Source organism: Motacilla alba, chromosome 9 (genome assembly GCF_015832195.1).
Source record: "Motacilla alba alba isolate MOTALB_02 chromosome 9, Motacilla_alba_V1.0_pri, whole genome shotgun sequence".
NCBI classification, from domain to species: Eukaryota; Metazoa; Chordata; class Aves; order Passeriformes; family Motacillidae; genus Motacilla; species Motacilla alba.
Genome location: NC_052024.1, coordinates 25,362,160 through 25,503,045, shown reverse-complemented (window position 1 = coordinate 25,503,045; position 140,886 = coordinate 25,362,160). Strand labels below are relative to the sequence as shown.

The window sequence follows — 140,886 nt, the reverse complement described above, 5'->3', positions numbered from 1 at the left end:
CATTTCTCACACTGCTGCCTTCAAAACCCCCCACCACCCCCCCCCCCCAATAACTCCTAACCAGATACATCCTCACCCTCCTGCTCCTAGTCACAATCCTCAACTTAATTGTAGCCTCAATCTCAAGCATCATCTTTGACACTGGGCAGATCCCTTTTGTGACACAATGAATCTGCCACAAAAAGTGTTGCACTTGACACAATCTGGATTTTTTGGAAGTTACACTCGTCCTCCAACCTAAAAACAACCAAGAACAAAACCAGAAACTACAAAAGAACTTTTCCACCCCTAAAAACACAACCCAAAATCATGAGCTTAAATACTCCCTGTATTCAAGGCTGTTTTCTTCACAGCATCTTCAAAGCCTCTATGACTTTAGATAAAAGCACCTGCTGGAAACAAGCTAAGATAAGCTGAAAGAGCCTCTTCACTGAAATGAGAGGAGAGCTCTTATCCCAGCAGATCCCAGAGAGGGAATGAAGCCCCTCTGTAAAAGCTGGGGTTAATATACCCCTGATGGTGCCCGCCTCTCGTTCCCATGGCACCCAGGAAAAGGGAGGGGGCAAATCCCACCAGGTATAAAAGCCCTCAGAGCAGCTACAGCTGTTTGGCTCCTCTGCCTTGAATTCAAGGGGAGTAAAAGGCTTAATATAGGAGAAAACTCTTCAGAGGAATGACAACGCTTTCTTTTTGGCTACAATTAATTGGAGCAAAAGGGCGGAAAACTGGTGAGAAATAAAACTTTGTGTTTAGGTAGCACAGCCAGACAAATTGGGTAATTTGCTGTCAACTGACATAATTATTCTTTAGTGACTTCTAAGTATTATTTCACGTGTGACTAAATAGGGTGGAGAAGAATACTAAAGATATGAATAGTCTAAGTCTCCTTGGGACCTCTAATTAGGGCAATCTACATTATAAACAAAAATAAGAAAAATAATAGCCTCCCAGGCAGCGTAAGGGTTAGGTACATGCTAGGCTCACCCTTCTCTGAGATATCTGGTCCTAGGGCACAGAAAGAAGTGCCCTGAAATGCACATTTGAACCCTTAAAATGCTGAAAAAGGTAGAGCTTCCTTCATGTGAACCCCTTAAAATGAGAAAATGGGGCAGTTGCCTCCACTGAAACTGATACAATGGCAAATAAATGCCTTCTTCCCTTTAATTTAATCCCCTGAAATATTTGGAATAAAGTGGGTTTTCTCACTGTAAATCTCTCCAGTGATGAAAAAAATAGGGATTTTTCCCTCAATCCAAACCCTTAAGAAGGAGAGATAGCTGGGCATCCCCCTCAATTTAAGCCTTAAGAAAACAAAAAAGAGGGCGGTTACCCTTAAATCAAACCCATAAAAAAACATTGTTAAGGTTTCCCCCTTCTATTTAAACTGGAAAAATAATGGAAAATGGGGACTCCCTGTCAATTAGCCACCCTAACAGCATAGAAAAGGCAGGATTCTTTCAACTGAGACCATTAAAATTGCAGGGGAAGCAGATTCCCTCACAATTTGAACCCAAAAAATAATGGAAAAGAAAGCTTTTTCCCTCCATTTAAACCTCTTTTCTCCTAATGACCCCTCTCTTTTCTGGGAGTGCTGTGGAGGGACTGACACAGTAAAAGGGGAAAGTTGAAAACTCTCCCCTGGAACCCCACATGCTGCCCGGCCTGCTCAGGTGCTGCCCCTTGGCGAGAGGGTTCTTCTCTTGGCATTTTCTCGAAGCGATGCTCCATGCCCGGGTGGGTCCGGCTGCTCCCCTGTCCCTGCTGGATGCTCCGACCATAGCTCTGGGAGGGACGCTCGGGATACCCCCGTTAGCCCCTCTGGACTAGCATCTCCCTGTGCAGATATGCCCGGGTAACCCCCTGAAAGCAGCTGGTCACACGGGGTGCTGCTAGACCTTGGACTGGGGGGTGAGGTGAAGAAAGGTCCTCTGCAGAGTTCCCTCCCCTACAAAGCCCTTCATCTGCCCCTTAAACAATGTGGTGCTAGACTTTCCTTTCCAAGGAAATTAACAGTCTTTCCCTTCTGTGTGCCCAGGTCCAAAACTGGGATTCTGCCTCCAAAACTGCAGACGGCAAACGATTTCTGGCAGACCGCAGCTGCCGAAGCCGAGAACTCTCGCTGCCCTTGGAGTGCCACGGGCCTCTTGTGAACGGACGTCCGCACGCGGCGGGGGTGAGTTTGGCTTTATGGGGAAAAGGGCTGGCGTTCGTGTCCGGGGGCCTATGCCTGCTCTGCTTCCGAACGGCGCGGGATCTCTCCCGGAGTGAAGCTGCCCCCGCCTAGAACTCGGGCTGCCCTGGCAGTTTGCTGAGCGCCTCCTGCAAACTAGCATCGGGAAACTCAGGGTGGGAGTTTTCCTGTGTGGAATTTCTCACAGACCAATGCTAAGGGCATCTAACCCTAACTTTAACCGCAAGGACTTAGCTGGGTCTAAAACTTACGACCTTCGGACCGAGAGCGGGGGACAGGACCCGCTGTGCTGCCGCTGGCCCCTTTCTAATGCATTGCAGCCCTAAAACTTTGCCTTTTCAGAGGGTGTGTCCTCTGACCCTGCCCGTAATCTGCAAAATATGCTAAAGATTCCTAAAATAGCTTTGAAAAAGCCCCAACAATACCCTAAAAAATCCCAGACAAGTCCTAAAAAACCTTCCAAAATCCCCTAAGTATGTTTAAAAGTTCTGGAACAAACCTCAAAAAAACATGTTCAGCCTCCAAACTCTACCTCTAGCCCTCAGATGTCGTCCCTATCTTTTTGCAGTGGGTCTTGTTGTCCTCTGAGGGTTCTCTCATTGTCCTGGTGTGAGGGTTGCTGTCTTGTCACACCGGGAGGGTTGCGGTGTGGTCTCACTGTTGGGGTTGCTGTGTTGTGCTGCTGTTGGGGGAAAAGGCTGTTGTTAGGGGGACTGCTTAGGGTGAAGTCAGGGCTGGGATGTGTGTACCTGAACTTGCCTCCTAAGCTGTACCCTGTAGCCCTGATCTCCACTGGACTGTCCAGCCCTCAGGTCCTCTCCCTTTACCCCTAAATCCCTCCCTCTACGCCCCAGCCTTCGGGCTCTGTGTCACCCTCAAGCCCATTCTCGGCTGCCCCTCGAGCTGCCCTTCGGCCTCTGTGTTTCATGCTGTGAAAAAAACCCAAAAAACCCTAAAAATTCCCTAAAAAAGCCCTAATCTTCAAAATGTCCTAAAAACCCCCAAGAATACCCTTAAAATACACTAAAAATACCCTACTTTTAAAAACCCCTAAAACACCCCTAAAAACCCCTAAATATCCCCTAAATAGTCCTAAAAGAGCTCAAAAATAGCCCAAAAATCTTTAAAATGCCCTGACAAGACCTTTAAAACAGACCTAAAAATTGTAGAAATAGCCTATATCTAAAAAAGTCCTCCACATACCCTCAATAGTCCTAAAAAAGCCCCAAGAAGACCCAAAACCCCCCCTAAAAATTCTAAAAACTACTAAGAAAGCCCTTAAAATACCCTAAAAAGACCTCTTAAAAGCCCTTAAAGAGCCCTAAAATTGTCCTAAACGTTCCCAGAAAATCCCTAAAAACTCCCACAAACACAACCCTAAAATATCCTTTGCAACCCCTGAAAAAAGCCCTAAAAAATGCACATCCCCCAACTCCTACCTTTCACTGTCTAGCCCACAAACATCATTGCTACCTTTTTACTACGGTCGCTGCCTTGTGCTGCTGTTGGAGAAAACTGGTGTCCTAGGGGTGCTGTTTGGGGTGAGCTTAGGGCTGAGGTGAGGGCTTCTGCACCTGTAGCCTAACCCTACCTGTTACTCTGTGTCCTGTCCTTTTTACCCCTAACCCTCAGTGTAAGCTGCCCACTTGTCAAACCCCCCCTCTTTGCCCCTCAGTCTGCAATGTCTGTGTGTCACCCCAAGCCCTGCAACGTTGTCCCTTGGCCCCCTAACCTCCACCCGGGTAGGGTTGGTTTTTAGGGTGAGGTTAGGGGAAGTGTGAGTGCTGGTTCACCTGTCACCCTCAGGCACCCCCCACTTTTCCCCTCAAGGCTTTCCCCAAGCCTCTTCTTGTCACCCTCAAGTTCCCTAGAGTAGCCTCTCAGCATCTCTGTGACACTCTGGAGCCCCCAGTCGCTCCTAAAGACCCCTTCTGCCTCTCAGCTACCCTGATCCTCCGTGTCACCCTCCAGCCTACCCTCCTCAGCCCGCATCCTTTGTGACACCCTGCAGCCCAGCATCCACAGCGGCCAAAACCCGAAAATTCTGCTACTCACCATTCTCCTAAGAATGCCCGGCTCCTCGGGGCGCACACTTCGGCTGCGCTCGGAGGCCGACGCCGTCATCCCAGGGCCTGCCTGGATTAAGAAGAGATGAGGTGATTTGGCATTGCTGAAACTTGACGGGCCCTTGGCTCGTCCTCGCTTGTTCTCGGACTTAGAGCGGGGAGCGGACAGAGCGACCGGCACCGGCCGGGACCAGCGCAGCGCCCGCGCCGCCTCTTCCGCCCGCCGGCCCGGCAAAGCCCCCCCTCGACTCCGCACGGCTGGCACCGCCTGCCGCCAGCCCCGCGCCGCCCCGCCGGAATTTTCCAGCACGCGGTCGCCTCCACCATCTGGAGAGGGGCGCACGTGGGGGCTAGGGGGGGTGCAGCCCTGTTCCGACGCCGCTCGCATGCCCCCGGCCCGTGCACCGCTGCGACCGCGCCCCTGCCGCCCGCCGAAACCGGCCCCGCCGGGCCGCCCTCGCCGCTGCCATTCACCTCAGCCATGGTGTCCCTTTACGCTTCCGAATCTCTTTCACCCCTCCCCTCTATTTACAGACACCGCCCCGCTCGCCGCTCGCTCCTCCTGCCCCTCGCCCTCCCCTCCCTCGGCAGCCGTCCTTCCCCCGCCCCCCCGGCGCCCAGTTGCGAGGGGCGGGGCGCTGGCTCGGGGGGGCTGCAGTACCGCGCTGTGTCCACAGGGCGGCAGCACTCCCGCCGGCCACAGCCGGGGGCTGCCGCTCGCCTGGAGGGAAGGGGGGCAAGAACAACAGGTGCGATCCCCTTCGAAAACTCATCAAAAATAAATGCCCCAAAAAAAACCCGCACGAAAAATAAAAACACCCTGCCTGTAACCAAATAAAACCTCAAAACACCCTTTCCTTAAAACTTTATTTAACTATTTTTTACATTTTTCAGATTCACATTTACATTTATAGTGTATATTGATGTACAAAATATTTCTATTCTATATTACACCTATTGCTCATACTTATTGATATTTATACTTTTGTATATCTATTTATATATTTGTATATTTAGATTTAAATATACTTAGATTAGATTTATATATATATTTCTAAATTTAGATTTATATTCCTAAAATACTTATGTTCTTTAAAACAAAACCCCTGCCTCTAACCAAAATCTGTCCATATTTTTAATATTAATTATAAATGATTAAAAAAACCCCTGCCTCTAAACAAATAAGAACAAAAACCCACTTTATTTAAAAATATACTTAGTTTTATATTTATATTTTCCATAATTATACTCACACTTACATTTCTTTAATATCCATATATTTTATTTATAGATACATATATATCATAATGTAATACTATAGCTACAGTATGATTTATATTATGTATTTTATCAGTTTCTAAGACTTATAATTTTCTCTCTTTTATATTTTTCTATATCTTTATATATTTATGATACAGGTCTATATTTGGATTTATATTTTTTAAAGTTATTTCTATTTTTATTATTTATAGTAAAGCCCTGCCTATACCAAACTTTTTAAAACTCCCACCGTTATTTTTAAAAAATAAAATATTTTTATATTTCTATTTTTTCATATTTCTATTCACATTTATATTTTATAGTGATGTATTCCATTTGCAGACGTAAATAGCATATAGCACAATATAATTATATATATTATAATTAATATATCTATTTTTAATACTAATATCTATTTTTATTACGTATATTAACTTATATTTTATATATGTATTTGTTCTATATTTCTATATTTAGATTTCTAGTTTTATAATTGTTATACTTGAAAAATTAAAAAACTGCCTAAAACCATATAAAAACCAAAAAAAACCCCTTTATTTTTATCCCTATTTAATTATTTTTATCTTTATACTTTTCATATTTATATTCGATTTACATTTATCATTTGTTATATATCTTATAATCGATGGATGTACTATATTTATCGATCTATTATATATTACACATAATATATTACAATATAATAAGATATATAGAGTATTATTGGTAATATGAAGTGTATCTAGTTCTGTTATTTTGTATTTATTTCTACTTTATCCTTTTCTATATATCTTTATATATTTATAATATTTTCCAATTTCTACATCGTTGACGTTGCTGTTTGTAATCTGTATTTCTATATTTTACATAAACATCTAATGGACACAAAACATTATAATATTTTCCTGATATAATACAAAACTATGCTGCATGTTCTCTTTATTTATATTTATTTTATTTTAATTTTATATCTACAATTTATATTCCCATTTCCATATTTATATCTCTGTTTTGCTTATTTACACTTGTATGGCTGGGAGGCGGGGAGACGGGACAGGACAAAAGGGGACGAGACGGGAGAGGCACGGCACTTCTATTATGATTTCAAATAAAACCCCTGCCTCTACCCAAATGAAAGCCAAAAAGAACCCCTTTCTTTTAAACTGCATTTAAGTTTGAAAGCATGCCATATTTTTACATTGCCATTCCCATTTAAAATGTCTATTGATGGGTAGTGTTATCTGTATTCTATATTACGTCTCTTCGGCTAGACTCGGCTATTATCGACAACACTCGGCTATGGCCCGCTCTTCGGCTGCACTCGGCTGCGCCCGGCTACACTCGGCTCTTCGGCTAAAGCCGGCTATTATCGGCTGCAGTCGGCTCTTCGGCTGCACTCGGCTACGCCAGGCTACACTCGGCTCTTCGGCTACACTCGGCTGCACTCGGCTAAGCTGGATTTGCCCGCCCTTTTTGCCGCCACCTTGAGAAGGTCAAACCAGTCCGCGACACGCCACTCTCAAGACGGCAGCGAGGATGGGACCTCGGCAGGGAGATAGGCGTTTTTCGCCAATGCCTGCCAAAAACCCGCCGAAATACGCCCGTCCGCGGCGCCGCTGAGCCCACAGCCCGTCTCCACGGTACCTGAAACGCCACAGAAAATCCCGCTCGGGCCGCGCCGGCGCCGGTGTTCCGTGCGGGCAGTCCAGTAGACGGACCGCGGTCCTCCGCTTTGCCCGCCTTTTTTTTTTGCCGCCATCTTGAGAAGGTCAAGCCTGTCCGCGACACGCCGCGCCCACTGTGCCGCCCGCTGCCGCACAGAGGCGTGCCCGCCTAGCGCCGCTCGGCTGCACTACCACGCTCTGCCCACAAGGCGGCAGCACAGCCGCCCGCCCCACCCCACGCCGCGGCGCTGCCGCCGGGGAAGGCGGAAAAAACCAGTAGCTGCCACCCCAACGGGAGCCGCCCCCGGCAAAAAACCCTCCAAAATCAATGCCCCCCCGACAACGCGAAAGGAGGAAAAAAAAACAAATAAAAAAACCCTGCCTCGAACCCAAGAAGAACAGACAAAAAACCCCAAACCCCTTCTTTCAAGGAATATTGAAATAGATTTTATTTCTATATTTTTCCATCTTTATATTCACATCTATATTTATAATGTACACTGATGAATAATGTTTATTTATACACTTATATGTATAAATTCCTATTTATATGAAAATTTATATTCTATCTTACATCTCTTCCCATTGCTTACAAATATATGTTTTTATACATACCTCTATATATTGATCTTATATTTCCGTATTACGATTTTTATGTCTGAGGCACTTCTATTATGATTTCAAATAAAACCCCTGCCTCTACCCAAATGAAAGCCAAAAAAGAACCCCTTTCTTTTAAACTGCATTTAAGTTTGAAAGCATGCCATATTTTACATTGCCATTCCCATTTAAAATGTCTATTGATGGGTAGTGCTGTCTGTATTCTACATTGCGTCTCTTCGGCTAGACTCGGCTATTACCGACAACACTCGGCTATGGCCCGCTCTTCGGCTGCACTCGGCTGCGCCCGGCTACACTCGGCTCTTCGGCTAAAGCCAGCTATTATCGGCTGCAGTCGGCTCTTCGGCTGCACTCGGCTGCGCCCGGCTACACTCGGCTCTTCGGCTAAAGCCGGCTATTATCGGCTGCACTCGGCTACGCCCGGCTACACTCGGCTGCGCCCGGCTACACTCGGCTCTTCGGCTAAAGCCGGCTATTATCGGCTGCACTCGGCTACGCCCGGCTACACTCGGCTGCGCCCGGCTACACTCGGCTCTTCGGCTAAAGCCGGCTATTATCGGCTGCACTCGGCTACGCCCGGCTACACTCGGCTGCGCCCGGCTACACTCGGCTCTTCGGCTAAAGCCGGCTATTATCGGCTGCACTCGGCTACGCCAGGCTACGCCCGGCTACACTCGGCTCTTCGGCTACACTCGGCTGCACTCGGCTAAGCTGGATTTGCCCGCCCTTTTTTTGCCGCCACCTTGAGAAGGTCAAACCAGTCCGCGACACGCCACTCTCAAGACGGCAGCGAGGATGGGACCTCGGCAGGGAGATAGGCGTTTTTCGCCAATGCCTGCCAAAAACCCGCCGAAATACGCCCGTCCGCGGCGCCGCTGAGCCCACAGCCCGTCTCCACGGTACCTGAAACGCCACAGAAAATCCCGCTCGGGCCGCGCCGGCGCCGGTGTTCCGTGCGGGCAGTCCAGTAGACGGACCGCGGTCCTCCGCTTTGCCCGCCTTTTTTTTTTGCCGCCATCTTGAGAAGGTCAAGCCTGTCCGCGACACGCCTCGCCCACTGTGCCGCCCGCTGCCGCACAGAGGCGTGCCCGCCTAGCGCCGCTCGGCTGCACTACCGCGCTCTGCCCACAAGGCGGCAGCACAGCCGCCCGCCCCACCAGGGGGCTGTCGCGCGCCGCGGCGCTGCCGCCGGGGAAGGCGGCAAAATCCAACAGCTGCCACCCCAACGGGAGCCGCCCCCGGCAAAAAAACCCTCCAAAATCAATGCCCCCCCGACAACGCGAAAGGAGGAAAAAAAAAAAAAAACAAAAAAAAAAAAAACCCTGCCTCGAACCCAAGAAGAACAGACAAAAAACCCCAAACGCCTTCTTTCAAAGAATATTGAAATAGATTTTTTAATATTTTTAATCTTTATATAATTTTTATTCTATATTACATCTCTGTCTATTTATATTTCTATTTTTATACATATCTTTATATATTGATTGTTCATTTCTACATTTAGATTTATATATATATATAGTGCTTGTATTATTTAAAATAAAACCCATGCCTCTACTCACGGACAAAAACAAAGAGTCCATTCATTTAAACCGCTTTTAAATTTTATTGAATACCGCTTTTAAACTTTATTGAATTTATATTTTTCATGTTTATATTCACATTTAAAATGTATATAGATGTATAATATTATTTATATTCTATATTACCTCTCTTATTTTTTATATTTATTTATATATATATTTACATATTGATTTCATATTTCTGTTTTTGGAATTATATCTAAATAATATGTATATTCATATTATTTAAAATAAAACCCCTGCCTCTAACCAAATGAAAACCAATAAAAGCCCTTTCTTTTAAACCGTATTTAAATATTTTTATATTTTTTCATAATTATTTTCACATTTGCATGTATTGTTTTATTTATGTATTATATTTATAAATATATAATATACGTCATCATGTAATAATATAATTTTAAATTTTTATTATATAGCATAAGTGCTGATAAAACTTCTATTCGTTTAAATTTTAAATTTATATATATATATCTTTAAGTATTTATATTTCTACACTTAGATATCTACCTTTATTTTATTTTTTTTTTAATTTTTATAATAAAATCCCTTCCTATTCCCAAATAAAAACCAAAACCCCTTTATTTTAAACTGTGTTTAAAATTTTTGTACTTATTTTTTTTAATTTACATTCCCATTTACGTTTTTAAGTGGTAATATATTCCATTTTAATATATGGATGTACAATATTTAGATATATGTGTGACATATGTACAATATAATAAGATATATACAGTATAATTGTATTTATTTAAATACAGTATTTTTCCCCTTCTCCTTAAAATAGAGCACAGGATTGCCTGTCACCCCTGTGATACTGCGGGGGAAAGAAGGAAAGGGAGCACGGGAAGAGAGGAGGGAGAGCAGGGGACGAGAAAGGGTAGGGAGGGAGGTCGGGCTGTGGAGGAAAGCGGGAGGGGGGAAGAGGGACCGTGGACAGAGGAGGGAGAGAGGGGTTTCGGGAGGGGAGACGGAAATGGGGGAAAGAGAGATAACTAAGGGGAATGCGGGGAGGAGGAAGGAGGGGTAGAGAGAGGGACAGGCGGGGAAGGTTGACAGAGCCCCGGCTCCACCCCGAGCCCGCCCCAGCGCCCCGCGCTGCCCGGGATGCTGCGCTCGGCCGAGCTCGGTTGGGTTCGGCGGAACTCGGCTGGAGTCGGCTCCCTTCGGCCGAACCCGGAGCCGCTCGCTCGGCTCGGCTCGGCTCCCTTCGGCCGAACCCGGAGCCGCTCGCTCGGCTCGGCTCCCTTCGGCCGAACCCGGAGCCGCTCGCTCGGCTCGGCTCCCTTCGGCCCCGGTCCCGGGACGGTCCACGCCCAAACTTTGGCGATGAACCTCGCCTCGCAGAGCGGCCGGGACCGAGGAAAAAAAAAAATCCAGCTGGAGATTTTTTATTCTAAATTTAAAAATGAGTTGAAAAACCTGAAAGGCAAAGGTCATACACGCAAGGTTAAAACCGGTCAACACACACACACACACACACCCCTCCTCCAGCTGCCACACCAACGCACCCTGGCTCTTATCTCGACCGCCCTGCTAACCCCCGGCTCTTACCACGCATTCCTGCCGCTCCTCGGGAACGAGGTTCCCGGGAGCCTCCGCAACATCCTCCTGCCTGACGAAAATCCCGGTCCCGGGACGGTCCGCGCCCAAACTTTGGCGATGAACCTCGCCTCGCAGACCTGCCAGACCGAGGAAAAAAAAACCCAGCCGGGGGGGAAAAAAAAAAACCCCGGCTGGGGATTTTTTATTCTAAATTTAAAAGTGAGTTGAAAAACCTGAAAGGCAAAGGTCATACAGGCAAGGTTAAAACCAGTCAACGCACACTCACACAAGCGGACACAGACAGACACAATCACAGGCTCTCTCACATTCTTCAACTTGCACACGGTGCAACCCTTACTTGAAGCACCGCACTGAAGAACATGCTTCAACACGGCCTCTGGTTTCCGTTCCTTGATTTCAAATTGTAGACTCTGGGAAAATCCATAGCCTCGAGGACCTGTGAGACAACAAGAGGCGGTCAACAAGTGGCTGACAGCTAGGAGTTCTCCCGACTCTGGACCCATAAAACTTTCTACCCAAAATCTCACAGAAGACAGATGAACTGTAAAGTTTCATAACTGTTCTACCTAACTGTGACTACATGCCAGGGCAGGGCAGCTCCGATCCTAGAGTGGCACAATGTAAGTAAAGTACAGACAATGTGAGCCAGCATGATTGCATACAATCTAAGCCAACACAGGTACATACAGTATAAGTACACACAACGTAAACCAGCATAATTGCATACAATATAAGCGCACACAATGTAAACCAGCATCGTTACATACAATATAAGTACATACAATATAAACCAGCATACTTGCATACAATATAAGCCAACACAGGTACATACAGTATAAGTACATACAATATAAGCCAGCATAATTGCATACAATATAAGCGCACACAATGTAAACCAGCATCGTTACATACAGTATAAGTACATACAATATAAACCAGCAGAATTGCATACAATATAAGCACACACGGTATAAGCCAGCATAGGTACAATATAAGTAACTTGAGATAACTCTCTGGGAGATTAATTCTTGAGCCCTCTACCCTTTGAGAAGATGGAACCTAGAGAACTAGTGCAGTCACGTGAGGAGGGTGTAATACACTCCCTATGGAAATCCAAGAGAATGGCACGGGAAAAAAAGGCACTGCCAAAGCTGAGAAGGAAGATGAAGGAAAATATCTTGTGTACTTCTTCCTGGCTCAGAGAGTAAAAATGTAAAGATGCCGGAATAAGCGATATCCGGGGAGGAACGTGAGTAAAATGCGGCCGATATGATGCGGAATGATGCCGACAAAGCATCGAGATGTAACAAAGGCCTACGACACAGAAGACAATGGACGCAGACAACATAACAGACACGGACGACATAACACAGACACGAGTGGAAACTGCCTGGCAGTTTCCCCTTATGGACCCAAGATTCCTAGCGCAGGATGACCCACAGGCCGATGATGCCAAAGGAAAGAAAGCCCTATGACAGCACGTGATGATGAAACGTAACTCCTTAAAAGAAGTTAGTGTCAAAGCAGTTAGGAGGATGCTCAAAAGGCTCAGTACGCCTAGAGAAGGAAGCGAAGACTGCCGGGGGACCGTGGCTATAGCTCCGGGCCTGAAGGCGAGCTCCTCGGGGGAAAGATCCACGACGACGCTGAGAGTCAAAGAAGGCTGACGACGCAAAGTTCACAGAGAAACGTTCAAAGAGAACGCAGAGATGGATCGGAACTGCCCTGCCCGGCAAAGGCTCTGCTGAGGCTGAGGACAAGCCCTATCCCTTTACTTCCAAAGGGCCCCATCCCACTACAGACCTCTCTGCTAAGCTAACATTAAACTGCCTCCTGTGATAGCAAAGGTTTTTCCCCTTCTCCCAACTACTCGCCCCAACACTTAGCTTTTGGAAGATGAGCGAACAAAATCCATCGTCACTTGGATGTGGACATCGAGACGTGTGCTTTGGTGCAGCCGTTACCAAACTTTGCCTACAAACCTCCTCACGGTACCTAAGACAAAACAGAAAAGGTGACTATTGCCTTCAATATGAGTAATCCCCGGGACTCCTCCACACCACTGTCCCAGCTCACCTCAAATCTTGATTCGACTCCAGAGGCTGGCTGGAAGATACCTGCAAGAAGAAAAGGTACACGCTTAGCATGCTGCTGCGGAACGCTCACCTATGAGTCATCCTGCCTAAACACCGACTTACCCGCTTGCCTCTGTTCCTTGGCACACCTAGGGCAGTGACAGCACCTGTAAGGAAACAAAGCAAAAAAGGATGCTAAGATACTGTGAAAACACAGCCTCCCTAATCTGACAAGTATGCCACACCTATACCTAAAGCTTGCACCCACCTGGCATCTGGAATGCTCGGCCAGGGAGAGGTTGCAGGTGGACCGCCTAAAATAAAAAAAACAGTGGATGCTTAGAGTTGCACCAGAAATTGGGACCTCAGCAATAACAACTGCTTCTGTCCACAGCTCACTGCTCACCTTGCCCTCTTCAACTTGACTGCTGATATCCAGTTTTACTGCCTAAAAAAGAAAAAAAAAACAAAAACAGCTGTAACAGTCAACATTTTTGCTTCCCCTGGAAACACAGATGGTGACTGACCTGCTCAGGTAAAACCCCTCACCCAGGATGGGGCGCTCTACCAAGGATTCTATACTTCTACATCTGAAAGAAACACAAGAGTCAAAGGGCTGCAGGATAATGTCACAGCTCCAAACATCCAGTGTCAATCTAGGAATACCATCTAGAGTCCAACTACACCCCACCTTACAAATATCAAGTCCCCGGGACTGGTCCTATCGCACCAGGCTACGCAGCAGGGCAGAGCCGCTCCGGCACAAATATGTGCACATACCCGTGACACAGGACGGGACATGACAAACAATGGGGGACACAACAGGGACAGAAATCTCTTGGCAAGAAGAATGACTGCAAGGACCAAAAGAATGCAAAATGAGATGACCGAGGCGAGAGCGATGGTGAGCTGATGAGGCTCAGAGAACCCTGGAGGAAGAAGATGCTAACTGAAATATTTATTCCAAGGACTGCAAAGATGGATGCCTGTGAAGCCTACAGTCAGAATCCTCTACCAGTCCTCACATTCTTACAACTTCAAATCCACCACAATAGATCCTTGCGGGGCGCTGCTGTCCATACAGCTCAGTACAAGACCTGAAAAGACATCTGACCGGATGCTTCTAAAGACAGATGTGATTCTGATGCCTATCTGAGCTCCCGAGTCAAAAGTTCTATGGCATCGGTGCCAGGCCAAGGAACACAGAGATCACCGATGCAAAGAATGATGCATGGGTTTCTAACAGGCCCCTCAAAGGGCTAAGGAAAAAGGCATGAGATACCCAAGCACACAGAATGCACAACAGACAAGTGACACGAGACACACCGGGACTGCTCTGCCCTGCGCACCTCAGCGCTGCGATCAAAAGTGACACTTCCCCTTTATTTGGCCTAAGGGGCCACTTCTTGGACATGCTCGTCTCCAAAGCGGACTCATAAACCCCTCACGGTGACTCCCGACCCAGCACCCCACTTTCATCCCCTCTGTGGGTCATAGCCCTCTACTTATCTCTCGGACATCTGGGGAGCCCGGTCCGTGCCGGGTGCAAAGGAAGGCCGCCTTGTCGGCTGGGAAGCTCCTGCTGTCGCCGGGCCATTGTCTCTTAGGCAGCTACATTAAAGAAAACCGAGCATCAATGCATGATCTTGGCAGCACATCGGCCAAAACCTAACAATTCTGCTACTCACCAACCTCCTAAGAATGCCACACGATTCAGCCGCGCTCAGAGGCCCACGCTGTCGGCACAGGGTCTGCCTGGGTTAAGAGAAGATGAAGTGATGTGGCATTGCTGAAACCTAAGCGGACCCTCGCCCATCCTCCCTACCTCCCCGACACACTGCAACTCCTCAGCCATGGCCAAAGGCTACCCGGGTGCCACCTTTAAACAGAAAAAGCGAAGGCTTCATCACCGAGTCCTATCAGACTTCCCAAGGGCTCACAAGAGCAGCAAACCAGGTCCATCAGCCAGTGAGTGACAGGGGCTTGGCATACTCCGAGTGGACTGCCTAAAGCAGACAAACAAGAATGGATGCTTAGAGTGTCACCAGAAATTGAGACCTCAGCAATAACAACTTCTGTCCATTGGACACTGCTCACCTTGCCCTCTTCAACTTGACTGCTGATATCCAGCTTTACTGCCTAAAAATAAAGACAAAGAACAGTGCTGTATCAGTCACACTTTACACTCTGGCTGCAGAGACAATTGGTGACTGACCTGCTCAGGGAGCCTCCTCACCCGGGATGAGGCGTTCTGCTCAGGATTTTATCCTTCTGCATCTGAAGGAAAGTTAGGACAAAAGTCCACAGCTCTAAACATCTTGTGTTAATCTAGGAATACCACCTAGAGCCCAACTACACCTCACATTACGAATTTCAAGCCCCCAGGACTTGCCCTATTGAATCAGGCTATGCAGCAGGGCAGAGCAGCTCCGGCACGGGTATGTGCTGACACCTGTGACACAGGACATGACAAACAAGGGGACATGCAATACAAACAACACATTATGCTATAAACAGTGTGATGCAAGAATGAAAAAAAAGTTCCTGCCAAGATTAATAATGGCAAGGACCGAGAGGATGCCAAAAGAGATGATTGATGCTAAGGCGACAGTGGATAGAGGAGGCTCCTCTAAGGAGCAGAAGAAAAGACTGGAACAGAGTCACCTGTTATAAGAGCTGTTGGTCACAATGATCAAGGCGGCTGTGAGACAATTCTATGTTTAGAATGTTCTCCATATCATACAATCTTATAACCCCCAAGACTTTACAACTCACGGCTGGACAGATGGATGGTGATGCAACCGGGAACAAGGCCTCAAAAGACATCTGACTCGATGCTTCTGAGATGTGACTCGAAGACACGGCCGAGCCCGCCGGTAAAAGAACAAATGATATCGGCATCCTGCCGAGAAGTGCGAGAGTTCGAGAACCTAGAGATGATGGCTGATGCTTGTGCTAAGGGCCTCGAGGGGAAAAGGCAGAGATATTGGATCCAAGGGACCCCAAAGACACACTAGGTAACACAGTACACCAGACAACACAACATAGACCAGAACTGTTCTGCACTGCACACCCTACAGCTGCAATCAAAAGCAGAGCCTCTCCCTTTAGCTATCCCAAGGGACCCATTGGAGGCCATCACTTTTCCCTCTGCTAATTTTGACATCTGTCCCAGGAATTTCCAACCTGCTACTCTCCCATCATCCCATCTCCAGACCATGGCCCCAGACTTATCTTTTGGATGACCGGTGATGTGAATCCACGTGGGACCTGAAATGAGTCTGCCTCAGAGGGCCCTGGGATCCCCTGTTTGCCTCTTAGTCAGCTACAATAAAGAAAAACAAAAACTATGTATGAGTTCAGTGTTATGTGGGCTAAATCCCATCAAGGCAGCTACTTGCCATCTCCTGAGTGTGCCTGAGTCCTTGAGTCTCCAGCTCCATCCTGAGTCCAAGGCTGTGGCTGTTATTATGACTGGCACCTGGGTTAGAGAGACACAAAGTTACATGGCATTTCTGTTACTGCACTAGATGACCTTGTGTGCTTGTGACATGTGAATGCCTCTGCTACCCTTGTGAAAAGCCTTAGGGGGCCCTCAAATAGACACCATTTTTCACACTGCTGCCTCCAAAACCCCTCCACAGTAACTCCTGACCAGATACCTCCTCACTCTCCCTCTCCTAGTCACAATCCTCAACTCATCTGAAACCTGAATCTCCAGCATCATCTTTGACACAGGGAAGATCCCTTTTGTGACACAATGAATCTGCTGAAAAAAACATTGTACTTGATACAACCTGGATTTTTTAGAAGTTGTGCTCCTCCAAAAACAAAACACAACAGAAAAAAAAACCCAAAAAAACCCCAAAAAAAAACAACAACCTAAAAACAACAAACCAAGAACAAAAGCAGAAATTATAAAAGCACTTCATCACCCCTAAACACACAACCCAAAATCATGAACTCAAATACTCCCTGCATTCAAGGCTGTTTCCTTCACAGCATCTTCAAAGCCTCTATGACTTCAGATACCCAAAATTACCTGCTGGAAACAAGCTAAGATAAGCTGAAAGAGCCTCTTCACTGAAATGAGAGGAGAGCTCTTACCCCAGCAGATCCCAGAGAGGGAATGAAGCCCCTCTGCAAAAGCTGGGGTTAATATACCCCTGATGGTGCCCGCCTCTCGTTCCCATGGCACCCAGGAAAAGGGAGGGGGCAAATCCCACCAGGTATAAAAGCCCTCAGAGCAGCTGCAGCTGTTTGGCTCCTCTGCCTTGAATTCAAGGGGAGTAAAGGGCTTGATATAGGAGAAAACTCTTTAGAGATAGGACAACTTTTTCTTTTTTGCTATAACTACTTGGAGCAAAAGGGCAGAAAACGGGTAAGAAATAAAACTTTGTGTTTAGGTAGTGTAGCTAGACAAATTGGGTAATTTGCTGTTAACTTAAATATTTATTCCTTGGTGACTACTGAGTAGTACTTCACATGTGACTGAGTAGAGAGGAATATTAATGATATGAATAGTCTAGGTCTCCTTGGGACCTCTAATTAGGGCAATCTACATTATAAACAAAAATAAGAAAAATAATAGCCTCCCAGGCAGCGTAAGGGTTAGGTATGTGCCAGGCTCACTCTTCTCTGAGATATCTGGTCCTAGGGCACAGAAAGAAGTGCCCTGAAATGCACATTTAAGTCCTTAAAATGCTGAAAAAGGTAGAGCTTCCTTCATGTGAACCCCTTAAAATGAGAAAATGGGGCAGTTGCTTCCACTGAAACTGATACAATGGCTAATTAATGGCTTCTTCCCTTTAATTTAATCCTCTAAAATATTGGGAAAAGAGGGGCTTTCCTCACTTTAAACCTCTCCAGTGATGAAAAAATAGGGATTTTTCCCTCAATCCAAACCCTTAATAAGGAGGGACAGCTGGGCTTCCCCCTCAGTTTAAGCCTTAGGACCACAAAAAGGGGGTAGTTACCCTTAAATCAAAACCATAAAAAACATCGCTAAGGTCTTCCCCTTCTATTTAAACTGGAAAAATAATGGAAAATGGGGACTCCCTGTCAATTAGCCACCCTAACAGCATAGAAAAGGCAGGAATTCTTTCAACTGAGACCATTAAAATTGCAGGGGAAGCAGATTCCCTCACAATTTGAACCCAAAAAATAATGGAAAAGAAAGCTTTTTCCTTCCACTTAAACCCCGTTTCTCCTAATAACCTAATAACCCCCCTCTTTTATGGGAGTGCTGTGGAGGGTCTGGGGGCTCTGGGGAGGGATTGACACAGCAAAAGGAGAAAGTTGGAAGCTCTCCCCTGGAACCCCACATGCTGCCCCTTGGCGAAATGTTCTTCCCATGGCGTTTTCTCAAAGCGATGCTCCGTGCCCCGGGTGGGTCCGGCAGCTCCCCTGTCCCTGCTGGATGCTCCAACCATAGCTCCTGGAGGGACATGTAGGATACCCACATCAGCCCCTCTGGACTAGCAGCTCCCTGTGCAGATATGCCCGGGTAACCCTCTGAAAGCAGCTGGTCACATGGGGTGCTGCTAGACCTTGGAGTGGAGGCTGAGGTAAAGAGAGGTTCTGTGGGGAGTTCCCTCCCCTACAAAGCCCTTCATCTGCCCCTTAAACAATGGGGTGCCAAACTTTTCTTTCCAAGGAAACTAACAAGTCTTTCCTCTCTGTGTGCCCATGGCCAAAACTGGGATTTGGCCTCCACAATTGCAGACAGAGAACAATTTCTTACAGACCGTAGCTGCCAATACCAAGAACTCTTGCTGCCCTTGTAGTTCTCCTGCAAATGGACATTGACACACAGCAGGGGTGAGTTTGGTTTTACAGGGAAGAGGGCCGGTGTTCGTGCGCAGGATTTCTCCCGGAGCGAAGCTGCCCCCGCCAAGAACTCGGGCTGTCCTGGCAGTGCCGAGCACCTCCTGCAAACTGGCATCAGGAAACTCGGGGGGTGAGTTTTTCTGTGCAGAATTTCTCCCAGACCAAAGCTGAGGGCATCCAACCCTAACCACAGTAACTTAGCTGGGTCTAAAACTTGTAACCTTGGGACTGGCAGTGTGGGACCCAGCCCACTGTGCCACCACTGGGCCCCTTCTAAAGCATTCCACTGCAGTCCTAAAACTTTGCCTTTTCAGAGGGTGTTTCCTCTGATCCTGACTGTAATCTTCAAAATATGCTAAAGAATCCTAAAATAGCATTGAAAAAGCCCCAACGATACTCTAAGAAATCCCAGAAAAGTCCTAAAAAACCTTCCAACATCCCCTAAATATCTTTAAAAGTCCGGGAAAAAACATGCTCAGCCTCCAAACTCCACCTCTTGCTCTCTAGCCCACAGATGCCATCCCTACACCTTTTTGCAGTGGGTCTTCTTGTCCTCTGAGGGTTCTGTCATTGTCCTGGTATGAGGCTTGCTATGTTGTCCCACCGGGAGGGTTCCGGTGTGGTCTCGCTGTTGGGGTTGCTGTGCTGCTGTTGGGGGAAAAGGCTGTTGTTAGGGGGGCTGCTTAGGGTGAAGTTGGAGTGAAGGTGAAGTTAGGTCTGGGGTGAGGGGTGCTGTACCTGTACCCTAACTTGCCTCCTAAGCTGATCCCTGTAGCCCTGATCTCCACTGGACTGTCCAGCCCTCAAGCCCTCTCCCTTTACCCCTCAACCCCCCCCTGCCCCCCAGCCCAGGGGCTCTGTGTGTCACCATCAAGCCCTCTCCTTCGTCCCTCAGCTTCTCTGCATCACCCTGTGGCTGCCCCTGCTGCCTTCAGCATCTCGGTGTGTTTCCCACTGTCCCCCCTCTCTCTCTCTGTTCCTCCCTCAGCTCCCAGCCTCTGTCACCCTCAATCCTCCGCAGTGCCCCTCAACCTGCTCCTCAGCCTCCATGTGTCGTGCCATTAAAAAGCCCTAAAAAACCGTAAAAATTCCCTAAAAGACCCCTAATCTTCAAAATGTCCTAAAAACCCCACAAAAACCTAAAAATAGCCTCAGAATACCCATTAAATACACTAAAAATGCCCTAATTTTAAAAAGCCCCTAAATAGACCAGAAATAGTCCTAAAAGAGCTCAAAAATACCTAAATAATCCTTAAAATGCCCTAATAAAACCCTAAAAAAAACCTAAAAATTCCCTCAAAAAACCCTAAAAAAACTCTAGTCCTAAAAAAGTCCTCCACATACTCTCAATAGTCCTAAAAAGCCCCAAGAACACCCAAATCCCCCCTAAAAATTCTAAAAAGTACTAGGACAGCCCTTAAAATACCCTAACAAAGTCTTTTAAAAGCCCTGAAAAAGCCCTAAAAGTATCCTAAACGTTCCAGAAAATTCCTAAAAAAACTCCCACAAGAAATCCCTAAAATCTCATTTTAAAGCCCTGAAAAATACTCTCCAAATAAAACCCTAAAAAACTGCTCAGCCCCCCAACTCCTACCTTTGACTCTCTAACCCACAAACATCATTATTACCTTTTTAATTAGGGTTGCTGCCTGCGGCTGCTGGGAGTGTTCTGGGGCTGTCCCAGCATTAGGGTTGCTGCCTTGTGCTGCTGTTGGGGAAAACTGGTGCTCTAGGGACGCTGTTTAGGGTGAGCTTAGGGCTGGGGTGAGGGTTGCTGCACCTGTACCCTAACCCTACCTGGTACCCTGTGTCCTTTGTACCCCTAACCCTCAGAGTGAGCTGTCCACCTCTTTGCCACCAGCCTGAAATGTCTGTGTGTCACCTCAAGCCCTGCCACATTGTCCCTTGGCTCCCTGACCTCCACCGTGCACTCTCCACCCGGGGTAAGGGTGGTTTTTAGGGTGAGGTTAGGAATGTGTGAGGGCTGGTTCTCCTGTCACCCTCAGGCACCACCTGCCCCTCACCCTCTTTGTGTCTCCCTCAAGCTCCCCACTGCAGCCTCTCAGAGTTTCTGTGCCACCCTGGAGCCCCCCTTTGCTCCTAAAGACCCCTTCTGCCTCTCAGCTGCCCCCATGCTGTGTGTCACCCTCCAGCCCCCTCCCCTCAGCCCCTGGTGACACCCTGCAGCCCACAGACGTTATCCCTGCCTGTCTTATTTGGGTGTTGTCCTGCGGCGAGAGCTGCCCTGTCCCCCGAGGGCTCAGGCTCCCACGTGCTGCCGGAGGGGACTCGCGGGCGGGCGGTGGGTGCAGTAAGGGATGGAGCGGAGTGAGGGCTGGAGCAAGGGCGGGCTGGAAAATGGAGTGGGGTTAGGGGCGGAGAAGGCAGTAGGGGGCTGAGGTGAGGAGGTAAGGGTTAGGAGGAAGCACCCCGTAACTCCAAGACCAAACCTGCAGCCAGCGAGAATTCTGAGCGAGTTTGGGAGCGCCAAACGCCTTCGCCTTCGGCGAACTGGGGTCGTGAGTTTTGTTTCCCACGGAAAAGGGCCGGCATTCGTGTCCGTGCCCAGGCCCTTTGGTCCCGAGTGGGCTGCCAGCTCCTAAAATTCCAAACATCGCAGGTGAGACAGGGAGTTGGAAATTTAACTTGGGGTAGAAACTAATTTTGGATTTAGCTGAAGTCGGCTGGTGAACTTGTGTAGTCTGTTAACTTGTGCTTGCAAAAAGGCCTGCAGAGAGAACAAAGGAAGTACAAGGCTACTTAGAAAGGAATGCAAGCATCCAAGCTGAAGAGAGATACGGAGAGGGGGCCCCCACTGTCGGAAAAAGTGAACCTGGGTTTCCACTCAGTACACGGCCTTGTCCCTGTGTGAGTAAAAGTTTGAGGTTTTGCCGGCAGCCATCGCCAAGTGCTGCCGGCGGCGGAGGGGTCCCCTGGTCGATAGGGCAACGAGGGAGGGGATAATTTTAACTCAATTCTCGGAGCTGAGGGCTCCTTTAGGACAAGAATATTTACACGAAGAAGCATTTCCCCCACTTTAATATCATTTTTATTTTACCCCCAAAAATTCGATACATATCACGAGCAATGTCCAGTTCTGGTTTTTCCCGGTACACTGTTTGTACAAAGGACCTGGGCACAGCACGCAGTCGCGATTCAATTGAATAAATCCTGGTTTGCATTCCAAAGGTTCTCGCTGTGAAAAACATGATCACACTCCTGTGAAAACTTTAAAAGTTTATTAAAGGACAATAGGAGACAAGGACCATAAAGCAAGGGCTATTACGGCTGGGTGCATCTTGGCACTGAGCCGAGACCACACTTAGTTTTGGGGATACCCCTGGAATACCTTTTCCCTTACATCAGTCTCTTGCATATTCATAGACTCTTATGCATATCCATAAACTAGAATACATTTTCCAGGAACTATTTTACATGGCCTGTCCCAGGGTCCGCCTTTTTAGAGATCTTGGCCCTGCTTTTGGCTCCTTCTCTTTATGGCTTCCAGTTTCGGCCTTGGTCCATAGTTGCTTCAGATGGTGAGTGCTGATAGTTGGCATATCTGTAGCAGCTGTCCTCATCCTGTGTTAATTGCATTTTCAAACAACCATAGCAGGCTTTTTAACACAAACATAGCTATTTCATTACTATGTCTAAGCTTAATTAAAAGTTGAAATACAAATTATATATTTATAACAAAGTTACCTAAAGGCCATGCATGTAAATCCGTTTAAATATTTATAAAAAGCAAGTATTATAATACGTATCTGAAACATGGCACTAGAACTGCATGTTTCCATATCTGGACTGGAATGCTCAACTACAATCGTGGCCACATTCAAGAATGTCTGAAGTACTGCACCGATGACAATCACAGCGCTGTAGACATGACAGCTCCAGCCCCACAAGTCCCCTTTCCAGCCCCAGTGATTTCAGCTCTTGACCCACAAGCTTTATTTCACCGCCAGCTCTGTTCTTCCAGCTGCAGCTGCACGATTCTCCAGCTTCAAAGGGCATCATCTTGCTCTTGGCTCCAGCCCTGCAGCACTTCAGCTCCCGCCCGAGGCTCTCTAAGCCCAGCCCACCATCAATACCTCAGCCCAACGGTGAGTCAAGCTCCTGGCCAAAAATCCCCAGTCCCTGTGCCATCCCCAGCCTTTATTTGCCTCGATTGCAACAGCCCCCTTCTCAGATCTTCAGTTAGTTTTCCATTTTCATTCACAGTCGCGGCACCGCAGGACCCTTCCCAGCCCCACAGTGGTTTCGGCCCCATCCCTAGAGGTGCTTCCACAGAGCCAGGCAGTATCCTGCCATCGCCGGGGATTTCAGGCGCAATGTTGCAGCCCCGTTTTGCCCTCCACACGACCTGTTCTAGCTTCAGTCACAATACCCAGCCCCAGCATGCGCGTCCCAGGCCCACAGTGATTTTGGCGCAAGAGCACTACAGTCTGTGTGCCAGCCCTATGGCTCCTATGGCGTGTTCAGCCCTGATCCCAGACATGCAATGATGACAGCTCCAGGCCCAGTGATTTCAGCTCTTTCAGCTCTTGACCCACAAGCTTTATTTCACCGCCAGCTCTGTTCTTCCAGCAACAACCTGAAGGTCACCACTAATCCCATAATTACAAATTACCAGAACTAAACTGTAACCAGTAAGGAATTTTGTTATTGATTGCAGATAACAGTTCTGTGGTTTAAACACATCTGTGCGGTTGGGAAATTAATTACGGAGAAGTAAAATCACTTCCCCCTCAGAATAATCCTATCGATGGTGGAAAAAGCACTGCTGGGTAAGGTTTTCAGTAATTGTGTTCAGTATTATAAATCTTGGCAAGGAGTATTGTACTCATTTAGCTTTGAGTTGATCTAATGGGAGGGGAGGAAAAGAGAGGAGGCATCTACTTTCAACATCTTCCATATGTGGCTGAAGAGTTCTTGCAAGTTAATAACTAGAAACAAGGCAGAGAGAAAGTAGTTTAAAAGTTGCAAAGGTATCCTCAGAAATTTGCAACAAGTTAGTAAAGTTCTCTTCTCTTTTTACATCCCAAAGCTTCATGTCAGATCTTGGTTATCCTAACCCATTTGCCCAACTGAAAAAAAAAAATGCAAAATTTAATATAGATCCCCATACATTATATTCAAATTGCTATTGCACAGTTATTTCAGCTGTGAAATGTTTCTGGTAGCAGCTTGTGACATCATCTTCATGTTCTACAGTCTGCTTTTTAGTCACTGTAACTCTGCCAACCAGCTCACTGCTTAGACTCAAAAGGTGTGGCTAACAAACCCCTGAATTTGTAGAGTTCACTTAAATAAGTTCTCAACTCCCATAACAAACTCCACAAAGATGCTGGCTCAAAAGCCACACCACTAATACTCAAAGGTGATGACTAGCACTCCACAGGACACCATTAAGCAAAGATGCTGTCTCGCAAACCATAACAGGCTTCCACAAGCTCCCCACTTGAAAAACGAGAGTTCAGTACAGCATAGAATATGATAGCTGTACTTTGCTCAGGCAAAGCATGGGAACAAAACAAAGAACTTCATCAGTCCTTACTGCTGTGTGAATAGTCTTAAACTGAGATTGCAAGACAAAGGAAGAGAAAGAAAAAGAGAAGGGAGGAAAAAAGAGACAAGAGGAGCAAGCAGGGCCCAATCCGCTCCCTTTTATAGTTAACATGATGCATGCCTCTTAGGCAAACTAGGTTTTTCACGCAATTCTCACATGCACAGCCAGCCCTTTAGCCCTCGAGGGAGTGAGTCAGGGGCAAGGGGACTGGACTGATAACGCGTCTCGTCTCGGGGTGGAGCAGGAATTTGGCTCAGAACCCTCTGCCCCACCGCTGCAGGACCCTCTCCTCTGATCACCTTTCCTGTAGCAATACTCAGAATGTTTAAGACAAAACATGCTTAGGTCTGGTCCTCTACAGCCACAAATCAAAGAGGAGAGCAAGTTCCTGGGCATGGTCAGGTAAATTGAAATTGAGACCTGAGTCCTCTTTTTTTTTTTTTTTTTTTTTTTTTTTTTCTGTATCATACAAGATTTCTTGAGGATTAAGGCAGCCCCTTCTGCCTTCTACTTGTCAGTCTGAATACAGCATATGCAACTTAACTGCATAAACCATAAAGAGAAGTTTGAGAAATGCATTACTGTGTATTGAGTTACATTTTTCCCCCCAAATCTTAACAGTACGCACAGAAAGCCAAGAATGAAAATACAGAACAGCATATGGTTAAAGCACAGCTACTCTTCTGTGCAACATTTTAACCAAATCTAACATCCTTAAGTTGTATCAAATAATTTAACCAAATCTTGCACAATAAACAGATGACAATTGTCAGTATTTAAAAGAAAAGCAAGAACAGCTGAATGCTTTTCAAAGCAAAAGGAGAATCTTTTTCTGACAAAAACATCACAAAGCAACATAACAAGAAGGATAATTCATCTTCATTAACAGTGCTTTCTCTGTCCATTCTTAAACATAGTTGCACTCAAGTCTTTAGTCATTGAAATGAGATTTATGAGGATAGATTCTGGTAGGAGCTTGTGACATCATCTTCATGTTCTACAGTCTGCTTTTTAGTCCAGCATCAAAATCTTGCATGGGCTTCAACACAAATGAAGCTTTGACAACTGATGTCATCTGAACACAGCTAATGGAATCTGTCAACATCGCACACCAAATCCAATACACAAGAAATAAAATTGAAGAAAAGAGTCAAATTCTAAATTTCTCAAAGCACATGTTTCAATTCTTACAAAGAGCAATGGCTGGGGAACTTCTGGAGTGGTCAAATGTGCTGTCCAGAATTGGATCGCCTCCTTTGCCTCCACACGGATGGACAGAAGTTACCCCTCTGCATGGGATACATTTTATACAGTGTGTGTAACTACAGGGCGGCTTGAAAGCACTTTTTTCCTGAATTCTTACAGTTCTAGAGGCAGCACTGTTATTGACACAGGACAGCCTCTTTACCAAAATGAAAAAGGAAAGATTCAGTCCTCAGTAAAAGTGTGATTTTAAAAGTGACTGTGTCTGTACATGTCAGTTTTCAGACCCATAGCTTGGCTGAGCAAATGAACACTTAGGAAAATCTAAGAAGAATTTTCAGATGTTTAAAAATTTATTTAGAGACAGGTAAGAGGCATACTTGTTTCTTGTTATTTCAGCCATTAGCACAAGAAAGGTAATGTTATCTAAGTACTGAGGGTTTTCAGCATCATCCTAAAAGCAAGTGCAATGTAAGATCTCGCTATAGACCCACCAAGAATTGTTTCAGCTAATTCCATTCCTTTATTGGAAAATGAGAAGTAACTCTGTAAGGAAAGATGGAGCAGAAAAATCTAATTGAAGCAAAGTGGGATGTTAAGTATCATGCAGCCTTAGTGGCTGTACGCCAGTCCAAGCAAACTGCTGACTGTAACTCCTCTTACATATCGCAGTCCAATGGGTTCTAGCAAAGTCTTGCTATAAGGAGGCTCCGCTAATGCTCTTCTTGTTTCCACAAGTCTTCAGGGCAGGTTTCAAGAATACAGCCAAATATCCATACCTAAGAAAGCACTCTAATATGTCTTCAGACTTCTCCCCCAAATAATTTGTAGCTTTCTTATTCTCTCAGCATTGAAGCCTTTTAAAAATTCATCTCACTTACCATCCCTGATTTTCAGCCAAAGTCCCTGATTTTCTCTCCCCACTTCACTAGATCATTGTCATCTCCTTGCCAAGAACCCAGAAGAAACATTGTTTTTATTTTTGCAGGTTCTTCCAATTCTAAAAACTCTTCAGAGCTGAAATTCTTTTCAGCCTTTTGTGCCTTTCAATGTCACTTATTCTCATTATTGCTATGCCCTTTTCCTTTTTTCTTGCAAGCTTCCCTGTCCTTTACAATCCTTTCCTTTACGGCTTTTCCTGCATTCTCCCTCACTATATAGATGCAGAGAGAATGGTTTTTGCCCCACCTCAAGCCCAGAAACCAAGTCTCTGCCCATGTAGTTCAGCTGAGCTACATCATTATTTGGTCTGGCTACTGTCTTCCATTCCATATAAAAAGTAGTCAGGGAGCTAGGTGACAGCCTACAGCAACTATTATCTGCTAGTTTTGTTCTCTGTCTTTTCTGAAAAGGAACACTGAGAAATCTAAATAAAGAGTTTCAGCTGGAACTGTAAGGGCAAAAGGTAGAGTGAGACATATATCTCTCTGTGATTAAAACTGGGGCCACTTTTAAACCAATAAAAAAAATTTTCCGGGTGCAATGTCCTAACATCCTGAGTCGTTCAAAGACTGTAACACAGCAATATAAGAGATTCTGAGAGGCTTCAAAATAAGGAAACACTTCTGGTTCGATAATATAAAGGATACATTTATCATAAGTGTTTGTCACTGAATGTATTCTTAGCAGACTCAGTTGAGTGAAATGAATTTTCAAAGAACTACAAATCCTGCAGTGGAGTCCCAACAGAAAGTTGAGAAAAGCAGATAGAAGAAAAACAACACTGGAAATCTATATGACTTATGCCTTATGCCCACTTTACTGGTTTGATCTGATACAAAAGGTCTGGCAACAAAGAAGGGCTGGAAACAACCTCAGTGGAGGCTCTCACACGAGCGCGTGTGTTTGCTTATCCAGGTTTATTCACATGTACTTGAGAACCGAACTAGGGTCACCTAGCTGCCTGCCAGGAGTTGGTGACAAATGATCTGTACAAATACTGAGAGCCTGCTGGTCAAATGTTAATAAAGGTTTGTTGTTTTACAGGAGGTTTACTCCTACAAATAGTGTGATTGAATAAACAGTACTGAGCTTTAGAAAACCTGGGTTGGTCAATAAACTTGTTGCTGCAAAGGAGAGAAACAAAGCTGTAGGAATTGCACTAATTACTCCTCTTATATCCCAGAACACTTCAGAAGATTGCATGATGGAAGGTAAAAAATACAAGCTTCAGTCCCACTAAACTCACCAGCATACAGCCAAAGGTCTGAGTATCAATGAATATACATAAGGAGACAAAAGGTGAGAAATGCACTTAGACCAGAAAGTGATACCAAGATCTGTCACAAAAGCTGCATGGCCCTGGAAATGTTTCTGGCTTCACAATGTGCAGAGTAAGACATTCCTATATTAGGGGCTATGAAGATCAGCATTTCTGGCCTGCTTCCTTATATGGTAAGGAATTGTAAGGCTTTGAAGAGAAACATAAAATATAATATCTCTTAAATCAGTAAAACTCATGTCATTGCTCTTTTCATTATGGTGGATACAGTACGCATTCAAGTTTTTCTTCATTCATGTTCTCATCCCTCAAAAATTAATTGTTAGATTTGCAGATAATCGTAGAATGGCTTGGGTAGAAGGGATCTGAAAGATCATGTGGTTCCAACCCCTGCCTCGCTTCTGCCATGGGCAGGGATGTCAACCACTAGAACAGGTTTCTTAGGGCCCCATCCAACCTGGCCTAGAACACTTACAGGACTGGGACAAGAGGTATTATGCTGCATCAAACCAGTAGCTGCAAAAACAAAAAAGAAAAAAAATTAGAAAAAAAATAAGACAAGCTTTTTAAAACATTCAGAGGTCTTCATTAAGTTCAAAAATGATGTGGCAGACCTAAATATAATTAGCTGACCTACATACGACTTGAAGGCAATTGCTCAGAGTTTAGCTAGGTATGTATCAGCTAGATCATCTCTGAAAGAAAAGAGAGCAGACAGCTTTGAAGTAAAGGAGGAGTTAGTAACACTAGAGATGGTGTTAGGGAAGAGAACCAGGTAGTTTGCCTTATTAACAGAGAAGTTAAGGAGGAGGTTTATTGTGATATGCCATAAAACGAGTAAGGTTACTACTGATTTTGAGACTAAAGAATGTCTTGTGTCCAATAGCTTGTCTACTTTCTTCTATAAAATCAGCTGATCTAGTAAAGACTTCTACCTGTGATTTCTGTTACTTATGTCCTGCTGTATTGACAATGGTCACATTTCAGTGTCACAGACATCACATTGAAGTAAGGGGAATTCCACAGCTTGCTCCCCCATATGCTGCACACCGGCACTAAAACTCTTTGTATCAGCCATGATTAGCTGTGGAGACACACTTGGACACAGGTATTTGAAGGATGTGATGAGCAACAAAACAAGATATAGAGATTTCCCTGTGAGAGTTGTTTCATATAAGCAGCTCATAAAAAGCTAGATTTAAAAATTGGAAACCCCTACTTCAATATATAGTTTATGGTCCTGTCCATCTCTGTTTATCATCTTAATAGTTTAAAGGCTACATTCTCCAGCATGACTCTGCAGTGCATAAGAGCACTCTTACTAATTACCTGACATCTCCCAATCCTTTCACCTATCACAGATGTCCCCAGTTGCTACTCCTCTGCTGCTGCCTCATTTCTTGCTCTTTTGCTCTTCTTTTACTTCTCATCTGGACCAACACATAGCTTTGATCTGTTTTAACTCTCCAAGTGCAGTTAAGAAGCAATACAAAACAGAAAAATAGTGTATAAATAGTATTTTTAGGAAAATGCAGTGCTTTTCCCTTCATTCCTATTACTTCAGAACAAAGCTCTGCCATCTCTAATACAAGTAATCACAGAAGGGTGTCATTACAAGTCTCTATATAACAGTTGAAGACTACCAGTGGCTCCACATATACCTAAGATGCTAGAAAGAAGAAACACATTATTTTAAGTGAACTTTAAGACATTAAATATTCCAGAGATGAAGAAGATAATGGAACCAAAACTACTATGCTATTCGTAATTGTTACTGGCTACATAAAGAGAGGCTTACTCTTTGCTGTATCTTTTTCTCAATGAAACACATTTTCTCAACATATATCGACATAAATGATTCTGTGTTTTATCCAAATGGGCTTCTTGAACATAACCTTTATTGATGTTAAGTGCTTAATAACTACAAGCTAAATGCAATGGTCTCTCAGCTGGACAATTATACCCATTAAACCTTTAAATAAAACAAATTTCAACTTGTGTACAAAGTGGGATGTTTGTAGTATTTTTTTTTAAAGTAAGAATCATGCCACAAATAATTCTGTGCTATAGTTTTTTAAAAACAAACAAACAAAACAAAAAAAAAACCCCAAAAAAACCAAAAAAACCCACAAACCCCAAAACATTTAAAAGAAAACTACTGGCTGGGGATTTCTACTACAAAATGTTTATTCCTTTTATAATAGAGAATACAGGAATAAAAATCCAGAAACTTTGTAGCAGTCATCCCTATGGGATCTAAAATATTCAGAACATCCCTTGGTAATGGCTATTAGAAGACTATATGGGATCCCTTAAATAACAAAAAGTATGCCTTAAACTTTTCCTGAAACACTAAAAATTTCACTTTAATCAGGGCTTCTCCAGAACATACTGGGGAATACAGAATGAGAAAGCTCTGTAGCCTTGATTTAGTGCTAACAAAATGTTAAAGTTAACCGCTGAAGTTTACTTCATGCCTAAGATGTTATAGTCAGAAGCATTGCAGGGCTTCTAAAATTTTTAAATAATCATGGAAAATATAAATTCAGCACAAAAATAGAACTGAAAAACTCTAAGGTTCAAAATGCACTGTATCTTAAGTGTCACCCAAAAGAACTATATCAGTGTAGACTGCTATACCAAACTGATCTTCATAGGCAATAGCTGCATCAAAATATAAACAGTCACTAGCAAAAGTGTCAGAAAAAAAGCAAACAGAGCTTAGGCCTTCTTACTGTGTCAGTCATGGATTTTAGAACAACCAACCAAGTGTCCTTCCATCCCCAGTTTTTACTATTAAATTTATCTTCCTATGAGCAACTAATGTAAAGAATGCAGGGAATGGGTAATGTGATTGCCCAGCCCAGTGAACAGAACTGCTGCATCTGCATTGTGAACAATCTGGAAGCTGTGGGGAAACATTGATGAAAATCCTGATAAAAGACAATGAAAAAATAACTGGACTGTACAGTGAGAAAAGCATGAGTGTTGTTTCAATGTTTGCACAGGATAAATAATGCTATAGCCTGTATGAACTATGCTGCTGGAAAATCATCATTGAGCCACACCTGATACGCATGGATCAAATAATAAGAGAAGACATTGTCAAACTACTTATGTCCAGCTTCCTAACATAGTCCCAAAATGTTTTTAAGAAACCCATTTCATCTACTGCAAGGCAGCTATATTTGACAGCTATTTTAACTATGAGAGAGTGTAAAATTAAGGATTAACCTTTTAACATGTGGACATTTTCTTGGAATGATGCACCAGAGACAGCAAACATACCCAGCACAGCCAACATGACAGAGCACGAAGTTGTTTTGTACAGAATTTCAACAGAAAAACAATTCTTTATCTCTTCAGTGAAACTCTGCAGCACTACAGCACAATTAGTGGGATTGAGGCACTCATAAGACTGACTCAGCACTCCTTTAACAGTTCACCAAAAACATTTTTTATGCCCAGCCTAAGAATTTTTTAGTACTGTGACAAAACCTCTGTCCTTCAGCACTTCTGACATCAGATTTAGCAGAGAGATGGGATTTCATGCCTACAGACCATATTGTGCTGTGATGGTTTTGACAACAAGGACTTCTGATCATCATCTTATATCCTAGTCTAATGGCCTTTTTTCTAATGCAAACCTGCACATCCTAAGATAAAACTCTACTTAAAGTAAAGAAGACCTTACTAACTAACCCTTTAGCACACTGGCATTCTTAGGTCAAGAACCCAGGAATCTGTACCTCTAGGTTCACATCATTCAGCTCCGATGTCAGTGAGGTTAGGTGCGGAACTTGTTACATCACAGATCTATACTGATGTTCTGTGGAGTCCTGAGGAATTAGTGTAAGAAAGACCAGTGTTACCCAAACTGATAGGGTCATGCTGAAACAATTTCTTTGAAGTCAATTAAAATGACCTCCCAAGCAATGTTGCTGTTGCTTCATGCCAGCAGAAACTGCAAACTCCCTGCCCATTTAATCTGAGACCTATGATTACTTTGATAAAAAATAAATGTAGTACTGGTTAAATGCTCAGAGATGGGGAATTAATACTTATGTAGATTTTTGGCAACTATAATTGATGAGCATAATTGTTAGTGCATCATCTCTATAGTAATAGTCTAGTCCTACACAAAGACTCTAGCTTTGTCTAGTTCAAAGAGGAGACTGAGGAGCAACCTCATTGTTCCCTGCAGGCTTCTGAGGAAGGGGGTGTGGAGGGGAAGGTGCTGGGCTCTTCTCCCTGGGAGCTGGGGACAGAATGCCTGTGAATGGCTCAAAGCTTTTCCAGGGGAGATTCAGACTAGACATTATTAGGAAGCATTTCTTTACCAAAAGAGTGGTGAAACACTGGAACCGCCTTCCTAAAAGATGGTTGATGCCCCAGGTATGTGGATGTTAAGAGGCACTTGGATTGTGTCCTTAATAATATATTTTAACAATGTTTCAGCCCTAAAATGGTGAGGCAATTGAACTAAATGATCAGTGTGGATCCTTTCCAAATGAATAGTCTAGTCTAGTCTAGTCCTGATGTTATTACGCTTTAGCTAGGGAAGAGGTCAAAGCATCTCAACTTAGTGATACTAAGGTTTTTCAAAAGGGAGTAACTGTATTCACTTATTATTAATCATAAATTGCTTGGCCTAGCCTGGAGGAAGTACTAGCTTGAAAATCAACAAAAATCTAGGATGGAACAGAAGTATTGCTGTAAGTCAGAGTAACTTGGTGGAAGTATTGCCACTGCTTCTTCTCAAATCCCTCCTAAAATTTCTTGAGAACTTTGCATCTCCAGGAAATCTATCATCTCCTAGTTTTTTTAAGTATTAAAAAGTTTTAGCACTTCCTGTAGTAAGGAAGAACATGCATGTTCAGGTGAGATTCCAGAATTTTTCTATTTTGAGAGAGTTTAAAACTCTAGTCTGTGGAGGTAAGAAATTATAAGAGTTATTGTTACCTCCTGAGGTAGAATACAGCTAGAATTTGGATACATGATTGCAACTCCCCTGTACAAATATAGAGCAAGAGAGTGTTTTACTGTTTCAAGTCAGGTGATAAAGGGAGCAAAAAATGAGAAATACGTAGCTGTCCTGCATGTACTTACCACCGTGGCAAATGATGAGTGGAACTGGTAATAAACCCATGCTTTCTGCTCTCAGCCACCTGTCCTGATCAGTAGGTCTTGTGGCCTCTCACCCCAAAAGAATCACTAGAAAAGGAGAGCAGGCAAAGATGAAGCAGAAGGCAAGTTAGGAGAAAAACACACATACATCTGCCCTGTTTAGCCTATTTGCCAAAGGAAAGGAGACTTATAAATCAGTTGTACATGGTTCTGTGTTCCTCAGCGATACTTAAACTTTTTCATTAAGTATAGGAAAGTAGTGGGAGGTGTCAGCATTAGAACTTTTTAACAGTCTTGTAAAGAAAGGTGAGAGAGGGTCCTATTTCTCCACTGCACCAGTTTTCTTCTTAATAGATATGCCAAGTTAATCATGCAACCAGGAGAACAGCTCATACTGTAGCTTGCTTGCATTGCAGATCACTGAGAACCCACCCAAAAGACAATACAAGAGAAACTGAGATCTACTCACTTCCCTTCTTATAGGAATGTTTATTTTATTGTGCTAAGTAGAAGAAATTATAAGAATTCCTCAATCCACTAAACATCTCGTCATTGAAATGCATAAATAACATGAACCAAGCAAATTGCAGAGCCTACCTCTTTTTAGAAGACTACCACATTTATCTAGCAGGTAGATTTTTTTTTTTTTTTAAAGAAAATAAGGCCAGAACTATAATTGGCTTTGGGATGGGCAAAGAGAATATCCATTAGGAAAGCAGAATGTGAAAAGCTGAAATAAGTTAGAGTGACAACATAATATTTTGATTATTCAAATAGAAACACGAAAGCCTTTTCAGTCCTATTGTAGTAAGTTACATTACATTGAAATCCTAGCACTGGGAAAAAATTGTGCCACATTTTAAATTGTATGCAGACTACTCTAAGTACTCAATAACTGTTCAGTCTAACATCACAGTAAGGTCAAAGTGAGAAGGGCTTCAAAAAGAGGAGGGGATGACCCAGAACAGTTTTTGTCATCAGGGAAGTTTGTGACAACTTCAGGGCAAGACAGAGATGGCTGGACAAAAATGAAATCAAATCTCTCAATACAGTCTTGAATTGGGCTACATTCTTTTCACCTATGTATGCACTTCACACCATTGAGGCCTCTTTCCTAACCAGACATTTCCTTACCATTTTGATGTTGTAAAAACTGAATTCTACTACTTTAAACTTGGACTGGATATATCAAATTGACTCTTTGGGGTTGCTTTTTAAAATTTTCCCCCCTGGATTTTGCAGAGGCAGAAATAATGTTTAACTCTGAAACCTTCTCTACAATGTTTTATTAACTTAATGGTTGGACTCACTGTTTTGCACATTTGCAAAATTTTAATTGTAATCAATTTAAGTGGCCAATCATGTACTTTAGAAGTTTACACTAAATAGTCCTATTACAGGGATAGCAGTTTCTGTTACTGCTATGTAAATCCTAACTATATTTCAAAGCTACTTCTTAGTACTTGATGTTTTGAAATGCCTTTTTAATTACATTGTAAACAAGTTCCTATTAAAGTAACACTATTAGTCATGAAAAATAGGACATTCTATTATGTGTAAGGGTAATTGGACTTCTGTGACATGCATGGTGATCGATTTTTTTTTAATTGCATGATGACAGGATCATTTTCCATAGGACTTGCACCTTGTTCAGTGTGCCAGTATTCACCTAATGAGCTGCTATGCAGCACTTTGTCCATTCTTTCTGAATGCTGTCTCTTAATCCAGCAAAATCTATTCCTTCTCCCTCCTCACTAGTTTTTTATCCAGTCTTATTGTGTGCTGACAAGTAACAGTTTCCCTGGTTAGTTCCCATCCTCATATCTTACTTATCTTTTACTTACTCTTAAATTTATTATTACTCTTAAATTTATTCCCTTCCATAGAAACTGAGGTCTAGCTGGTTTTTTTTGCTCAGCCTCTCCTAGGCGTAGATGCATTCCTATCCTAGCTGTCATCTCACAAGAGCTGTTCCTGAGCATTCTTCTCTTTTCTGTGAGCTTTTTTCCTTCTATCCTCATGTCACATGATCTTTTCTTCCATTGTACTGGAAGCCAATGGGATACCTGTTTCTCAGGTTCTTCCAGTGACTTTTCCCTTCAGGTTATGGAGAAAGAAGTATAAACAGTCAGTACAAAGGCACAGATGTACATGCAATCGAGTCACACACGGGAACCATAAAATTTACAGCCTGTTCAACCATGAACATTAGAAAAATGGCAAAAGTGCATGTGCAAACAAGTGTTAGCATAGGGGTGGATGCTGCACTTCTCTGTCACACTATCAAGCTGAACACTGGCGATCCTAGGGATTTTTTTTCTGATTGTTTAATATGGAAACCAGAAGGAACTATGCTCTTTTGCTCCACTCTAACATAACACAAAGGAAGCAAGGGAAGGGGGGAGGGCAGTCACCAACAGTGGCTATTCTATTGTTTTCTCTCAAAAACTTGGCAAAGCAACAAGCTAGACACAGCTGAAATGTGCTGGCTAAAAACTTCTCAAAACTTTCATCTGACACAGACACAAACCATGCCTAATACCATCATAGGGAAAGTTTGTCAAAGCCACAGATACCTGAAAAAAGGATTGCATTTGAAAAAAAAATAGCAATCCCTATACATGTACAACATTACCTACAATTCTGATTCACATGCATATGATGCATGAATTACAAATTAATGGTATGCTCTAAATGTATATTTGGTTTGGGGTTGTTATTTTGTGATCGGTCAAGGAACACTTCCTTGATTTTGGTATTTTTAGAAGTAAGTAATTTGATTTCAAAACAGGTCTACAAAAAACAGCTCAAATATGATCTCCCATCCTGGGGAAATTAGGAGTTGGAGGGCTCTTTGTTCCTGAGTTTGCATTTGAGATTTTTTTTTTTTAATCCGTTCATGGCTCATTTGCCATTTCAAATCAGAAGAAATCCCCTTCCTAACAGACTTCGGTCCATTTATTGTGATCAAAAAGCAGTTATAGTTCACTGTCTTGAGGAAGGTAACAGATCACAGGAAAGGCTCTGGGCATCCTGGGGGACACAAAATTAAGCACGAGCCTAAATGTGCCCTTGCTGAAAAGGTGAATGGTATCCTGGGTTGCACGAGGCAGATGGAGGGAGGGGATTCCTGCCCTCTGCTCAGCACTGCTGAGGCCACACCTGAAGGGCAGTGCTGAGTTCTGGGCTCTCCAGTATGGAAGACATGAATGCACTGGAGAGAGGCAGCAAGGATGATGAAGAGACAAGAAACCATCTCTTCCTACAGGGAAAGGCTGAGGGAGCTGGGATCTCTCAGCCTTGGAGAAGAGGCAGCTCAGCGGATCCCATCCAGCTGTACTAACACCCGCAGGGAGAGTGCCAAGAGGACGGGGCCAGGCTCTTCCCAGTAGCTGTAGTCCTTCTTCCCGCAGGGCTTAGCGGCCACAGAAGCAACGCTCCTCCTGCGTACCGCCGCCGCTCCCAGCCTGAGCCGCAGCACCCTGACACGGTCCTACCCTCTATTCGCGCAAGTGGAGTATTTCAAGCATTTCCAAGCTCCGCTTTACCCGAGAGGCACAGGAGCGGGCGGCCGGGGGGCGTGAAGCCTCCCGGAGAGGGCGCGGTGTGGGCCCCGGAAGGAGGGGGTGACGTGCCGCCGCCGCGGGAGGCCATGGCGGGGGCTCCGCCCGCGGCGCCGCGGGGATCCCTCGGGGCGGGGCGTCCCCGGCGGCCGCCGCCGCGCCGCCACTGGCCCCGCCCCTATATAAGGGGCGGCCTCAGCGCGGCCCCGACCGCGGCCGTCGCGTCTCCCGCACCGACCCGACCTGCGCTCGGGCACCATGGCAGGTCAGTGTGCGCCCGCCGCTCTTCGCCAGGGCCGCGGGATCGCGGAGCCGCCGCGGGATCGCCGCCGCCGCGCTGTTTTTAGGCAGCCATCCCGGCGGCGAGCGGGCTTCGTCTGGTGGGGGCAGGGACTGCCCGCGGGGGGTTCAGAGCCGTCCCGCCGGGCACCGCCGTGCGGTTGGACAGGATCGGCATGGTGCGGCTCTTTCCGCACCTAGCTCGATGCTCTGCCCCAGGCTCCGTCTCCTAACGGGAGGGATGTCGCCGGCGTGGCGGGGAGCAGGATGGGCCGGAGAGGCCACTGTAGGGGTACAGCGGCTCACAGGGGAAAACCCAGCCCTCTCCTGGAACGCCGGAGAGAGCTTGTGATTTCTGTGTTTTTGATACTTTGCAGTGAGTAGGTCCTTACGGCTCTCCACGTACGTGTCACTTCTTTCTTCCGTTTTTTGTTTTTCTTGTTGTTTGGTTCTTGTTTGTTTGTTTTGGATTTTTTGTTTGTGTTTTTTTGGGGGGGGCTGTTTTCTTTTTTTTTCCTCGATTTTCACCTGAAGTTGTCAGCAAAGTCGGTGTCATGTTCAGGTCTGGAAGCCTGCAGGAAGTCTGCCCTCCGATGCATGTCTTGATAAGATGCTCCTGTGTCTCTAGGAATCCTGTACTCAAAAAATAAATCAGATATACTTGCACCTAACTCCGAGAATAGGAGAAAAGGCAAGCACCTGTGAACTCTGGCTATGCCTAGGACAAATCTTCCAGGGGAAATTTTTAAATGATCTGGGGCAAGCACTCTAATAACCTCTGCACACCGTCAAATGAAAGATCGCTTTTAGCTCAGACTTCCAGGATGCTAGTGGGTGTGTAAGGGCTAGCACAAAAACTCTTGCAAAGAGATATTATAGCCTATGAACTGGGCAGCCAAAGAGTTCTCTGAAGTAGCATGGTTTTGTCTGGGTAAGTCAATTAGGAAGCTGTGCAACTGCCTCTCATTCTATGTGGTTTTGAGGACATAGTCTCACCAAGAGTTCATTATGTTTCAGGCCTAACACTGGCTGCTGTGTAAACACGAGATTCTGTGAAGAAAGTGTTTACAGAGAAGGGGAGAAGGATGAGAACGGAGATCCACACAGCTGAAATACTTGATGTTTTGGTAGAATGGACTAGTCTTTTGCAGATATAACTTCCATAATAAGCACCAACTGGTCTTGCCCGAACTCTAGCGTGGGCTCATGTACTTACAAATTATATAGAATAGAACACTTAGGTATGATATATAGATGATATTGAACACAAACAGGATGATATAGAAGAGATACAATAGAAACTTTAGATATAGAATAAACCACAGTTAATTCGAAACTTTGGAAAATTATGCTGCTTAGATGGTCTCCAGGTTGGCAACATTAACCTCCTGTCAAACAGTTGTAAAGTTTCCTCCTAGAGCTGGGATGCAGTAGGGTGCTTCTTAGCTTTTATTCCATCATTAAATTGACTTTATTTCCCTAAAGACCTTTGTGTGTGTGTGAATATTCAGTTTCAAGAAGATGAGACAGAGTAGAAGTGTACCTGCTAACAGGTCAATGAAGGAAAGATCTGTCTTTCAGTGGCAAGGTCACTTTAAGAATTAGTGCTACACTGCTAGTGCAAAAAAAAAAAACCAAAAAAACCCCAACAAAAACAAACAAACAAAAACCAAACAACATTCAGATTAATATTGGGCACAATCCTCCTTTGTCTACACTGGATTTTTTGTGAGCTGTCTGAGAGAATAGTATCAGACTTCAATGTATTGAATAGTAACATGCAAATTACCTAGTGAAAAACCCTGTCCTATTAGGAGGCTGTTTATACAACTTAAAATATTTCACTCTTGCCCTTTCAAAGAAACATAAAGGTGTTCTGCAGATTTGCTGAATATGAACTAATACAAATAGGTAGCTAAAAGTGAATCGAAACAAAATATCTTTATTCCTGGCATTATAGAAGCTTTTGATCTTTGTGGTTGACCGCTATAATCTAAATCCCTTGGGACTAGTTAGTTTTGCTGCTAAGCAAAATAAAAGGTTTTGTAGCTGGTCTATAGATCTTGCAGACCAGGTTTGCAGAGCTTATAGGCAATTATGGTACATGACTGTCCGTTGTCAACTGTTAAGGGGGTATTAAGTTTAAAAGATACTGATGATGACTGCCTCGTGAGCTTAGGCATTGTGCCAAACAACAATTTTTCTGAAAGAAGTCAGTATTTTATTCTTACTACTAGGCTTGATAGTAAGCCTTTAAGTACTCAGAAATCTCAATCTGATCTAACCTAGTTAACATCTTCTGTAAAGAAAAGAAATCAAAGTTGCTAAAATAAATTTGACTCCTGAAATTCTTAGGAAGAAGCTGTTCTGTTGATAGAGTGAAAATGGATTGGTAGAAAAGAGCATGCTTTGTCAAGTGATATGACTTTGAAAGGAGGTCTACATTAAAATAGTTAACAGTGAACTGAAGAACTTTTATAAGTTGCTTGTTTGCTTTTGTGAGTCCCCCTCTGGCAGTTAAAAAACAACATGAAAGAAGGCAAAGCTTGTATAATATGGCTTCAATAAGTACTATAGGGCAAAACAATGTATCTTAAGCTATATTTAAGATACAGCTGGAACAGAAAACTATAGTACCTCTTTTTGCTCAAAGAGTAAAAATTGTTCCTGCAAGTTCTAAATTGCTTTTTGTATTACTAGTTACTTCCCATTTAAATCTTGCATTCTTGTGACAGAGCTGCAATCATGGGCTGCAGACCAACTAATCTGCGAAATCCTGAGCTAGCAAAACTTAAAACTGTTGCCTAAAATATAATTCAATGCTTACTTTCATTTGAAAATGAATTGCAAGTTTTACATTGCTTTAGCTTCTGGGTTGAGAGCTGAACCTAGACAAACTCTACAAAACCTTACTAACTTTAGGCCAAAAGCAAGCCCACAGACTCCAAACACTTTTTGCATAATAGCATATTAGTGGCCCAAGTAGAGCTCTTTAGAATTTTGGGTTGTCTCTCTACTTTTGGAATGACTTATTTAACCTGTGGGCAAATTTGAACTGGTGCTCTCTTGAAACAGTCTTGATTTTGTGGATCATTTTACTGCATTTTGCCATGTGTAAAGTTAACAATAGCAAATATAGCTATGCAAGCAATCTGCTTCATTGAGTCACGTAGGAAGGCCCTATACACAGAATTAAAGGGCACATCTTAGAGGTCTCACAGCAAGATTACCTAACAATACTAGGTTTGTAATGTATCTGCCTCAGAATAAAGTAGCGGATCATGCTAACTTGACCGCATTGATTTCTTCCAGACCAGTCTTTTGTGACTCTAGCCACAAATGATTCATATGTGAAAGGAGCACTGGTACTTGGTTCATCCTTGCAACAGTATAGAACAACAAGGAAGCTGACTGCACTCATAACTCCTCAGGTCTCAGATCTTATGAGGTAAGGTCACTTACATGCTTCAGACTGCAACAGTTCCTGCTGATGTGCAGGTTGAAAAATGGAAGTTAACTTCCTTAGTAGTAACCCTTCAAAACTCTGGAAGCTAACCAGCTAATTTCAGCAGAACTCAACTTATCTATACTATCTGGAGTTCTGTAAGTTTTTCAAACATGAAACTGTTTGTTTGGTGTGGCTTTTTTCTTCACTACGATGAGTTAAACAAATAGTCTGCAGTTAGGGCTCTGAACCATGACTTGATACTGATATTTCTGCTGGATCTTTACTCTTTTGTAGTCCTGCTTAGAATTGTCCAACAATGTGATATTGCCTGTGCATTTGTTAGTGCTATGTGTGTGCATGTGGAGGTGGGGGCAGGGAATTAGTATTTATTTGTTTTGCAGATATTCCCAATTGACATAATATAATACAAGCTCTATTGAAGTCTAGGAGACACTTCAAATTTTATCATGGGACAAGCAAACAGAACTGAAGTAGCACCAAGTATGTCAAATCAGCAGCTGAACAGAGTCATCTAACAAGGTCACCACAGTACATCAAATGAAATTAAGAGGCAACTGCTTCCTACAGCCTCCTTAGAATAGTCTCACTATGGAGTGGGCTGTATTCTTTCCACATGTAAGAGGGTAAAAAATATAATAAAACAACAGTTGATAACTACGGGAACTACAGATGATAGGTCAAGATTCTCTGCATGGGAAAGTAATTCTGAAAAGAGTTATCAATATATAGACCCAATAGAGAGGTGACTCAATAAAAAAATGCAGTGACTTTCCCTGGAGTCTCCTGGCAGCTAAACGGTTGTATCGCTGTTAAAATGTTGCATATAGGAACATCCACTTCAGCCTACTAGGTGAGTGTGCTCCTCTGAGATGAACCTTAAATGTACCTATGTGCTAGTGAAAGCCACCTAGTACTATGCCTTTAGACCAGTGATACCTATGTACCTAATGGTGTAATTGGAACTTGCATTTCTCACCCTGTCTCCACTAGCAAAGTATGCCTGAAGTTCAGAAGCACTGACCCACCAACTGAGTATAAAGACTGCCTTGCAAGGCAGAGTTCCAAAACTCCTTTAAAAGTTCTGTGGCTTAAATTGTACTGGCAGTTGCTAAGCATTCAAAATATGCTGAAGAACAGTAAGACTTTACTGATGTTTCCTGTTTTAAGCAGCATGAACACCTTAATCTCTTAAACTAATGGTAATGCTCTGTTGATGGTAAAGCAAAGGTTGGATATCTGCCACAAAATTTCACTACACTGCCTGAAAGTTTGTCACTCTTTAGTGAATATGATACGGGTTCAAAACATTTTCTACCCACAGCCATGACTAAGTCAGTCTTGAAAAGACTTCATGGGATAAAGAATGTTTTAGCAATTAGGTCTAGTCAGATGTCTCAAATGTCCCAGATGTCACAAATCCAGAACAGTGTAAGTATTGCATAAAATTGTCTCAGCTGTTTCGGATTCAGCTGCTGTCCTACTCAAGCTAGTCTAACAGCTTCCTATTTCTTAATTGTCTGCTGAGGGTAGGCTTTTAAGTTGCTAGATATCAGAGTCTCGATGAAAAAAAAGCTTAGTGTATGACTTACTGGACTTGATACCAATGCCAACTAAAACTCTGTGGAAGTAAAAAAAAAACCCAAAAGACTTCTTTGTTCCCCAAAATGTGCATATTACAAACTTAATGGCAGACAGGTGTACTTGTGCATGCAAAAATATGCGGTCAACTCTTACTACTTTTCAACAATAGTTGCCAGGTTTCCTGTTATTCCACTTCTCTTTACGGAATCTGTCATGTGGTCTGCTGTTGGAGTAACACTAGAACTAAATCTTGCCAATTGACTCTTCCCCAGGAGAGTGCTGGAAAAAGTCTTTGATGAAGTCATATTGGTAAATGTCTTGGATAGTGGGGATTCAGCACACTTGGCGTTAATGAAAAGACCTGAGTTGGGTGTCACACTAACAAAGCTTCACTGCTGGGAACTGACGCAGTTTTCAAAATGTGTTTTCATGGATGCAGACACAATGGTAAGTGGCTGTGTCTTATGGTACTTCTCAAAGGCCTAGTATCAGGGTTGTTGGATTTTTTTCTGTGTGTTTTTTTTTAAGAGTAGGGATAATAGATGGACTAGTAACAGTAAGAATGTGTGTGCCTTTTAAACTAAATTAACTGTTATGAAGTCTCTGGGGACTATTTCTGTAAAGTATTGTCTTCTGTAAGATGAACACTGATAAAAGAAGTTCCTTTCATGTCTTAGTGTTGATGCCAAAATCCATGAAAAACATGATACCACAATTTGTAACCTAAAAGCATTTTTTAAACTCCTTTACAATTAGGTTTTGTCAAATATAGATGAGCTTTTTGAGAGAGAAGAGCTATCTGCAGCACCAGATCCAGGCTGGCCCGACTGTTTTAATTCAGGAGTTTTTGTTTATCGACCTTCCATTGAAACATACAGTCAGCTGTTACAGTTTGCCACAGAGAAAGGCAGCTTTGATGGTATGTATTAATTTGTATTTCAGTATAAGTTAGACCAAAATGGTGACAGTATTTGGGATGGCTCAGTAACTACATACATCTCATGGGGACTCTGTACGATACAATTCTCAATGTAACTATGCAAAAATTGTATCCTTCTCAGAAATAGAGGCTATTGTTACAATATGTAGTAAAATAACTCTTTTCAGCCTTAATGAAATAAAAACTTAGTTTGGTCTCCAGACTAACAGGTGTAGAATCATAGAACAAGAAATCATATAACAAGAAATGAATCTCCAGTACTATGCTTCAGACATTTCTAATACTCAAGTTGTTCTACACTAACTCAAGCTGCTATAGAAAAAATAGTACTGGTCAACTTCAGCACAGCTTCAGAGAATCAAACATTTGAAGATACAGCTATCTTTTTGTATGCTATGTGATGGCTTCCTGTTCTTATAGGGTGGTGACTGTCTCTTTCCCAATATCAAGTGCATGTGGTAGCCTTGGCTGCTTCCCACTATAGGTTACTTGGGATCTGCCGTTGTACCAGGTTTAAGCTTGAGAAGCCAAATTGAGCTGTCCTGTAAGTCTACTATATCTGTTACTGTTGCAGTAAAAGCTTATATCCCTTAGGGACTGCTATAGTTAAAGGCTTCTGAGTATCACTGACTCCTGTCAATTAATTTCATTATGTAACTACTGTGGTATAAAACAAAGTCTAACTGAAAAAAATATAGAAAACTATGTAAATAAGACCATAAAAAGAAACTCTCAGATAAAAGGTAATGTTGACTTACCTCTCAGTACTTTGTGAAAAGTAAAATATTCAGATGTCACTCCTAGTCTGCAGAATAATCCTTGTTACTGTACGGGACTCTTTTGTGTGGCCTTCTAAAGAACACTGGTTGCATGCTCAATGCTACCCAATGAAAATGAAAATTAATAGTGCCATGTAATAAAGGTCAAAGGTGCAAATTGGTCACCAGCTATGGAAAAATCTGTAGCATAATTCTGAATTGTTGCATTAAAACAAACAAAACCCCCCAACACCAACCAAACACCCTCTCCTCACCCTCTCCCTCACCCCCCTCCCCCAAAAAAAACCCCCAACCTCCCCAAAAGCAACCAATCAAAAAACCCAAATTAATAGAACTGTTTTTACAATATGCTTTCTGACTTGAATGCTAAAACCATGCAATGGTGAAACTGCCTCTCTCCTAAAAGTAAAGCAATTGTTGCAGCACTTAACAGCAAAAACAGTGGGCTAATTGTTTAGTTATCAAATTTCTAGAACTGTAATTTGTACTTCAGCTTCAAAATCTACTTAGTTTTTATTAAATGGTATCACTGATCTGAGTAATGACACCATGGAGACCTAGACCATCTGTATAAGCTACTGCTGAGCTCAGGAACTTGGTAAGGAGAAAGGGAATTGAAAATTAAATTGACCTAGAGAGTAATAAAAGGGCCTAGGAAACTTAGTAAGAGAAATCTGTGAAGCGTCACTGCTTTTAATGGACTTAAGAGAGATGCAAGCTTAACAACCTACCAAACTACGTGTAGTTGAAGTCAAGCTGCAAGTACCTTGTCTGCAGTAGGAGTAACTAGGGAATAGGAGACCTTCCAGAATATTTCTTGTATGTAACAGCAGACAGCTGCCTCCCATGTAGTACTGTTGTCCAGAAATGGCAGAATGATGGCTACTTATGTAGACATCTACTCTGTCTGTCTAAACTTCACCTTTGCAGATAATAAAGAATATGTCATGCAACTGCTCTAGACACCATCTAAAGTAGTGGATAGAAAAGAAAAGCTTGGTTTTAGAAGAAATCTGGTAGTACTGCTACCTTAAGAATGTTGCTATTGCTTAGACAATCCTCTTGCTCTTTAGCCTGGCATCCAAAATAGTCTTGCTGTATTGTATCTTGATATGTATCTGTAAATATGTAGTTAATATAAGTACTGCCTGTTTTTTCACCTTATGTGTGAGAGCCTGTTGATATAACAATACTCCCGCTGAAGTCTGAATTAGGACAGCTGGATGCTGCTTTCATTGTCTTTGGCACAAAGACATGCAATCTGAAAAAAGGCCAAGGATGTAAACCAATCTGAGCGAGAGAAAGCCCTGTATAGTACGTTAAATACACTGTTGCTGCCCCTTCAGTTCTCTTATGATGGATACACGTTTTTCAAAAGTGCTTTCCTTCCTTTATGCATTGAGAGGCAAGTCAGAGGTTTGAAATTGCTGGACTGAGTCTCTGGCTGTTTCTCACTCTGCAATCTGCATGTATGCTGACAGCTGTAACAGGATACCTAGAATTTATATTTGTCAGTGTACTGTCCGTACATCTAAGTTTATGCCCAGCGTCTAGATACTTCAGCTGCAAAAAGCAAATTCTGCTCAAACAGCACTGATGCTATAAACCTTAATACTGCCCTAAATCGAATCATAGGTCACTAAAAACCTTTTCCTGAGTCAGCAGAGAATGAAACATTGTCTGCTAACTAAGCTATCCATTTACCTGCCCCTCAATGTTACTTGTGAATGCAGTGATAGGTGAAATAATACAGCAAGTGAAAGTCAGAGGACTCCCTTCAATCTCCTTGGTAAGAGGGATTATTACCATTTAAAGACTAATCATATTCATTGTGATAAAGAATGAATGGATGTAGATAAATAGGTTTTTACTTCTCAGTCACTGCTTATAAACTAGTCTACTCTGGCCTGAAGGCTATATTTATTTTTTTAGCTAATCTACTGCTGAGATACCAAACAACTTCAGATTCACCTTAACCTTGTAACAACATCTACTTGCAAACTAAGACATGACCTTTCTGAACACAGATTGTTATCCTCATTTAGTGGTTAGTCAGGAGCTTTTTAGTACAGACTTAGGAACACCTATTATCTGTTAAGGAATTTGATGGAGTTTTACTAGAATCGTCAACAATGACGTTGACAATGTTGAAAAGCAGCTACATGTGCTTTTCTTATCAGATCAGTTTGAAGGTAGATGCATCTGGGACTGCAGGTCTAACAGGCCACTGATCCCTAACTCTGTCAGTGAGATGATGTTAGTCATGCACCTGTAAGCATAAGTAGTAAAACTTATTGCTGCCATTTGATCTTCTGAGCTACAGCTGAGCAGTGCTCAGTTGTACTGTTTTAATGTGGGGTATTTTTGCTGTGTTATACACACTGAACTTAAGCTGTAAAAGAAACTGAATGGCAGAGTTTATGAGCAGCTTCCTATCTTTTAACAAAAGTAACCCCATATATACTATTTCATTCTGTGCATTTTTGGAATATTCAGAGGCTGCAACGTTTACAGGGTTGTTCACAAATAGAATTGTAGTGCTCTGTGCCAGACTTCTACAGGACACAATTACTGCATTACCAACTCTTGCTTAGTAAAGTGACTGAAAAAGATCATCAAACAGCTGTCTGATGCTTGTAGCCTATTAATGCTTTCTCTTTTAGGTGCAGATCAGGGGTTATTAAACACCTTCTTCAGCAGCTGGGCAACAACAGACATGAGCAAACATCTACCGTTTATTTATAATTTGAGCAGCACTTCTGTATATTCCTACCTTCCAGCATTTAAAGCGTAAGTTGAAAACTTCAAGAAGACCTTCAGAGCTTACATAAACTAATTTCTTGTAACAGAATGAACAGGCATGATGTGAGCTTTCACAGGTTTTCTAGATGTAGACTGTTCTTGCCCCTCAAAATATCATTATTTCTTCTCTTAAAAAAGTTGAATTGGTGAAAGTCAAATTCAGCTGTATCTGCAGCTTAAACCACTCATCCCTAGTGATAACACTGAAGTTGAGTAAGCACATTTGACAGGTCACTTGCAAAAGGAAAAACCACTCCTCCAGTATAGGGTACAGTCTAGAACAGTTCTAACCAATTGCAGTAGGCTCTTTAATCAACTTGAGCTGACCTTCAGCATGTCACTGGTGGTATCCTTCCCACTTAGATAACTTGCCCTTTCTTCACTTCAGTTACTTAGGGTATTTAACGACCAGTAGTTACAGTTTCATCTAATCAACCTATACCATTCAAATAAGTGTGGTAAACAAAGATTTGTATCAAGCTAGAATTCTCTCCTAACGGTCTTTCTAGACTTCTGTCAGTTCCTTAAGTAACAGCAAGATGGAACAAAGAATATAGCCAGCCACATATCACTGCATATTTCCTCTGTGACAAAACCTGTACCCTCCCTAGCTAGCAGTGTTAGTGTGGCATGTGAGTAAACTGTATTTCAGAGGCAGGGTTGTTATAACAGTCCAGGAGAAAGGGGCGGGGGGGGGGAAAGAAGGGAAACTGAAGTGTTACACAGAAACTCTTTACCTATTATGAGCTACAGAAGTTGGAGGCAAGGAAGAGGGAAGGTGCCAAGTGCATAAAAACAATCTGATCTCTGAATGACATCAGGTTGCTAGAGTCTAAAGCAGCAGCTGGCATAAGCAGGCTTTGCTGGCTCAAGATCAAGCTATGTCTTGTGATCAGAATACTATTTGGAATCTTGTCATGCTAAAAGTGGAACACTTATTTAAAGAAATATATGCAAGCCTCAGAACGACTAAGTAGCTGGATAGCATTTGATAAACTAACATCTATTGTAAAGTATGCCCTCTTTCCATGGCTGGCTGTTAGTCACATGACCTTAATTTTACAAATCACTTTGTTGCCACAAAACACTAATTGGATCTGGGAGCTCTTGACAAAAAATATCTTTAAGTGATTGAATCAGTTGCTTAACTGAATTCATCAGACCTTCAAAAATAGAATGCTGGAAGTGCAGCCCTTGTAAGTAATATTCCCTACTCAATAGGTGGAACAAGTTCCCTTGGTTAGATCAGCAGCTACACTCCTGATAATCAACAGTTAGAATATAGTGAAATTTAAACCTACTGACAGCAGTAGCTAAGTTTTTTGCAGCTTTGTACAGCGAGACTAGATTTCACAGCAGTCTCGGTAATCCTTTTTCCAAAGGAAAATGCCAATTCATGACAAATGCTCTCTAACTTCAAAACATTGATGAAGGACTTTTCTGGGAGATGTGGAAAGACAGATTAGTTGCTGAGGCCAGTGTGGACATAAAGCTTCCTAACAGTTGAGCTTAAATGCCAAAATAAAGTATTGCAGGTGCAGAAAGTATCTAGAAAGCAGATGCTGAAAACATTGTAGAAGCTTGGCATCTGTTGTTCTGATGGTAAGTGGACAGGATACCAAGAGTATACTTCTCCATTTGCAACAAATGTCATGATACTTCTTATGCATTCTATTGTCTAGCTTAACTTCCCTTGATTTTTGAACAATAAGCTTCCTTAGAACAGCAGCAGCCTAAGATGAAGAAAACCCAGGTTAAATACTGACAGCTGATAAAACTAAGGTAGTCCCCTTATGCTAAATCTTGACTTTTGGGGTTTAAAGTTAAAGCCCAGTAACTGACCTCTTGAAGACACTTTTTTTCCATGCAGTTAAAGCAAATACTTGGCCTTTCACGCACACATGAATCTTCATTCTGCAATAAGATCAGTTGTATTGAAAACATTGAACATGAACATTGAAATATAGACAAGGACCTTAAAATAGTTTGAAACCTACAACCCCATCCAAATGCATACTTGGTTTGAATATTCTATGGCTTTTGAAACACACCTGTATTGTCTCCATACACAAAACTCTTTAACACCTGAGTCCTGGTCAAAATGACCAGCATCTGCTTAATAAAACATTAGGCCAGCTACTTCATGTTACTCTCCATTTCAGTCATATTATGTTGACAAGAAAGCCTAATGTGATACAAACTGAACTAGGTGAGATAGCCACTGTTAGCAGACAGACTAGTATTGCTTGTTCACAAAACTGAATCAAGCTAAAACCCAGCTCTGGAACTGTAGGAGAATGACATGAATGTTGTCTCTTTCAGTGTTAAGTTCTTTACTTGAGAAAAGGTGCATCTCATCTTTATTTTTAATACAAAAGAACATACTGATAACAGCTGGGACAAAGCTAGAAGTCCATATTGAAAATAGAGTTTAAATGGTTTCAAAAAGAAACAAAAACAACCGACTACCAAACCCACGCATGGCTGCCCTAAGGTTATTTAGGAAAGGGTTGTCTAGCAAGACCCTGCTGCACCGAGATCAGGAGTCTTCTGAAATGCCTTGGTTATACAAAGTTACTATTTTGCAGGGACATGGTCTCCTTGCAGCAGAGCCATCCGATGATCCATTTCTACAGGGCTATAAACTGAAAGGGTAACTCTTAACACTGACTGTTCTCTGCATAATACTTGTAATGCTTAACTCTCTGGCTTGCTGACTTCGGAGTAGAGTCTTTTTCACTTTTACAACCAGTTCCGATTGCAACGGCTGCTTGAGACTGCTCTCCCCTGAGCTATGGACATGACCCTAAAGACTTGAGTTGTCTGTAAGTATATAATAGCCCAGACCACTAGGTTTTGGCTGTATTCTAACTAGTGCAATGTAGAATTCAGCTTGCATTTTTTCCGTTGTATCGCAATGCTTTCAGTCCCAATAGGCATTGGCAGATTTAGCATTTAGCCTCCTAAATATATTCATATCTCTGTTTTCTGGACAAATACAGAAGTAACAGGTAAAAAAAAAAGTTATGTCTGCCTGTCAAAGCTCGTTTTCTAGACATATGTACAAACTGACTTCTAAAATTCTTCTGCCCAACAGGTTTGGTGCAAATACTAAGGTGGTGCATTTCCTGGGAAGCACAAAGCCGTGGAACTATACATACGACTCCAGAACAAAAAGCATAAAGGGCAACATGGATGACCCTAAAATAGTTCACCCAGAATTCCTCAACATGTGGTGGGATACCTACATAGCTGATGTTTTACCATTACTAGAACAGCATGGAATTGTTAAAGAAACTACTACAGGGGTAAATATGGTACGTGCTCTAATAATCTTGTACATCCATACCTAAGTATGGGTGACAGGTTATTTACCATTGCATCAATTTCCCTTCCCTCTGTCCATCTCAAAGCATGGGTGTGGTTTACTTTGTGGGATGCAGGGTATTTTAGTTTTGTCCTTTTAAGCTTGGAATAAATAATACTACAAAAGAGAAGCATGCTAGACAGGTCTTGGACATGGCTGTATGCTTGCCTAAAACAAACTATGTACATAGTTAATGTAGCACCAGGTCTTATACTGTAGTAACTTCTTTGATGTAGTAACTTCTTTAATTTATACAGAGAAGGGTCTAAGTCTTAGTGTGTTGCAGCTAATGAGGTTCTCAAGCAGAAGAACCCCAGGTCAGCATGCAAATATGTACATACAGATCTTGCATGGTGAATCACGTTTAGGTATGCCTAGGACAACCAAAGTAATGCTTCTAACTCTAGTTCTCATTCACAGAGTTTAGCAGCCTGCATCTGACTGAGGTCTTCTTAGTCTTAGCTTAGTACATGGACCAGTTTAAGTTCTCAGCCTTTCTAAGACCAAAAGTTATTGACCTCTTCAGATGTGCTTCTCTTGGTAATCTTGCATCTTTCTAACAAACTGTTTGCAGCTATCGGGCTTGGTCTATACTCTGGCTTTCTCTTGTGGCTTCTGTAGAGAGGTATGAAGAACTGAAATTTTACTTTTTTCTTTTTTTTTTTCCCTTGTTAACTTCTGTAACTCTGCTTTGTTATTTTGCTAGGAAAGTTGCACGATCCCTACCCATTGGCAATGCTTGCTACTGTGCATAATAACATCAACTTTGTTGTCCTATTCTATGGCCTGTTGCTGTAGCTTTAGCTATACAAAATACTTCTATATTTTTACTCTACCTTTCCTTTTAGGCAGAAGTTACAGAGGCAGTGTCCCACGTATCAGTATCACCACTATTACCAACTGAATCTTCAGAAGAACGCAAGGAACGGTGGGAACAGGGCCAAGCTGACTATATGGGAGTGGATTCCTTTGACAACATCAAGAAGAAACTTGATACCTACCTTCAGTAGAAGTGCCTGTCTCAAACAGTGGTGATGCAAGGACTTGTTCCAGAACTAACAGCTAGAAAGGTATAGATGGTGGTCAGTTACACTTGCTAGTAGCTTGAGGAAAACTTCTTGGCTGAAGGCCTCTGCAGTGCTACAGATGAAGACTGAGCAAAAGCTAGGAAGCAGAATCCTTGGGCCACCTATTACTGCCCAATTTCCAATTCTCCATACTAGATAAAGCCAGGTATTTTCAGCTTAAATTTCTTCTGTTTTGATCAATTGGCTCAGCATATTCTTTAAACTGGGTTTGTTACCTCACCTCATTAGGTGATTAGCATTGATTCCTTTGCTTGCTGTTTTAGATGTAAAATCTAATTCATGGGATTGCTCATACACTGGAGTGGTAGCCATTCTGCTTTACCATAAATGTATTAATGACACTGGATACATACAGTTGTAACAGTAATAGCACTGCTTTGCTCTTCCAGTCACAATTGCACTGAAATTTTGACCAGGTTCTTACGCACAGTGCCTGCAGCATGGCAGAATGCGTTTTTCAGTTCTGTATACTATGGGACTAGTAAACTGAGTTTTATCTGTTTCTTGCAATGTTGCACTTGATACAAAAATAAAAAGTTGTCATGCATTTCTGTCTTCCCTAAACTCTTGAGCAATTAAAAAAGGAGCTCTAAAGCAGTCTAACTAAAATATTCAACAGGTATAAATATCACTTAAGCTTTGCTGATGCTACTCAAGCTCTCATTAGCAAAAGTCCAGCTCTCAGTTCGTAATTATTTAGAAGTACTTAGTCATTTGCTAGGGAATTGTTTAGGGCCAATCCCCGTATTAACTTGACATATATATAGGACAGGGCACATGAGGAAGTACTTGCTGAAGCTGTTTACATTAGTAACTTGAAGTTTGGGAAGAAGGCATCCTTCTTTCAAGTGACTAAAGAAACACCATCCCTAATGTAAGCCCTGTACACTGAACTTAGTCATAAAAACAACTGTGCTACTACTTTGGCAAAGAAGGATTACATAGCTGCTTAAGTAACTGTACCTACCCTGGTAAGGAAAACTACTCTTTCCATGTATAAAGACAGTAAAAGAAAGTGCTTTTTTTGCCACACTCGGGCTACACGTACTCCAAGACACATGGAAAAGCAGTAAAAATAAAGCATGCTGATGACAGACAGAGATTGGCTGTCATCTGTACTAAGGTTTTCTATCCTTCAGTCTAAAATCTAAACAGAACAAAATCAGCGTATTTTTGACAGCTGTACCTTGCACAAATCCAGAAACACTAAGAAAATATTACTTCCTTATTTCCTAGTAAAGGAGGATTTTGGCTGGAATTTAGTGATGGTGTTAAATCTTGAGCCTAGAGATAAAATAAATGATCAACAAGCTCTCACCATTTGCTGGTAAAGCAGAAGACATAATATGAACATAAGGGTTGGTCTATTTTAACTTGTTTTCACTACTTAATTCCTCTATGATTTAGTTTTTCACCATTTAGAAAAAATGCTAAGATGAGGTCCAAACCAAAGTAGCTTGTAGCTACTTAAAAGAACATAGTCTCTGAACTCCAGGTTGTAACTAGCCCTTTCCTGTATGAGTTTTTCTTTTGCTGTGTTTTTTTTTTTTTTTTGTTTGTTTGTTTTTGTTTTTTTTTAACAGATAAATTTGAAGTTGTGTGAAAGCAGTAGGGATTTGTAGTTACAGTCTGTAATGACAAAAGTATACTTTATCAAACAAATATTGGAGAGTTCTGCATACTCAAGACTCAAAAACTACTCTATGGAAAATGGTAAAATACTCCTTTTAAGCCAAATAGTCTAAATTGTCCTCCCCTTGTCTGTATTCATACTGAAGAGTAGCGACATTACTTCTTTTTAAGCTTAGTTGGAGAGAACCAACAAGGTATTATTATTACCTGCCTGAAAATTTGGTTTAGCATGTACGTTTCATTACGTTAATACAATAAGATAAGGAGAGATGCTGAATAAGATGAAAACCAGCATGTTTTGGGTTAAAAATATAGTTAGTGAAGAAAGATAACCTGTGAAAAGAATTCTGTTGTAGCCTCTGTAACTCATATTATGATCAAGTGTTTACCACAGCCTCAGGAAAGGTATGACATCTATACGAAATTCTATGCAGTTTATTTTCAATAAAATTACCTTTATATCATTATTTGCCACTATTTCCTTCACAATTGCTGTAGGCAGCTTTTGCAGAAAAGCAGAGATCCCTTTTTTCCCTTGCAATAGCATCACATGATACATCAAGCAGTTTTCTGCTCTAATCTGAACGTACTCAAAACATCACTATACTCTAGACATCATTATTCAGAAGAATCACAGCACTCCTTAGATTGCAACTCAAATACTGGAACTTCATTTGCCATTATGAAGCTTATAATCTAAGATGTTCCTTAAATGGTGACAACTCAGATCAACTCTTAAAAGCTTAAGAAGCATTTTTTCCGTATACGTCTTTATTTTATGTATAGGGTAAGAAACAAAAAAAAGGAATGAAAAACAAATACCCCCAGACAAGCTAACAAAACCCAACCAAAATCAGAACGATAGACTACTAACTCAATCTTTGGAATTAAAAATACTTCCGAAAGCTTACTCCTAGAACATACCGTTCAAACATCACAAAAGAGAATGCCAAAAGCCAAAGACTACTTACAGATCATGAAAAGCAGAAAAAACCCCAAACAGTCAGAACATTAAGGTGTTTAACCACTTGCTTACTGAACAGCTCCATAAGATCAGACAGGACTTTTCTGTGCTCAGCTTTTACATCTTTTCTCTCAGATACATTAATGGCTTTCTTGGGAGAGACCATAAAGCTTAGTACTACCTTCAGTAAGTTATATGTGGCTTTGGAACATGGAAATAATAATCTAATAGATGAAAAAATACTAGTAATTGTTTTTAGTTGTTTTCATAATCATACTAAGCCATTTTACAAAATGTCAGCATATGTTCACATAAGTAATGATGTAGCTTGACTAGCCATAGAAATGGTTTTCTTGCCTGTGAAATTCTTACTTGCAAAATGGACATAACAAAAGGCCAAATCCCCCCTTCATAATTGCAAATTATTTTTCCAGCTTATCTCTAAATATCAAAATCTGTACCAGCAAAACACAAAGAAAGTTTAACTTACATAAACTCTATGCAAAAAAACAAACCAAAACCAAAAAAAAAAAAAAAAAACCAAACCAAAAAATGGCACTCAAAACCCAACTTCAATTAGGTTTAGCTGTTTTCTTGGTTTTTTTTAGCTTTCCAGTGGCATTCAGATAGTGGGGTTCATCCTGTCTTCCATCGTTTGTGTCCATGTAATTCTTTCTCTAACAGACTTACAGTATGCCTTTCTCCATAGCTAAGGTGCTGGCTATCCAAAAATGGCATCAGTTTGATAGTTTGCTTGTTTTTACTTCCTTTCTCACTCCTTTCATTAGCTCACTTGCTCCAAATAGTAGATATCTTCCCTTTATTTCTCAGCCCTTTTCCACTTCCTATGTTTGCAATTCATCTTATAATCAGCAGGTTGATATTTTCAGATATAAGAGATGAAAGGCTTTGCAAGCTTTACAGACTCCATTTCTCTGCTGTCAAGTATACTTCCCAAATCTAAACAGGACATAAGTATAGCAATCTATGACTCCAGTTTGAAGTCTGAGCATCACTGAAGGGAGCAGAATGTTAGGTAAACATATATCAGAAGACAAGAATCAAATGGGAAGAAAGGAACAGACATAAATATTCAGCTAATGCTCAACTGAGATTCTTCAGTGCTGTTTTTTACTCTGTGGTACATGAACAGGTGTAGTTTACCAAATTCTTCCTCCATAAGTCAAGTGGCATGCAGATCAGCATTCCATTAAGACATATGTATGGAAGTGAAAAACATGTCATTTTTCCACTACAAGTGGAAAAGCAGTAAAGGAAAACTGTTAGAAAGCTGGCAGCTATAAAATAATTTGTTTTAATTTATTTTGTAAGGACTACCTCATTCACTGACACACGAGTGGATCAGATTCTAGTTTGCATATAGCACGGTCTTATTGTTCAACGTGTCTATTGAAATTACTAGATAGCATGTTGCAATACATGCCTATGATTCTAGCCTTTTATCAAAAAAAACCTTTGCTTTTACAAAAATCATTGGAGTTCTGTTAAGTAAAATATTAAAACTAAGTGTTTCACAAATTTAAGTACTGCCTTTTTACTAACTCCTGAGAAGTAATTATCAGAGGAACTCCCTCCTGGCACCTGTATATTATTCAGAAATAGAATAAAGTACATTTAAGATGGTATTAATTTTGAATTAAATACCGTCTTTGGACATAGCCTGCAAAAGTAAGAATTCTGACGATGTGTCACTGACCACCTTTTCTGAAACAATCAGTCCAGATGATCTGCTTATCAGGTAATACTAAGATAGAAACATGAAACTAATTAATTTATAGAGGGTTTTGTCTGAAGGAGAAGACACATTATTTACCTTTTATTACCTTTTCACCTCTATAATGAGATGAAATGCTTGCAGATAATGATGCCTTAGGATTTAGCTTTTTTATTTTTCAGATTCTGTACTGCTTTAGGGTATAGTTCAGAGTTTCATATTAAGGGATGGTAAGCTCTCTTCACAGAGTAACTAGACAAGACAATTCCTTTCTAGCTTGGAACCAAGGACACCCACCCAAATCTCGGGCCCAAGAGCATAAACAACATGGACTGAAGAGAGAAAAACAAGAAGGATGGGACTTCATAACCTAAAGCTATAACTGGACAATTAACTCCAATATGCTAATGGACCAGAACTTATAAAAGTGAAAGACCTTGTGACTGGTGGTCCATTTTTTGTGACCATTTTGGGTTCATTTTGGGTGTAGCCCTGGCTGGGCTTGTGGGCAGCCCAAGGTGTATCCATTGAGGCCTTTTAATAAATTCCTACTTTATTCTTTAACTCTATCCAGCCTCTGTTCTAGGTCAGCCTTGGTAAAGCATCAGTTAGAATGCATGAATACATATTTTGGTTTTGAGGGTTTTTTTGTGCTTTCAAGCACTGTCCTAACAAAGCAACCTTTTGAAGAAATGAACGAACACTGGAAAAATTTCAGGAGTTTGTGTGCTCCTAAATTAACATTTAGGAGCAAATTAGTTTTTGTAATTTATTTGAAGTATTTATATTTTGAGCACAAAGACAGCAAAACTGAAAATTAGCATGGGACATGTAACCTGAAGAGAAGTATTATCCAAAATATTAAATATGTTATTTAGGCAAAATACCACAGGATCAAGCTATAAATCAATCAGAGCCTTAACTTCATTAAATATTTTTTGTTTTATTTCTCTTGCTGAAGGTTTTTTTGGTAGCAAAGACTCCTGCTGCAAGTTCCCTCTTCTTGTTCTGAATTTTCAGGATATTTTCTTCTACTGAATCCTTCACAATGAACCAATTAAAAAAATTAAATTAAAAAAAAAAGAAAAACAAAAAAACCCCCACCCAAACCACTGAAATAAAGATGTTATTTTTCTCTAAATGAAAGTTCAGGATGAGAAGTTTAGGTATTCTGGGAAAAAATGCTAGGGGGCTGAGTATCCTAAGTACAGTTGCATTATTTAGTTATTACTTTGTAAACACAGAGAAAAGGATTGTAAAGCAGTTGGAGGAAAAGATGAGGTCTTTTAATTTTTCTGTGCTTTTTTTTGTTTTAAACATTTATTGGAAGGATATCTATATCTTTTTTTCTACTTTTATTAGAAGAGAACCTGGATTCAATTTTTGAAGTAGTATTTTTGTGATGGAATATAAATGAGGCAGGCTAGCTGCTCTTCCACAGCTAAACAAGCTGCTATGACAATGACAAAAGCATTCTACATACCTTCAAGATAATGAACTGTAATAGCCAGGCTAACCGACAGCTATACTACCCCATCTGAGTCACTCCAAATAGCTCAACAGAGACATTTAATTTCTAATATTAAAATCTTACAATCCAAAGCACACTTCAACAGTCACTCCACAATTTAGTTTTACTGGTGAGACTGTGATGGCACAATTATTTTTAAAATACACTAAAGCTTCTTGGAAAAGAATTATTTATTCATAACCAGAAAACTGTTGGGATTGTCTTTTAACTGACCTGAGTAATAACAGCACTATGCTTCTGACCCAGCATGCAACACCTGTCAAAACACTGGTCTTCTGCAGTAGGATTCCAAGCTATTAGTAGCAGCAATGAATAAATTAAATAACCTCCCTTCAAAACATAGTAGCATGCACATGACATCACAAAGCAGATATTGTTCCATCAACATCGTGTTCAACAAATCCTGCCTGCAGATTAATTACTCCCTGCCTAATGTCTTACTCTTTAAGTATTCCACTATAAAGAAAGATTTATATGGTTATATATTCATAACAAGCAGGAACTTCGGGTAAATGCTTTAAAAACAGAGTTTGTCAGGAATCTAGGAGACATCAAAACAATCCTGTTATTTTAATTCTGAAACAAACACTGCATATACTAACTGCCTCAGTATCTGATGGCAAGATCTAAATCAGCTGGACACAGGCAGTTACTTAACAGTAAACTGGAATGTTAAGAAAACCCACGTATGCTTTCATTAGTATATACAATAATCACTATGTTAGGTAAACAAGAAATTTTGCTGAACACAAAACTATAGTGTAGCTGTTACTACTTCTACTTCGGCTGTTAACATTAAATGTGAGGATCTGTGAAATGCCAGGTGTGTGCTCTGCATTTTCCCAGCATGTTTCATCTATCTACAGGTACAGTACTACTAGTTCTCAGAAAATAGATACTTAAATCTACATCAACTCTAATAATGTTCTGTCTCTTACAAACAAGTCTCGTGCAATGGGCTTGCCATGTCACCCACATACTAGAGGTTGTCTAAGAATTCTTCTTGATGACTTGTTTTAGATTCTAAGAACCTCTGATGCCTACACACACTCAGAGACATCAAGCTGCAAGATAAAAGCCAGATAGGTCTTGTTTCTCCAACCTATGATAATAAGCAAAAGAGCAACAAATTATATATTTGTCACTGCAAGATGAACATTCCTGGCAAGCTATATATGGCAAACTGTTCTATTATTAATCTTACCATATGAGAACAACATACCTATGAGAAAAAACAACAGCATTCCCTCTGGAGGAAAGACCTAGCCCAAACATGCAGAAGTATCTTCCATTCTATTTTTGCTGTAGTCAAGAAAGACTGAAGTGTACTACTTTCACTCTTCTCTCATCAGTCCAGCACAGAAAATGTGGATTATAGTACTTCCATACCTTTCTGCAGTATCTCATACAAAGGATACTGTATTTTACATTGGAAAATATAAAAAAACTTGAGCCTTAGAGAAACATCTGTATACGTGTGATACTCTCAGATTAACGGTTTGTATTTCATCCTAAAGGTGAGAATTCTGCATCTATGATTGTATTTAAACAAGCAAACAAACAATTTTAAAAGAGGGGGGAGGGAGAAAGTAGTCTAGTTGGATAAATATTCCTCCCTTGCACTGTGGTATTACACCTCTCAGAGAAGGAACACAGCTCTCCAAGCTACAGTTCTACAATAAATGCACAGAATTTGAAAAACTGATTACTCCACTGGTATTTCTGCTTCTTAAAACCTATTATTGCTGCTAGTGCACTTCAAGGAATGCTAACGCATGAATGACTCTCATTCAGCACTGATTATTCAAAAGTGAGATCATAAAGGATCCTGTGGGCCCAGCTGCTCCTCCATCAAACACAAGCAGTCAACCACTGGCCACTTGGGATGGTTACCATCAGAGCAGCAGGATGAGGAGTCGCTGCTCAGTGGTCTATAGAGGCAGCAAATATATTTGACCCTGGGTTGTTAGGTATACCTACAGACTGTAGATGACTCGGTGTTAGCAATGCTTAGCTTATTTTCTTACAACTGCTTGCCACAATACGATGAATTCATTATACCTCATTCATTATCTTCACAGAAGATTAAAATTATTTTTGCAGTTTCTACAAGTATTCAGAGAATTGTTAAAAAAAAAATAAAGCAGTCAGTGTAGGTCCCTATGGTAGTGTAGGTCCCTTCCAACTGAATGGTTCAATGCAGTCCATACACAGGCAATATTTGTGAAGACACATTGTGATCATGAAAAAAATTCCTTCATGGCAACTGCTCCATACTCTTACTCATACTTAATTTCTTTCATTTATTAAATAAATAGGTTTTGTCTTCATACTGTTACTATCAGTGACCTGATGTCCAAGCTAGTACTTTTTCTTTAAGATTGGCAGTGATGGATGCCCAAGTCCAAAGCTAAACTATTGTTTTAATTTACTCTGTTTCTTTCAAGTGCAGATTTTGTTACAGTTTCCAACTGCCAAAAAACTTGAGAGTTACAGCAGAGGAGTAAACAGGGGAAGGCAGGAAGTGAATAGAGAACCCTTAATCTGGTACAATGACACAACACATGAATCAGTTTTGCTAAGGAAACTATTTTGCTATCAATAAAGGTAATTTACATTTTTATTCTTTACAAGTAAATTTGCATTTCTGAGTGCTTTAATGAAAGGAAAAAAAAAAACTTCCTAATGTATTACCAGTTTCCCATGACCACAAAAGGTAACCTCAGACTAATGTCTTAATTTATAAATAAAATCTCAGTAATAGCAGAAGAGACTAGAGCAAACAAGTACTACATTAATATATACTGTTCCTCAAATTCCACTTTATGGCTTTTGAAGTTCATAAACAACACATAGCCTCATTCAAAAGTATCAGAAAGAAAGAGAGATATGAAGAATGAACAGATAGCATATGCTACACTGTAAGATGTCATACCACTCTGTTAGTAGTACTACTAGCATTCTTTCCACTTACAGCAAATAAATGAACAGCACAAAAATATAGTGTTAAAACAAGATGATGCTAGGGAAACAAATGAAGAAAAGTCCTATTTGTCTTTTAAACAGATACTCATTAGTGTCATTCTTTCTCAGATGGGTTTTCCTCAGAGGTCTTTCTGCCTCTTAGAAAAACACCAAAGAAGCTTCACCTAGATTAGGCCATATCATTATGAACAACCCATTACCCTAGGATCCATTAAAAACACTAGGAAAGCTGCTGTCACATTTAATCCAACTCCACCCACTTTCAGAGACAAAAGCATTATAGTTCAGGACCCTGCTTGGTTGCTTTGGAAACAACAAATTGCTTTCATTCTTTTCTTCTGTGCCATTGACCCATCCAAATGAATAAACGCAAGCCCTGATTCTCTAAAGAGAAAGTAAAAATGTTGAATTTAACAATCCATTCTGGATGACAATAGGAAATAAATACATTAAAATCCTGACCTCTGCATATTTAAAATTCCATTTTCTTTGAGAGATCTTTCTAAAATACCATATAAGGACATGTTTATTTAAAATAACATCAGTTCTACTTACTTCAAACAGTTTTCTATCAGTGACAAGAAAGTTGTGAACTTAGAAACAACCAGACATTTAGCAGCTGGACTCATCCCTCAGTAGTTCTACTAAAGCATGCATAAAAGCGTTTATCTGAAATCAAATTAAGTATTTATCTGAAATGAAAGGCACTTATTTTGACTTACTTAGAGTCCATTCCTACAGATGGCTTTGATAAAGTTCACATCAATTGAGAGAAATCACTGTTCTGTAATAACTTTTAAATGAACTAATCTTGAATTCTGTGAGTAGGCTTTCTTCTAATTTCCATAGGAAACTAAGGGTTCAGCATTTTTAATAGTCACAAACTACAGGGCGATTGAGAGTGCTTTGGGAAGGAGAATTCACAACCAATTTTCCAGGCATACTTCACATTGTCAAAAGTCTGCAAGTCCCCTATCTCCAGGGTATATGGAAAATAGGAACAAAGTACTGGAACTTCAGAGAATAAGGCTTAAGCTATGGACAGCCCCAAGGCAAGTGATCTACCATAGCAATACTCAAAAAGTGAGAAAGGCTTCTCCCAGACATACTGAGGCAAGTAAGGTATGCAAGACCCTTGGCTAGGTATGACAGGGAATAAGGAGGCACCAGAAGCTCTCTTGGGACCAACATGAGAACAAAAGGAACAAGGAATGGGATTTGAGGCAGAAGAACGCTGCTAGTTTTCTCAGTAAGGTTTAGCTATGATGACATAAAGAACCACTAACTAGAAAATGAAAGTAACTGCACCAGCTAAAAAGAAAAAGAATAAAAATCATGATTTATTCTAAAGCATAATGTCTGAAATTAGCTCTTGTGTCTCCACAAAAAGATTTTTAAGGAACAAATTTGTAACCAGCATTTGAAAGAATAATTTCTTCATTAAAAGTTAAATTTAATGTTTCAGAAAACCAATCTCAAAATTATAAGGTTAAAATACAAGCAGAAATATACAAATTCTGTCAGCAAATGAAAGTGAGACAAAGAAAAATGATGTGGCAGACCTTGAGAAACAAAGTCTACAAAGTAAAATAACAATACTGCAACGTTTTTTCTGACAAGTGTTGTATTGAACATATGCCCATTTAGTTTTCCCCTCAAGAGCAGAATATATATTGTTTAAGTAAGATTTAAGAAATTATTTATTTAGATTTTGTTTCCAAAAGTAAGTTAAGATTTGAATAAGTTTCCGTGGCTATAAAACTGCTCTATCTTCAGAAACTGAAACAAAAAGCAAAGCTCTTTACTTGAAGTTTTATTTAATTAACGCACGTCTATGTACCGAACAATGACCAGCATCAATTTACAACTGGTATTCCTTTTGTCTTATTTCCCTGCTGCAAGGGAATTGCACTTTGTTTGTGGTGTGATTTTAGTATGCATTTTCTTCTGTGCTGGCTAGACATGCTTGACAGACTTCTAAATAATAACTTGAAGTATGTTATCCATACGTATATTATGTTCAGTATATTTACACAGTTATAGAGTATGCTCTACAAAACCATAATGAAAACGAAATAAAACATAATAGCATGCACCTTTGAGCTAGATATCCACTCCTGATCAGGCTTCTTTCCATTACTGGAGTCTATTTCCTCTTCTAAGGGACCATTCCACCAAGTTGTCTCCTTTAAACTCATTCCTATGGAGAGGGCATTTGGTTTGTGCAAAAGCCCAAACAACTTTAAAAGAAATGTATTAACTCTAGTTATTTATAGTGAATGATAAATACCACCTTTACAAAGCACCTTTTATGCATTTATTATATTGATGTAAAAACATCCTCAAGGATTCATTCTTGTAACACAATTTCTCATTTCTGACGTGACAGTCAAAATATTTTATTGCAAGAACATTACATGACCTAAACACTGCACATTTTATAAATCTCAGCCTTACTTAAAAGTGAATTGGTCTTCTTTCTGAGCATATTATATTGAAATAAGTATCTTAAGGTTTTTAAAGCAAGGACATATTTGGGCTATGAGAGTGAGATTATTTAAAATATGAGAAAAATAAACCGTCTTTCAAAGACAATATCTTCTTAGTTACAAACAAAAGAATGACCTTTTTACCCTTTTTCTTCAAAGCCTGCACAGAAATAATAGCAGTCTGATGAAATATGCTTTGTCAGGACCAGACACGGAGTATCTTCTTTTTTTCCCCAACAGACACATGAAATGAGACATAATTTAACACCAAAAGCTTTTCTCTCTGAAGTACATTCTAGATAAAGCAAAATTATACAATAGCACTTTCATAGGACTACTCAGAAAATTTAATAATAGACTGTGTGCACTGTACAAATGAACAACTTTGTGAGGCAAAAATGACAGTCATGAAAAACTTCTGGCTAACGAAGCAACCCTTTAAAATTAGGTAACCTGTTTATATAGAAATCTGGCCAAAGAACCAAGGCATCTTTAGAGAGGATACAAAGCAGACCTCACAAAGCACATGAATGCTGGGGGTTGCTAATCTGTAATGAAACGCTAGCCAATTAGAGAGACTAGCAATCATGGTCTGATACATTAATTTATTGCAGCAATAAAGATATCCTTTCAAGAGACAGACTCTTTAACACAAACAAACTTGAAATAACAGTTTCCCAAACATAGTGAATGAATGAGCCATTCCTGATGTGGCAGCAAACCCAAAATCCTCCAGTGACAAGCAAAAAATAAATTAATTCTATTAAATCTGAAAAATGTTTTCTGGAAAAAAAACCCCACAACCTCCTAACAGTGTTCATAGACTTTTTTTTTTCTTTTTTAATAAAAAGCTCACATCTTTATGCATCCCTTCTCCACTTTAGTATGGTAATTATAAACAAAACACAAAAGTCATCTGAACATTGTCAACACAGATACTGAGGACTTATGGTAAAAGCATATGAAAATGACAAAAAAGTCTCACAATGAACAGCTAGAAGAAGAAAAAATGTTTGAATGCACATCTGGCAAGCTTTTATAAGAATGCAGTTGACACACAAAGACAGATTACTATAGAGATCTTGCAGCTTTATTGTGGCTTCTGTATAGGATTTTTACTTACTTGCACAACTCTAAATTTAGTCTCAACAGAAGACTGAAATGAAGGTAGTATTAACTCTCAAGCTGTTAAGTACCAAGAAGTTTTTCCAATTTTGGTAAATGCTTTTAGGTTAACATTAGAAAGATAAAATGGTTTCCAAGTTTGTAACACTGTGACATGCCAAACTTTTCACTCAGCAGCTTTGTGCTTACAGCTTCACATCTCATTTGTATTAATAATGGAAACCATTATCTTGCCTGGAAGAATCCTGCTTGAACCCAAGCTGCTCTGGGAGAGGGTATGGAGTTTGTTGGTCTGCTTTGTTTTCAAGGTGATACCTAAAGTACTTGCCCATGTTATTTACTATGAGAGAATTGCATTGTAACTATTCAGGCACAGAAACGACCCAGATCAAATGCAGTACTAGTACAAATATCTATCATCTGGAAACAGTGAATTCCCCAACTTTGGAATTTAGATGCATATGTCAGAGTCAACTTGGGAATTTATAGATGCATGTTTAGATATCAGAGTTTTGGCTAAAAGCTGCAAAAACTTCCTTGGCAATCAGGAATCATTTTGAAGGTAAGAAAGCTTATTCACTCACTGTTTTAGAAACTTATGATAGTTGAAAAGAGCAGAACCCCTACCCACCTCTGTTCAGACTTCACTACTGTGAAAGCAATCTATAGACCAAGATAGGATTGGACAAAGGTGGTAGTTCTGGAGATTCCATGGTCCTTTCTTGGCAAAATATAGTAAGTAACTTGACTTTACAGTCAAGTCGTATATAATGATGATAATTCCATCACATCTTAACCCAGTTTATTTCTCTCCACGTTAAAAGCACCAGAAGGTTCAGTAGGGACACTGACTGCTACAAACACATCAAGAACCTCTGCACTGGAAATAGGCCTCTGCAAGTGCTCTTTCCTTCACGAGTTTCCCTCAAATTTATCAGAAACTATAGAGAGTGGGATAGCTGCATCAGAATTTTGTGTATCTGGCAATGGAACAATGTCGGTCCAGAAGCCAGACAGACCACCCTTTCCACCTCTGTCTTCTTAGGTTGACTGACTATGCAGAAGCAGGGACTAACCTGTCCCTCCCTGCTTGTTCCTAATAAAGAGCACCTGTTTCCTCCATCTTCCGCAGCTGGTTTGAGGAGTTAATGACACAATCTCCAGAAGTGCCAAAATGAATCTGCCTAGTCAAAAGCAGGGAAGGGAAAGTGTGCTCACTACTCATAGAGGGGCACTGTAATTACAATACCACCTCAGTTTTGTATTTCTATCAAATAAATGTCCCTTGGGAAAGCAGATCTGTATGCTTTTACTATCAGGAGAGACTACAGGAAGTAGTACTTATCTATCACCACACCAGTACAGACCACATTGACATATGAAGACAACTCAGCGCTGTGGTACCACTCCACCTTTCCTGCAGCCCCCGGCAGCGAGACCCCCGGGCAGCGAGAGCCCCCCCCCTCCCCGGGCACCGAGAGCCCCTCCCCTGGCAGCGAGAGCCCCCCCCCCCCCGGGCAGCGAGAGCCCCTCCCGGGCACCGAGAGCCCCCCCCTCCTCCCTGGCAGCGAGAGCCCCCCCCCCCCCCCCCGGGCAGCGAGAGCCCCCCGCGGCCGTTTCCCGCCTCCAGAGGACAGGCCGCGCGCGCCTCGCCCCGGGCCGCTCATGCCCCGCCCTCAGACACGCCCCTTCCTCGTGGCAGTCTTCCCCCTCGCGGGGAGAAAAGCACCTTCGGCCAATCAGAGGTCTTCCCTCGCGCCCAGTCCGCGCGGGTAATGGCCAATGGGGAGCCAGCACCTGAGGCGAGCGGTTCGAGGCGGTTAACGGTCGGCAGTTGGTGCTGGTCGGTTGCGGCGGTGGACGTATTGTGGCGCAGTCGGATTTCGTCACCTTAACGAGGCACCATGGTGGGACACGGGATCCTTGCGGCTGCGGGGGGAGAAAGGGCGTTTGGGAGACGGGATCCTTGTGGCCGCGGGGGGAGAAAGGGCGTTTGGGACCGCTTCTGTTGCGGCACTTCAGGGGCGTTCATGACTGCACGTGCTGCGGCAGGACTCGCAGGCAGTCTCTGCTTGAAGTCCCTGTGGTAGCTGTAAGGCAGAACGGTTGGGGAGAAGGGGAGAAATTAGTACGAAACCTTATTAACTGTAGGGGAGGGGAGGCACAGAAACCGGTCGATAGCTAGCAAGACGAGATATGTGCAAAGGAAGGCTGTTCGGGGCAGGCACCTTCCGCGCGAAAGGGCGAGGGACGAACTGAAACCTCTGTCCAGGCGGCGGGGAGATAGCGGGACAGGGCACGGAGGGCGCCGACCGGATCTGTACGCCGGTTTCGGGCCGCCTTGGCGCGTGGAGCCGTGGAGGGCACGGCGCGTGCTCGAGGGACGGGCCGGGCGGCGCGCGCCGCGAGCCGCTCCCTGGGCATAGCCAATCACAGGAGGAGGCGTGGCCGAAGGGTGTCAGGGGCGGGGCGGGCGGCGCGTGCCGTGGGCCAGTCGCGGGGGTAGCCAATCAGGGGAGGGGGCGTGGCCGGAGGCGGTGAGGGGCCCGGTGGCGCCGCGAGTCTCGTGGCGGATCTGCGGGAACGGAGCGGAGCCTGGAATTTGATGAAGCTGCTAAGGAAACGGGAAAGAGCAGCCCAGACACCTTGCATTTTCTTTTCCACCTCTGCTTTTTTCTGGATACACTCTAAATGTAAATTAGAAAAGCAGCTTATTTCCGTCTCAGGTGTAAGGTATTGAGGTATTGGGAGATTAAACATACACTGTTGCTTAGAATCAAAGGACCTAGCTTAAAGGGGGCAGATTATATTTGACTGGGACTCTTAAGACAATTTCACGTAGGAATATGTGTGAGAAAAAGATGTACTAATTGCTAGGGCCTAGATACTGGTATGCTTACTACAAAGGAAAATGTACTGAACGGCCCTGTGCAGGAGAGATTCTTGCAGCAGTTACCTACTATATGGTGTGGTAACGAGTCAAAGAGATAGGGGGGATATTATATAAAGAGGTCTTCCAAAAACTAAAAGAAGAGTAAAAAGAGACTAGGCTGAATATTAAAGATGGAATATATAGCAGCATTGTAAGGGATAATGAATTTGTATTCACCCATGTATTCATAGGGACTATGTTGTCTTTAGGATCTTCCAGTATTCACAAAGTCAGTGCAGGTCAGCAACGGTGAGTAGTGTCTTGCCTGCAGCCAACAACTCGTTCTCTTAAATTGTGACTTAAGGGCAACCAGGGACTATTGCAGCAGAGAAAGATCAGGGAAGATACAACCCACGGGCAGGTAGCTCCATGTCTCATTATCATTTTCTTTTCACTTTGCAGCGTGAATGCATATCCATCCACGTTGGCCAGGCTGGTGTTCAGATTGGCAATGCATGTTGGGAATTGTATTGTCTTGAACATGGGATCCAGCCTGACGGTCAAGTGCCTAGTGATAATACTATGGGACGTGGAGATGATTCATTTAACACTTTCTTCAGTGAGACAGGAGCTGGTAAACATGTTCCGAGAGCAGTGTTTGTAGACCTAGAACCAACCGTAGTTGGTATGTACCCAACATTCAAGATCTTCAGTGAAAAAGGGAGGATCCTTTATGGATTCCCTACTATCTTTTTTTGTTTTCTTTAGAATACTATAGATTTTAAAATGTGTGTCTGGATGCTGTTTTGACATTTGTGGTTATTGTTATTTGAAAGAAATTAAATACTGGTCTACCAGTAACAATATCTGGGAAAAAGGAGAACTTTTTTTTTGATCTGGATCATCTTTCCAGACTGCTGCACTGCATACAGAGTTTTGCTTGAGTGCTATCCAGTATTGTGTCTGTACCTGTAATGTAGTTTTCTGAGTGATCTATGTGTTTCTTGAGTACAAATAAATACTGCTTTGTGTGTGCCTGATGTTTACCCTGAAACAAAGGGGCAGAAGTTGTGCCACTTTCTTAGACTAGTCAGACAAACTGTGTGTAGTCAAGAGATGCTGTCTACACTCTTTTGACACGTGTGCTTCGTGTGTAGTCACTAGGCAGCACGCACAGAACTGAACAGATGAAATTTATGATGTGGTATTTTGGGGTGTTTTGTAGATGAAGTACGTACAGGCACGTATAGGCAGTTATTCCATCCTGAGCAGCTCATTACTGGGAAAGAAGATGCAGCCAATAATTATGCAGAGGCCATTATACCATTGGAAAAGAGATCTTAAATCGTGTTGTGTTGAGAGAGATCAAACTGGTAAGGATTCATACTGCAAGTTAGTATTTAAAGTAATTGATACAGCTCTATAGCAAGCTATATTGATGGTTTGCTGGTTTTTGTTAACAATTTTGTGCATAGTTATTCAAAACAAAATAAGCCTTTTATTTCCTGGTGTGCCCCATCCCCCCTTTAAATAAAAACTCAATCAGTTAAACCAGAACCTTTCAAGAACAGTGTTTTTTAAATAATAACAATGTAAAACCAGCAAACTTGTGACAGAAATGCTTTTGAATGATTATTTTAATACTGATTTCTCCAAAACCATCAATAACTTTTTTTCTCCCATTTTTTTCCACCTTGTTATAGGCTGACCTGTGCACAGGGCTGCAAGGCTTCCTTATCTTTCATAGTTTTGGTGGAGGCACTGGTTCAGGGTTTGCATCACTGCTCATGGAAAGGCTATCTGTTGACTATGGCAAGAAATCTAAACTGGAGTTTGCAATTTATCCAGCACCACAAGTTTCCACTGCTGTAGTGGAACCCTACAACTCAATTCTAACTACCCACACAACATTAGAGCATTCAGACTGTGCCTTTATGGTAGATAATGAAGCCATTTATGATATATGTCGTCGTAACCTGGACATTGGCCGTCCTACTTACACCAATTTAAACCGATTAATTGGGCAAATTGTTTCATCCATCACAGCTTCACTGCGTTTTGATGGTGCCCTCAATGTAGATCTGACAGAATTTCAAACTAACCTGGTTCCATACCCACGAATCCATTTCCCCTTGGTAACATATGCCCCTATCATCTCTGCTGAAAAAGCATATCATGAGCAGTTATCTGTGGCTGAAATTACCCATGCTTGCTTTGAACCAGCCAACCAGATGGTCAAATGTGACCCTCGCCATGGCAAGTACATGGCCTGCTGCATGTTATACAGAGGCGATGTTGTGCCCAAAGATGTCAATGCAGCCATTGCCACTATCAAGACTAAACGTACCATTCAGTTTGTGGATTGGTGCCCAACTGGATTCAAGGGTGTGTAGCCTTTTAAGTACTCGATATCTAAATGGTTAAGAATTATGTAGTCTTCAGAGGTGACAGTCGTGCTACAATGTTGTAATGTTCCTGTTAAATATTTTGATAAAGTACAAAATTAGGCTTTTTTTTGTTTATTTGTAATCATGGTGATTTTTGTTAACAGAAATGAGTCTTTAAGCCTTGGCATTCCTAAGGAAAGTTCTCATTTGTTTTCTTGAAGGTGGGCATTAACTACCAGCCTCCAACTGTGGTGCCAGGTGCTGATCTAGCCAAGGTGCAGCGGGCTGTGTGTATGCTGAGTAACACAACTGCTATTGCAGAAGCATGGGCTCGGCTCGACCACAAATTTGATCTCATGTATACTAAGCGTGCCTTTGTGCATTGGTATGTTGGGGAGGGGATGGAGGAAGGAGAATTTTCTGAAGCCCGGGAAGACCTGGCTGCCCTTGAGAAGGATTATGAGGAAGTTGGCCTAGACTCAGTAGAAGCAGAGGCTGAAGAAGGAGATGAGTATTGAGAAAACTAAAGCCTGGAAAAATCTATTTACCAAAAAAAAAACCAACATTGCAGAACCCTGTTTGTTTGTTTTCAAATGTGCTTCCAAATAAAGTTCCAAATATTATACTGCTTTTTTTTTTTCTTCACTATTAATGTGCATATTCATGAAAGAAGGACAATTTGAGATTGCAGGTTTTGGTAGCAGATCTGTTACCTGCTTTAAAAGTACATAGTAATTTTTAGCTTCCTACATTAGCATAGTAAAAAAAAATAATATTTTTTACTAGTATGGTCACACAAATAGAGCTTTAGAGACACATGGAAGCAGCTCTTACCATAGGACATTTGACTTGTGCAGAAAGTGCTCACCCAGCCGGTTACAGCGTGGTGCTAACAACACCAAGGTTGTGGTTTCAGTCCTCATAGACCATTTAGCTAAGAGTGATCCTTGTGAGAATATTCTGTGAAATAACTAGGCTTTTGTTTGGGAAGTCTACTTTTGATGCTGGGAGACTGGAAGAGCCCAGGTTTCAGTAGCCTAATGCATTAGGCACGCTCCTGCTGGCACGTGCCCAAGTGAAAGCTGCTCCGCTCACAAACCACCGACCAAACACCCGTCAGCAAGGTCTTCCATTCATGAGCCGCCGTTCCCAGTCCTCCATCTCACACTCCTCATGGATCACTTCCAGTTTCTCTTCCCACTCGACAGCTCCACCGGTGTACGGCGCTGCTCTGCCATGACGGAGGATTCCCGCGGCTGCTCTCTCAGCAACTGAGTGACGCCAGGGCCACACGGAACCTCGTGCGAGGGTACCTGTGCCGGGGCAGCCGCGCAGCGCCGCCCGAGCCCGCCGCGCACAGCGCCGCGCGGAGGCGGCTCGGCCACCGCGGAAGTGCTGGGCGCCGCCGTGCTGGGCAGGCTCAGGGCGCTCTCCGTGCTGCGGCGGAACTTCTCGGGACCATGGTGCAGCTTTACAACCTGCACCCGTTCGGGTCGCAGCGAGTAGTGCCCTGCAAGCAAGAACCCGCGCACTTCTGCTGCGGCCAAGACGTGCTGTTCGTGGCCAGCACGGCGGCCAGCTGCAGGGTGGAGGTGTTCGCGGTGCGCGAGCAGGGCCGCTGCGAGGCCCTGGGCTCCTTCGCCACGCTGGGTCCGGTGCTGCGCATGGCGCACAGCTCGGCAGGTCAGTGCCGGCCGTCGCTGGCTCTGTGAGTGCTCGGCCGGGGACACCGGGACGCGTCAGGTCTGAGTGCGTGGAGCGGGCCGGGGGACTGAGCGGGGCGGGCGGCGAGCAAAGCCGCTCGGGCTCTGCCGCGGAAGGGGGGCCTGGCCCTCCCACCCGCGTCTCCCTCAAGCACCTTCTCAGGCTACTTCCGAACCGGAGGTGGGGCGCACCTGCTGGAGCGGGCTGGCCTGCGGGCCGGGCAGGGAAGCGCGGGCCGGTCCCAGCGCCGGCAGCGCTCGGGCCTGCAGGGAGGGTGGGAGCCGCATCTCCCTTCATCGTCTGCCTCTGCCTCGGTTGTGGTCTGTGCTCCTGCCCCTGCTTGCTTTTCTTTTTGATTTTTTTTTTTTTGGCGGGGGGGGGGGGGGTTTGGTTGTTTTGTTTTGGTTTTTTGGTTTTGTTTTGTTTTGGTTTTTTTTTGGGGGGGGTGTTTGTTGTTTGTTTGTTTGGGGTTTTTTCCTTGCTTTTTGTATTTTGTTTTTAGAGCACGGAGTGGGGTGGTCGTTCCAGCCCATTCCAGAGCTTTTCACGAGTCTGTTGGTCCATTGCTTTCCATGGTCTGTAAAGAACAAAACATTTCCTCATTAATGGTTATGAGAAGGCAGGGAGGTGGGGGAAATCTTGTGTGCAATCACAACTTGCAGAGAGGATTCACACAGGAGTTACTCTGGATCTACATCTGTAAGTCTTTGCTTTTAGTGGTGTGTGAAGTGTGTGCCTCCCAGCAAAGAAACTTGCACTTTGTATTCAATTAGAGGAAAATTGGTGAAAAGTGTTTTTGGAATTTTTTGTAAGAGTTGAGACTTGAATATGTTCTTTGTAGTGTACTACAGCAGATAAAGAGCTCAGAAACTGTAATCTAATTTTTAATGATTATCAGTATTACTGCTTTCTTTTAAGGAGACTATCTGGTGACAATTGAAGAAAAAAGCAAAGCAACTTTCCTAAGAGCGTATATGAACTGGAGATGCATGTCTGCAGGGAGTTCTCGCGTGTGTGTCCGGATGGTTGGTCACAAGATGGAAGAGTCATACAGTGAAGCCTTAAAAGAACAGATGTCAGTTGTTGAAATGCCACTTTCAGATCCTCCACTGTGCATTTCATGTTGTCCTGTGAATGGAGATCTACTTGTGGGCTGCAAGAATAAACTAGTCATGTTCTGTTTGAAATACCATGTCATAAACCAGAATCTGACTGTGTTAGATTTTGAACGCTCCTTAATTTTGCACATTGATAACCTCATTCCTGCCGAAGTTGCATTTTGTGCCAGACATATAGCGATAACAACAGAGCTGGATGTTCTAATCCTGAAACTGGAACTGGTCCAGCAAAATGCAGACAGGGCTGTGCAATGTGCTCAGGGAGTCAGTGCACCAGAGAAGGCTGTGGATGGAGGTAGGTGCTGAAATAAATTTTTAAATTTTTTAATCTCCAAGAATCTGCTAATTGATTCCTGTTGTGCTGACAGTAGTCTCGAACAAGGTCTTTGCCCTTCAGAAAATATTTCCAGATTGTCCTATCGCTGACTATCAGCTGAATATTCTGTTCTATGTACCAACCTGCAGTTGGAGGTAACATTTCAAAAAAATATGCCATCATGCTCCACCTTTAGAGGATAGTACAGCCTCTGCAGATACAGAATTAGGCCCCTCTTTTAGGGTGCCATAGTGGGCGAAGTTAAAGTAGTAGTAGTTCAGTGTGCTGTGTTCAGAAAAATTATTCTGTCGGTGTCACTGCCTAAGTAACTGGCTTACACAATGAAGAATGTTTCTGTTGTGATGTCTATATCCTTTTTCAACTGTTAGGCTCAGAACCTGCCAAAATCAAGCAATTCTCCTTTTTCAGTCCTTTATCTTATTCAGGGGCTTGTCTTAGAATTATAGAAATCCCAGAAATAGATGTACTCAGGAGTTTTCATTCCTGTATATTCCAGGATATCAATCCATATGTAATCAATTATCAATTCCCACTTTTCCAAACATATATGGGTCAGATCAATACCAACAAACCTTAGGAATGTCCTTTCTTTATAATTGAAGAAACTTAAAAGGAGGGTCATTTAGAAATGGAAACTGTACCTGGAAAAAATTTACAGGGAAATAAGACTTTTCATATAGGGACAATATAAATGCAGTGTTCTTCTTTGAGTGAAGATGGGTCTTTTCTCAGATAATGGTGTCCTCCCCCTAGTTTTTTTTATTACTAAAAACTACATAGAAAAGTTCTAGTTACTTTCTGAGTGTTACTAGGATTTGCTTTCCAGGACTTAAGTGATCTAAAGATCACACAGCTTCCTGTGACAGCTGCCTTTGCCTTCTCAAAACCTCTTCAGCCAAAAGTCAAATTTTTCTGATGACCAGTCATTTACAGCACCGGTTGCCTTGGACTCACCTTCTAGTGAACAGTTTACCTGTTAGGGGTTTTTCTCCCAGAAATCTTGACTCTTAAGTATTCAGACTGTTAAGGCTTAAATAGGAATTGTTCCCATCTTCCAGTATGGCTGTTTTCAAAATCTTGTGGTTTGAGGAAGCCAATGCTAGCAGGGTAGCTGTAATTGGAGTATTTAATTGATATTGTCATACTGTTTTCTTACTGCTGCATGGAATGGTTTGAACAATTAAGATAGCATTTTCATTGCTCAGGTGTGAAAGATGAAAGTCCTTCAACGCATCCTTTACAGCTTGAATTAGATGAGTTCATCATATGTCAGAAACCAGTGGAACTGCTTGGGGAAGAAAGTAAGCTATGTGAGATACCTGTCACACTGGAATCTACAGAGTTACCTACAGAAGACACAAAGCACTTCCAAGTGCAGTATCTGCTTTTCAGGTATTACAGATGTATTTTCCCTTTTATGGGTTAATTTACTACAAAAAAAAAAAAAAACCAAACAAAACAACAAGCTGTGTTGTGTGTTTGGTCTTTTTGGAAGGAAACTCCTGATATTTTGGCTTTTGGGATTTTTATAAGGTTTGGTGTTGCTTTTGAACTGAGGAAATCATGGGATACTGAGGAAAGTCCATTTTTAGTATCTTGGAATATTTTACTTGGAAGGGATCCGCAGCAATCATCTAGTCCAATTGCCTGACCACTTCAAGGGTGAGCCACTGTTAAAGTGTATTGTTAAGGGCACGGTCCAAATGCCTCTTAAACAGTGACAGGTCTAGGGCATCAGCCATCTCTCTAGGAAGCCTGTTCAGTGTTTCACTATTCTTGGTGAGAAAATGGTTCCTCACATCAAGTGTAAACCTCCCCTGGCACAGCTTTGGGCCTTTCCCAGGATCCCGTGGAGAAGAGTTCAGCACCTGCATCTTCAGGTCCCCTCCTCAGGAAGCTGATTGTCTTCCTTTTTTCATCAAAATTTCTATCAAAAGTTAAGGAAGAATTGATTCCAGGGTCCAACAGTGAATTCCAAAGCAAAGCAAGGAAAAGGATGGCACATAGTAGGAAAAAAATAGTGTTGGGCATGGCATGGTGTTCCATATAGCTCAGTGGACTAAAAAGAAAGAGGAAAAAAAAGGTTAAATTGAGGTCAAAATCAGTTGCGGGATTTCTTTAGTGATCTCAAACTTTGACATGCATCTTGCAGACAAGCAAAGAGAGAGGATTCAGGGGTCAGGAACTCTATTAATAAGAGCTCTATCTAACTGCCATGTGCTTCTTTGCATTGCTATTAATGGCATTGGCAGTAGGAGCGTGCATTGTTGTTGAGTGTTAGAACATGAGCTTTGCTGCTTGTAGCCAGTGCTGTTTACTTGTCCAAAGTATATAATCATAATTTTTTACTGCAGTCCCTTGATTTTCTGGACTTTTTTCCAGACGTTTTGCACCCGACCAGCCGCCTTTTGGGTTTTGTGAAGAGACGAAGTTGCACTCTGTTCAGCTGCTTCCTGTATACCAGACAGGTAAATGGATATGCATGAATACACCATGGACTGTGTCACAGGAGGCTTGCAAAAGAAAAGAGCTTCATTGTGTATCCTCTTTCATACACCGTTTTTAAATTGAGATCTTTTCTCCCTTTTCAATGTTTTAAACTGAGCTTCTGTTAACAAAAAAGTATTTTAAGTCCTCCAAGTTCTACATAAAACTTGAACTAAAACACCAATTCAATGCACCATAAGTGTGACTAAATCAGCTTTTATCAGTTCTTTACCAATAAATTTTGTGTTGCAAAACAGTTACTGTTTATATTGCATTAATAAAATTCTCCTTAGTATTACAAGATACTAGACTGCCACTCAGCCAGCCGAGGAAATCAGAGTAGTAAACCTTAATAATCACTAAGATACTGGTTACCTTTCTGAAGGGACTTAATTAAAATTGGAAGGGATGAATGCAGATTTTAGGGGTTCACTCGCTCAAGCCTCAAAAGATCCATGGAAGAATTTAATGCTGTATATTAGCAGTCAGATTTTGTAGAATCATAGAATGTCCTGAGTTGGAAGGGACTCACAAGGATCATTGAATCCAACTCCTGGCCCTGTGCAAGAGAACCCTAAGAATCCCACCAGGTGCCTGAGAACATTTTCCAAATGCTCCTTGACTCTGGCAGGCTTGGGGTGTGACCACTGCCCTGGGGAGCCTGTTTCAGTGCCCGACAACCCTCTGGGAGAAGAGCCTTTTCCTAATAGCCAACCTAAACCTCCCCTGACACAGCTTCATTCCCTCAGGAACTGCATGTAGAATGCTCTTAGACCTCTCCTCCATCTCCTCCAGGCAGAACAAACCAAGTGTCCTCAGCCACTCCTCCTATGGCCTCCCTCCAGACTCTTCACCATCTTTTTAGCCCTCCCTTAGTCTCTTGGCTAATAGGTTTATATCCTTCCTGTATTATAGTGCCCCAAACTGCCCCCAGGACTCAAGCTAATGCTGCCCCAGTGCAGAGCAGAGCAGGGCAATCCCATCCCTGCCCCCCCAGCAATGCTGTGCCTGATGCATCCCAGGATATGGTTGGCCCTTGACTTTTACTGGCTCCTCACTCAGTTTGAGGTGGTTTACTGTCTGCTAAGTAGCAATGCCTCATTTAACTTGCAGCTGACTGAAAAGAATGAGCTACTTGTCATTTAACTCCAGCTGTCTTATGCTCTTGTGTGATTTACAGGCTTTGATAAGAGGGTCTGTAGAATATGATCACAGATGTTACCTGGCATCCTATAAATTCTGCGATTTCCAGCCTTTCCTTCCCTTAAGCAATACCTACTTTTTTTGTGAGCTGCAGCTCTGGATGAGCATTCATTCCAACTCAAAAGTAATTATCTAAGATCAATCTTTCAGTCCATGGATACTTAGTTCTGGTGAATTTAGGACTCTCTAATGCTGTTATATCTATAGAATTTCTTCTCTAGGTGCTACATTCATATTTTTGTGAAAATGCTTCCAAATGAGGTTACATGTCCTGCAATTTTTGATATGTGCACTGAGCTTCATATAAAACTTCTTTTTACTAGCTAATAAGAAAACTAGTCTGCAACTTGGGCAGGTTTGATTCTGTCTTTTAGGTTTCAGGCTTGGAATGGAATTGCCAGGTTTTTATTTATAAAGCACATAAAATGCCTTTCTCATTGTTATATTTAGGAATTCCTGCAACAGCCTATGAGGAAACTGAGAGCAAGAGAAAACTTCTGAGTCTCTTCTGCTTTTTCTCTTTACCTCATGTTGGATATCTCTACTCTCTTGGGAAGTTAGTAGAACTAATTTCTACTTACCAATATTCGGAGAAGTCAGAGCAGGCAGTCCTCCACTCCACAGTTCCTACACGTTATTACAAGGTACTATGCTTATGGTTTTACTGATAGTATTACTATGTTTCTCTGTGCTGCTGTCCTTTGAAAATTTTTTTCCCCTCTGATACATCCTTCATAGCCTCCTGGAAATCTCTGGGCAGGCTCATGTGCTAGTTCAACATACCCTCCTGCTTGGGCTTTTAAGCCCATTTCTTCAAAGGAAAAAGAGCTGATTAACTGTAGTCTTGGCTACCCGACTTTTTCAAATCTTAATTTCTTTTCTTCATTGTTGTGTTTTCTTCTTTTCCTCTAGTCAGAACCTGCAGTGCTTCACAGTGCGATGCAGTGCAGCAGCAGCTCGTGGTGAGGATCCATATATTGACACGACTGTGAAGGTACACTTCTCATTACCTCACTAATAGAATGGGAGTAGTGGTGTGGCACTTAGTTGACTTAAGGTTTGAAATCCTGTTTGTTTCTGGTGGCTGAACCAATAAAATAATACCCAAAATGAATGGCATGTTGTATTTTGGTGGTCTACAGATGTCTCAATGAAGCAGTCTATTATTGCCATGTAAAATTTTAGACCATTATAGAATGTTTTCAAACCATGAAAAGCTATAAAATCACTTAGTTTTAAAACTAAATTCCATGCTTTTCTGTATAAATTGAATGAAGGGTGCAGAGTTTTCTTTTATCGTATGATGTTTCTCTCTCTTAGGTGTCCTTGAAAAAACAGTTTTTCTAAGAGGCATGTCGGCAGTCAAACAAGTCTGCTACCAGATACTTAGGGCATGTTTTTTAGAAGGAGGGCTTTTGATCCTTGGAGGTCTTAACTTTTCCCCTTCCTTAAATTGCTTATCAGTAAAAATCTGTTGAATTTAAAGATTGTGATACACATTAAAAAATAGTAGGAAGGATAGATGGAGGTATATTTTAAGGTAGCATTTAAGGGTTTCTTCTGAGCATGTAGGCAGCAGATATAAAGAAACCATAGGACAGTAGAAGTTCCATAAAATTTTTCAAGAGCCAAACGTATTCTCTGCTCTGAATAGCTAATACCAGCACGTGACACAATCTCTCCTGTCCATTCTCTAGTCTCAGCTTTCTGCATTTTTGCTGTGGGTTACATTGAAATCCATGACAGTTCCTCCAGTCAGTCAACAGGCTGCCTCCTGTATCTGTAGGAGTTTTGGAGAGGTGTGAAGGCTGCAGTCCTACACAGATTTCCATGCTGCAGCTTGCCATCCACAGTGTGTCCACCCACTCTGGCATGGATCCCTCATGGGCTGCAAGTCCCTCAGGGGCATCCCTGCGCTGGTGTGAGTCCTTCATGGGCCAGTTCCCTCATGGGCGTGCCTGCCCCAGTGTGGAGTTGGAGCTGTTATGGTGGTTATTTTTATTATTTGCCATTACTATTTTTCCTGCTGTTTTTTGAAACCAGGTTTAGAGCTGCCTCATTCTGGGTCTCATGAGCCCAGGGCAGTCTAGAGCCTCCAGACCACCACTGTAGGCCTCCACCTCTTACAAGAAATGTTGAGGTGTCTTCAAAAACCAGGTTACTCATGTAATGCTGGGTTGCTTGTTGTCTTGTTTAACTATGTATGTTAATTTGTAAGTGTAGTATTTTATCTTTTTAAAGCTGTAAATTTAGAATATTTCTGTGCAAATGAGGCTGCATTTTTCAATTTTTAGTCCAGTATAGATGGTAGCATACGTTTTATGTGAAAAGTGCTTATGGAACAAATCGGGAAAATAATACTGGCTATGTAAGGTACCAATAGGCAAGCAAATATAATACTTCTGTCTGTAATTGCTTTTTATAAGCAACTGAAATCAAGACTTTTATAATCAGTGACCAAATTCAAACTAATCAGGAAAAAGTTTTCTGCATTACGCATCTACCTCAGGTTCAACTATTTTGAGAAGCATAGCTGAAACTGTGCAGTTGCTTTGAAGAGTGAAATAATTTTTTTTCCAGTCATTATTAAATAATTCTTGTCAGGCCTTTATGAGTATTTTTATTCTTGCTTAAATGAAGCACTCAAAGTTAGGAAAGCCAGTGGATGTTTTTAATGTCAGATCATTGTACAAAGGTTACTTTTTTTTTCTGATTTATTTAAAAACTCAATGTACATACCAAGTGAAATTACAAAGAGTCACTTTCCTTTATAGGCTTGTCCACCTGTCACACTGGATGTCTGTACATTAAGAATGCAGCTTTTTATAGGACCAAGAGCTATCTGTCATTTCAAAAACCATATAATTCTTTTGACTAAGGCAGACACAGAAGATATTACTGAAAGAAGAAAGCCTACAAGAAGGATGCTGTAAGGATTTGTGTCTTTTAGGGAGCTGGTAGTTACAGCTCTGTGTACAGTGTTGAACTTGTGGATATTGTAATTTAGGAGTGGTTCTTCTGTTGAAAAGCTCATGAGAAATAATTGCCTTCTAAGTGACTGAGAAGAGCAATCAAGCTTTTATTTTTTTCAACTCTGTTGTATTTACTGACATAGAAGAAATGAGCATAAAGTCACAAATGCCTGAAATCAACAAAATGTTAAAATAACATTACTAAGAATTTATCCTGAGAATTTAAAAAGTATTTATCTTGAGAAAAAATGTAGAGTACCAAAAATATGTAGTGCCAAAGCTACAGGTTACAAAATATGTTGCAGCACAAAATTAAATGTCTTATCTTTGCCTAAGGGTTCTTGCCAAGAAAGTTGTGAACATCACTGTAGTTATCCATGACAAAAGTTGGTCAGACTTTGCCCCAAGTTACAGTTGTAGCAGGTGTGTAGCCAGAGGTATATGTGACTTTTTACAGGTTTCCAGGGAAACTGCTATTCCCTTTCCCTATTTGAAGGCTTTTCATAAAACGGCTAAGCAGCTATTCTAAGCAGTTATTCAGAAACCACATTTATTAAAGTCAGTTTAAGTTAATTAACAAGAGTGGGACAGCTTTAGTTGATTGAGGAGTTAGTTGACCCAGCATTTCATGAAGTCTAGAGCAGACATTATTCAGAAGAAGATAAGGAGAAGCCTATCAGGAAAACTGACTATTCAAAATACTGTAGTTTTTTTGTATAAAGCACATTTTCTGCCAGTTGCATTGTTTCAAATATTCAAATATTCTATCAAATTGGCATTTGAAGAAGATGCACTTTTCGCCTTCTGTAAAAAATGTAATGGACAAGTACTAAGCCATGTAGCAGGATCATTTGAAAATTAAGATGTAAACATCTATACGTCTGTACAGTTAAAATAAAATTTAAAACAGAACAAAAAGAGTCTGTTTTCTTACAGTGTTTTTAACCTTAGGGCTTCATAGACCAAGCCAAAGTTTTAGAATAAAAGTATTCTGATACCTTTTTATGCATGTGTTGGCAAACACTTTGATAGAGCTGCAGGGGCAACCATGCACTAAGTCCTTACAGGAGATTAAGCAGCTAATTTAAATTTCTTAATTGTTCAAGGTGTGGTTGGATAAGGCCCTGGGCAGTCTGACCTGTTCAGTGGGTGCATCCCATGCCTATGATGGGGGTTTAGAATTGGATGATCTTTAAGGTCCAAGCCAAGCCATTTGATTATTTTGTGATTCCTGATACTCCGTGGTGTTAAGCACAGGAGAAGATGTAGTGGACAGTTCTGATGATGACTCTTATGTGTGAACATGCCTGTCCCTCTTCTGTTAGTAGCCAGTATGACTTAAATTCACAGCTTAACTCTCCAGCACTTACTGGTCTGCAGACATACCTATTTATGCATTTGAATTACAAAATGAGTGGGGGCTTTTTGATTGCATAGTGTTTATTTCAACACTGACAACTCAACTCTTTTCTCTAGATCCAGAAAGGCTGACAGCATCAAATCTGGAACAAATTCTGAGTCAGAGCCTGGTTGGAATTTATACATATAAACACTGTTTCAACAATTCAGCTTTACAGAGAAATGGTATTGCCCAACTCCTGCTTTTGTTATTTGCTAACCAAAAATAAGTACTGCTAGTTAATCTGCATGTCTTTGCTGAATATGGTGTAATATATTTCTTGTGAATAGCCCATAGTCCTATTTCAAACAGATGCTGTCCTCATTAAAATTGTTCCTGTATATTCTTAATTTTTGTCAGCAGCCTAAGTGTATGCTGTGTCTGTTCTAGGTAGAATATAGCAGAACTTACGAAAATGTTAAAACTGAGAGCTGCATCCATCTTCTAAGTGAGGCTCACTTACTGGTCAGAGCAGCTATAATGGACCCTCATTTCCTTGAATCAGATGAGAAGGAAGATCTTCCTAAGAGCATTCAGGGAAAGTTGTGCCTTCTTAGGAGACTGCTACAGCAGGTATGTTTTAGATGTCAAAGTGCCATAGGCATGTGTTTCCCAGTGGTGTAACCTTAAAATGAAAATCCATAATTCTTTGCTATTTTACATTAGTATTGCATATGTCATACAAACCTTTCTGTTTTACAAAACCAGCTTAGTCTAGTCTTCTCTTCTGGTTGTCTTTATTGTCATTAAACAGAACTCAATTATTCAGAATTATGTTGAATTCAACAGAATGATGTTGAATATGAACAATAGATGCAGATAACTGATGTGCCTGCGACTTTTATTGTACTTTTAGTTCTTACAAAGAGTGATGGCAAAAGCATTTCCCTTAGTTGTTTTGTTATTCTTTTCCTTCCTCTCTATTTCCTTCAGGTTTGACACAAAGGATTACCATCTTGCTTTGCCATACTATAGAATGTCAGGTTTATCCATGACTGAAGTTTTAAAGAGGACTAGTTTCAGAAGGTGATGAAATACAGACATACGAGAGAGGATTTATATTTTACTTAACTCATTCTCTTAATGAAGACTCGAATGAAGAACTAAGCAAGGTAGAAATAAGTTGGCTTATTTGTAATCTGCTAATTTAGTTCTGATTTTTAAGAATTGTGTATCAAAATATGAATCACTTTCCCTTTGAAAATGCTGAGCTGTTTTTCTAGTTCTACAGGGTTTTTTTTCACATTATTTTTATTTTCCCACTGTTGTTGAATAGCAAGCAGCGCCTGTGATGCTTTGGACTGCATTCAAGCAACATCTTACAGGTTTGGCTATCATGATGCATGTTGCTATGATCTGGTTCCCCACTTGCACAGAGACACTTCTGTTTTAGGAAAGCCCTGCCTCAAATTTCTGTCATCCTCCATTTGTGTAGCAAAACAAGCTGTTTCTTTGATCATTGCTAAATTGTACCAATTGCTAAAAACAATTCATTTTGGTGGTAGATGTTCTCCTAGCATGCCAAAATATGAGGTGAATCACTACCAGTTAGAAATCCTTTACTTTTACCAGTAGGGAGGAGAGAGACAGAAGAGGGCAGTGTAATTTGATAGCTAAGCTGAACTTGTCTGTTTTTAAAAAATACAAACAATCCTGCCACAAAAAACAAAACAACAGAACTGCACTACTTTCATATGCCATAGAAAAATGTACATCTGAAAAAGTCTAAACTGTCAAATGGCTTTTTATTTCAATAGGAATCAGGAAATAAAGTTCTCCAGATATTCTATCTTGCGGACCCTGTGCAGCTGCCTGATATCCTTTGCAGTCCCAGCATGAGAAATATATGTCCTTTGACAGCTGTGAAGTATCTTCAGAAAGTAGAAAAGATGATGCCATCAGTGGTCCTGACACTTACTAAGGCTTTCTTGGCTCTGAAAATGGGAGACCTGGCAATGTATGAACGTGAAATGCACTCCTATAAGGAGGTAAAGTATGCCAAGTAGCATGAGCTGTTCATGCTTTACAAAGTCCAGGGCAATAGTTTGAATTGTAGTTGCATTTTACAGTAAAAGAAGCTTCCAGTCACTCCTCTTTCCCCTGGTAGGCCGTGTAGGCTCCACTGAATGTCTGCAGTAACAGTAGAATGGAGGGCTGACATGCACTGGGACTGCACCGTTTGCCCTACAGGTAGGGTAGTCTTGTCTTGGCGAAGACTTACAAAATAAGCACGTTTTGAAGCTCTTTATTCTTGATCAATTAGATGTTGTTTTACTGGGATCTAACCAACTCTGCCAGTGCTCTTCAGCTGCATGGGAGGATTGTATAGTAGCATTTCTCCACCTCTCCACCTGAAACTAATATGTGATATGCCCATCAAAACACCATCTTTATGCAAACCGCCATTATAAAATTTTTCTTGAACAGAATATTTGTTCGTTGTTCTTGCAAACTGAAGTTTCTGTATGCAATTTCACATCTTATGTGGAATCAAAGCACTTAACTCTTATTAAGACCAGATCAGAACCTACTTCAGAGCCATCAAAGTAAGAATTCCTCATCACTGGGGGCAAAAATATTAGTGGAGCTGTCTCTGCCACAGATATTCACATTGTGTGAGACCAGTCTGTAAATTACTTCTTGTTGAGTTTGATCAAGACTGTGGAATATTAAAAGGTGATAGAGTTTGAAACAGAGACTTTTTCTTACAGTGGGATATTGGGAGTCTAAACACTTTTGAAATAAATGGATAGTTGTTTCAAAGTTAGCTATCGTGCTTTGGTGGAAAAAGTCCTGCAGAGTTTAAAGTTAGCTGGTTTTGAGTTGCAGGGTCAGAACTGTGGGGAGCTGTTTCAAAAATTATATTCAGCACCACCTGCTTTTGCAGCATGATCAAGTGAAATTGCCATGTTGTGAGCAAACACGCTGCATGGATGTTATTTTGAGAATAAGGTGGCTTAGGCTTGAGTGATTTTGGTTGGATTTTCTTTCTTTGTAATCTGATCTGTTAAATATGTTCTAATGCTCTTCACCTTTAAAAAAGGACTTTATTTCAAAGTAGGAAAAAAACACTTTCAGAAAGCTAATCTTAATATTTGTTCTAGGTCTGCCTTATATGTCTTGTGTAATTAATTTAATTTACTGAGGCATTATTTTTCTGCTGTCTTTAAAATGGGAATAATATGTTATACTCACCTTCATAAGCACTCACATAACTCAAAATAGCTTCTTGTTACACAAAGTGAAGCACATTTTGATCATTGTTTCAGGGGTATTTTCAAAATAAAAATCACACTTCTGCAAAGTCGTCCTCTTGAAAAGTCAGCCAGTGATTTTTCAAACCACCCTGTATATCAAATGTCTTGGATTATGTGTTGAAATCCATTTTATGTGCACACTAACTCCATCTTTCAACTGCATATTACTTTCAGTGTTCAGGCACAAGGCTGTTTTCCAGGAGTCGCTGCTCCAGAATGTGGTTTGGATCTCTGTCTCTGGAGAGCTACTCTATGAATTGCAGAAAGGATTTGCTTTCTTCCCTGACTGCTTCCATCTAAATTTCACTGCCAGAGGAAATACTGAGTTTACTGAGTAGAGTAATCTATATTTTTGAATTCTTTACCTGATTTGTATCTATTGATGTTTGTAGACAGCACTGGCTTGCGGCTTCATTGGGCAGCCACGGCTCCTGCAGCAGCGTAAGGAAGGAATTGTTACTCCAACTGAGTTTGCTGTTCACCTGAAGGAGATGCAGCCTGGTTTACTGGTGGCTGCCACTGTGGCTTTACATGAGAACAATAAAATTGAACTAGAAGAAGCAGATACCTTTTTCAAGGGTTTGGTCTGTGATCATGTGTTTGCTTCTATTTTTTTTCATAGTGACATTGTTGTGGGAAAGAAAAGCAGCCCTCAGCTGCTCCTTCACTCACATTTCAGCATTTCTTCAGAAAGAGCGAGATGAGGGGTGGAGATATTCTAGTCATGATAGATGGTTATAGAGTCAGGAACTGGACCGTGTGGAATGAAATACTGGTTAAGTAAAGCAAAAAAAGAAAGCAAAAAAAACAACCCATTAAGTTCTATGCTTTTAACCTGTCATTTGAATGGAAAATACCCTGATCTCAGAACCCTTTCGGTGGCTTCTAGTAATTGAGCTTTCTAAGGCCATGGAAATGTAACAGAATTTAGATAAATTAATTCCATAATCTCATTTTAAAGAAATCTTTAGAATTAAAACATACTTGTAAAGAATCTGGCTTAAAATATGAAACAGATATGTAATGTTCTGATGATCTCTGTAAATCGGTGAAAGAAAAGTCTATGTCTGCAGTTTATAAGAAGAAATACTAATAGCTTTTCTAGTGTCCCCCAAAGTTTTCTTTCTTTCAGCTGGGTCTAGACAAAGGGTTTTTTCTTTATCTACAGTGAATAGCAACACTTGGGTTAAAACATATGTTCTTCAATGTAGGTGTATTGCAGTCTTAAGTATATCTGTTACTGTGGAAGACCTGTATCAAAAAGAACAAGTCATGAAGTTCCAATTAGAACAAGTGTTGTTGTTTAAAACCATTTGGAAACCAAGTAAAAATTGTTCTTGCTGGCACAGCAGATCTTAAATCATCTTCCTTGTGGGTCCTGCCATGATACCCAGCTGAGCTACGCAGCAGATCTGATAATGGACTATAGAGACTTCTTTTCAAGACACTTACTTGTCTATCAGCATATGTGAAAATGCTCCTCATTAGCAGTCTGTAAATACTTGCTGACAGTTGTACTGACATTTCTGACAGTAGAGTAAATCTTGAAGAAGAAATCCAATCTGTTGGTCAGAATTGATTACCTTAAAATCATCTAATGAACATTTTACTTTGCATAGCATTGTATTACATAGAATCACAGGACAAAAATGAAATCAAAATTCTGCTTCTAGTAAAAGTGAAAAACTGTTCCTCCTGTTTTTTCTGACTTATGCTACTAATAATCACCATAGTCTAACTTGCTGTCTTCTTTTGTTTTTGTTCTTAGATGTTGTGTAATAGCAGTGAAAACACTATTCCCCAGCTCCTGGTGGATTTCTGGGAAGCTCTTCTTGTAGTGTCCTCTCAGGAAAAAATAATTCAGGAGCTCCTATTGAGGGTTACTTCTCAGTACGTTTGGAGGATATCAAAGAAGCAACTTCCTGAGACTAAGCCATTGAAAACAACAGAGGATCTAGTAAGTTGTAAACCACACAGAGGAAGTTCTAGGACTGTAGTGTTCCTCCATGATCTATCCAAGTACCATCCTTAATATTTTAATTCTAGACAGTTTATCTCTTAAAAGAAGTAAGACTGAAGTTAAATAAGGTGATGTGCAGTTACAAATTAGTATTTCTGTCTTTGGCCAGTCTTGCTCCTTGGGGACATTTGCAAATATACTTCCAACAGGAGTCAGCTCTGCATAGAAATAAGGGTTTAAAATGAAACAATGAGAATTTGTCAGGTGGATTATTTACAATTTTCCTAAGCTAACTAAATGAGGAAATTGGTGTGAATGATGAATTCTAAAGAATTATGAACAGGAAAGCTGAAATACAGATGTTAATAGAAGTTATAAATAAATAGAAGTTTCCAGTTTATTTGTTATTAAATTGCACAAATCAGGAAAGATGGGGTAGGTGCTCTTCTAAATTTTGCTCTTTGAGATTAAAATTTTCTTTACTTGCAGTGAGTTTCATATGGAACTGTCATTAACAGAAAGTTTTCCTTTATTGCAACTTAATTCTGTCTTGTATAGATAAATTCCTGTAGTCATTTTGGGTTGATTGTTCCCTGGGTAACTTCCATAATGTCAGTGGGATGTTCATCTGACAAAGATTACCATGAAGACATCTCAAGACTACAGGTATGAAACATGTATTACATCTTACTGCTTTATATCTTAGATCCATTCTGCAAATATTCATGTTTCTGTGAACAACTTTCTCTAGCAGACTCTCCTTCTTCCCCCCTAAGATATCCAAGTCAAAAAAAAACGGTTGACTGAAATGATGGAAGAAAAAAAAACAACTGAAGAGTTCTGTTGATAACAGTATTTACATTTGCATCTACTCTAAACTTGCTTTCCCAGTTTTCAGCAATATTTATTAAAGGAAGTATTATTTCAGGATTATTCAAACAAGTAAGGGCTTTTCTGCTAAGGTTATGGTTAGCATTTTTTGCAACATTTGTCTTAAATCCAAACAATACTTCTTGTCTTCAGTCTCTTTTATGCAGTGAGTCAATCAATATAGCTTCAGCTCTGCCTGTTTTGGAGCCCCTGGCAGAGGCTGACAGTGTCGGCCTCGCTGTCCGTGTTCTCTGTGATACCCGTCTGGGCAGGTACGAGGAAGCCATTGACCAGCTGCTCAGAAGGTGTCCTGATGCAGCTGTGCTCTACGCTCAGCATGAGCTGAAAGGTGACAATCAGGTGGGCTACTTTTGATACGGTTATTCACTATCATTGGGGTTTTTCCCAAACTGAAGTGCTGTATGTACAGGTGGACTCTGAATGGATCACATAATCTAGCTTTCAGGCAAAGTAAATTGCTTAGCTTGTGTTCCACCTCTTCCTTGGCATTTTAATTCCTTAACTCAGTCCCTAGTAATTGTAATGGAATATTTTTGCCTCCAGTTTCTTTGCCACTCACTCTATTCATTGTGGTAACTTAAAGCATAGTCTTTTTAGATGGCACAGTGCCTCAGAATAAAGAATGATACGTTCTTTTTCTGCTGTAAATGAAAAGCTATCTAGTTTCTCAGCTGACTGACTATGTTCTGAATTGTTTGTCAATGTTTATAATGTGAAATCTTAGTAATAAGCTAACTGACAAGAGAACATGGTCCCTTGAATAAAATTGCACTTAAATATGTTCTTCCTGTGTTCTAGTGACATCTTCTGACCTTCTAGCAATCAGAATGGTACCAGTACACTAGCGGAAAGATTATGTCTTTGTGTCCCATTTTCTCATTAGGCCTCTGTACAGTTTTAGTGTTGGAACTGATTTCATTCTCGTGTTCCAGGACTACAGGAGTTTATTTCCATTTCCCAGCACAGCAGCTCAATTAATTGCATGGAGCTCTGCTGACCAGAGTCAGGAGATGTGATCTCTATCAGACAGATGTACTAGAACTCTATTCAGAACCAGATTTGAGCTTTTTATTCAGATCTGAAAATAGTTTCTGTGATTGTTTCCACATTAGAGTAGAATGTGAGGTTGCAGTACTGCGTCTGAACACAAGTGAAAGAAAATAGTTACCACTTTTAAGGAGGAAAGAAATCCCTTTCCTTCTCTCCATTCTTACCTACAAAATTGTGCACAAAACCTAATTTACTACTACAGCTGTTGCAATGAGACAGATCAGGTCAGGAGACAGGGCAATGCTCTTCACCACTTTCCATCAAGCTGTTTTGAGAGAAAAAATTCTCTGACTGCAGTGATATTGCTAATTATGTGACTGTTTTTATCTTCTAAACTTTGTTCTATAGAGATATGAGAGACATTAAAGTATAAAGAGCAGAAAAAAGTTACACTGAAGATTGAAAAACACAACATATGCAAAACCACTCGCATTTCAAAGCATTATATAAACTAATTATTGAGTTCATAATAACTGACCTGTATTTGTACACATCTGAGCTTAGTTCAGGTTAGTTTTAGCAGGTCTTTCATACTCTTAATTTCAGTCCTTGTTCATTTATATGTTTGCTATTGGATTTTGTGGATTAGGCTCTGTGTGGAACAAGCTGCTTCCTGAACTTTGCAAGAGAACTAGACTTACTGGAAATGACTGCCCTATTCTTATTTCATCACTCAAAGGTAAATCAATTGGTTGTAACTCAACTCCAGAAGGCTTTGTTCATCAGCTAACATTCTTAATACCTGTTCAGACTAAGGACTACTGAGATGATAATTTGAGAAAAAAGGGGTCTTTTTCTTCAGTTAAAGCTAATGCCCGTTTAGCAACCTTTTTGGTCATTAGCACAGAATTCTGCAATGCAGGGCAGTATAGCCTCATAAAAATCAGGACATTAATTTTGTATTGAAAACAGGTAAATTGGTGTAATCATAACTCTTCTGTATAGGTAAGGAATAAACACCATTAAAAAACCTACTAAACAGAACTAATTCTGTTTTTTTCTGGGCTAAATGACTATATGGTTCTTAGGTAATAGGCTGTTAGTGATAACACAGGAGAAGCTTAAGTGTGTAGTGATGATTAGGTCATAGACTAAAGAAACAGTATGTTAATACTAAAAGTAGAGAAATCCACACTAGGAGTTCTGTAGTCCAATCATTACACGTTCGTAAGAAATAAATAATACTGTGTATAGCTGAGGGGCCAGTGTGATTGTTTTGACAAATTAGGAATATTAAATAAAGTACATATATTGTTCAAAGTATGCCATTGGAATGCCTGAGAAAAACAGCATTGTGAGGTTGCATTGTGCAGCACAGTTCTTGTAAAGTCCCTAGTTTCTGGTGCCAGCAGTTTTACTTTGGATTTATTTTCATGTAGTAACTGTGTTGTAATTGCACAAGAACATAACATTACACAGCTTGGTCTGAGAAGCTTCTTGCAGAGCATCCAATTTTACAGATAGTGTTGAGTGAGGGTAGTAATAAGATTTCTAGGGCTTGCTTTGCATTTCATACAAAACATGAAATACTAGATCAGACTTCATTAGTGTTAGTGCCATATGTAGACCCGATGTGTCAAGATAGAGGCTTGTTTTTCATAGAAGTCATAATTTCAGTTTCCTTTTTAGATTTCCCATAGTTGTATTTGCACACAAATGGCTATGTCTCAAATGTCATTCCAGTTGCAATATTTAAATAATTTGATGACTTCAATCAATTAACATTGTTAATGCTTTGGGTTTTTTATTTTGTTCTAAACTCAAAACACCTAAACAATATTTTCTCCTCTGCTCTGAGCAGAAACTTTATCAATTGTTGCAATGGAACTGGAGCTAAGGGATTTCCTCAGTCTTCTACCAGGAGATGGAACTGCAGCATTTTTTCTGCCACTTCTTCTTCACTGCAGCCAGAGGAAGCTGCTGACCTAAAACAATGACCTGTGGACCTGCTGCCCGCTCAGCTACAGTGTGCTGTAATAAAAAACAAATTAAACAAGCAGTAGAAGCTCCTTATAAGGTACTGAGGGCCTCCCTTCACATACATCTTGTGTCAACTATTGAAGGACAGCTGTTTCCTGAGGCAAAGCATCTGTTTTGAAGCTAATTCTGGTGCCAAAGCAGCTAGGAAATACAGACTCTGCAGTACAAACTGAACATACAGTGTTCACTGAAAGTGAAGTAGAAAGTCAGTTTTAAATCTTTGTTAATTGGATCACTGACCTAGGGAGGAATTCAGGCTCAGGCATGTGTTGACTCTATGAGTAAAAGTTATTTTACCTTACTCCTCCAAGTGGGAATTCCAACTGACTTCATACTGCAACACAGACATTTCCTTGAATTTCTTCTAGGGTTTTTGGTAAGCATCTCAGGTACTTGTGCATGTGTGTACTGATGTTTGTCTGTCTTGTGAGCAGAAAGCATCTTTCTGCTCCTTCAGAGCTCCTTCTGCTTCCTTCAGAGCTGGAATCCAGTCATAATAAGCTGTCACAATGTTTATAACATCCTTATGAATGTAGTTTGGGGTTTTTGACAATTACCAAAAATACAGCGACTCCCATGATCCCATAACCATCTAAACCATCTAAAGGCTAATTAGGTGACTGTGACTCTATAAAAATGTTTTCAGTGGAGTTGCAATGTCATTTAAACCTGTTGAAGTCAGTCAGAAGACACCATCTATATTTCAGCTAAAATACATTAACAAAAAAAAAGATAAAAGTATTTTAACTTACTCACATAGCATTCCTGCTACAGGTAAAATGAATTATCTAATTTACTGATAGGTATTATGCTAGTTTCAGTGTAACCTTTAAAAAAGACGAAAGCAATTTAGGCTTGTTAAAGAGAAGCAATTTCATTCTTGCAGGCATAAAGCCTAGATATCTTGCTTTGCTTGCCTGTTCCATACATCTTTCCTTCTCATTTGGCATGAATCTAACATGATGAGTTGTGTTATTGAAATGCAACCATATCGCTCTTACTGTTTTCATTTTGAGTAGCATCAGTTCTAACACTGCTGCTTCCACCTGTCAGGAAACACTTTTTCCTTTGCCAAGAGCTGCAGCAGCAAAATGATTCCACTGCTGGAGTCGTCAGAGCTAAGCTTTTCAGTACCATAGTTACCAAATTTTGGCCTTCACTGTCTGCATTTCATCAGGCTTATTTCAGCCTAATTTTGCCTTGGAATTATTTTCATAACAGAAAACCAAATCTTTTAAATGCACATTCTTGAGAGGTACTACTAGAATAAAAATTGTGAAGTAATTCAACAGAAATAATATAACTATTTTGTTAACTGCTCAATTATACAATACTATATATCTTTTCAGAGTGAACCTATGGATAAAGTGATAACCAAATTCCTGTTTTCTAAACATTTACTACATACATACTAATAAAATGTGACAGTATAATGACTGATACCCAAATTTTGCTGTTACTCAGGGTTATCTGCAAACTTTAAAAAAACACACATTTCATTAGCTCTTCCATGTTCCTCAGCTGCTAAATAACTTGCATTAGCCATCACCTAGAATATGTTTCACTTGCAAGATACTATTTTCATTTACAGAAACATGTATTTATAAGCTGTTACATCCGCTCAGCTATCTTAGTCTGTGGTTCTTTTCTTAGCCATGGCCACTGTGCGAAATCTTCCAAACTGTGTAGAGATGAGTGGTCCAGAAGAATATTTTCCAAGAAATTAAGGTAGACCTTGGAGGATCACTGTGTTAAAATGCTTTCATCATTCTTGAATGCCTGGCATGCCTTTACACTTGAGCTGATTGAATAATCTTGGGAACAGAGACCGTTTATCTAGAAGGAGAAAAATAGCTTTGTTGTACATTTCGTCAAAAGAATAGTCTATGCATGCAGTCAGCAGAGTCCAAAATGAGCACAGAGGATCCAAGTATGTTCTGGACATTAGGAGTTAGATTTAAAACCAACTTTAAGATGCAATGAAGGTTACAGTTTAATGCAGTCTAGATGGCTAATAATAAAAGAAATCCAATGCACTGCTGATCCAAGTTGAAAGTATGTTTTTACATGTCTTTCTGCGTACTTTCTGCGTACTTACTTAGCCTTGTTATTGTCTGGACATCTGGCATAACATACTTTGTAAATCAGTTTTTAGTATTTATAAATTGAATTTGGGTTCTGTTTCATATTCCAGTGGTTTATCAAATAGAATTAGATTTTTCCATTTAACATTGCATTCTGTATTTTTTTAGTATAGCTAAAATGTAAATCATATGGTTGTATATATCTCTACATACATCACATATTTTGAATTATTTCTTCTGTTCTCTCTCTCTCAATACCTGTTATGCTCTGTCTTTTGAGTACTGAAAAATGTTGGTTTTAAAATTGTACTAACTTATTAGAAACAAGAACTTTTCTTCAAAATTCAAGTTTTTTCACTGGTGATATTGCTAGAGCAAGGTAATATTGTCCATAAATCTACACATGTCCTTGAGAAAGTAAACACTATTTTATTTTCAGTACTTCAGCTGTATGGGGATGATAAATTCAGCTGTATTTATCAGCTGTGCTTGTTTTGAACAAAGATTGAGATGAAGTCTGTCACTACTGGGTACAGAAATACTCTGTCTCATGAAGAATTCTTTTCAAATAAAAGAATCTGTTACTTAGATTTCATGGCTGGTAAGTTGAAGTATTAGTCAGTTATCATCCAGTCCTTTAGCTACTTCATTTTCCTGAGCAGCGCCGAAGGAAGTATGACCAGGTTGCCTGCAACATCTTGGCTTCTAGACATGGAATATTGCTGGGTGCCTGAAATGGTTCTAAGTATGCTGGCCTGTCTGTGAGCCCCATTGTGCATCTTAAGACCTAACAAACATTACTGAGCTAGGTGGCTCCTACCTTCCTTCGGGAGAACAGTGTAGGTCGTTTCCATGCCTGCGTGGATGTGGTCAGTAACGTGACAGTGTAACAGCCAGGTTCCAGGGTTCTGTGGGGTCATTTCCACAGTTTGAGTTGTCCCAGGGAACAGATCAAAGACATCTGCCCGGTAAACCCCTGTTTGCTTCAAGACAAAAAGAAGCAACAGATAAACTGTGTTAAACACACGTTCTGTGTATCATTTCTACTGAAACATCACTTTGTACATCCACTTCGTGCTCCAAAGTTTAATAAACTAGCAACTAAGTGGAAATAAAGGAAAACTATAGCTTTTGTCTTACCACAGCCATGAAAAATTCACTTCAACTATCTTGTTGAAGTAACTTCTGAGGTTACCAGTGAGCGAATGCTACTGGCAGACATTCTCTGGGTCTTGTATGTTGATCAAATACAGGTTTGAGGCATAAAACCCCCTTATGGTCAAAGTACAAGCCCTGCTTAATATTGCAAAATGACTTTTCACCACAGATAACAGTCCTTGATATTTGACTTACCTCTCATTTTTAACACAGCAAGAAAGAGACCTGATACCTTGTAGTCAAAGCTGTGGCCATGGAAGTGCACTGTGTGAATGTCTATCTCATTGCCCATTCCCATCAGATACCAGCTGACATTATCTCCAACATGCATAGTCAGGCCATGCAAATTTCCAAACACCTTTCCATTAATGGCTAAGAAGAGGGAAAGACAGAGAAAACAAATAAGATTTTGTGTATTATGTATTGTTACCTCTAATATAATACAGATTGAAAGATTTAAAAGCCAATGCCAAACAAAAGTAATGGTTTTGGATGGTACGTGATGAATGGTTGTGTTTATATTCCACATTAAACTACAAAGAGAGACATAATAAAGAAAATTTCTTTGCTGTACATCATTGCTAATATTGCAGTTTTAAAGAGCTGTGGGAATTGCCGATCTTTTTTTTAAGATGTGCAGTTCCTGTCATTCTTTGTAAAAGAGTAAGCTTTACAAAGACATGCTTTCAGGATGCACATAGCCTTTCCAACATATACACAGCAGTTGTTTACTGACATCAAATCAGAGCTTCAAATTTCATTTTTATTCTTTCTCTACTAAAACTTCAACATGAGAATATACCAGGGGGTTTTGCTGTTGTTAAGGGTTTTTTAACTTGTGAAAAAAAGTAATTCACTGGCATTAGCAGTGCTTTCAAACAGTTTGAGTAAAGTTTTTCAGGCTTTCTGTCCTGGAACTGAAAATTCAAGGGACTCAGAAGGTTGAATTTATATGCACTACTTTCAAATACATAATTTTGCAGAGCTGTATGAACTAAATTGGGAAACATACCATGCATTTTATTACTTTCAAGGAATCCCTCATCCTCTTTGTCAACAAGGTGTGGGTTGGTAGAATACGTTTTAATGTTTTCATCCAAGTACCATGACTCATTTTCATCAAAAACCATAAAGAGAAGAGCAAACTGAACTTTATTTTTAGTATGAAATGATGGCAGGTAATGTCTGTGACACACAATGAGTGTGCCTATTAATCCGCTGTAAGTGTCCTGAAATGACAAATGAAAACCCACATAATTGTAAGATGTAACTAAACAGAAGTACTTTTAATGACATACAGGAATCCTTTTACTATCTTCACAGCTGTCAGTATCTGGGAAGAAGGGCAGCCAGTGTCAAATTAAGTTATTTCTCCACTGTTATGTGCTACCCCAGAATCAAGTTCAATGAAGACTACCTCATTTTCATCTCTTGATATAAACATTTCTTCCATATTAATTTACTGCTCTTTTTTCAAACTATTTTATAATTTTGACCTTGATTTCCATTCAAAATATACTTCTTGACACTGCTTTTATTTGTTGAGACAATGGCAAGAACACATTAATTTCCATTAAAAATACTATGTTAAGCTAATTCATGCTTGGTAAAAAATGACAGACTTGCGTTTCATAGTTGCATTTTAGTTTTCCCACAAATGACTGATTAGATATTGAGCAAGCTATAAAGTGTTAGCTTTAAAAAAGGAGTGTGAGGTGATCTATACCAACAGCAGAACAACCAGGAAGCAAAACCATGAATGTCTGTAGCATTGAATTTCTGCCCCGACATTCTTGCGACTTTCCTTCAAGAAACATATTAATTCAAAGGTATGGTAATAGGGGAAATAACTTAGCAGAGAAAGCAGAAAAAGTTTCAAATTCATCTCCTTTGACTGTATCTATGCTGGAGACACAAACAAAACTGATATCAATGATATACCTTAACAATGTCCACTGTTGAATGGTATGCCCATGGAATACAATGTGAATCTCCTCTCCCAGGACTAGATCTCTCTGGGATTTTCCAAACATACGTTTTTGTATCACCTGAATTGAATAAGTATCAATTAATTTTTGAAGTTTTCAATATGCTGACCTACAGGTGGTCATCATGAAGCAGATGTTATTTCCATTTACATCTTACATTTTTCTTGAAGTTCCCCTTCCCATTTACTGCACTGGCTAGCTGATGGCCCCTTCTGCAGATCCCTGATTTTTCTTGACAATGGTTTTGTGTGTGTGTGTCTGCGCTGTCCAGTTCACCATACTTAACAGTCAATTGTGTATTTTGTAAAGATCACAGAGGAAATTGAGAAGTAATAGCATAAGCTATGCTTTCCCTATGGAGACAAATTTGTTTGCTTTCATGAAAGGTGCAGCCACATTGTGTCAAAAAATTACTGATTAGTCAAGGACCAGGACATGCAGAAATAATCAGGAGGGGCATTTGAACTGTAGAAATATTTGTCATAATCAGCATCAAAAATTTAAGAACTTGGGGCAAGACAAACAAAAATCATGTTTTTCCTGCTGTCTGGAAGCTTGCTAAATCTTACCAGAAGTCTTGATGTTACCTGCTGGAAATAAAAAAGGGTGGTTTGATACCTGGGTTAGTTACAGCAACAACAGAACTGTCTGTTTTCACTCCATGGGCATGGATAGAATAAGTCTTGATGCTAAGTTTTTAAAAATTATTATAATTTTATCTCCAGTACTTGACACAAGCAGCGGCCCTGTTGGTTTGAAAAGAAAGATTAACTTGGTTTTACAAAACATCAGAGCAGACAGAGAGCCAGCTTGTTGTGTTCGAATTCACAATATTGGCTTATAAGTCAGATGAAAACTGTATAAAGAAAATGTTCACTATGACATGCCAACTTGAGATATTAAAGTTAGGCCTCTACATCTCAAGTTCTCAGCACCAACTGTGTACCTGAAGTCAGTTTGGATGTTGCTTCCCAGTTTTATGCTGACTTAGAATCTCTGACCAAGCAGCAAACCAAAAGGCTTTTTTTCCGTGTAGAGCAAGCAATGTTACCTTGCAGGGAAAGCACTGCAGTAAAAGTAGCAGTTCCAAGTAGGTTTTCCATTTAGATTGAGGCAATTTTTTGTGGGTAGAGCTGTACTCAATATTATTCAAACAGTATCTTTTGATTTGTGTGACTGCATTTTTTCCATTTTCAACACTCAACATGATGACTTTACCTTGAATTTCCAGGTGCTGCTGCTCCTTTGCTCTGTTTTTGGGAGTACTGAATGTCTGATCAGTGTACTCGCGATATACTACCTTTTTGTACTTTGAGCCAATGACTTTGTCATCTTTATTTAAAAACGGATTGCCAGGGCTGCCAAAAGAAGAAAGAAATTAATTCCTTCATGTATTTTAGAACATCTTTTGCAGGTATGTCAGTTAACAATCAGGCAAGAATCTGGTTCTAAAGAAGGAGTGATCTCATAAACTGAAAGAGTAATCTCATAAACTGCAAGTATCTTCAACATGAAAACATTCTTGTTAAGCGGGGAGGTTCCCCTTTAGAAGGTTAAAAACCCCACTATAAATAGATCAAGTCTATGGTACTTGAAAAAATGCTGAGTGCTTGGTTTGGTAAATGCTGCAAATTGCATGAAGACACAGAGCAACTTGCACACTGAAAAACAGCCTTTGGCAACTTCTGTGTACGTCTGAAATGAAGCCTGAAGTGCAATGGGGACTGGACACAATAGGGGGGAAAAAGCCTGGTAACAGCATAGTCCATATTACTTGTTCTTGGAATTATGTCAGAGTCCACTGGTATACAGGGCAAGGAAATGTACTATCAAACTGAGGAAAAAGGAAGAAAATACAATTAAGTTAATAACAAAATACGGTTGTAATTTGCAACTCAAGTAATTCAGGTGGAACACAGAAATTCATCATTCTTGTTTAGCCTTTTCTGCTAATTGGCACAAATTAGTTTATCCAATCAGTTCTCTCTCATTGAGATTCAAATACTGGAAATAAAACAGCAAGACAACAAGCTTCAGGGTAGGTGAATTCAATCATGAACGTATCTTGTGTAAGCTCATGAAATTGAAAGAGGTCAAAAAGAACCTTATTCAGACTGCAAATAAACATGAGACAAAGACCTTGTTTATCAGGACATCGTCATCATAGGTAAAATGACAACATTTTAAGCTTTCCACATCAAGGACTACCAACATCAGTAAATAACAAATGCACATGCATTATCCAGGATCCATTAAAATCTACACCTGTCCCACAGAAGATCTGTGTGATTTCTCAAACTTTATGCTGTCTGGCTCAGTTACATGGCAGCGCTGCTGGGGAAGGAGAAATTCAAGTGAGCCCAAAATATATTTGTGAAAAGAAAGTGTGTCTAGAAATGTCTGGAAGAGGAAAAGTTTCAGAGGAGAGGTGAGTTGCTCCTTTGCTTTTTTTGCATTTTTTCCCCCTGTCTATATTCTGAAGTACCTTTCCTCATGGTATTGATGCCGCTCGAATTCCCATGTCCTGTTAGGAGAATAGTCCCATTCAACCTCCACTGCAGCAATGTAGTAAATCTTTTCATGCAAATACATAGATAAATCTACATTCCACCGGTGGCATTTTTTCACTCTATAGTTCTGTTTCATGCCCCCAGTGTAGTGGTCTGCTGTCAGGCAGGACACTTCAAAAACTCCTAGGGGTCATACAAGAAAAAAAGACTTGAGGAGACCGAGACACAGGTTATTGATCATGTAAGGCCCAAAATCTTTGTGCAGTATGGCTACTTGTAGTAATAAAATTCAGCATACAGAGGAGCGAGGAAAATCAATGATTAGCATTAAGAACATATGTCCTTACAGTTTGCTGCCCTTCAAACACAGCTGTACACTGTTTTAGCACCAGGATCAATATACCAGCTACTTAAATCTTGTCTCTATGCACAAAGCATTCATAGGTAACAGTTTCTGCATTAGTAAAAGGATTTTTAATAAGACATTTACCTTCAGAATCAGGCTTCATAATAGCTGTAAGAACTGTATGTGGAAACAGATTTGCTGTATCCCTTCTTGTTCCTTTAGTTACAAATGTATTTCTGAGAAGTATATCCCATGGACATCAACTTCTGAACCCAAGCCCATCAAATGCCAGGAAACAATGCTTTCTTTACACATCTCAAGACCAGGCTGATTTCCATACATATAACCATTAATGGCTATAGAAGATTTGAGAAAGCAAAAGTCACCTTGATTAATAGATTACTTAATTCTGCAATAGAGATTAATTAATAAACACTTCAGATGTAATGTCATGCCTTAGACTGACAGAAATATCAATGATAAAATACTTTATCACATCAACAAAACTAAAGAATCAATTCAAGCAAAACAACTTTCAAACACCAGTGTTTAATTTCCAGCTGTTTCCCTTTTCAATGTCCACAACACATATTGCTGCCTTGGCCAACTGGAAATTTCCCTGCTTTCTACTTGTCACGTATACAGGATGCATAAAGGATCCTGTTTTATACCCTGCAACACCCTCCAGCTGTACGGTGAAGGCAATCAGAAAGGGTTTTTAGTTTGAGTTACTAAACCTTTCTAGATAGTCCTTTGCAAAACTTTCAAATCCTGGGCTTCTCAGGTACCACTGAATGCTCAGCGCCAAGAGTCTGTAAACAGGAATGGCCCTGAGGGGAAATTTTTTTCAAAATGCATAAAACAAATATGCTTAAAGATTAGGACTTACTGGCAGGGTTAGGGCCTGAGGGTAAAAGCATCTTTTTCACTTGAAACTTGAAAAACATTTCTGCAGTACTAAAACACAATCAGTGTTAAACTCAGTTCTGCCCTATTAGAGAAGCAGAGAGCCATTCTGAGGCAAAGTCCAGCTGGCAGATGGAGGGAGGGGATTCCTGCCCTCTGCTCAGCACTGCTGAGGCCACTGCTGAGGGCTGTGCTGAGTTCTGGGCTCCCCAGTAGGGAAGACATGAGCACACTGGAGAGAAGGCAGCAAAAGGCCACAGGAATGTTGAAGGGACAAGAAACCATAGGGGAAGGTTGAGGGAGCTGTGATGACCCTTCAGCCTGAAGAAGGGGCAGCTTGGGGGATCACACCTACCTGTAAGCACCTTCAGGGAGAGTGCCAAGAGGTTGGAGCCAGGCTCTTCCCAGTGGTACCCACTGATAGGGACAGAAGCCCTACTGACACTAACAGACACCAAGTGACACACAGGAGATTCCCTCCAAACATCAGGAAACACTGTGGGGCTGACCAAGCACTGGCAGATGCTGCCCAGAGAGATGGTGGAGTCTCCATCCTTGAAGGTATTCAAAAGTCATCAGGACATAGTCTTGGGCAAGTGGCTCTGGGTGGCCCTTCTTGAGCAAGGTGTTGGACCAGGTGATCTCCAGAGGTCCTAACCAACCTCAATTTCTCTGTAACTCTGTTCAAAACCTCCTTTCAACTACACCATCTGCAAAGCAGAGGTTAGTTTTGACTTGCTGACTGGTTGCACTCATAGTGGTTGCATACAGGCTGAAGACCTAATTCCTCCTTGTATCTGCTCAAAGTGATACATAACCATGCTAAATCCTCAACTGCCACGGAACAGATTGAACAGCTGGTATTATACTTTGAGCTACCACATTTGGTTGTAACAGAATTGCACTGAAATGTTTGGGGAAAGGAATGAAATGTCTCTGCACTATATAGCTTTCCTGCCTCAAACAAGAAACCATTAAAGTAAAAACCTTACTGCAGAAATTAACTTTTCACTAACTAATAATTTCCTTACAGTGCATTTTGTTAGACTCTTGGAAATCTTCATCATCTTTGTCAATTTTATCAGGACTCGGTATAAACATAAAAATATTATCATCCAAATACCAGCTCAGATTCTCATCAAATACTGTGGCAAGTAGAAAAAACTCCATGTTCACATTTTTCTGTTGAGAAGAAATAGTAGAAGGGAAAATAGAAATGAATGAACAGAAAATGTCAGGGGGAAAAATCCTGTGTTGTAATAATTTATGAGTACAAGTCACAAAATAGAGTAAATGCATACACTGATACTTCATTCTGATAATCTCAAAGCTCTGTAATTGCTGTATCATCTGGTAACGAAGTATCTACTGCTAATGTTCATTCATTCTATCAGCAGGGACCACCTCTGGAAGTGAGTTTTTATTTGATCTTTAAAAATCTCTACATTTTCCTAGAGATTCTCATCATAGCTGAGACTTGAATGCCACCAGCTGCTCATGACAATGGTGTTTTCACATAGCAGTGACTGTCTATCTGGAGCCAGATTGAAAACCAACCCCACTTTCTTCATGTTGTTTATTCCCTTTAGGACATTTGTGAAACTGTAATGTGGAGAGGAGGTGATACAGTCTGGGAAGAGAAAGCAGATTCAGCTGTGACAATGCAAATATTTCCATTTTTCTTCTTTGACTGACCTGTTTCCCGGAAGAAAGCAGAGCTCCTTTCCTGCACACTAGGAGAGGACCCACAAGGCCAGAACTGGTGTCTCTGACTGCATCCACAGCTGAGTAATAAAGCCAGGTTAAACAGTCTGGGTCTTGCTCTGTGGGACCCACATCTTCTGGCACATCCCATTCGTATGTAAAAGTGGTGCCGGGGCTCACACGAGAGGCCGGAGATTCGGTACCTATTACAGAAATTAGCATCGGGAATTATGCCAAGCGTACATTGTTTCTTTTCTCACCTGTGGCCGTGGGCAGGCGAGCCGGGGAGGGGCCGGGTGGCTGCAGCGCCCCGTGCGCGGCTCACCCGCGGCGGCGGTGCCGAAGCGCGCCCCGGCCGCGCTCCTGCGGGCGCTCACGCCGTGCGCCTGGATGCTGAACGGGCGGCTGGCGTTGTTGCGGAAGGTCACCCTGATGCGCTCACCCACTTTCAGCCCTGATCACAGGTCCTGGAAAAGTGTACACGGTCTAATTAGGGGATATTTCTATCAAATTATCACCACGAATTTATAGCGTTCAGTGGCTGGCTGCTTTTTCCCTTGCATGAGGAATGCCCCTGGGCCTCTGTGGCCACAGACCAGGTCCCTGGCACATGGCCCGAATCACACAATAGCCCAGCAGCAACCAATCCAGTTCACGTGGAGGCCCAGTGACTTTCAGGACAGTTCCCTCCCTTTGGAAAGCGATTTGCAGACTTTAGCACCAACCCATGCCAGGAGCAGCAAGGTTATCAATAGAACTAGATCTGCCTAGCCTGGCCTTGTAGTTAAGAGCCTGACCTTTGGAGACCCTGGCATGCTCCTATAGGGAAGCTGGGTACCATGACAGTGTTGCATTCAAGAGCTTCTTTACAAACCACAGGCACTAGTGACTGCTGGAGGCAGGGAGAGCTAAGGGCTTCTCCCTGGAGGTGGGGGGCACTGCTCACTAACCAGTGGAAGTGACTGTTTACTCTCATAAATCTTTGACACAAAAAAATTCTAGGCTCTCTTACCTAGGAGTCCAAGGTGTGCTTCCTCTGCAAGCCTTTTTTTATGTTCAGTGAAAGAACCATCTGTGTATTCTTTGTAAACTGCTTTTTTGTAGGAGCCACCAATTCTTGTCTCACTTTGTTCAAAAAAGATGTGAGATTCACTGTGTAAAAGAAATTGCAATAGATGCAAACACTTCAATTCACAATGCTCAGTTGTAAAAAAGCAGTGGGACCTCAACCCTGTTTTCAGAGCAATGGCATGCTGAGTTTGTCTTTTGGGTTTCTTTTCAGTGGTATGGTCACACACTTATATGCAGTGACATAGAAGATGAGCAGGAATCCATTATCCTTCACTAACTTCTCATTAAGAAAAAGCCACTGTGCTGAGCTGCCCTTACAAAGCCAGTATGCTTAGAGACTCTTTAACGATGATTTCTAGTCAACATTTCATAACCTTGAATTTACTCTTCTTTCAATTAGAAGTTACAAAAATTCAACAGGAGCAGGTACAAACACCAAGAATATGTAACATCTATACACAAAGTGAGAAGATTCAGTTGACACTTCTACTCTTTAAGAAAGGACCTTCCAGTGTTTTCCAAGCACTATTCAAACATTGAACTGTGCCTCATTGCTTGAGGAAGAGCAAGCAGATGAAAAACTTGAGGAATCAATGTATTCAGTGTATCCAGGTCTTAAATATGTAAACACAGTGTAAAGGGCAAAGCTATCTCATGCAATCTGTTTCCTAGATGAGATACCGTTAGCATGAGTTTCATCATCTAAGGCAATGGTCATGATCTCCTGCTTTGTTCCCTAACTCAGAATAATCAACCATCTTGAATAATCAGGAGTCACAGCCTATATATGACATAATAATTAATCTTAATCCCAGTGAAATGACTAACATAGCAGCAAAATTTAAGGTAAGATTACAAGGAAAATAAATGACCTAATTTGGTCTGATATTTATTCTAGCATTAATATTTAAGCACAGATGAGGACAATGGGCAATTATGCTTAAAAGTCAGTTCTACCATATGGCTTACTTTATTTAGCATGCTTAAATCAATTCTTCTTGGAAAATAAAACTTCTTTAATTAGAGGCATTTACCTGTCAACAATTAATTCTTGTCCTGTAAAATGGTTCACTGCCGATGGGCCATAATTCCAGATGATCTCTTCAGCAGCAAGGAAGTACTGTCTTATCTTTGTACTCTCACTGTGACCTGGTGTGGATTTCTTACAATCTTCTACTTTAAAAAGGGCCTGCATACCACTGGGAAAAAAAGAGGTAGAGAAACCTAGGGAGAAGAAACTGCATTTAGTTTTCTCTTTCCCTGTGTCCAACAGCTCTTCTGTTCCCTGGAAAATTCCCACACCATTGATGGGATATGCAAATCACAAAGTGGAAGATAAATGCTATAAAAGAAGGTGTGCCAGCTGAGCTAGGATATAGAAACACAGCCGTGGTACCCACAGCAGGCAGACAGGTGTGGTAAAGGGCATTCTGCTTGTAAAGCTACCACTGGCATGGCAGAGAAGATCAGGGCAGAGTGGACACAGTGCTCCATGAACCATTCAGCCAAGGTCAGATGTTTCCAGACTAACCATCCTCTATCTAAACATAATCAACAACTTACTTGTGGGACTCCCAAGTCTGCATCCTAAGAGAAGCAGTTAGCAAATCTGCTTGCTGGAGACACAAAAAATATAGTGAAGAGAGCCCTTTCACAGCTATAAATCAGGCCAATTTTTAGGGTTTAAGTTTTGGCCAGAATGCCTCAGCCATATCAGGATATTTCTTGATCTAATAAAGCTTGGAACCTCTATGTAATTGAATTTGTAGGTTACACACTTCTTTTTATTTTGGAGTTTTCAAATCTTGGAGAGTGATTTTTAGTTCTGTGTTCTTTCCCTCTTCTGTGACAAATCACTTCTCTCACTTACAGGAATATAGATAATTCAAAAGCCTGGAATTAGCTTCTAAATATTTAATATGGGTATTAAAACTGAAAATACAGGATAATGCAGGGAAGAGAAAAGAACATCTCTGCTTATTAATGAATGTACTTTCCAGAACATGTATTTGTCAGCAGGCAATTTAGCCTGCCTGTTCTGTGCCCCCTGTCAAAGATGGAATGAGCCCCAACTTTTTTGTTAGCAAACAGAAAATTGTGGGTAGTTATCTCCAGCAGGAGGCAAACATCATGCTGGTTTTTTGCCCAAAGGCGAGGCTTGCAAAAATTCACCTGGGCTAATTTCTGCCAGCTGATGATGATGTCCATTAGAGAAAAGAATCCCTTGATTCCCATGGCTACAGGCTCAAACCCATCTAATGCACATTTCAATTACTCTGAGAGTTTCTTTACCTAGAGGACAATATTGCCTGGCATATCACCAGGTCAAGAGCCCTGCAAAAGTGACTCAGTAAACTCTTAACTCACGCTAAAACAATTCTGATCACTGAAACTTGTACTGTACCTTCAATGTGGTCATTCACTTGGCAGCTGAGCAGCCATTCCCCAGGGCTCCTTGGTACCATGACAGCATCAACGAATGTGGCTGGGAAGAGGCTGATGGTGTCAACTCGATGATGCCTTTCTATTAAAGTCTGCCCATGGAAGTAGGCTGAATGGATATCAGCTTCATTACCCATGCCAAAAAGATGCCATTTTATCTTATCTTCCACACACATTGTGAGGTTTGGGAGGTATCCATACATGTATCCATTGATTGCTAAAATAAATGTTGTTTATTACAGTTAACTTCACAGACCTTAGGATGTTTTCTTCAAATGCAGGTATCATATAGCCATTGCTTGATTCTTCAAAATAGAAAGAGCTTCAAAAGAGAGCTCCACACCTTTGAAAATCACTGCCAGTATCAGACACATGCTTCTTCTACATAGCTATGATTCTGGAATACATGCCAGAGCCAGAGGTACCTTATTTGTTTTACACTAACAGTAAGAACTGTTTTTCTAAACTATGAAATTATAGTACAGAGCTCAGGACTAAGAAAAAGAACAAAGTAACACAACTCTGTTTAGAATGCCTGGGAAAATTACACTGGCAAAGAGCTTCGTGGCCCCTAAGGATTTTATATCACAACTCCAAAGATTTGATTGTACAATACTTGCCATCACTTTTAAATTTTAAATTTTTATTTAAAAGAATCTGTCTTAATCCTCAAAGAAAAATCCCTGATTAAAAAAAATATACAATTCATCTTTCAAAGAGACAAGACAGAAAAATATTACTTCAAGAGATCAGTGACAAACAACATTGATATAATGTTCTCTCACAGTGCATTTTATTGCTTTCCTGGAAGTCCTCATCATCTTTGTCCACTTTGGAAGGCTCAAAACAGTATGTTCTGATATTGTCCTCTAGATACCAACTGAGATTTTCATCCACCACAGAAAACATAAGGATAAATTCAGCATCAAAGTGTTGATCAGTGTCCCTAGACATTGTATCTGAAAAACAAAGTGGTATATTCAAAATCTTTGGTAACTAACATTATTTTTTTTTGTCAGTTTTAACTCTAGTCACAATAGGGCTGGACCCTGTTTATTTCATGTTTTGACACTTTCCTTGAGCATGACTGTGTACATAAACTTACAGACACTTAAGAAACAAAAAATTCCTTTTGATAGATTCTATAAAATTATTGAGAATAAATACTGCACGTTAATCTCTTTCTTATATTAGTGTTTACAATTCCTTGCACATTGCTAGCATAGCACATCTCACTCATATGGATTTGTGAACAAAGTATTCTGCAATTTACTCTCATACACAAAATCAAACTACTTCCTACACTATTGAAGGCAGCTGATTGAGAAGAGCAAAAGCAGTTATTTCAAAATCAATTGCAATCTTCTCCTCTGCTAGGAAGTTATTTCACTGATATTTATCAATGATAATTATCAATGACCTTGCATATGTATTTATTTACTCATTTATTTATGGTTTACCTTTCCTGCAAATTATTAAAGGTCCAACAAGCCCTGAGGCAACATCTCTTGGAGCATCTATGTGGGAATGGTAAGCCCTGGTTATGCAGTCTGCATCTGCTTTAGCTGGACCTTGATCTTCTGTCACATCCCATGTGTAAGTGTACTGGCCTCCAGGCTCCACAGCATCATCTTGCTTTTGCAAATCTTTGGTGTTGTCAGGATAAAAAGCGCCTGAGGAATTCCACACAGTCAACACATTTAGCACAACACATTCACAATAGGGTGGTAGGATAACACTTGGCATGCTGAAAGTTGACTACCTGCTGCAGCAAAATGGACTGAACACCTGAATACAGGTTAAAAACCCACAACTTTTAAATGAGATGTTTTCTTTCTCTTTAGGAATATTTTCATTTGCTTTTGAAGTCCATACTTTGATTAATGGCCCATTAAAGTTAGTCCTTAATTTATTTGGAGGGGACTATGTGCTTCTTGTAAAAAGATAACAATTCAAATATTACTAAAACATTTGTGAAATATTAATCTTGGAAACTGTTCTAAAAAATCGCATATGCCCTGAAGGAATATAGATGTTGCTGGAATGATAGCAACAGAAAAAATTCTGAAAAGTGTACATCCTGCTACATAAAACCCTGTTTTGATCCGACAGATTGTGTCTCTATCAAGGCACATACTTGACCAGTCTTCTCGCTGATGGAAGAATACCACTTACACTCAGAGGGATGATAAATTCTGGTGCAGAATAGAATCAAGCTTACCTTCATTTTCTTTGGTGTATCTTACACCATGTGGATGCAGCGTGTAGTTTCTGGAAGCAAAGTTTTTCAAGTGAATAGTAATGGAATCTCCAACTTCTCCCTTAATTATAGGACCTAAAAAACCCAGCCAGGATGGTTTTTCAACTATCACATCATATAAATGATTAGTATACTGAACGTAGATAGCCTTCTTGTAAGTGTTTCCTATCCTGTGTGGTCCTCTTTGAGAAAGACTTCAGCCTGCCTGTAAAGAAAACACACGAATGCATCTGTCATGTGGTTTTTAATTAATAGTCTCAAATAAAGACCAGGTCTCTGAAGCACTGTGCACAACTACATGCAAGCCTTGTGGTGAAATGAGTTAATACTGCCCAAAAATGCAAAGCATTTTCTACAAGGTGGAGTATTGTTTGAGTATATGGGGAAGGAATTGTAGTGCCTTGGCAAGTGCAGGTCTGAAGTGCAGTTAAAATGCCAGTCCAGAGCTCCACTTGGAGAGTAAAGGCTCAGTTGCTATAATTCTGAGTGCATGAGGCTCTTGAGCTGCCACCTAAATCGAACAGGTATGGTACAGCTCTTCTTGGACCATTTCAACAGCTACCATTTCGTTGTAGAGTATTCCTTCTGCACTGTGTTTTTCCCTGCCCCTATAAACATCAATCTCTACACAAGCACACCCTCAAAAAGTGTCCAGGAGGAGAAAGGGAATCAGAGAAGCTGAAACTGAAAAGTACAATACAAGGGACTGGCTCCATTGCAGGCATACAACCACTGAAAACCTGAAATTAATGTAGCATGCTGCACGTCACCACAGACCAGGAAAAAGCAGAGAAAGTGCAGTGAACAGCAGTGGCTTGTTGTATCACAACACAGCTCTGCAATTCTCAGACAGGCCCTGTTTCCACAGGGTCCCAGTCAGAATTATTAGCCTGCTGAATCCCTGGCAGTGTCTTACACCTCACAAAGTTCGTGAGTGGATAAAATGAAAAGCTAACTGCTTCATCTCACACCTGTCTGAGTGGCAGGTTATGGCTGAGGCTCTCACTAAAGAAAACAAACCACAGGAAATCTTGTAATCTCTCATTCACAGACTAAATGAGAACTGCATTTTTGAGATTTATGATTTCTGTCATCATTGATTTTGCTTTGATACAGTCCTATATAATTTTTAGGGCGCTGAAAAAAAGAGAAGAAAGGAACAGTTTTCCTCTCTCAAATATTTTTCTGATGCCTTTTATATCTGGATTTTCTTTATTGATTATTCAGACCTCCAGAATGCTTCCCCCCTCCTCACCCTACATATCTTCAGCCTACTTACTGCTCTCACTCTATTCAGGACCCTCTTTGCCTTGTGACGAGCAATCCAGCTCCTGCACTGTGGGTGGAAGTACCCAGCTGTGCTTCTACACCAGTGAAAACCATCCCTGCCAACACTGAATAACTAAAAAGAAAACCTGTTCTCAGTAGGAAAGATTTAAATTTGCAATTTGTTTTTAAATTTGTCAATTCTGCATTTAAAAACAAAAATAATCTATTAAGCACTAGCACCTTAGACATTCAAAATGAAACACCATTAGACATTCAGGGTCTTATTCTAGTCTCTACTTAGAGAATATTTCATTATAATAAATTCACACTCTACTGCATATTCCAATTTTGCTTTGAATTAGCAGAACATTGGAATGCAATTATCAAGCAAGCCAGGAAAAAAAAATCAAAACTCCCTCATATGTTTACAGAAAATCCACGGACACCAAGACTCATTTCACTGCCTTCACCAGGTTTCCAGTACAGCCCTGGTGTCTAAACCAGATGAAGTTGTTAAATAAAACTCAACCAGTGACACTGCTTTACTTACTCATCTTCTGCAAAAGGCTGCCCAGAGATGGCACTGGCACTGCCCGGTGCATAGTTCCAGACACCCTCTGTAATGCCAATGTAGTACTCCCTGTTCACTGCCCCGGCGTGGCAACAGCAGGAAACCAGCAAGCAGATTAGGAGAAATAGCTTCATTTTGCATTCATGGACCTTGTGGAAAACACGAAATAAAAACACAGGATGGGCACATGCAATTTCCTTTTATATGTTCCTATCTTTCCTACTCCCCACATCCTTACCTCCCCCTCCCTGCTCTTGTTTGCTTTTGTGGAAACAATAAAAGCAATTGCACAATGTCTCTGTGTGTCAAGAGCAAACAAAAGATTCTGGTAACTTCAGTTTAGAAAAGTGATTTTTTTTTTTTATTTCTGCCAACCTACAATCACACAAAATAGCATTCAGATTGTCATAGAGTGCAAATCTTGTCACTGAATTGAAAGCAGATTTAAATGGATTTACACACTTGGGAATTCTTAAAAAACGTCATCTGTGCTCTGAGCACTGATGCAATTACATTCATTCTAAATTAAAATTACAATTTTCCATTGTATGGCAACTTAAAATTATCTGTAATAAGCAGGATATCCTTTGCAGCTATTTTAAGACTGGGCAGAAAAAAATATGATTATTTTGGATAGAAGACTAAGATTCAGAATATAACTAAAATATAGCAGTTTTCCTTTAATTGACACAAAAATCTATGTTTTGTTCATCAGGACTATGGTATAAGATAATTCACAAATTTTTATTCACTATTCCTATCGGTCACCGTCAAATATGTAATTTCTTCATATTTCAACACATCTGGATTAAATGAAGGGTTCTATTTCTCTCTAACAAACAAAGCCAAAGCTGAGATTTTGAAATCTGCCCAAATCAATGATGAAATTCTGGAGTTTCACAGGCTGATGTCACATGATCAAATTATTTCTGTAGGGATTTTTTTCCTTTGGCACAGATGAAGTAGAGCAGTGTAAAGATCAGCTTATTGGGGTTGCATATACCCCATTTGTAAATTAAGTGAGGTAAATGAGAAAACTTTTACCTCCTATTAAAATACTTTAATTCAAAGTCATTCCTTCATAAATAAGTTGTTCATGAGTATATAGGTTTTTGATATATTTTGTTCAGATTTCTATTTGATTGAGGAAGAGAAAAAACAACACAAGCAATACCCTTGAAATCACCACATTTATTTGAGGGTGAAATATACACTTTCCTTTGCCTTACACCCCTGAATATTCTAAATTACTCTTCCTTGATTTGCTAAAGAACTTAATTTTTTTTAATGTAAAAATACAACAAAAACTTCCGACAGGCAATATTTTCCACTCCTGCTTTTAATCACACCTCCCCCAAACTTTCAAATTATCTGTATGCCTAAACATACTCCTCCTATCTTTTTCTTAAGGAGCTCAAAAGTACTTCAGCTTCTGAAGTCTGTATTATCTGAAGAAGGTGTCTGAAAAGCAGGAACTTCTCTCAGGACCAAAATAAAAGACCCTATTTTTATGGGTCTGCAGTTTGGTGTCATTGATACTCCTTAATTGTTTTAAACCATAGTACCTCATTTCTCATATTGAGGATGCTGAAATACTCTGGCTGTTTTTGAATCCCCAAAACTGCATTGAAAAGATAAAGCAAATATTTTAGTTCAAAAATTTCCCTTGAAAGAAAAGAATAAATAAATCCCCAAATAGAATATTCTGACAAAAGGTCACGTATATATTCATACTCATAAGATATGCATATCGTATATAAGATCACACAGTGAGGCTGAATTGAACCCCACCGTTTCACAATTCTTGCATTTGAATGATGTGTATCAGTTGCCTGCTGCCCATGCTGCTGCTCTGGCTGCCTGTAAACCTCTGCAGTTAAACACCATTTAAAGAGCTGGTGCAGCTTCATTTGTCCTCTGCTGCTCTATGTGGAAAACCCTCCAACCCGTAATGGGAACAATCAGGAAATTGTAGTTTTGCAAGAGTCACTTTTACCTACAGAAATATTATTATACCCTAAAATGCAAAGGAGTTGATGGAGCTCCACAGTATTTTACTACAGAACCGAATTCTATTGTAATTTCCACCTGCAGTCTTTTAAATGAATGGCATTTCTGTCCCAGAAACAGAATCCTGATACTCTGGCAACATGCACTGGCTGTGGGGGTCAAATAATGCTTGAACTCCTACTGCAGATTCAGCACTAATTCCTCTCTGCCAGGAGTTTATAAACTCATATCCGCAGCTTTCTTCCTCCTGTGCCTGGGGTGTTTTACGTGGGGATTTCAGCATTCCATGTCCAGGAACTCTTGCGCAAAGAAGGGTTTCTCCACATTCCAACATGACCCAAGCCTTGTCCTGGCCCCGAGGGCCACTTCTGCCTCCTGTTGAGTGAGGTCTGTGTTCTGCAGCTGGACGGTCACATTGCCTCAAACACCACCATCAGGATCATTGGTTATGTCTAGATTTTGAGCCAGTTAATTAAAATTCTTTGCAGGTATCTTGGTTCTGCTACCAGACACAGCTCCTTTTTTAAAGACAAAATACTCAGGATTGAATCAGGACTTAAATTGATTAGATCAAGATAAACTTTGCCTTACACCCAAAAGCCCTGCGTGAAACTGGCTGTTAAATTTGGAAATACAGCCTGCTGCTAGCCTTTAGTATTCTTAACAATTTCAAATCAATAAACTGCATCTTTAAAAGCGGAACCACCAAGTTCCAGTTGAAGCTGGCTATAATAATGCAGATGCCAGATTCTGGATTATGGGTAAAAAGGGTTGCAGGATCAGGAAGCCAAACAAGAACTACATTACATGTATTTTTATTTAATTTAAGCCCCAAAATTAAGAGATGTCTGTGATAGAGTGGAAATGTAAATTCACCAGGCGCAATCACACAAAAAAATGATAAAGACAGATCCAGGGTTTGTAGGCAAGAATTCAGCAAGATTCTCTGAAATGTTTGGTAGGAGTACAGGTTGATTTTTAGGTTTTCTTTCTTTTCCTTCTGTCCACAAGCAACATCCACAAATCCATAAAAATGCAGGATTATAATTTAAGATAAATGATATGTCACATATTTAAGTCTGGAGAAAAACAGGTGTGCAATGTCCTCATTTTATCATCATGCCTTTGTATCATGCACCCCTGACAATCCATGCCACTTTGAACCATCTCTCAAAAGACTAGCCCCATTCTTAAATATTATTAATTACTTTATACTTCTTGCAACTTAAAAGAAACTAAGCAATTAAAATGTAGATGCATTCTTGAAATCCTACAGGAAGAAATCATCTATTCAAAACTATCTGACAAAGGAATATGAAGGTAAAAACTCAATATTGAACTAAATTACTGATATATTCCAATTTTTTCTAAATAATTTACCCAAAGCTGACACTTATTGTATGGTTTGCATTTCTAATAGTGTTTAGTATTTGATGACAATGTACCTGAGTTGCACTAAGTTCCCATGTAATAGGCAAACATGCGTTACTGCAAGTCTGAAGTACATATTTCTCTTTCCTCTTAGTGTTCAGAGGAAAAAACTAAAAAAACCCCAAACAACCCCAAACAAAACAAAAAAAAACCCCTTATCACACAACAAAAAAAAACCAAAAAACCCACAAGTGCTAAATTTAGCCAAATGCTGCCCATGCAACTGCAAATGAGCCAGGTGTCCACACTTCATTGTGAATCCCTGAATTTTCACTGAGAATGAAAAAATAATTCTCTGAGAAAGTGAAAATACCTTTGAGCTTCTAATTTAAAACAGATTATTCTTTTTCATCCAATCATTATTGTCAAGAATGTTAGCCTTTCAGGATACTTGGAAGAATATTAATAAGCTAGCACTGGGTGCTCACAAGGTTCCTTCATATGTTGCTTCAAGTCACATCATACTTGACTAAAAGAAAAAAATTGCTTCTAAGTGTAAAGTGAAAAGAAACCCAGTGCAAATATTAATATGTACCAATTAGCACAGCTGAGTTCAGACCTGTGTGTCTAACATGTCAATCAGGCCCAGGTGCCATTTTTACTACAGAAAGACTTGAGAGACTTTTCTCAGTAGCTGCTTTTTGCAGTTAGGAAATTCTAAGATGGAAGGAGTAGGGTAGGCTCTGCCTACCCCCTTCCATGATTGCCATCATGTTCTGTCTGTCACTAAAATTCATTCATTTAGAAATCATGGCTTCACTCAGTGCACGAACAGCCCCTCTTGATGTACTAGGCTTTGAACCAGGCCCCTTCAAAACAACAAATAGTCATATGGTCTAAGCAATGACAAGGGAGTACAAAAGCAGTTATACAGCAGCTTATTAAGAAAAAACAATATTGTGATTTCAAAACAAAAGCAGTTCTCTTATATTAAAATATCCCTACTGTCACAACCAAGTTAGAGGGTAAAAAAATGAAGTGTCCCTGCCAGGCCGTAACAGAACAGGTGAAGAAAAATGTAGATGTCAGACAGTTCAAATATACTTCATCCAAAACAGAGAAGTTTGACGGACAGAGATTTAAGACAAGGGTATTGTTTTTCTTTGTAGCATTCAAATCTACCGCAATGGATTATGGAGAGGCCATTTCTCTCTTTTTTTCTGGGGATGAGGGAGAAGCAGCAACAATTTCCTTGCCATTTTCAGAGAATCCCAGCCTGCAAGTAAAAAAAAAAAGTGCTAATCTTTGTCATCATTGCTGTGAAAGCCACACCTTAGTAAGAATGTCTGTAAATTGAACATTAGAACAAATGTGTTCATCAACCTCTGCTGACATAATAGTAATGGACTTGGCATCTGTGTTAATTTCCTAACCACTTTTGTTTCTTCTCAGTCCTAGTCTTAAAGGTCAGAGTGAACAGCCACCAGCCTCTTTATACCACAAGAATTAGTGGATGTATCAAAACAAATGTATTATCAGTATTTATTCTCTGGAAAAAATACGCTGCAGCATAGAGAATGCAGAAATCAAAAGGGTAGGTCCCCAGCTGAGAGTAATTGCTGAGGCTACAGTGACAAGGAGATGCTGAATAAATAAACCTCAGATGTTTTGTTACCTGCACAAAAACAGATAGGTCCCACAGAGCGTTCGTTTCAACTCAGCGGCTACTTTGAGAATGCAGATGATCAACTGCAATCCACTGAGCGCTATCAAAATTGAGAGTAAAATAATATTCCACTCCACTATGTTAGCAGGTTCTGTGCACTTAGACCAGGCAGGGTAATCTGTGAGGTACCTATTAGAGAAACACCAGACTGAAGTAAGAAGAATGTTTCTGACTACTGATTGGGTAAACAATTTCTTCCAGAAGAGTTACACCAATGTTTCTTACCCCCCAGCAGTGTCCTTTGAAAATATAATTCCATCACTTGACGAATTGCAGAAAGGGCCTTGAATCAAACGCAGGGTAAAAATGATGCAACTGTATCCCGAGAAAGCAATTCCAAGCAGGGCTAGCACAATAGAAATAAAACTCTGAAGTAAAGAGAGAGAGAGAGACGTATCACCTTGTGGGGATAGTGTCAACAGCAAACATGATCATTCAGTCCATCTAGCTGCTTCCATGGGGCTGAATTTCACATTTGATTTTAACCAGTCTTCAAAACTCAGAAAGGAAAATAACAGGTAAAGAATAGTAAGAATGCACATTACAAAATAAAGATAAGACAGAGTTTAAGACAGTTCTACAACTATAAGCTATTTATAATTTTGGGGTGGGGTTTTTATAACTTGCATTTTTGTAAAGTTTTTTCCCAAAATACCAGAGGAATGCAGCTGTGTATTAAATATGTCTGCATCCCAGATAGAGTGTATTGAGTAAATTTCTGAAAAAAACCACTTCCAAATTATACAGGCAAAGGGATGAAGCTATTTAGCCGGGGTGCTTCATTCTATGTTCTTATTTTATTTTACAAGGATTTGGAGGAAGTGTGTGTCTAGTTTTCGTTCATCCTGCTTACGCTTCAGATGAAAGAAGCTACACTTTCTGTGACCCTTGCAACCCAATTTAGAATCCTCTGTGAAAGGAAATGAAAACAGAGCAGTGGAGAGGGCAGCAGGATGTGCCAGAGCAGGAAGGCATTGGAAACAAATACTAAGGTGATGCACAGAAATAAAACACAGACTCACCCTGTAGGTTTTGTTACAGCTCTCACTCTGGCAGCACCGATAGAACACACTACACTCCAGTGTTATTAGAATTACTGCCAAAAGAAGGATCTGTAAGAGGACATCATAAGGTCAGTGAGAGAATTGGCAGATACTAAGCCAAAGTCTCCTTCACCTTGGAAGAGAGGGACTGCATCTCTTCTGCTGTCTTGATATTTTTAAAGCTGATCCATAGGACAGCAAACAATTTCTCAAGGCATACATGGAACTGGAGTGGTTTTAGTAGGCTGCTGGTGTACTTGTGTCTTGTACTTGAAAGACAAAGAGTACAGCCTCTACCATCACAGTAAAGTGCTGTGACCAGTGAAGCTGAAAACTATAAAACCAAGGTCACAAACAAAAGAATCAATACCAATGAAAAGAAGGATATTTTATTGATACAATCATATCTGTTCAACACCTTCTTGCTGACATAGGCACATAAATCAGAGTACAGCCTTCCTTACCAATACATTCACTCTAGAAAAAGTCAGTAATGCAAACTTTTGATTACATTCACCTGGGCTTTCATTTGTCAAGTATCCTTACTGATTTTCTTCAGACTATGGGATTGTTTTAAGCCTGATCCTAGAATAATTTTGATAAATAGGATCTGAGCTCCAGAACCACAAACTGCCATTCAGAGAGGCACAGGTTTGAAAAGGGAAGTATGAGAAGAGAATATTCCTGAATCACAACACTATCCTCTCTATATGCTGCTTGACTGGTTTGTAACAGAATGATATATGCCATTTTTAATAAATTGGTAATAATCTTAAGGCTAAAAATGCTTCAAATATCAGTGCCATTGTTGCAGTTAACTTTGTAAAACATTTGCAACTGTTTTTCTGTTTGAATCCTCTGTCTGGTAGTTTTTTTCTTCTGCTAGAAACTGAAGGTTTTTCTTCTGCTAAAAAGAGAATACACAATTTCAAAACAATGTTTTAATAACAGTTCAGCACCTTCATATAAACCCCTCACTTATGCAGATAAACCCTTTGAAGTACTGACTGTGTGCAATGCACTTTGATCACATAACTGCTTTCTGTTCTTGAGGCTACAGCTCTTTATGAACATGGTAAAGAGCATGAACAGCAGGCAACTCCATGGTAGTTTATTACTGCAGATGAGCACATTACAAATGTAACAGGGAAAATCCTACTATGCTGATCACAATGAGACAATTCTCTGTATTTAGTCTGACAACAGGAGTACCTGATGCATTGTGAATTCTATTCAGTCTTCTAAATAGTGGACTGCATACAGCTCTTAAAAACATTTGAACCATTATGAAAAGCTCTTTTTTTTTTTTTCATTTGGGTAAAAGAGCTCTAACTCAACCTTCTCAGGTGATTAAATCAACATACTATTTGCCTCCATAATACAAGCATAAATTGCATATAAACAAAAAGACAGCAGAAAAAAACCCCAACACACCCTGCAAAATAATTTGCACTTGATAACATACATAACTTGTTATTCAGTATACTAACTTTTTTTTCAGTTAGAGTAAGTTTTCTGCCTGCAGTGGTTTTTGTTGAAGTAATCCATATGCTCTTTTTCTAAAGCAATTACATTAGTGAAGAGTAATCCAATATTATTTGCAGTAGAATGCAATTCACTAAAAATCCATAGACTGAGCACTTACCATCACACCTGAGAAACAGATGCCTTCAAAATACCACTCATGGTTGGGGAGCTGGTAAATGGCAGCGTGCAGAGCTTTCCCGTTTGGAAAGTATAGGAGGATGTTCACAACAATACTCCAAAGTGCAAGAGGTACCAGCAGGCAACTCAAACAGCTTCCACACGTCTCCAAAGCCATCTCTCAAGAACTCTGAAAGTTTTGTTCTTCTAAGCTAACAAAAGTTTACAACACCTTCAATATAAGAAATGTTTTGACCTCCCCAGCTTGATTCAGTCATTTCACATTCACAGGAACCAGTGATTTGGGTGTGATTCCAGGAACAGAAGTGCTTAACAGTTAGCAGTACAACAGATGAATATCACTGTGTAAACTCACTGTCCTGTGTTAAACACGTCTTTATGTAGTCATTTCCCTTTTAAAAGATCCTCCTTTGTGATCTTCCAAATGAAATATGTCTAGGAGTCAGACTCAGGAAGGAACTTCAAAGCTCTCATTTCCTAGTGGCTGCTCAAAAATGTCCTCCTCCCCACAACACAAACTGCAACACAGTTGTGACAGAAGCGAGATTTTTCAACCTTGCTGCAGCATGGGCAAGGGGGCTGTAAGAAGATAAATATGCCCAATCTCTGTACAGAAGACCACACTTTGCTTTATACTACAGAGATTTATTAAGAGGACTCTAAGGGGGAACCAGTGAGTTACTGACTTGCAGCAGCAGGCTGAGTCTGGGCCGTCTTGCAAAGACTATAGAAGCCCAAATAACACTGGTTTGAAACTGCAAGGCAGACTTATTTTCACACTTTTAATGAATTACTCTTTCCCACAGCATTATGTGGCTTCAGTGCTTTGCAATTAAATCCTGCTATTTCTCCAATTGTTTCATTCTGTGCTTACAGCTGAGCTTGCACAGCTACAAGCCTGACCTATGTACATGTGACTTCTTGTGCAGGACAAAAGGTCTGGCTGTTGTTTTGAAATGCCTGCTGCTTGCACTGTGCAAAGCCAAAGTCAGACAGCTTTCCCATAGTCAATGTCATCATTCCCCAACCCCATAGCATCTAAACACTATCCCAGTAACACAGAGCCAGGGCAGTTGGAACACTTGCAGCACAGCCCAAGCCCTCACTCTTATGCCCCCGTGAGTCACCAGAAAAGTAACTCAAGAATGACCTTATGCTTTACTCAATAGCAAAGTTGCAGCAAATAGACAAAAATAGCAAAAAGACAAAACAAACAAAAAACCAAAAAAACCCCAAAAACCCCCAAAAACCCCAAAAACAACCACCAAAAAAAAACAAAAAACAAAACAAAACAAAACCCAAAAAAACCAAAACCAATAACCACAAAACAAATAAAAAAGGTGCCTCTATCAAAAGCAGGAAGGCTGTTTTTAGAAGCAATGACATCCCAACATATTCTCCTTGTGTTTCCTTGTGAGCTGTTTCAGGCTCTTCACATATGAGGCTTCTCTCATCCTTTCATAAAAGCTGTTTGGATTGCATGTTGTAACTAATTCCATACTATCACTTAACATGAGATCACACAAGGAAATGGGCAGAGTGGTACTCACACAATGACACCATTCTTCTACCTGTTCTCTGCTGTGACTCTCCTCTTTTCCTAGGAGGCTTCATTTTGAAGTCCTCATTCTTGATCTTCTCATATTTCCTGTTTTACTCTCTCACCACTAATTTTTTTTCCAGGTCTTCCTGTAATCAGAATTAGTAGCAAATCTGCCTTTCCAGACTCATAGGCAGAGACAGAACTCATGTCATCAACACTATGCCACAGAGAGCAGAGAAAACAGCTGCATTAAAATCACACACATGCAATCCCTATGACTGATTTTTTAGTACAGAACTCAAAGATCATACAATTGGCTGAAATATTTTCTTAAAAGCAAAGGCCAAAATTAGTAGCAAGTATCTTATTTTATAACCAAATTTGATGCCATTTCCATTATAACCTGTTCTGATTAGAAGAAGCTAACTTGAGAATGATGACTGAAGCAGCATTTGTTCTGCAGTACAGCAGTCTGCTTCATGACTTTTTAAACTGATCTCTGCAAAGCTCAGTGTGGTTATTTTTCTGGCACACAATGCCACTAGAACTACTTACACTAAGAATTAAGCAAAACTGTAAGCCAGTTTCTCAAGCATTTTGCCAAGTGTTGCAAGCACTGCTTTTCCATTGCTGTCATATTCATGAACTGATTCCAAGCCTGTTACCAAAAGTCATGTTTACTCTGTGTGACTTCTCTGCCAACTGATATGAATACAACCTAAACCAATCACTTCTTCACAATGTAACTGTTAAATCTCTCAAAACACTGTCTTATGCACCAGACAACAAAATAATCCAGCCAGCCATTTTTACATGACAGTATAAATAGTGAGCAGTAATGCTGTGCATTAGGGCTACAGGAATCTATTGGTGCTGCATTGCATTTGTGCTGAAGTTTCAAATCTAAACCCTAGCCTAATCATTCTATATATTGGAATTCTATATATTGCAAAATTGTTTCAGTTCTTTAAGTGATTGTGTGTACCAGAAAAACAAATAACCATTATGCAAGAATAAAGGTGAAAATCCTTAAGTTGCATGGTAATTATACATTATTCCATTGAAGACTTTGTTTTCCACTTTCTCTCCTTCCACACCCCATTTAAACTTGCAGATATTTTGTTTCAGAACTGTACCTTCACACACAAAGACACTGTATCACACAGCTGCAAGGAGTTTTGTGTGTATACACATGTGCATGTACATGTTCTCCTTCCTCCCTCCCATAGCAGGCCAGGACAGGGATAGACACTACAAAGAAATGGCATTAAATGGCATTAATGTCCCTACGCTACTTCTATGCATTTAGGTATGAATAGATACTCTTGCAAAATTCAGGTATCCTGAGATTCTAGATACAAGCTCTTTTCATCTGTGAATTCTTTTGCTGGTGTAGATAGAGGCAGACAATTTTGCTTTCACAGTTCACTTCTTTTTTTCAGGTATGTATTTGTACAGGGCAGACTTAACAGGCTGTGTAGACCTGTGTAGACAGCCTGAGATACAGCTGAAGTTTTTGGCTATGTTTAAGGACCACCCTCCTAGTTACAAATAGCCTAAGGATTCACTGACACCCATTGGAACTTCTTTTTCTCCCATGAATAGAAACGAACTTGCTTGTTTACAAAGACAATATGAACAGCTAAATTCCAAAACTGAGCCTCATTCCTTTGAAATTAAGAGCATGTCACATTTTGGTTTTCACTTGGAAAATGCCATTGCCAGCAGCAATGCTACCATGCTGCTTTGCTAGCAATGCTGTTGGCAGCACATTATTCAGACGTACTTGTGGTGAAACATTCACTCCAACGTGCAACAAGCTACACTTCAGAGGTTCTTACCCAGGACCTTACCTTCAGATAACTGGTAAAGTCAGGTATTTCAGATTAATCTGTCCTTCTGACCTGAATTTGGACTGTACTCCTTGAACGCTGTGACGCCTGGTGATAGCTGAGGCAAAAATCAAGAGTCATGCCCACATCTTGTTTTACCTCAGGCCTGTAATGGAGCAGTCAGGAGATGATCCCCCTTGGGGGGTAGGAGGGGCTAAGCTGGGCTCAGATGGGAGAGAGCTGCCAGCCCTGATCCAGGACTGTCTCCACGTATGCTGTTGTATCTGATCCAGAGCTGAACCCTTATTGATGAACAAACACCTGTTTCAGTTAAATGAGCCAAACCAAGCAAGGAAGCAGTTCCCACTCTGGCAGAGCCTGATGGAGAGGAAAAACAGGTTATAAACCTGACTGCATTAAACCCATGTTCTTGTGACACCACTGTCCTTTACTCCAAGACCAGGCAAGCAGTGTTTCAGCACGGGCAGGGAAGGAATCACTGACACCTCCTGGGTGTTTTTATACAAATCTTTATTTCTGAAATGCAGGGGAAATTCAGAAAAATCCTGAAAAGCCCTCAATCATCCACATTTTACTGCTGCTTTGGTTTTGGTCCAGCTGACCAAAACCTTTTATCCAGGTCAGGATGGATTTGGTTTGTGTTCATTCCAAGATCAGAATGAAAGAGCAACTTTATTGGGAAACAGGACAAAGTACAGAGCTGTTGTGTCAGTAGAAAGAGAAAAATAAATAAAGCCACTTTAGCGACGTGTTAAGGCAGTTGCCTGTACCAAGATGAAATGAACCAAAGATATTCAGATCCATTTTGCCTTTTAGTTCAGGCAGGTTAGTAGAAAACCTGCATATGACTCCAACAACAAAGGCCCCAAGTCAGTTAAATTCATGGCAACAGCACAGTTTGACAACAATGTGTATTTCAGTTTGCCTGGAATATTTTTTTAAAAATCCACAGTATATTCATTACAGCACACACATCCACCGATGTCAATACATTGTCAGGTTTCTAGCAAACATATGTCTGCGGGGGGAAAACAAAAAGAAAGAAACATATTAATGGAAAGAATGTTAATATTGTATCCAACTAAAAATGCAAAAATTAACCTGAGCACATTTAGAAAACCTTAGCATAGCTCTTCTATACTGGATATAGAGCAAGGAAGACAGGAGGAAGAAAGCAGCAATAGCTTTGAAAGAGCCCCAGCACTCAACTGTGTCAACTAAAAATGTGAAGCGCATGCTTACCTATAGTGTGTGATATAGATTATATCTGTTCATACTTTAAACCATGGTTATTCCAACACTAGCACTCTGATACTGATTTTGGAGTATGTCCAAACTATTTAACAAGGCTTTAAAAAAAATTGGAGAAAATTTCCTTTCCTCACTAAAAAAAAAAAAAAAAAAAAAAAAAAAATCCACCTTCAAAAACCATCCAGATCTGTCTGCAGATTTTGTTAGCTATTTACAATTTAATTATTTCTCTTAACTTCCATTATGCAAGACCAGGATGCTGCAGTTTTCATTATATGCAGCATATTGTCAGTAGCTTATGAGCTGCTGTGGACAAAAGCCAAGGCTAACACAATATAGTTAGAACAAGCACCACACAATGCCACGATGGTTTAGGCAAAGACCACGAACACCAGGAGATCTGTATCTCAGTTATATCGCCTGTGCAGTGTGATGATGATCACATGTGCCATTGGACAGACAAAAGCCCTCTAGCTCCTAGCTCTCAGGCAGATTAACGTTACTGTGACAGTTGAGGAATCAGCTGAAAGCATGTGATCAAACACTACATGAAAATTCTAATCACAACAGGGCTATAGGAACAGCTGCACAGGGAATTGTTGCTTAAGAATACCTATAAAGTAACTCATGAGTAAAACTCCACCGTAGTGTAAGTAACATGTTCATCTGAGAAGCATGGGTATATCTGCAAACTGCTTACCTCCTCGTGACTGCAGCACAACCCACACAGTCCTCCAAGAATGCCATTGATTATCTGTATGAAGCACAGAATGAATTCTATTCCTCCCAAAACAAGGAGGATAGAAAAGAGGGTGACGTTCCACTGCACGATGTTTTGCGGTTCCTGACATTCAGACCACTTGTTATACTCAAACAAGTACCTGTACACAGCAATTAAAAGCATATTAACATTGTGTCAGAGTAGGATACTTACCATTCACTATAACCAAATTATGTCTAGTCTGTAACTGCATTGAGGATATTCACTCTATGGAGTCCTAATAGGCTAAGTTCCCTTAGAAATAGATTCCTAAGGGAATAGGAAAAGCAACGGTTTACTCCATGTAAGGTTTGTTTGGTTTAGGAAGATGTTGAAATATCAACCACACATTTTCGCTAAGTCTGAATTTAAAAAAAAAAAAATCTAAGCTATAAAGGCAGAATTTCCTCTTGCTGGTTAAAGTGAAGTACAAACTCAAGAAAGCTGAAAGAGCAAAGGTTTTTCTCAAAACAATCAGAAGAGCTTTGTAGGATTGGGCCTTTTTTCTAAAGATAGCAGGCACTGATCTGAGGCAAATGGGCCACTTTCTCTCCTGCGTTGCTGTCTTTGGGTCCTCATATGCTTACTTGGATGAGCCAAACACAGAACAAATTTGGTGAGGTACTGCAGTATTTCAGCTGTTACTCCTCACTCACATCTTGAGAACATCAGCACTTGCCTTCAGCCAGGACTTTAACTAGTTCTTCTACACTCAGTCACAGGCAGGAGGATGGAGAAGGAGGAATGATACAAGTGAAATACAAGATATACAGGAGATACAAGTGAAATATAAAATTCAAACTCTGCTGCAAAGAGCTTTATGTACTTCTTAGTACTCCAACTGCCTCTAGTAGGGCATCAGCCATAAGCTGTTGCTAGATACACCCTTGAGGTTGCCAGCCATACAGACACTGTAAATGCATGCCGTGATATGAACCACATCAGGATTTATGTGCATTAATGGAGAACAGCACACTGAGACTTTTTTTGCAGGAGACCCTTAATTAGGGATAATTAGGAGCTTCTTGCCCTGTCTGCCCTGCAGTGTACAAAGATTCTTATAAATCTTCTCAAGTTTCATTTATGAGACTCTATGCCATTGTTGTTAATGTGCCACTTTATGCTGGTGCAAAGCAGTTTCAGAAGCAAGACTGACAAAACAGACTCTTACACAAATGATAAGACAAATATCTGAACAACCACTATTCCTAGTTTGTAAATCCTTCAAAGTCCTAGAACTTTACATTTTGTTAGAGATGTTCATGGACATGAACAGTATACAATGTATAGATTTATTCACCTATATATTTTTTTATGGCTTTGGTTTTATACTCTTGCAGCAAGGGTAATTGATGCCATTTGTCAAGTTCGAATTGGGAAGGATAGAGTTATGAATAGATTTTGGTACATGGTTACTGAACATTGCTGAAAGATACTGGAATAAAGCCCATGTGTACATTTGGAAGAGATAACATCCTCATGAACAGATGACTTACCCTCCAGAGGAGTCAGTGAAAGGATAGATCCAGTTTCTTTCTAGGTGGGTAAAACAATACGGCCCTTGAGACAAGCCCAGTGCTGAAATGATTATACAGTATCCAGAGCCAAGGATCCCAACAAAGGCTGCCAGAACTGAGGACAGCATCTGCAGGGCAGACATAAACATGGACTTTCAGCACAGCCATCGCCTTGTCCTTGGGATTACCTGGGACTGGAATGTACAGGATCACTTACCGCACAGCTCTTTCCACAGCCCTCATGGCCAAAGCACCCACAGCAGTCGTCATTGTGAAGCCCAATGAACACTGCAGCTGGAATGAGTACCTGGGTATGGAGCAAACAAACCACACTGTTCCTTTTGGTTGCACAGAGAGGGCAGATATAATACAGTCCTTCAAATTGCATTCCTTTATGTTGCTTCTTGGCAGCCAGCTGTACAGGTGATTCAGCTTTACTCTTATTTAAAACAGTAGGCATCTCACTACTGACATCACCAACCCAGGACAGGTATATTTCTATTGCCACCGTGGCAATATTGCACTTAAGCACAGAAAGAGGCTGTTGGGGTGTTGCTAAGTTAAAGTATTTCAGCTTTAAAAAAAAAAAGAAAGGGCATGAACTTTATTCCAACGAGGACTACAAAATAAAGATTTTTGAAAAACAGCTGCTGCCAATATACTTGTTACTTGAGCAATCATCATTACCTGTGTGACAAACCAGTCTGACTAGAGTAGAAAGTCTAGTAAAATTTTGCTTAATTCAGATGAACATCTCATTATAGACATCTACTTTTTTCCAAGATTTCACAACCAGTTCCCAGTGACAGAAATCCAAAGTAACAATGTGGAAGCTATCCATGAGAAGCATAAACCATCCATGCTCCAGAATTTTTAGGATAAAATCAAGAATGAACTGAGGAGCTGAATGAACAAGAAGGAGCTGATTAAAAAGAGGCTCTTCCCTACAGCAATAATAGCACTTAACAGTGTCCACTTAAGACTCTACTCTCAAAAGTACTCTCAAAAAAAAAAAAAAAATAAAGGGTAGAGAGTTATTTGCAAATGCCATGGACTTACTTAACATGAAACTAGAATAATAAGTATTCTGTTGAGCAGACACATACTTGTCAACCCTTAGTCAAACCCGATGCTGAGCCCCAATGCTTCAAGTCCAAAAGAGGTTGTACAAGTGCACTGCAGGAGAAGTTCCACTGGTTCCATTTGAATTATTCTGTGTGTAAAGCCCAGTCTTTACAAATCCCACTCTAAGTCCCAATGGGACTGTAATACAGCTGTAAGCACCTCTCACAACACAAAACACCTTAGCATGCAATTGTTTTCAACCTGTGATTTGCAGACACCTTTAGATCATAAAATCATAGAGTGTTAAGAATTGGAAGGGACCTATAACCTATTTCTAAGAGGACTTCTAAAAGAAGATGAAAAAGGAAGCCTGGAGTTAGGGGTCTTAAATATGCTGCAGTATGGTCCACAAAACTGAAAAGACAGAAAATAAGAGCTTCAGATTAATGACATCCCATAATGAACACACTCAGTCCTTGCATCCTGCTGCCCAAAGGCAAAGATTTGACAACTACCACTCAATTCCTCTGAAGGCAGAGAAATACCTGTCAGCATGTCAGATAATAGAAATTAGGGAATTGTATCTAAATGCTCATTATTTAGGGACATTTAAAAGGAAAGTGGTTCAATAGTATAACAAAAATTTAAGATTTAACCCTTTATGCAAACTGTGAGCTGCCGAGAGGCTTGGTTTCACTTTTGCATTTGGATTCTGTGCCCTTGACGCTATGATTTTTTCAGCTTTAAAGTGACATAAGGTTGTAGATAAGATAATCAATAATAATTAATTATAGCTATGGGATAATATAGCTCTTTTTTTAATACAACTCCAGAGACATCTGTTGACAAGATGTTTGATGAATAAATTCAGGTAACCAGTAGAGAAAGAGCAGTACCAAGGACCTCCAAAATAAACCTGAAAGAAGACACTAGGTTATTACTTACCAGAAAGCCTCCACCTAGAATGCCATGAAGGCACTCCACGTATTTGCTGAGGTGATGCTCTGAAGCAAATCTTGTTTCGCCATTCGGAAAATAAAGTAAAGTGTTGGCCACAATGCAGAGGAGGGCAAGGATGAGCAACTTATAACCAACACATCTAGCACACCTTCCAAAACACATATTTTCAACTTTAAAAATCCTCCTTCAACTTGTCCAATTCAACCTGTCTCACACCAGTCCACACCTAAAAGAAGATCAGCGTTTATTCTCAGTTCCTTAAATACCAGGGGTTACCTAACTACCTAGATGACGTTTACAGCCCTTCCTAACCACCATTCCCAATTGCAGAGTGAGAGAGCAGGGCTGGCAGAACACCACCGCCCTTTTAAAATGCATTAATTGTAGATGAACCAAATGCAATGAAGGAAATACTGAACACTAGGTGATTTCACACAAACATATGATGCTTGGAATAATCACTGGTGAACATGATTAGAAGTGAACAACAGGCTTAAACCACAACACAAGTTCTGTTAGGAATTGAAGGAAAAATGTTTTGTTTTCTTTGTTAGAAGCAGCTTTGAATTTTAGGTTTATAGGCTGATTCAGAACAACCTGAAGCCAGGGAGAGACTTGGCTGACTTCAATAGCACTGAGTCAGAGTTTTGGGTATAAACAGAAAAAGGTCTACAGCAATGAGAAGTATGTAGAGCAACTTCTCACTTTGCTATCCTGTTAATGGAACAACAGAAAACCTCACCAGGAGGTTGGAAAACAAATAAAAGGAACAGGTAAGCTTCTTAGGAGTGTCCTTGTTCTTTCCATTATGAGACAAGCTGATTTGAGATTAACAGCCAATTAGTAAATGGTGTGGTAACAGCTAAACCAAGCAAACACTTGTGAAAAATACCGCTTAAAAAAAAGATTATAAAAGAGAGTCCTTGCAGTGAAATATCATGTATAGAAACACACACAAAAAGAAAAATGCCAAGAAAGAAACAGATTATATCCGAGGTTTCCAAATGGTGTTTCATGTACCAGTAACACTAATTTCCATAGTAAATGAGACACAAAGTGCACTATAAAAATTAAGATCTAGCCTTTTCTCTTTTCCCTCTTGCAAATTTTTCTAAAATACCCCAGAGCCTTTTTCTTCAGACACAGCTCAACACAAAGGTGTGAGCTGCCATGCCTACTGCCATCACATGACAGGAGGTAACTAAAATGCACAGGCCCAGACTAGATTCAGGTGGTGCTGCTGCTGCTATCATCACAGTGCAATGTAATGCTCATTGCAAAACCCAAGCTAGACAAATGGAGTTTGGGAATGTACAGGCTATTGGAAGACTATAATGAAACTTAAAAAAAACATTCATGTTTCATTTTTGAAGGTGGGGTGGGGTGTATTTAATAGCTAAATAACACAGTAGACACAAGCCCAAGTCAAAACCATGTTGTTCTTGCAAGAGATGTGCACAACACTTATGCTGAGAAAGAGTGTGCAAAAATAAAAGGCGGGGGGTGAAGCAGGGGAAGAGAGCAGGCTGGTGCAGCTGTGGCTTCGTGATGTAACTTCTCCGGGTATTGTAGATGCTGACCTTGGAGACTTCCTTCATTATGAGAAATATCCTCCAATTGTACAAATGTAGGCTGGCCATTATTGTGTGCTTCACCTCTAATGACTAAAACAACCCTAAACATTATTCTGCAAGTTTCCTCTGCAGAAGAAGACGGACGCTCAACTGAAAACTTCCTTTATTTTGTTGGGCTAAAAGCCCAAACCACTCCTTCCCCAAAACTTACCACCCAATACCCTTCCCCCACAGCTCAACAACCACACCAACATATTGCCTGTGGGACATGGATTTAAAACCCTAGCCCTAATAATATATTTGAAAACTTGTAAATTTGTTCTATTTACACCTTAAATAATGGTTTTCTAAATACTTCATTTCAAAAAAAATACGTCATCGAGAACACCCTGTATTTAAAATCAATTCTATATTTAAAATATCTTCCAATGACCTTGAAAACAGTGTGAAGAAAGAAGGAAAGAAATAAAACAAACATGGTATTTGATGCAAATTTTTTTGAAAGATCTGGTCAGGTGTGACTCAAGAGGGCTTCACTAATGCCACTGCCATTTGGACACCCTATGGTACAGTTTCTATCAGAAAGTCTAACCAGATCATAACCTTTCTTTGCAGACTTTCTGGTGGTCCCACCCACCATCAGAAAAAGGTTAATGGAAGAAAGTGCCTCTCACGGAAGCATGACAGGATGTGGTAACTGTGTGGCATCTGCGGGTGAGACGCAGCAAGGGATATAATGGCATGGGCTTCACAGACTCATTTGGAAAGACTGGGACCCACAACATATGTATTTACACAGGTTATTAATTCCCACCCGTATTCTCTTGTAAGCTGTTCTCCTTCGGTCTTTTACTCTTTAATATGTTGCTGCTCATGGAGGCCAATGCTGGCTCAGACAATTGTTGGGAACACAGTGGGAATGTGTGGTCGCCTGTTGGCTAAACTAAGGACAGGCTCTTGGCCAGCTGTGCAGACAGAGCTCCCGGTGACCTTAGGACAACTCCAACTCCCTTTGACCCATCCATTTCTCCATGTTCAAATGGTGCATTACCCATGTTTTCCAGTAATCATCCACAAAAACACTGTGATGCAGCTGTAACTGTCCTCACCACCTCTCAAGCGTACCTTGGTTGACAAACTCAACCTGGATAGTCACAAGAGGAAAGTGCTCATCCTGAAGCCCTTGGTGCCTATGGTCTCCTGGCCACAGATAGAAGAAAGTCTCCAGATTACTTTTATTAATTAGATCACAACTCCTCAGATGAACTAATGAGCTACTTATGAGCACAAGCAACTACCTATTGTTATGAGAGCAATTGCTCCTAACACAGTTGTAACACACATGCATGTGCTTTCTTGCTATCTGTCACCACTTTGGGACAGAAATCTGATCTGAACCATAGAAGTCAGAGTGGAGTGAGTGCTCACACTTCTGTGTAACAACACACACTGACACATACAGAGAACATTTTCCTTATTAGTAATAATGCTGACCTAAGAAGGAGTCAGCAACTCTGCAACAAAAGTAGTTTTTTCCATTTAACCTACCAGTTTGGAGACTGAAAAGCTTACAATCAGGGCAGAGCTACCACTAAATGAGTGTACAGAAATCTCTCTCTTTAAAGAACAACCCATAAACCTTACTTAAGAACAACTATTACTGACCCTGGACTTGCAATACCACAATCAAATAAACCACTTCAAACACTGTTTTCTGGTGACATACAGAAACCATGCTGTAGCCTGCATTCATTAATTCTTCCAACAATGTTATTATGATAAAAGTAGGACATAGGACAAACAAATCCTTTTTCTATTTCTGCAACAGCCTGTAGGTGAAACCTTGGCCTTGCAAAATGGCCAGCAAAAGTTTGTTTCCCTTGGACTGTACTATTTACACACAGGTTTGCATTTTAGATTTCTAGTCTACCCTTAAAAGTTTGATGTTCTTGCAAAAGTTAAACAAGCATGAGGCATTAGCATCACTGTACTATAAGCATCCTCTCTTCTACATTGTGTGTTTGTAATGGCTGTATGGATCAGAAAAGTGGCATCAGCGTGGAATACAAGCTCTGCATAGCACAGTACAGGGAAGAGATGGACTTACCGCTCGCAGTGTGTTGCTGATGTCTCCCCTCTCCTGCAGCAACTACAAAAAACAGACACAGGAAACATGGAACAAAAATTAACAGCATTATGGCTTTGGGTCTTGTGGTGCAAAAGTCAGTCATTAATTACCTTTGTGTTTTTCATAAAGTGTTCCCGTTGGTAGCGAACTTCTAATCCAGAAGAAAAAACCAAAAAGACTACCTTTATCATACCATGCATTTTAGACCTGTAAGCTCAAAAAAAAAGAAAGAAAATTGAAAAGCACCAAATTATTTGCCTGGTTTTTTTTCCCTAGCATATGCTTCATACATTGCTCATGCAGTCTTGCATCTGGAATTAGCCATTAGTAAGTTCATGTCAATTAAATGTTTTAATTATACTTGCTGTACAATCCCACAACTGTTGCTTTGGCTGGAACAGTATACATATTGATTCCATAGCAGCAGGATGGAAAATTGAATGTTTAAATTTAACATGTCTTTCACATTAGCATGACTGATATTCCAGCATGTTGTCTCTACTTGCATATCTTTCAGCATCAGTAGCCGTTGAATCAGACATCACAACCAGAAAAAGCAAATCAGACATGATCACAAGACTCTTAAAAATGATTTCCTAAACTGCAATCCCACCCTTCCATCAATCTTTGCTATCATCGTTCAAATCAGAATTCTGAAATCCATTTAACAATATGTACTCAGCACACAGATTCTTTGCTACATGATGTTCCTTAAAATGGCTGTCAATGATAAAACCAACTATTTAACAGTCATGTTCCTCCAAGGGGTTTCAAAAATGTTATACAAAGGTAGCACACATTTTTAGTAGGATGGAATTTTTAGGAAAACCCCCAAAACATTATTTTAAAAATATTTTAAGAAAAATTAAAAATAACCAATTAAAAACCATGATTAAAAACAAAATTAGTCTACAGAGGATCCTTTTCATCTAAGCACATTTAAGGGAGAAAAGCAGAAGAAAATAACACTTAATGCTGATTATGATTTAATTAATTCTTTGTCTTTTTTTAAGGTGACATACTGGAACTAACACGACTGAGACATATGCTCTGTAAATCTACAAAACATGTCTAACATACGGTACTAAATACAGCACTCTACTGCAGCTGCCTCCATTCATAAGGGTTTCAAAAACACAGATGTGGTGCCTTTCTAATGAACTGCAATTGGCTTGGAAGAAGGGGAAATACTCATTTCCTGAATTAGGACTTTTCTATTCCTTGTACTATAATTACAGCTCAAAGCAGCTGTGTCATTTGTGTACGAAAACATGGAATTTAGTGCTGCAGAAATACAGATGTGTTTGATCCAGAGCAGCATTCTGTCCTGCAGCCATCTCCTCCGACTCCCAGGGTCAGATCCTGCCCATGGCACTTTCTGCCAGGGCTCAGAAGATGGATTACCCCAAGAATTCCACCAGCTCCCTCTAGTGATAGTCAGGCTGTGACCAGACAGGTTTGCGCTGGGCCCATCTGTGGGCCTTTGCCTTCAGTGACCTCTAGCTCTCAAGTCTCCCACAAGAGCACCTGAAATACCATCTTCAGGTGAGAGGCATCTGCTTTTGGTGGCACAGGAGCCAGGCACAAGGCACTCTTACAGGAAGAGGAACTGAACTAAGGCACCACGCCCACCAAGTGACACCTTGAGGCTTTGACAGGACAGGTGGGATTTGGTTCAGGTGTTAATTCCAAAAGAGAGTTCTTCCAAATATATAAATATAAATATATAGATATATATATATACATATAAAACTTATAAATGTTAAGTTAAAAAAGAAAATAAACCAACTTTCTTCTTTTACGAAAAGCAGTCCTGCTCTCTGCTCCCCATAAGCACAAAGACAAAGGAAACAAACAAACCAGAAGTTTCCTCTAAAGGTGAGGAGAAAAAAAACCCTCAAGAACCAAAAAAACACAGTCCTTCCCCAGCGTCTGCACTGAATTAGATGTAATTTCCCTCCAATAAGGCAGGCACCATCAGGCAGAGGAAACTGCAATCATTTCAACAATGGTACTTGCCTGTCAGGCAAAACACTCTGGGCTTTTATGTGTTATACTCCATTGACTCCCAGGTTTTGGTAAATTACACTCTGCTCTCAGATGAAGACATAGGGTTACTAAAGGAGAACTACTTAGAGACATACAAAGGGCTCAAGGAAAATTAAGATGCGTCCTGTGAAATCATTACAATTACAAAGCCATTACCGCATTCTTCATAGGCAGACTTTTAAGTAGGTTGCTGATTAATCCAGCCTATGATTAATGGTGCAGTGAATAAAAATATAATCCCAACAGAAATTAGTTTACAGCCATTTTTCATTTTTATTCTATTATTATTTTATTATTTAAATTTGATTATTTATATTTATTATTATAATTTATTGTTATTTTAATTATTTTATTTTTTATTATTATTATTATTTTAATTATTAAACTCTTTTTATCTCAACCCATCAGTTTTCTCACTATTAACTCCCCCATCCCATCAAGGGCAGAGTCAGCAAGCAGCTCTATGCTGGCTGGGTTAAACCATGACAAGTATCTGAACAGTACACTCCTAAGTAACGTTAACAACAAGGTTCTATTACATTTTATTTGCTAGTAACTCATTCCTGATAACACTAGGATCATGAATGAATGAATGAATGTAGCCAAGACAGAATCTGGATTTTGTTTTAATTAATTAAGATAAACAGTAATCTGAAAAACATAAGGCATTTCTACTTTTCTGTCAAAATAAAATGAAGGACCTAAAATTTACAAGCTCATCTTGCAAAAATCTCAAAGATCACCCTTAACATTGTAAATTATACTTACAAAGAGGAAAAAGAAAAGCAATCAACCATTGGTTAGAGGGTACACAGTTGTCAGAGCTATATAACTTTGTACTGCTAATGGAGTCATTTTATCTAATGATAAGGAATCCCAGTACCTTAGAAGTCATGAGAGACACTTCAATCTTTCCTTGCCTTAAAGAAAAAAGGCTCAGCTGTGGCCACAGCACTGCAAGAGTAACTTCATTTGCATAGTTCTGCGTGGAACTTAGACTGTGCACTACAGCCCAAAGGATGACCATGCTGAGGCTGGTGAAGGTGTGCAGCATCCTCACCTCCCAGCCTCAGCCAACACACATCTGGCAAGTCTGTCCTCTCCTGGAATTTCACATCTTCTCTGCAGAATGAGAAAACCGGCAGAAGAAGGCTGGAACTCCATTCCTGTTCTCCTTTTGCATTAAGAAGGCTTTCTGTGAACAAAAAATGAGTTCCTTTAGTCAGGCAGAGCTTAACATCAATAGAAAATACATATTTTAACATTTTGAAATTTAACTATCCTTTCATGTAAGAGTAGTATAGTTTGGACTCTCTGATCATCTTCTCAAACAGTCTTCATAGACACTAGAACAATGTTTTATTGGTAAGTACTTTCACACCTGTGGTCCAAGTTCTTAGCTATCTGGAACCAGTCCTGTTCCAAAGCCCATGCGGTTGCATTGAATAGAGTTGCAGCCCTCAAGGCATTAGCTCGAGGATCCACCACAGTAAAGTAATTAATCTCAATTCTAATGGCAATACATTTTCAAAGCTAGATATCCTACTGCTTGAAACACAGAAAATAAACTTAGCACACACAAAAGGTCTGCGTCAGTTAAAAATTAACTACTAGATACCTATAAGACAAAACTTACCCCCATATTGTGAACTGTCCTACTGGAACCAAAGGATATATTCAAACAGACAAGTGACAAAAAATAGGATCCTAATCCATACTCACTTTCTTAAAGCAAAGGACTGTATTAGGCTAGATGTCTCACACTAGTATAGCACCGGAGAACTTTAGGGAGAGCAATTCCAAATTGGTAGTATAAGTCATAATTGGCAGTCCTCATGATGTGCCAAAGGGGGTTTAGATTGAGATATCTGGAAAGATTTCTTAGCCAAAAGGTTTGACCAGCCCTATAGTGGAGTCCCCATCCCCAGAGGGATTAAAAAGCTGTGAAGATGTGGCACTTGGGTGCAGCAGTTAGGGTGGCCTTGGCAGTGCTGAGGGAGTCATTGGACTCAATGGTCCCAGAGGGTTTTAATGAACTGATACCATATTTCTATGTAATCTGAAACAATCGAGACACCAAGGTTAGATAGACACTTGGAAATGATAGGTGTTATCATACGAAAGACAAAATACTACATGGAGCCAAGGTCCTCTAATAGTTGTATGGAGCCAAAGTCCTCTAATAGCTGTATAATGCCTATATCCATAAGGCATTTCAACTTTACAACTAATAATTGGTTAGGTTCAAATACAATCCTGACAATAAATTAAAGTAAACACATCTATCTAAAGTACACAAACCCAGACTAACACAGCCTGTTACTTACACACATGGTAATTTCTACGTCTGCATAAGTAATCACTGTGATAATGGATTTTTCTTTGGTTTAATTTTATAAAGCTGTCATTATGCAAAGCATTGAGATGATTTTTAGCCACAAGGTCTTACTAAGCATGGACCTTATTGAATTAAACCTGACTGCAAACCCCATCAGCCTCCAATATTTCATTTCTGCCCTTCAAACCACACTAATGAAATAAAATCCTTAAATAGAAAGATCACTGCTGACAGCCAGCTCGTTGGCAAGCAGAATGGTGTGGTGGCTGTTTGGAGAGCTTCAGTGTAAGGGTCCATCTTCCAATGCTCTGCTCCACACACACTGGTGCAGCTCCTGCCATGCTGAGCTCTCAGCTGGGAACAGCAACTCTGGGCCTGGACATTCTGCCGCAGAAAGCAGAGGAGCTCTTGGGAGAGCTGCAGTCCTCTTTGTTTGAAGACAGTCTCCCTCTTCTCCCCTTCACCCAGAAAGAAAGGTTGGCTGGGATACTGCTGGTACTGCATGTGCTGCCCCATGTGACAGAGGCCAGCTCTGAGCAGAACAGCTGCCAAGAGGTACCAACGCCTAAAGATACGGAGACTTAGTAGCTCCAAGCTGTGACATAGCAATCATTTGCTTCTCTGATCATGATGACTGAGATCTAAGGTTTAAAACCAATCTCTTTTTCTTTTTTACTATTCTCTGACTGTCCAAGCAAAATTTTTTTTTATGTTACTGTTAGGCAAGAGGAAAATATCATGCAGTCATTACACTGTAGTTTTTTTTAAATTTAACACTTCCAGCTTTTGCTTAAATTTAGATTAAGATATCAGTGCATCTCTTCCCTTTCTTACTTTTAGCTAATTTACAATCCACAGGTTACTTGTTTCTAATAGGTATTTACTGCTTTACTACTTTAAACAATAGCCATTTTCTTTTTTTCTAACTACTTCTAATTTTTTTTAAGTAGCACACGGACTAATGTTATAAAATCCAGACCAATGTAATAAAAATGAACAACTTTTTTTAGCTGAATTATTTAACGGTGACATCAAATTACATGTGAGGGAAGTCTGACAACCATCGTATGTACAGATATGGTTAGAATCCCCAGTGACAGACTTCCTCCTCATACTACAGAGTATGCATGGACGAGAAAATGTCTCTAAAATTAATCGGCTGAGAACATCCCTTGGCATCAGATCTGAGCAGGCTGTTTGTCCAGGTACCTTGTCTGCGAGCACAGACTGAAGGAAGTGAAGCTGAGTTCCACAGCCTCAGCACACTGAAAGCAGCAGCAGCAAAGTCTACAATTGCAATAGATTTACCACACATTGTAAACACAGCTCGAGCTGCTGCACAGTAAAGAGCAGCAAAAAGCACTGTGCATCCAGACATCATTCACAGAGCTCGAGGTACTGATTTCATCATATTGCTCACAGCATTGTACAGTAGTTAGCAATGAGAAACTCTGAAATGGTATAAGGTTCTTTATATAAATCATAAAAATCATACTGGAAATTTTCTTCAAAGTTTTTTTTGTAGCTTGCAAAACATCATATTTTTAAACACAGAATTCAAAATGGTCTCATACTAATAACTTCTCTCCAATAAAATCACACTTTGATTAGAAGTAGAAAACTATACTATTGTACAGTTTACCTGATCCGGAGCCTTGCCTTTCACCTGTGTCAAGGAATACTTTTGAACATTTTGAACATTTCTGAACAATGGCTGAAAATTTTATGCATTCATTCTTCTGTGTCTGAATCATACTTTTAGAGTTGATCAGACTTGAAAAACAAATACATGCCTCTGAATTTTCTTACTGGATATAAAAGACATACCTTTAACATTAGAGCTCTCCAAAAGGTTTAGAGTCAAAGCTATGATTCTTTCTCCATTTGAGGCATTTCCCCAAACATTCAGACACTACAGGGAGGAAAAAAAGCTTTTTCCTTCTGCTTTAAACAAAACAAAACAAAACAAAACAACATTATTAGAAATTTATATTAAAACCAGCAGAGTGAATGTATTTCTTCATAATACAAACTTCCAAAAGCAAGGTAGTCTTTCCTCACTTCTCTAAATCGATCTTCTAGAATAGGATGTAAGCATTATGAATTAGCACAGTGTTCTGCAGTAGCAAACCCAATTTGCCCAATCAATGTAAGAAAGTTCTAATACTGTCATTATGGCTACATGAGGGGAAATCTTGTTCCTCCACACAGAATAGATTTCACTTGCAGATGAGTTACAGAAGGGTGGTTTTCATAATGCACTTGAAATTTACTTATATGTAACAGTCAAACAGTTTATAAGAAATATGTAAAGTTATGAAAAGCCCTTTTTTATATTCAGTGTATGATCTCTAAACAAAATAAAAGCCTGTAGTGCCAGTCTGCTTGCTCACAAGAGGACATCAGTGGAAGCAAGGTGCCCTATAATCCTGCCAAATATATTCCCACCTGAACTTTGTGGGAAAACTGTTACTCTAGTTCTGAGCTCCGGGACACAGCTCCCTGGGCTGCTGCTGCAGTGCTGCGCTGGGCACATCTCAAAGCCTTTTGCTACTTGAGATGGCACACAAGAAGGCAGTACAGCCAGCATGACCTGCCTACTGATAAGGTGTTTGACAAAAAGAAGTGTTCTAGTAAGTCCTGAGGCTGAGGAAGGCCTGTGACTTTCCTCATGTTGAGGAGGTATTTTAATGATCTGTTGTCAAGAATTGGGCATCCCAACTTTTCCTACATCTGTACTCTAAAGGCAGTGATGTTCACTCCACTTTTAAAATGTGTCTCTGCACACACTCACCCAGCCTCCAAAATCTGCCTCTTTTCTTTGACAGGATCAAGGCATGACTCACTCCTCCTGGCCAACAACAAACTCAAGCAGCCACCTAAATCCATCCCAATGGAAGGAATTGCCTCTCCCTGCTGCAAGGCTCTGACACAGTTATCCCCACACCTGCTGGAAATTAGCGTCAGTTCTGAGGTGCCCTTTGCAGGTGTCACTACAAACTACGTCACGACAGATCAAGCACTTCCATTCCTCTTCCAGCATACCTCATCCTGACCTCAAGCTAACCCAAAATATCTTGCAAAGTCTACAAAAAACTTGTGAAGTTTTATGTCTGCTTTCAAGATGCTATGTATGTTTTGGTTTTAGTACTGCTCAGCACACGAATGTTCCCTCTTTGAAAATAGTTGATTCACTTGCCCAACAGGTAGCCCATTATGTTTAAGAGTGTGCCCTCTGTTGCTCCACCTGGACACAACTGTCATGGATGTAATTAAAAAGTTTCCTCAAGTAAAGGCTACAAGCAGGGGTGTGGATGTAGCCAGGTATTTCAAAATGGCCTCTATGAGCCATGCTGGGGACTTCTGCTTCTTTCTAAAAATACCTCTCAATAGGCAATGTGTGTGCAACTGAAGGAATGACTAAGAACTTTTTTCTGCAAGCCCCAGATTAGATGAAATGCTCTCCCTTGGTGTTACAGGGTACTGCATCTAAAAGGCAGGTGTGCAGAGTATGCTGACCTGCCTGCTGAGAAAATGCAGCTCATAACTTCTAATAAAAGCCTGCCCTTTTCCTCCACACTTTGCAACCCAGCTATCATTGTATAGCCGCTCTATAAAACAAAAATGCACAAGTTTTCAGAAGTATGAGGAATATCAGGAAGAATAAGCAGGCAAAACTGAAATATCTAATCATAAATAAATATCTAATAAAAATTTAAAAATGCAACTCTGCTTTTGTAAGTATATGCTTACGAGGCATACCTAGACATTCAAACGTATCTACAGCTTTTGGGCAGAAGCATTCCAACTGAAAAATAACTTGGGAACAAAGTCTCTGTGTATCAAATGCCCAAGATTATTATGTAGAACTAAACATATTGGTCTTTATTTTTTGTGGGTTTTTTCCCCCAATATTCTTACTACATTGCAACACCCACTATGCATTTAGCAGAAATGCCTGTTAACAGGGATAGTGATTGGAACAGTCAAGAAAACAGAGATCACTTTTTAAAAAGCCTTTCTCTTAAAACTCCCATATTTGTTACTTTTTAAAGACTAACAGAAGTTCTGAAAACATGTGTTTCCACATCATTACAGATATGACCTAAATGAACCACCACTAAGGAAGTATCATTTCTACAGTCTCCCAGCACAATTCAGAAGATTTCCTGTTTCCAAGTGGAACAGGGGGAAAATACCCACTCAGTACACACCATCAAGTTCAGCGGCAGATTTCTCACCATTTAAATCTAAAAAGCAACAGTGCTTTCTTAGTGACTGCTTCCAGCATAACATGACTGAACAGGCATGGGAATTCCTCCATGATTTCCCACAGGCTCCACTAGGGAGAAGGCAGAGCAGATATGTCTGCCATCTGTCCAGTCAAAGCTGCAGACAGAAAATCACCACCTGAGCTTGTCCCAAAGAGCATCATGGAAAAAGGGCACTGTTTTCAGGGAGGAAACTAAATGCTCCTGGTGAGCAGCACAGCACAGGGGACTGCGCAGAAACAGTGAAGGAACAGAGCCAGGCTAAGCACCAAGTTACTAACACCACTAATAGCAGAGGAAGATCTCTGCATGAGGGCTACATGTGTTTCCCGGAATAACATACAGCTTGTACATTCTGCTGAATCATTTGTGCTGCAAATTGGTTGCAGTTTGCATACCAAATCCCATGGGGATTTCAACTAGTGTATTGTGATTTTTCAGCATCTTGAAATTCAGGTCACTTACTCTGTTGCCTAAATAGAAATCAGAAATAGAAAAGCCCATGTCCCTCAGTGACTTGCATTTAAAGACAGACAAAAACTTAAGAAAAGCCAGGAGTTTTGACAAAATCAAAGTGTGTATCTGCTGTGTCTGGAGAAACTGGTTCTACCTGTGAGCATAAACATGGCTCTGAAACAGCTTTTCAGCCAGAGCTCCTTCTGCACTTCAATGGTAGAGAAATGACAATCTTATCCTATGCAAAAGAGCATATAAAAGGGCTTAGCACTTTAAAAGCTGATGTCAAATTCACAGGATGAGCTCTACATTGTAATTAAAGAGATTAATAGTCAGTAAAAGCAGCAAAATACAAAGATGAAGCACCTCATTGTATTAAGATGACAGTTCATGTAGCAAGTCAGGTAGTTTTAAGCTAGTATTGATATGCATATTTCATGAGTATACAATAGCTTTTTACACAAAAAAGGCTAGGGTGTGACAAGAGCTGAAGCCCTTGCACAAGATCATACAGTAACAACCATCAGAGGAGCCAAGGTAAATCCTGACAGGCCACTTAAGGGCAACCTGGAGTGGTACTAGACATATAGTGGTGATGATCTAAAAGAACCTACATTGCTAACAACCAGGCTGTAAAGGTACATTAAGATTTGAAACATATTCACCAGTTAAAAAAAAAAAAAAAATTAGCCTCCACTCTAGAAACGTAGTGCTATTCCCAGCTCTTCTAAATGGTGTGAGAATTGGCTACCAAGAAGTTGACAAACATATGGCAATATCCTACACATTGAACTTGAAAAGAAATGCTATTAAAACAGACCCTTAGTACCACATATATGAGTTCATTCTGGAGTCCTAAAATCAGTCCAGGCCGCTATAAGACAAAGAGAGAAAACTGAAACAGAGAGACAACTCAAGAAGAGTTTAATCAAACTATTTGCACTTAATCTAACCAGGGACTCCTCTGTCAATAACAGCTGGATGCAACTCAGCCCACCAGTGCAGCCCCCAACAGGGAACTCCTGTATTCTTCTGAGATCCTGTTCACACTCATTCCCTGATATTGGTGCTAGCATTCCTGTGGTCTTACTTGGACTGGATCAGAGAACTAATGAGGATGAAAACTAGCCCAGTGGTGGAAATTACAAATTTTCAAACCACTTGTGTTCAGCCAGATCAGCCCATCTGCAAAGGGAGTGGCAGCACACCAGCACCATGCCTGCTCCTCTGGGCGCTGGTGGAAGCTCAGGTGGACAGTGCTGTGCCCCCAGCCACAAGGAGGCCCAGCTCTGCTGCCTCGGCCATGGACAGGAGCCCTGCAGTCTGGAGCAGCCAAGGCACTCCTCACTGCCAAAATTGTGCTTTCTGTGCTCTTGGTGAAGTACTAAAAGCACAACAAAGGGAGCAGGGGAAGAAATTGGAGAGTCTTAACAGAGTGCCAGAGGATGAGCCTGTATATTGGGGTGGTATCTTTTCAGATCCCTGTTTGTGTAGAACAGAGGCACCTGCTACAGTATTCCTTGCATCAGAGTGTCTCACCTGCAGAGGTGATGGTGCTGTGCATGGGGACACAGGGGATGACCAGGAGACAGCTGGGGAGGCAGAGCCATGGCCATGGGGACAGGGCAGCAGAAGGCAGCACATCTCAGGGGTGCAATTGATCTCTGGCCTTGGTGACAGGAGGAGATGGTAGAAAAGACAGCTTAAGGGACAGACACGAAAACCAGAAAATGTGAACTCTAGGTCTGCCACAGTCCCTTGACCTCAGGCCAGCTTCAAATGCTCAGCATATTTTTCATGATGAAATACAAACAATTAACTAGAATGATCTCTTTTAAAAAAAAAAAAAAAAACCAACCTAAATTATTCCTAATTTCTTGATAATCACTGTAAGACCAGAATTAGGCTCTTGGAATCTGAATGTTTGCACTGTTAGGATCCATGGCAGCCTTTACATAAAGATAAACACAGCAGAAGCACTGCACCTTTGAGGTCATGCAGCACACTTCATTCCAGATCCCTGGTATAAATGCAGGAGATCCATTATCTGTCAAAACAATATGGTGTGTTCTGAAAGGAACAGGGTACAGCCTGGTACAGTACCATTAAATATTAACACAAGTGATAACTAATCTACTCAAGGTGAGTCAACTCTGACCACAGTTTTAACCATTTACCAAAAAAAGAAAGTTTAATAAATCAAGACTAAGCACATAAATTGTCATAAAACATGATACATTATAGCTTTTTGAGAAAACATATATGTGAAAAAGATCCAAATTTTATTTTGCCACTTGAAAAAAAAAAATGAGAAGAAAAAAAATGAGAAGAAAAAATTTTGTAACCAACCCTGAGTTTGCAGTTCTAACAATTTTCACAAAACCCAGTGTTTTGCATTGAAAATTGATTACTTCCATGCCCTTTAGAAAACAAAATAAACCACCAACCCCTACATGATAAATCTCAATAATAAACTGCATTCTGGTAAATGTCTCTTGGGTTTTCCAACTACATGGTAGCCAACATTAATTTGATGCAGAAGCATCAAACTGAAACAGAAGAAAGAGGTTATTTTCCAATGAATAGACTAACAGTAATCTAGCTCTATCACACTCCTAAACACATTAAAAATTCAAGAGAGAAAGAGAAAGAGAGAAAGACAGAGAGAGAGAGAGAGAGAGAGAGAGAGAGAGAGAGAGAGAAAGAGGGACAGAGAGACAGAGAGAGACCATTGCATTATGTTTCCTGCAGCTGAGATCCTGTATGAGCTTTTAGCCTGGATGAACCTGCATTATCAACAGGCTCACTCTCAATTACCTGTTTATTTTTTGCTGACATTTGATTCTTAGCAATCTGTAACATTACATTTCCTACACAACAATCTGCTCGTGATATGGAAATTTATTGTAGTTTCCTACTTACAGCTCCACAGAAAGGTCTATCTTCCTCTCTGTTCAGTCTTACCAACACAAAGTTGTCCGTGAAGCAGAAAGAGTTGCCATGGAAATAAAACCAATTTAACAAAAGCTGCTGAAAGACCCCCATTAATTAAGCTATTATGGTAAAGCAATTTTTCCTCTCAATAAGTGTAGCTGGTATTATTTCAGTGACACAAAAAGAAAAACCTGTTGCTTTCTTCTGTAGATTCCTTGCTTTAGGGAGAAAGGTGTCAGTAGACAGTCTTGCACCACTTTTTATAGTTCATGGTAGAGTTTAAACTGAAGTGGTGAAAAGGAAGTAATTATTTGTGTCAACTTTGAGAACCCAAGTGAAGGTCACCGAATATAACTTGTTCCTGACAACAAAGGTTTTTTCTTGTTTTGAAACAAAAAGATCTGATTTAAAATACAGGTTTAAAGTTTGTTTTCACTTCTGAAATCAAGACTGTAAAATTCTTTTTGAAATACATATCATGCCTGTGTTCACTATGTTGACAAAATGAAATGGTCCATGTAAGTCTCAGAAAATAAAATAAACTTTAAACTATAGAGTATAATAAAAAAACACATCTGTGAAGTAGTTAACACATTCCAACTCTGTGGATGACATACCATACCCAAAAACCATATGGGCTTTCAATGAGGGAGTAACAGCTAATTTGGTTTCAAGCTGGGACAAACTTGGTCTGCAAAAAAAATAGGAAGGTGTAATCAAATGAAGGGAGAACTAGAATGTGCTTTTGTTTAGTAACAACTCAACAACAGAACCCAAAAAAGATAGTGACAATGACAAGAATTATGCTGTAAGAAGGGACAGGGCATGCCCAGAGGCAAGATTTCCATTGCTAAGGTTCATTTGAAGCTTAATGTGGATACTGTAACCAGCAGTATAACTGTACTCCTAGCCTAGCAAATTTAATAGCAACTAATCCATAATCACCAGGCACAAGCAGTGCCTAATACAAAACAGTTGCCTTAGACCATCTGGATGCCTATTTACAGAGCAACCACTTTGTTGCTGTACCTAATGTAGATTTCATGATTGCAAAGGGATGTAGTGGAGGGTGAGGGAGCAGCATGGAACATGCACCTGCACTCCTGAGAATTGTCCAGACACAGGGACAGGGCAAGCTT

At 40.5% G+C, this 140,886-nt stretch overlaps 5 protein-coding genes, 3 long non-coding RNA genes and 1 pseudogene across 10 annotated transcripts; 3 read left to right on the top strand and 6 right to left on the bottom strand.

The window, feature by feature from the left end:
* Positions 1-11,240: 11,240 nt before the first annotated feature.
* Positions 11,241-13,245, bottom strand: LOC119704576. The gene is made up of 3 exons (XR_005258003.1): positions 13,150-13,245; positions 13,028-13,068; positions 11,241-12,946 (listed from the first exon to the last, which is right to left on the bottom strand). It is a non-coding gene; the product is annotated as an uncharacterized LOC119704576 (long non-coding RNA).
* An 8,604-nt stretch (positions 13,246-21,849) lies between these two features.
* LOC119704473 lies at positions 21,850-36,663 on the bottom strand. Of its 2 annotated transcripts, XR_005257978.1 has the most exons (4): positions 36,476-36,609; positions 32,961-33,065; positions 31,601-31,690; positions 21,850-28,367 (listed from the first exon to the last, which is right to left on the bottom strand). It is a non-coding gene; the product is annotated as an uncharacterized LOC119704473 (long non-coding RNA). The 2 variants fall into 2 exon arrangements; XR_005257977.1 differs by lacking the exon at positions 31,601-31,690 and having other exon boundaries at positions 36,476-36,663.
* Positions 36,664-36,672: 9 nt separating this feature from the next.
* Positions 36,673-52,945, top strand: GYG1 (glycogenin 1). 2 transcript variants are annotated; one of them, XM_038145804.1, is made up of 8 exons: positions 36,673-36,806; positions 40,133-40,268; positions 42,143-42,317; positions 42,627-42,789; positions 46,253-46,379; positions 49,489-49,708; positions 50,333-50,383; positions 50,607-52,945. In XM_038145804.1, the coding sequence occupies exons 1-8, from the start codon at positions 36,800-36,802 to the stop codon at positions 50,766-50,768; spliced, it is 1,041 nt and encodes a 346-aa protein (XP_038001732.1). In that variant the 5' UTR covers positions 36,673-36,799; the 3' UTR covers positions 50,769-52,945. The 2 variants fall into 2 exon arrangements, with proteins under 2 accessions (XP_038001732.1, XP_038001733.1); XM_038145805.1 differs by lacking the exon at positions 50,333-50,383.
* A 12,052-nt stretch (positions 52,946-64,997) lies between these two features.
* On the top strand, positions 64,998-69,167 carry LOC119704472 (annotated as a pseudogene).
* A 675-nt stretch (positions 69,168-69,842) lies between these two features.
* HPS3 (HPS3 biogenesis of lysosomal organelles complex 2 subunit 1) lies at positions 69,843-91,598 on the top strand. Its single transcript, XM_038145575.1, is given in 21 exon segments — positions 69,843-70,249; positions 71,189-71,683; positions 72,931-73,117; positions 74,108-74,193; positions 75,866-76,029; positions 76,031-76,059; positions 76,328-76,409; positions 78,190-78,344; positions 79,864-79,931; positions 79,934-79,971; positions 80,177-80,308; positions 80,310-80,359; positions 80,720-80,809; positions 80,811-80,898; positions 81,544-81,774; positions 83,436-83,621; positions 84,812-85,000; positions 85,562-85,669; positions 86,027-86,233; positions 87,534-87,623; positions 88,746-91,598. Coding segments are annotated over 21 exon segments (2,934 nt in total). The 5' UTR covers positions 69,843-70,026; the 3' UTR covers positions 88,782-91,598.
* LOC119704391 (ceruloplasmin) lies at positions 87,969-107,487 on the bottom strand. The gene is given in 23 exon segments (XM_038145574.1): positions 87,969-90,760; positions 91,829-91,991; positions 92,399-92,538; positions 93,179-93,395; positions 94,108-94,214; positions 94,773-94,835; positions 94,838-94,900; positions 95,373-95,512; positions 96,640-96,847; positions 97,155-97,247; positions 97,250-97,366; positions 98,948-99,098; positions 99,612-99,823; positions 99,946-100,066; positions 100,068-100,087; positions 100,633-100,772; positions 101,726-101,891; positions 103,096-103,350; positions 103,919-104,092; positions 104,594-104,806; positions 105,355-105,579; positions 105,582-105,598; positions 107,213-107,487. Coding segments are annotated over 23 exon segments (3,231 nt in total). The 5' UTR covers positions 107,368-107,487; the 3' UTR covers positions 87,969-90,689.
* Positions 107,488-111,540: 4,053 nt separating this feature from the next.
* Positions 111,541-115,492, bottom strand: TM4SF18 (transmembrane 4 L six family member 18). The gene is made up of 5 exons (XM_038145576.1): positions 115,029-115,492; positions 113,363-113,452; positions 112,566-112,708; positions 112,290-112,469; positions 111,541-111,890 (listed from the first exon to the last, which is right to left on the bottom strand). Exons 1-5 carry the CDS (start codon positions 115,203-115,205, stop codon positions 111,806-111,808), a joined length of 675 nt encoding a protein of 224 aa, XP_038001504.1. The 5' UTR covers positions 115,206-115,492; the 3' UTR covers positions 111,541-111,805.
* A 1,132-nt stretch (positions 115,493-116,624) lies between these two features.
* On the bottom strand, positions 116,625-118,577 carry LOC119704394. Its single transcript, XR_005257963.1, has 3 exons — positions 118,445-118,577; positions 117,728-117,842; positions 116,625-116,737 (listed from the first exon to the last, which is right to left on the bottom strand). It is a non-coding gene; the product is annotated as an uncharacterized LOC119704394 (long non-coding RNA).
* A 356-nt stretch (positions 118,578-118,933) lies between these two features.
* TM4SF1 (transmembrane 4 L six family member 1) lies at positions 118,934-124,219 on the bottom strand. The gene is made up of 5 exons (XM_038145957.1): positions 123,983-124,219; positions 122,190-122,279; positions 121,952-122,100; positions 120,396-120,576; positions 118,934-119,462 (listed from the first exon to the last, which is right to left on the bottom strand). The coding sequence occupies exons 1-5, from the start codon at positions 124,157-124,159 to the stop codon at positions 119,448-119,450; spliced, it is 612 nt and encodes a 203-aa protein (XP_038001885.1). The 5' UTR covers positions 124,160-124,219; the 3' UTR covers positions 118,934-119,447.
* Between the last annotated feature and the right edge of the window lie 16,667 nt (positions 124,220-140,886).

What these genes read in the sequence shown, in the direction of transcription:
- GYG1 (XM_038145804.1), top strand. An exon ending in TACCTTCCAGCATTTAAAGC is followed by an intron (nt 46,380 to 49,488) that starts GTAAGTTGAAAA and finishes TCTGCCCAACAG; the next exon opens with GTTTGGTGCAAATACTAAGG. An exon ending in CTACTACAGGGGTAAATATG is followed by an intron (nt 49,709 to 50,332) that starts GTACGTGCTCTA and finishes AACTGTTTGCAG; the next exon opens with CTATCGGGCTTGGTCTATAC.
- TM4SF18 (XM_038145576.1), bottom strand. Translation starts at nt 115,205, where the DNA reads ATGGCTTTGGAGACGTGTGGAAGCTGTTTGAGTTGCCTGCTGGTACCT. An exon ending in TCTGTTTCTCAGGTGTGATG is followed by an intron (nt 113,453 to 115,028) that starts GTAAGTGCTCAG and finishes GTCCTCTTACAG; the next exon opens with ATCCTTCTTTTGGCAGTAAT. An exon ending in GCTGTAACAAAACCTACAGG is followed by an intron (nt 112,709 to 113,362) that starts GTGAGTCTGTGT and finishes TCTTTACTTCAG; the next exon opens with AGTTTTATTTCTATTGTGCT.
- TM4SF1 (XM_038145957.1), bottom strand. Translation starts at nt 124,159, where the DNA reads ATGTGTTTTGGAAGGTGTGCTAGATGTGTTGGTTATAAGTTGCTCATC. An exon ending in GCTGTGGAAAGAGCTGTGCG is followed by an intron (nt 122,101 to 122,189) that starts GTAAGTGATCCT and finishes TCTGCCCTGCAG; the next exon opens with ATGCTGTCCTCAGTTCTGGC. An exon ending in TTCACTGACTCCTCTGGAGG is followed by an intron (nt 120,577 to 121,951) that starts GTAAGTCATCTG and finishes TGCTGTGTACAG; the next exon opens with GTACTTGTTTGAGTATAACA.